Source organism: Nyctibius grandis, chromosome 4 (genome assembly GCF_013368605.1).
Source record: "Nyctibius grandis isolate bNycGra1 chromosome 4, bNycGra1.pri, whole genome shotgun sequence".
NCBI lineage: Eukaryota > Metazoa > Chordata > Aves > Nyctibiiformes > Nyctibiidae > Nyctibius > Nyctibius grandis.
Window position 1 is genome coordinate 33,737,153 of NC_090661.1, and position 124,525 is coordinate 33,861,677.

A 124,525-nucleotide genomic window follows, 5' to 3' on the forward strand; every position below is an offset into this window, starting at 1 on the left:
ACTCCCCTATAATTTTCCCCACACTTGGTTCCAGTTCCCTTTGATGCAACTGTTTCTACTCCAAACTCTTCTCTACCTCATTTATGTGCCAGACCACTGCGTGGTCTGTCTAGGGAACTGCTAGAGAGAGTCCAGCACAGAGCCACCAAGATGATTAAGGGGGTGGAACATCTCCCTTATGAGGAGAGGCTGAGGGAGCTGGGTCTCTTTAGCTTGGAGAAGAGGAGACTGAGGGGTGACCTCATTAATGTTTATAAATATGTAAAGGGCAAGTGTCATGAGGATGGAGCCAGGCTCTTCTCAGTGACATCCCTTGACAGGACAAGGGGCAATGGGTGCAAGCTGGAACACAGGAGGTTCCACATAAATATGAGGAAAAACTTCTTTACAGTGAGGGTAACCAAACACCGGAACAGGCTGCCCAGAGAGGTTGTGGAGTCTCCTTCTCTGGAGACATTCAAAACCCGCCTGGACACGTTCCTGTGTGATATGATCTAGGTAATCCTGCTCCGGCAGGGGGATTGGACTAGATGATCTTTCGAGGTCCCTTCCAATCCCTAACATTCTGTGATTCTGTGATGTCTGACCCTGTCCTCCTTGGAGGGGCACCCATCCCTCCCTCATTTCTCCTTCCCTCCCAGTTTGGCTCTTCAGAAGATCAATATTTCATTTCCCTAGGCAGGACTAATTAAAGTCTTCCCAGCCATCATTACAGCCTAAGAATCTCCTGGTTTCTAGGACACTACAGCGGTCATCACCCAGGCATGCACGGCAGGACTCCAGGGACACAGCCCAACTGATGTCGTGCTACAGAAGCAGCACTAAAAGAGAAAGCCCCAACTCTTCTCCCTTTTATTGAGTTCCCACAGCACTCAACCACCAGACACATTACCAGGCAGCATAGGGGAGCACTGGTTCCCCCCTGCCAGGTAACTTCCAGCACACCTTCACCCTCCTTCCCTAGACAGAGGCTCTGGCACAGCTGTTCTCTGTAGAGGCAGACCCAACTGATCCCACTTTGAAAAAGCCTCTGGGGGTGAACTAGCAGGCAGTTAAGCCTGATTTTAAACTCAAAGACTCCAAATTGACATTGCTGGCCAGGCTTTTTTTTTATAAGGTGAGATTAGGGAAGCTTACCAGCCTACCTGGGGAGTCACAGTATTTGAGGCTCAGCAACACACACGCTAGGAGGCATCTGTGCATGATGATGCTTCCCAGCCCTCAAGCTAGAGACAGAAGACAGACCTTTGGGAGGCGAAGTAAGCAACAGGCAGGCTGATAGCCTGAGGAAAAGATCAAGGAGGGAGTTACAGGAAGAATTAATTTCCCCCACCCCCAGCTATTTCTTTCAGCATGTAAAAGCCAGTCCATCAACTGGTCTTAACTTTTGCCAGAAAGGATACTTTCCTGCCTCGCCAGCTGAGGAGGTTCCTCAGTTTTCAACTGATATGCCATTGTATCCTAGAAATCTCGCTGGTAGCTCTTGCAATATTCCTCTAGAAGCAACCCAGGAACCCACGCAAAGAACTGGGGTATGTACGTCTGGGGGGTCAAATTCAGTGAGAGAGAGAGAGGCAGGGACCAGGCAAGAAAGGATGGAAACTCTCTTCCAGTGGGAAGTAAGGGGGGTAAAAACAGGCTGAAACACTTGTTTCAAAGTGGATTTTATTCCAGGCATTAAACAGATTCTGGCACATGCTTTCTTCAAGAAAAGGGAAAACAAATCTCAGCTCCACATAAATTACATCTGGCAAAGTGCAACTTACAAGTGAGTGGGGAAAATAAACCTTTTGAAATTGATTTCTGTACAAGGGTAGTTTCAGCTCCTCTTAAATAAACCCCCATTGGTTCACAGCACATGAAAGTACATTGGATGATCTGATACATTAACAGCTTTTTTAAAAGGTATTACCAATGCAAATGCTGTCTTGACAGTCTAGGGGGCTGTTTAAAGTAAACAGGAAAACAAGGGCAAGCAGCTGCTTGTTCTGACTGTTAAAGAAACAAATCACTGGGCCAAATTTGAGGGCTCAGTCAGTTTGCTTTCAAAAACCCCACCGGAGTCCTGTTCCAAAACATGGCACTGCATGGACATTGGGGAAAAAAGCACAGGTAACATCATTCCTCCTTCACTTCAGTGCATATTAGCATGCTAATAATGCGTTTGGGCAAGACTTAATGTTTATTCTGAGAAGTTTAGTTTGCCCACATTTGAAAGCAGCCTTTTGTAACGCACCTACTTTTCAGCAATTGCTAAAATCTACTGGAAATCAATGGCTTCCAGAAGATGATGTTGTGGGAAGTCTGCACTGGGCCTACAGGAAGGTCCTGTGAGCAGGGCTTTAGCTGACAGCAGAGTAAGCCGTGGGGAGGTGACCTCAGGAGAACATGTCCAAAACCAGCTACAGTTAGGGCTCTAGTTCCCCCTATCTCTAGGGGCAATTTAAGTTATTGACATCTAGCATATGCCCACCTTTTCCCTTTTCTCCCCCAGGCTGGGGCACCTGAAGAAGGACAGTGTCCAATCTTCAGCTGCCCCAGCTCCCAGCCCCAAATGGATGCCAGTTCACACTCTGCCAGGTGGTTAGCAGCAGGAAGAGAGGCACAAATCAATTCAGCTAGTCCAGGTACCTCTGCTCCAGGAGCAGTCAGTAACCTCCAACATTGGAGCCAACCACAAAGTCAAAGGCAGTAGCCAGTGTGCTGACAAGAGCCCTTTGAACCAGGGCTGGCCCAAAGCTTGGAGACCGTATATAAGCAGGGCTCCTGTGGTCTGCAGCAGTCAGGAGAATTGTTAGAGGAACTGGGTCCTAGTCCCAGTACAATCATGAAGAAGGAACTGCAAGAAAGCTGCACACACACAGTGGCAGCAAGAAGGAAGGAAGCAGTACCTGGTGGAGGAGTGAACATGCTGTTAGCTGCAGCCCTTAAGGTGCTGGAGAGTGAAATGGGGAAAGCTCAGATGGTCCACTTAGGATGCATTTGATGAAAACACATAATCCTTTAGCACTTCATTGTATACAGAGCTTATGTACAGTACCTGCTCAACCGCCTTTTGTCTGTGTTTGCACTGACTTTTTCAAGCCAGGTATGTGAGAACTTGACTGTTCCGTCTCCTACTGCCTAATGATGCTGTTCTGGAAGTAGCATCTCCTGCATATTGTTTAAAAAAGCAATTGCTAGTAGGATGGCATCTCTCCCCCTGACGGGTCTGCCTGCCCTGCCCTCTTTCTGTTCCTAGGCTATTTTCTTTCCTTCTCTGCTCTGTCCTGGCCTCAGTGGTTCAGGCCCAAAGCAGGTCTACATAGGGAGAGAGAAATCTCTGCTGAGTCAGTGCCCCCATTCCCACACAGAAGGGCAGCTGCACCATGCTGTAAAGCTTGGGACCAAAGGGAACTGCCTCCTGAGTTTTCACAGTGCAGGCAGGTCATTCATCTAGTTAATCAATGTTGAGACGGTGAGCTGATGTCAAAGTGAAGGGGGAAACAGGAAAGGAGCTCCTGCCACCTGGCTGATTTAATTTTTTAAATAAAATAACAGAGAACAGAAAACAAATCATCCAGTTCTCACACAAGCACTTTTGAGCACATGCAACATATAAAGAACAGTATCTGTTCTTTTGTCAACTCTTTGGGCTAATACCAAGGTAGGAGAAAGAATTAAAAAGGGGCATAAGCATGATCAAAAGCAGCCAGCTGTTCAGAATCCAAATGAACATCCTTTTTCTTTACACCAGATCAGAAAGGATGCAGGCAAGGAATTGTCTACTGAAGGTGGCCCCATCATCTGATTCCCCTGCCAGGCTCTTGGAGAGAAGGGTTAGTTTACAAAACCTAGCTCCAAGAGGAAATTTTTACAGATCTAGCAGGAAAAGGTAATGTTGTGGGGATTTTTTTTTTTATTTGAATAGGTAAGCTTCCCCTGGCAGGTCTGAAAATGCACACTCAGCTACAGCTGACTGGTAACTGGGATGCTAGCTAGAGACACCAGTTGTCTTCAGTATTTCCAGAACACAAAGGAGAGATGTCTCAGGGCAGGCCTGTACTGTGGCAGCATTTGTGCCAGGGACACAGTTTCAGCTTCATCAACTAACCCCCACAAGGTGCCCACCGGGAGGAGAGCTGGGTGTTGCAAGTGGAGCAGCCCCAGGCCTTTTCGCCTCCTCTTTCTGAAAGACAGGGAAAAGCAACTAGACAGAGGAACTGGGTAGCTTGTCATGCCAGGCTGTGTTCACAAGGGCCATGCAGAGCTGCAGAGCCAGCGAGAGGGCTGTGCTCCTGCCCAGCCAGCAGCAGGAAGCCTGCGATGACCTAGGGGCTGTCCCCTTCTGCCTCTTGCAGCAGGGAAGTGGGTGGGCTCCTGCCACAGGCCTGAGCCAAGTGCAGTAGCACTGTCAGTGTGTGCTGCCCACACAGCTGTGTGCATCACCTTTGGTGTGGGGTGCCGCAGGCAGTGTCTGGTAGCACCAGGAAGAGCAGCCAGAGAACAGTCACAGCTTCCCCAGCATCCCAAAGTGTCAGCACCTGTCTCTGGCCAGCTGTGTGGTACCCTGAACCCAGGTCCAGCTGGGCTGCCTGCAGGCTTGGATCACTCATGGAGGTAGGGCTGGCCTTCCACCCCTAAAAATCTGGAAGCAAGAATTCAACAGGGAGTAGTCCCCAAAACAATCCCTGGTTATGCTGCTAAAACAGATTGTCCCTTTTCCAGCTCCCTTGTCAGCATTGTGCCCTATTTCCCAAGCTCAGCCCATTTGACTATAGGGCAGCTACTGTGGGCAGAGGAAGGAACAGGCTCATCACAAAGAGGTTACAAACCTGCCCCCAGGTCTGCTATTTCCTTCCCAGCCCCTCCACTCATCACAATGACTCTTCTTCTGGCCAGTCCTCACTGAGACACACATGCATATTTGATGCATGATGTTAGAGTGAAAAGCCAGGGAAGCCAAGGAGCTACCGATGTTTGTATAAGCATCGTTTAAGCTGTTGGACTGAAGGTCATGGACTCTGGATGCAGAGAAAGGAACGGATGGGGAAAGCTGCAAGGCAGCTCTAGTCACTCGAGTATTGGGCTGGGTACTCCCCCCTCTCTGGGTGCAGCTGTGCACAGATGTCAGCGACAAAGGAGAACTTCAGACAACAGATGGGAAGATTTCAACAATTCTCCTCATCCCTCTCTCATCCCCAGCTTCTTCTCTGAAAAGCTCAAAAACACCAAGTGCTCAGCTGAAATGGTGGCTTGCAGATGGGCACAATGCAAACATTTAGGGTCAGACATACAAAACCATTCCGCCCTTCCCAATCCCCCTCTGTTCCCAAAGTCTCATGCACAAAGAAGCAAGGAGATCTCTGTGCTACCATCATGTTACTTGTAGCAGCTCCCACTGTTGGCCAGGTACATCTGCTTGGCAAGGGTTGGTCACCACTCTCCCAGTCTGGTTTTCCACACAGAGACCGCTGACAAAGTGTTGAATGAAACTGCCTTTCATCTTCCACTTCTGTGAGAGGACAGAGAAGAAATATGCTGTTACTTCCATTTCACCAGGAAAGTGTGCCTCCAACCTGGAGGAGTAAGGTTGAACATAAACCTCAGGTAAACTCCAACAACTGAGGAGACTGAAAATCTGGATATGGGCAGCATCTCCAAAGCACTGGTTTCCTGTATTAATGACATCTGGAGTTTGAGTTTACCTGAATTATAGGGCTAGATAGTCAGAAGCATCTAGAAGGCAAACAACACAAAAATCAGCAGCTAGTGGCATTTTCAAAAGCATATTATATCCACAATTTCCCTACCATTCTTTGTCCTGCATGTCTAGGCACACAGATACCTGTCAGAACCTGAAACCCTTCTATGGTTTCTTTCCAATCCATAGAAAGCAAAGCATTGAAAGCTCTCTCAACATGGAAAGCAATCCATCCACAGAAAGCAAAAATCACACTTCTTGCTGCTTGACTAGATCGTATCTATCTCTCTTCCATGTCCCCTCACCTCTCCTCTCATCAAATTTAAGATTTTTATCAGCACTACATTGAAAGCTCTTCATAGCTCTGCACCCTTCTCAGCTGGCTCTTCTTCGTAATCTTATCCGTCCTGCCAACATTCCAGTTTGTAAGTGTCCATTTGAGAGCTTCTTGGCACATATTGCTCTGCTTTCTGCAGTGCTGTCCTCTGGGTCTGCTCCCCTCAGAGCATATCCACAAGGTCCCACATGCAACCCTTTCCTGAAGGTCCACTTTGGTTGTGCTGCTTTTCAGGAAACAAAACATACGTCCTAACCTTGAATTGCAAATTCTGCTGGGAAAGGGCTGTACCTTCCATCCCTGCTGGAAAGAACTGGGACCATTGTGGCTGATAGTGAAGAGAAAAAAAAGTAGAAACGAGTCTGTGGACTTGGGATTTCCCAGGTGAGGCTGTGCCATTTCCCTCCAGTGGGGCACAGCTGAGATCAGCAGGTTATTGGATTGCACACTCTAGGCTCAGGGGATTTTCCCATCATTCTTTTCAGTCACACAGATGACCCAGTTAGAATTAAGGTCTGGGTGCTCAGTCAGTAAACAGCTTAGGAATACTATGAGGATATTTTGGCTAACCCATGAGACTGATGAAGAAAAAGAAACAGCTTGACAGCACTGGTGGACCTCAAGGCTGTTGCAGAAATGATACGCAAAGGGAATAACAAAATTCCTGCAATATCCAGACAGTGTCAAAACCTACCAACATTTTAATTCTTGGGTAACACAGCAAACAGATTGCCACATGCTGTGTGGTTTAAGACATCCAGTTATGTTCACATATTGCTGGCAGCTCTGCTCCAAATCCATGTGCTGGTTATGTTTCTTGGAGGGCAGGGAAGTTGCAAAGCCCAGAGGAATCTGTTGCTCCTGTATCACATATTCCTTCAAGACTAAATACCAGAGGCAGGATCACTTTGCCAGCACTGCTAGCCCTGACTGACAGGATACCACTAAAGGAGAGTTGTTTGTGCAGCAGGAAGAAGCTGGTTTTAATAGGCAAAGGGGCAGAGGAATGTAGTGATGATGGAGAGGAAGATACAATGCAGTCTGTGCACTGCAATGCCCTCACCAGCTGCTGCAGCCCAATGCCTACACAGGTCCCAGAGCCATCTGGCTTTCTTCTAGCAGAAGTCTCCCCGCAAACAGCTGAGGAAGAGTTAATACCATAAAGCAGCAGCTGTAATGAAGGAGCGGAAAGCAGGAGGTCTTCTCCCCTGGAAAGCAGCACACCGTGCCTAGCTGGTGCACAACAGCTTCCCCACCACTGCTTCCCAGGGTCACAGACACCTCAGTGAAGAGCCTCTTGACCTTCTCTCCAAAGCACACCTACTGTGCGAAAGGAAACTCTTCCTTGCCCTCCACCCTCCCCCTCCCTCTCTGTACTTGTGAATTCACAGCCTCCTCTGTTGCCTTCCTCTGTGCATGTGCTAGAGAACGCCCAACAGCCATCTGTCCCACACTCCCCATAGCTCACCAGAAGACCCTGCTGTAAAGGAGTATGCTGTCATGAGATTTGAGATGGAGGACAAGGGCAATTAACAAGAGACATGGATATTCTTCTCCCCCCCTAGCCGTTCAGAAGAAAACTAGCATCACTGGGAGGCTCGCTCATGTTATTCCTCCAGATCAGAGACCTGCTGCCGTGCCATCTCTCCATGCTGAGTGGGTACCCACTGTGATGTCTGTAGGGAGAGTCTACAGCAACAGACACAGCAGGACACCATCAAACACTCACCAGAGCACATTTTTCTGCTGCTAACAAACTACACCAATCAGCTTCTCAGTGAATCACACCACTGGAAAGCCCAGCGTTTCAAGTAACCCCAGATCCCTATGTTCAACAGAAAGCAGGGCAAGGATGGTGAAGGGGGAGGAGAAACACTGAAAAGGTGACAGAGCTGAGTATAAGGCTCATCTGGGCTGCAGGGAGGTACCAGTATGGAGCTATTATAAAACACACTGACAGTAAAAGCCAAACTAGGGCTTACAAGGAAGTGGTATTTTCAGAATGATGGATTCTACCATTTCTGGTCAGAAACTGTGCTTTGCTGCCCTCCATGAAATACCAGAGCAACTCCCCTGACTTCACCTGAACCTTTCACAAGGCCCCCCCTGCCTGACTGCCAGACCATAACGTTACCAAGGAAAGCCCAACACCTAACCCTGTGGGGACATGTCATATCTCAGACCCTTGAGAAGGGTGGGCAGTAGGAATGGGTGGAAACAGGAGATAGGATGCTCGTCTCTCACCATCAGCCACCTCGGAGCTGGGCAACTTAGTCTGTAAACTAGTCACCTGGTGACATACTTGTGGAGGGGTCCAAGGTACAAGAACCTTCTGGGAGGGCCCAGCTTTCTCCACAAACCACAAGGGAAGCCCGGACAGCTAACTTTTAAATGACAGTGATGATGCCCATCTTTAGGAAAAACAAACAAACAGAGCAGACACCTCCTGCATATGCAGCCAAACGTTACAGGGAGTCCTCTCCTCTCCTACATGCAGACATTATGACTAGCCTATACTTGGAAAGAAAGCTTGTGGAAGACATAATCATTGCATAATCTGAAAAATTTTGGCTTGAAAAATCTTCCTTGGTCTCCCTTTCTTGTGCAGATGGAGAGAATACAGTTTACAGGTCACAGCAGGTTTGGAGTGGAAATGGAAAAATAAGAATCCATATTTTCTTTGAAATATTGTGTCTTGATCCTCTTCCCCAATGTTGACCAAAAATTTCCCCACTCTTTTGTAAAGCTCTCTCTCCATCTTTATTATCTATCATTGTGAAGTACTTTGAGGTGACTGGACAGAAGCACTTCTTGTGCAATTACTAAGAGAAAAGTCAGAAATAGCCAGTCCACTTCTACCCAATATATAGAAGAGCTGAAAGTGTTTACACTATTGTAATTTTTCAGGGTAATCAAAAGTCAGGTGCTTCCAGAACAGACAGGTTTTCACTCCTCCTCTTTTCCAATAGTCTATATAAAGTTGCATTTGTCTGCACTTCAGGTAATACGATACACTGAGAAGGGTGGGAAAAATTTCCCAGTCATGTCCAAAGGCACACAGGACTTCAAATACCGTTTGTCTTACATGAAAACTTAGTGTCCTCATTTTCAGGCTGGGGTCACATTCCTTCAGCACATTTTAATGAAATACGGCTGTTTAATAGGATTTCTCAGCATGTTTCTTGTTCTGCTGGGAAATACTCTGCCAGTGTTTCTCATTTTCATTCTCTTGTTTTAGTGTCTGACTCTCACTTTGCCTTCTATTTGTCCTCACTATAACACAAATTAAAACGCCACTCCCACTGTCAGTCAGAGGCAAAACCAAAGCTAAAAGCAATAATTTATTGTGCATTCAACTAAAAAATGCTATTCTCCAAATAACATTATGGATAACATCCATCTGGTTTGAAATCTAGTTCTGATTATGCAGAATAGCTCTTGGCTGGTCTTCTGCTAGCAATGCCAGTTGTTGCTGTTGAATGATCAAGGGGATCATGGTGCCAGATAGATTTTGTTCCTGGTTCCTTTCAACCCAAGGGAGAATAGTCTGACAGAACCAAAAACCATCTAAATTTTGACCAGTCTCGTATCCTCCTACTTGCAAAGTTCTAGACTTATTTTGAAGTAATAATCTAGATACAGCTCATAATACTGTAAAGCCTCTGCTAGAGTATTACATACATGCTAGACTGTTGTTAACACTCAAAAATAACAAAATTATCTGCCTTGTGGACACACTTAATGCACAACAGCTGTGTAGCATGGGCACAGATTCAGTATGTTTGAAAGCAGAAAGCAACTTTAGAAGCTGTACAGTGCTGTAGTAAGGATCTAACCAATCTGCTCTGGTGACACTGAAAAATGAAGCCATCACGTGCCCCATCTTTTGTCAGAAATCTTGCTTTTGCATCACTCAGAGATAGACATGAAGTCTAGATCCAAAAAAGTCCAAACATCTTCCACCACAGACCTCTGATGACAGTGACACCAGAGATGTTCAAAGCTGTGCTTTCATCATGCTGCCATCTCCTCTTAAGATATTGTATGTGTGATGCACATTGCCCAGGCTCACCCCCTTCCACTCAGACCACCTTCTCAGGGCTCTTGCATGCCACCTCCACCTCTCTGAAGTAGCTCAACTTCCCTTCCTCCACTCCCACTCAGTCCCTCTGACTTTCTGAGAAGCCCACTTGAACTGAGGAGTGGCTACACCCATGTGTAGTTTGGAAATACTGCCCTCCTCCTAGCACTCACACTTTGGGCTGTGAGTACCCATGGGGGGACAGGCAAGTTGTAGGGCAACAGAGGGAGTTTGTTCCCTCCAGCTTTGCTCTTTCATTTCACACTTTAAAGTTTCTATAGCAGAGGCCATCTCCTTGAAACTCAACCTCCCAAATATCAGGAGCTGGGCTTGGGCAATATCCTAGGCAGGGGGTTCTGCAAGCTGCCAACCCAGGAAGAACAAGACCCCCTCTCTGTCGTTGCACTCTGTTGCCAGAAACATGCTTTATCAGCCCAGACATACACTCTCAGATGACCCCATAAAAAGCAGTTAGCTTCACTTTCCACTCTAGCTAGGACCCGGCAGAGAAAGAGTCCATTCCCAAAGTAATCAGAAAACATTGCATTAGATGCAGGTGGCCCCTCTAGAAAAGAGATGAAGGAGAGAGAATGGGATAATTTGCAAAGATGACTGACTTCAAGCTAACTAAAATCCAATGTCAGTATTAACAACAATTACTGTTGTGTTTATGGAAGGAAGGGATCATAACAACATTCCCCAAGAACACAACAGACTTGAGCATTGCAAATAGAACTGGCTTTAAAAGTAGAAATCTGAAATGGGAGTTTGGGACTTCCAAAAAACCCCCAACATTTCAGAGCATTTCAACCCAAATGAGATTAAAAATTCAAATGCACTTCTCCCACCTCATCCCTTCAGCCACAACGTGGTTTGGCATGGCAGCTGTGTTTCAAATCAGTCTCTAATGATTTGAAATGCTTAAACAAAATCCTTACTTACAGTCAGTTGGCTAATCATCTGCTAGGTCAAGTCCTTGATTTAAGTGCAGTTTGTTCACATAAGGTAATGGAAAACAACAGCTCACATCCTTTACTGTGCGTGCATGTCTTTATAATGAGCCTGTATATAATCAACACATCACGGCTCAATAAATCCTACTCCAGCAGCAGAATGAGCCTGCTTGTCTTAGTAGGGATTAATCTCTCTTCTGGCTAATAAGGCTTGCACTCCACCCCTCTTCAGGGGACCCTTGTCCTTCCATGACAGGGGAGGCGGGGAAAGACAGCTGATTTTGGCAGCTGCTAGAGTCTTCTCTGCTGCCAGGGAGGAAAATGCTGCAAGGCACCTCAGGGGAAGCTAAGTGACCTAATTACACAGCAAGGGGGTGAATGATTACCAACAAGAAAAAGGAGCAGGCAAGCACAGCCCACCTGGGATATCCTTGCAAGGCTAATCCAAACTCAGAGTTTTCCCAGCATATTCACAGTGACAACTCTTCAAGACATTTCTGCATTAACTAACCCTCCAGAGGAAAGTCTACACAGGCTTTCCATAAATGGGCAAGACTGGATTTCAGTGCTTTCTTTCAGGAAGAACTAAATTCAGAGATTCGTATAGCATCAAAAAGTACTGACAAAAGAGGATGCTGCTGAGGACTGGCAGCAAGCTGAGCCGCCTCCTACCTTTACCTTTGGGCTATCAAAACAATACACATGTCAGAAAACACAGAGCCAGCATAGCCTTAGATGACAGAAAATATGTTCTGTCCTGGTGCAGAGGGAAGCACAGGAACTAGGGATGAAACGAGCCCAGTTCACTGTCTGCCAGTGCTGTATTGTCACCTGTTGTGTTTTGCCCAGTTCTGATAAAAAGGCACATCACATCTCTGTGAGGGCACCCTGGCCATTGCAGAGGCCATCTCTTGCCTCGTGCTGTAAGGCAAAATTACTTATGTGTCCCGACAAATCAGGGATGCACATCTTGGAAACAGCGTAAGAGTCACAGAGCTGCATTTTGTTGGGAACACTGCTGCTGTGTATTTTTCCTCAGGGAGCAGTTTGGGTGGAACATGCAGGGCTTTATGTCAGTTGGTATTTCTCAAATGAGTTGCACACACTCTGTTTTAAAGGTCTGTTCACATGCCCAAAGACAGCACAAAGAGCAGAGTTCTCTCACTTCTAAATAAGTAAAAAAATGATAGCACACACCGCCTTTCCCTTGGGTATCTCAAAGCATTTGCTACTTATCTACCCCTCTCTGATGCTGCGCTCCATCCATGCGCTGATCTGGCTGAACATAAATGTATCCAAGGAGCGAGGTCAAGGTGCTACTGAGCTGGAGCTAACCACACTGCCAAGGGCCCAGGCAGAGCAGACACCCACACGCTAGTGTGGTCTGTGCTCCCCGCTTTGGTTGCAGGCGATCTCACACATCTGGGCTTATGAAACATATCAGAGAGATGCAGAAGATGGAAGGGACTTTTATACACTTTGATACCACTAGGTTTGCCCCTGCAGGCTGCACTGATGTAGGAACATTGGTATGTGGCAATGAAGAGATTAAAAACAGGCGCACAGTTACCTACCTGTCTGCCATCTTTTTGATTGCAGGCTTCCAGTGTGATCTGAGAGCCAGTAGAGAAGGAGGTAATAGAAAGACACTTGTCTTGCTGTCTGATTAGAGGGTCACTGAATACCCACTCCTTTGGCATAAGAAAAAAAGAGGTTCCATTAGGATCCTAATGGTGATCAGATGAGGGAGAAAGAGTTTTTTCTATCAGGTATTTCAAAAACTTGTAACCTGTGTTCAACTCTTACCAAAGGCTCCCAGGAAGACTATGGCAGCAGTCTTCACTGCATCAGAAGTTTATGCTCAGGCTTGGTGCATGATGACTATTTCAAAGCCTGCAGGTGGCTTCCCTGACCATCTGAGCTGTCTGATTAACCCTGGATCCCATGCAACTTTCTGCTCTGCAGCTTTACAGATTTAGGCCTATGAAGCAGGGAGAACCCCAACCCCTGATTTACATGACATGCAACTGCTTCTGCATATTTTACATAGCAGACATGTTCTGTAACAGGTATCTGGGACCTATCAATTGTCAAGTGAAGCAAAACACATGCAAGCATATCCATGGGCTAACATATATCACCAGCACACATGAAGCACAAGCAACTTCATTTTTCCCTCCTCTTACTAGATGGATACCCGACCCAATAAACTATTATTATTATTATACTTTCCCCAAGGAAGAAATACAAAATGCAACAAGTTTCAGAGATTTCAAATGGTAATGACATGGAACAATGAGTCAGATTAAATGGCATGTTCAATGCTGGCTGCAAACTGTTTTCCAACAGTTAACAGATGTGAATATGTATTTTCTGGCATAAAATATCCTACTGTGACCCTTCACTTTTTCAAGCTGCTTCCTTGTTGCTTTTGGTCACCAAAAGAAGAGGTTGAGTGCAGATCCCCAGCTGGTATAAACCAGCATGCTCCACTGCAGTTCGGAGAGCTACACCAAATTACTGCAGCTGGGGTCTTGGCTATTTAAACTCTATTTGGGCTGTATACTGAAACGCATCTGTAAAACAGCACAATTCAAGCCATCTGCAGCTACAGCTGAACTGGTAAACCAAGGAACACTTCTGATCCTGGGAAAAACTCTCACCCACATGCCAGGGTACTAGCCAAGCACACCCCAGGACCAGTTCTCGTGGACTGGACAATGAAGCAGAGCACACCCAAGCAACGGTCTGAGTGGGAACAACTACATGACTCAAACCCTGGTTGCACGTCTACTGCACAGACTAGTCACACCCCTGGAACATTCAAGCGCTACCTATTGCCTTTGAGTGATGAAGACCTTCCCACTCTGTGTCTGACTGCTGGGTCTGTTAAGCCAACAGAGCTCTACGAGATTGGCACAGCTTCTTTTTCTGCTTACTATGAAAATCATTAATAGGGCAAAATTCTTCCTTCATTCACCTCTGTACAAACTTATGAAGTCCAGAGATGCCTTTTCATTCACGGGTAATAAAAAGGGCAGAAGCAGGAGCAAAGCACTAAACTGAAGCCTGCCTTACCTGAGTGACAGGTGGATGGTTCACTGTTCCTTTACAGATTCCCATGCCAGTCATCGTATTCCCCGTGGTATCCTGTGCCCGAGACTCCAGGCAGTTTCCTCCTTGTTTAATTATTCCTGGAATCAGCTCTTTTTCAGGAACCCTTAAAGTAAAATGACAGTTGCATGGCACTTCGTACACAGAAATGTCCAAAGCACACACACATTTAGAGGGGCGTAACTGTCCCCTTACTGAAACATAGTCCCCTTTATTTGACAGAAAATGAACAATATCATGCTAGCTATCCACTCAAAATGCCTGGAGGAGGCAAAAACGAATGGAGAACTTGGTCAGAGGGCTGGTACCCTTTTGTTTCAGAAGGCATAAGGTGCTTTAGGTGCACCCCAAGAAGTTCAGTGTGATGTCTCTTCTGAAAGAGGCCATTGTCAGTAAAAAGCCATATCCACACTGATTTATCCTGCTTCTGCCTCCCAGTTTTCCAGAGTCTTCCCCCCAGTGCTAGCACATATTCACTGTCTCATTGGTAGCAATACAGGAAAGATCGGTCAAGGCCAGACTACAGCTGGGTGTTCTAGCCTCGAGCTATGTCAGCTACAGACTTTGCTTGACTGAGATGTAAAGATGTGTTGCCAGAGTGTGTTAGCTAGCAAGTGCTAATGACACAGCTCTACCCAGGCTACCTCCCAGCAGAGCAATGCCACAGCCCTACTGCATCCTGACCTGGGGAAGGAGAAGCCACAGCTGGTTCTGGCATTCACTGGGGCTTTCTCTGAACCACCCACACCTCTGCACTGAGGCTGTCCAGCTCTACGTGGCTCAACTACCTCCAGGCAGAGCATCCAACAGGCAGAGACCAAGCCTTACAGGGAGGGATGTAGTGCTCTGGCACTGGTCTACAGCCTGCACCTCCAAAACACCACTGTTGCACATCTCTGAGGGACAGCTGTATGGGGCAGAGCAGAAGGCTCCGATAGGCAGCAGCAATAAACCTTTTGCAGAGTTGTGATGATATAAACCAGGAAATCACAGGAGGTTTCTCACCAAAAAGAAGAACAGAGAAAAAACTTTTCCAAGCATAAGTCTCTCTTTTGCCCGCTGCCACCAAGGCTCAGCTTCTCTTTGTGACCCACCTCCCAGATCCTTCAGAGATTTCTACAAGCGGAGAACTGACTCACTTGAGCTCAGGGTAGATGTTCTCCAGATACCACTGGAAGGATTTACAGTTCAGTTTGCGTCGCTGCTCCACTCGATCTGCAACACTGGAAACACAGGCAGGTTGTTGAGGATAAGGTAGTGAACACGAGGGAGGGGAACAATGAAGAACAGCCAGGAGGTTTGAGGGAGGGTACATGACAACCCACCTAGTTGTTGCCTGGTTCAGAGCACTAGCAGTGACCTGAGGTGAAAAGGGGTGAGGCAAGTAGCATGAAATAGAAAAGGAAGACATAAACACCTTCAGAGAACAATTCTTGCACTTCCTTTAGCTCAGAATGATGGCAGGGCCCAAGTCCTGAAGTGTTAAATAATACATTGCAGAAAAACTACTGTAGGACCATAAAGTCCCACTGCTGACTTGCTTTTGCTTTAGCTGGCTGAAGAAGAGGACTTCCCTCAAGCAGTCCTACTGAGCAGTGACACTAGGGACTCTCCTCTTCAAGCTATACCACTACATTTGTCTGTTGGGAAGGACTTTCAACTGTACCCATGCTTCTTGCCATCCTCAGCCTACAGAGGCCACTGTACTGCCCATACCTCAGGAGAACGTACTTAGATCCTACATTCACATCCAAATTGTGGGGAAGAAGGGTCTATTTTAGGCCCAGTTGACAGTGGTGGTGTCAGAGGCATTTGCATTCTAAAATCTTGATTTAATGCAGGTTCACAGGGCTGTTACTACAGGTCAAGAAATCGCCTGAAATCAAATCCTACAGCTCTGCTCCAGCTCTTATTCAGGCAATACTGCCAGTAAAGCCACTAGGAAGTCTGTGTGAACAAGAACTGCAGGTTTGGGCTCTAAAACACATTAGCAATATATCCATGTCCAATATGCAATACTCTGGTTTCCTTCACAAGCAGAAGGGTTACTTGCTATTTGGCTCCAGCCCAGCTGCTGCAGTCAGCTCAAAGACAGATAAATGAGGTAGGCAAAGCTATTTGTACAAAAATATGTAATGCATCCTGATAATAAAGCACGATGTACAACAAAAAAGTGTGGGTAGGTCAGACCAAACCTGCTTGTCATCAAATAAGCAGGAGATGCGTCATTACCCAGTGCATGTAGGTACACACTTGAGATAGATACAACCACATTTGCCGAGTCCTTAAGCTGATACAATAGTCACTTGTTCACAGGCAGATATAACCTGCAGATATAACCCACAGATATAAACCACTCCTGGGATTTTTTATGTTTATTTGGGAGTTATAGGGGTTTGTTAGGACAGAGAGCAAGCTCTCCCCTCATCCCAGGTTTTGGTGTCCCTCACTGATTTCTGGGTCACAAAGAACACTTAAGCCCATAACAGCAAATCCCATGTGACCTGGAGACAGCTTTAGCAAAGGTGCTGTAAGGAGCACAATTCTGAACAGAAGCAGGCTCAGCAGGTGCTGGAGACGTGTCACAACCAGATTGTGTTTCTAAATGAGATGGGCGATGCTCTCTCCTGCCCTACAAACCAGGCAAACCACCCATTCATTCATCAAGAAAGCGGGGAGTGCGCTAAGTGCAACCTGCCCCATATGCCAGCCAGCCATGCTGGTCCCAGGATTCTGCATCCGCACAGGAACTTTGGATCAAGCTCTAGTAACTGCATAGCTCACATTTCCAAAGCAGCTGCATGCTGTGTTAGAAAATATTCTTATCTATCCACTTAAAATGTCTGGCCTTTTAATTTCATTACAGATCCCTTCAGTCTTCTGATAACAAATGATTTATGGAGGGTTACTGGAGGAAAAATAAAGTGAATTAGAAGCAAACCTTGTTAGCCAGACACTCAAGCTGCAACCTCCCTGGCAAGCCAGCCATTCAGAGCATCTCTGTTTCCCACACAGTCCCAGAGAAGATCCAAAAACTATCTTTGGGCTAGCAAGCAAGGGGCTTACCAGAGCCCTCCTGCCAAGGTTTGGGGGCAGCTTACCTTCCAAATGACTTCCCAATGGCAGATGGCCGGGCCTCATAGTAGTACTGCTTGTATTCATCCATCCACACTTCTGCTGTGCGCTTGGTGTTCCTGCACGGGGATTAGGAGATGCTTTCCTGAGCGCTGCTTGAGAACCTGCCCTCCCAGTGAGTAGGCACCAGGTGGGCAGACCCAAGGCCTGTCTGCCAGGAGGGAGTGGAGGACAGTCCCAAACATGAAACACAGTGGGCAGTACGGATGGATATAGATTGAATTGTGTTTAAGCCTTGCAAGGACGCTTCAGTTCAAAAGTTAAAATTTTAACAGCCATAGTTTACCATGATTTTTTCACACATGCTCCCTCTGCAGAGACACCTGGACTGACTCATCACCATCACCCTGCTTTACAGTATCCCCTTCCCCAGATTAGAATATCTCCATGGAATAATTCAGTTTGGAAAGCACCTCTAGGAATCACCTGGTCCAACCTCCTGCCCAAAGCAGACTAGCTTCAGGTTAGGTCATGTTGTTCAGGGTCTTGTCTGGTCAAGTTTTGAAATCTCCAAGGATGGAGATTTCACCACCACTCTGGGGCCCTGTGCCAGTGCTTAACCGCTCTCATTGTGAAGCACTTTGTCTCATCTTTTTTCTCTTTCCATCTGTCCTGCAGTGGAAGTTGTCCTTAGGGCTTGTCTCAGAGCATATACAGCTCAGCAGGATCTCTGGACTCAAGCAGCTCAGAGACAACAGAAATGACTAAGGACTGGTGATACACAGGCACATGTCATAGGGCAGTATCCACAAATGGCCAGGGTCTTTCTCTGGGGTACTGCTCCTCCACTCCATTGCAGAATGAGGAAGAACAAGACGCACTAATACAAACAACAGAGACGGGAACAGGTTTTGTTCACAGAAAACAGCAACTCATTCTTTACTTGAGAACAGATGCTGAGCCACAAGCTGTTCTCCTCTGTCATCAGGCAGAAAGACAAAGAACTCAGGCTTATTTAGACATGCCCAACATCAAGGTGAGCTGGCTGCTACCAGGAACTACCCAATACCTACTTGATATAAGTCAGTGCATTGCCCTCAGGGAAGTCATAGGGATGGCGCTTCCTGAACACGTGTCCCACTCTACTGCAGGGAACGATCTCCAAGCTGCCACCGCACATCCATACTCGGAAAGAGAGCTCTGGAAGAGACCCCAAGAGTCATACAGCTGCAGGCAGATCAGCAGCATTTCCAAGAGCAGCAACTTCAGCAGTGTGCCTAAAAACCTTGCCCCTCTGTTCCAGATGCATTGCCTGCAACAGCAAAACCAGGAAAAGCGATGCTACAGTGAGAGTGGAAAAACTGTCCTCCCTTTGTTAAAATGGAGACAACCCTTGTGGCTCAGAGACTTCCTAGCCTTCTCCAGTCCCACTCCTCTCTTGGTCCCCTGAGCATTTCAGTGAGACACCTTCCCTTTGACCAGGTCCTTGTGGCTGCTGTCAGGCTTTCAGGATGGCATTTGGCAACAGACTGAGATCACCCCCACACCCACCTTGTTTTGGACTTCTGTAACTCTCCAGCCCTGCACATGGATAGAAGAAAAAAAGAAGAATTCACCGTGTAAAGCAAATCATGTGAGGAAGAAAGGGAGTTTAGAAGACAAGGAGAAAGAAGAGAACAAGGTGAGGGCACAGGAAGTGAGTCAATATCTAGAGCACAGTCCTCTCCCTCATACCTCCATGTTATCCATCCTACAATATCTTGTTCTTGCTCTGCTTGGCTCTGCTAATTAAAAAAAAAAAAGTGGATGACTGGATTACAGTTTATCAATCACCAGTTGCCTCAGCTGGGAGCTACCAAGAGCAGAAATCAGTCTAATAATGTGACTATAAAAACATGGAGAGAACCCAGCTACTTGAAGAAATCCAGCTGTTCCTGAAGCTAAATGCAACACTTTCTTAAAGGATTAGAAGAACACAGAGCTTTGATGTACAGGCGCTTATTTGCATCACAGAAGAGATGTGACCTTGCTCAAGCTTACAGGTCTGTCCTCACAAGTTTAATCACTGCCACACCGGAGGGGTTTTCCATTTGTGTTTCATGTGGTGGTGAGAAGAGAAGGAGGGAGAAGGAAAATGAAAATTAGCTGGGTAGTTTAGTAGTCCTTACCAAAAGGACTTCAGATTGTGTAGATGGATTACTTCAAAAACTTTACTCAGTTGGGATCTCCCTCCAGTAATGCCTGAATTATAGGGCTCTGATGTTCAGAAATTAAAAAGAAATTATGTATCCAGATCTAATGGCTGTTTCAAAGCATGTACACACACTAACATCTTCCCAACCTTCATCTTTCTCCATAGGTTTCCTCTCTAGCTCCTGGGAAAGGTTGTTTAAACACTGGTTTTGGGGGGGAAGATGGTGTATTTAATCTAGCCTCTAAGTAAACAGCCACTTTATTAGACTGCATTTTGAGGCATTTCTTACTAGCTCTTGCCTCTCCCTGACTCTTCCCTAGAGCTTATTATTTTCAGTCTCTTTTCAACAGGGAGTTCCAGCTTCAAAGAGAGGAAGGGCTTTAAAAACAAAAAAAAAGGCCAAGACATAAGTTTCTGTCTGGTAGTGTGTCCAGCTGGCATTTGCTCTCCTGGAATGAGGTTCTGACTCACTCCCGCCTATAACAAAAACAAAACTCTCAATTCAGCGTGTTTAACTTAAAGTGATGTCCATTTCCCAAGAGAGGATTTCTCATGCCATATTGATATCTCAGGCACACAGACAGGCTGCATGTCCAGGCTTGTAAATGACAGAATTATCTAAAGAAGGGGTGAAAGAATGCAGATTTTGGGCACAAGAAAGAAAATGGAGATCAAACATAGCTTATTAAGGACTTTCATCCATCCTCTGATGGAAAGCATAGATCTTTTTGCTGTATATTTTCCAGGATGCAGCCTAGTCCATATGTGTTTTAAATGACTTAATTACTGTGGCTTTTCCCTATCACAGTGGAAAAAAAAGGGGTTTACCAGACCACATCCAGCTGGAAGGACATTTAGGCAGCTGGTAATTGCTGCCTGATCATTTCTGTGTACCTGCTGTGTGTGTAGAGCTTGTCCAGCTCTGTGCCCTTCCCACACATTCTCTTATCATGTTTCCTCACAGGAAAAAAGTTTCAAAGAAGCTGTTTAATAAAAATGGCCTTCATGGGCAGGGAGTGGCTCATCTCACTCACCCAAATTAGTCAGAACCACTCTCCCACCTCACCTGCAAATGGTGACCTTATCCAAAGAGTTCCTTTCCATTCAAAATTGTAATTTGTAGTAAAAATAGTGTTTCAGAACATTATCAACATTTTTTATTGATCACAAAATCTCATTTTCAATTAAGTATGGAAATTTTTTTTTTAAGTGGGTAAATTAACCATTCTGAATACTTCAAGGAAAAATAATACTTTTTGCTGTCAAATACAGGTTGGTTTCTACCCCTCTGCCATGTAACAGCAACAAGCTCGATGTAGAAGCCACTAGTTGATTTGTTGCCTTACATTACACTGAAGAGCTGAACAAAAGTTAGCTTTAAAAGTAGTCTGGTTTGTTTTTAAAATACCTTCCCATTACCATCGTCACAGTGGTGGTTTGGCAATTCGGCTCAGGGACAGGCTCCATTAAACAGAGCATTGTGCACTTAGCTTTGCCCTCTGAAGCAAAGAGTGGAGGTGCAGGATAAGAGACAAGTGATGGGAGACAGCGAATGCACAGGGAAACCACAAAACAAGGCAAAACTGGCAAACCCTGTACACCTGGCCCAGTCCCACAAAGCCTGGCCCAGCCACTGCCAGGCTTTACAAGAGCAATTTAAAGGAGAATGAAGCAATTCTGTGGAGGTTTTGATCAGCTCTATGTATAAGAAGGGCTGTGGGTGTGCAGGTAATTTACTGCCACTCATGGGAGAGAGCTCTGCTTAGTATCAAGCTACTGACATACGCACGAAACAACACTGGGCTGCCCGGTAGGCAGAAGCAGACAACCAAAAGCCTAAAGAAATATTATTTCCCCATCTTCGGGGTTTACAGCTTTTACACAGTCGCAGCTCAGAGGCTGGCAGGATGGCCAAGCAGCTGGCTCTGCAGCTGGACAGGGCTAGTGACAGCAAGGAGCTGAGTTTGGCTATGCAGAGGAGTCTGAGGGACACAGGAGCAGGGATCTTCATGCCTGGGTAAAAGCTGCCTGTTACTCCTGCCTACAGTGCTTAGCTGATGCTACTAGCACTGCTGAGATCCCAATGCAAGCCCCATTTAATCTCTCTTTTTAATATAACGAATATCATAAAACTGAAGCAAGACCTCAGACAACAGAGAACACGAATTATTAGATACTTTGTTTTTAAAAAGTGGTACCTTGATATTTTGTTATCAGCCAAAAATATTATTCCCTGGTTTCAGAGAGCATTTCAGAAAGAGGCAGCTGTCCCAGCTGTGTTCAGAGAAACAAAAAGTTTCCTCTTCCTGACTATTCATTCCTAATTGGTCCTCCAGGTGCTAGAAAACACCATATAAATTCTTCTTTAAAGGGATTTATTTACAAATCTGTGACATTTATGGAAACTGTAGAAACAGAATAATTTTTTTGGCAGCATTAGCTACAGAAAAGTCTATTTAAGTTGACTGCAAAACAGAGTAAGGCTTTTATCTCTTCAGCTCCTCTTGCATAATTTCTAAATTAATGCCCTGAATACTTAAGGTCTCTGTGAACCTCCTTTCAATATTATTCTTCTTTTTGCTACTAACACCTGGTGACATTGCAGCATCCCTTTGCATGGGGCAAAGAGAGATGCCTGGAATATCTGTGCCACCATTAAGTGCAAGGAGATGGGTTTCAGCACCATGCCCTATAAGATAACACTTAAGTGGACAGACTGCCCTGGGCCTCTGAATTCCTCAGATGTTTGTGATGCCCTAGTCTGCTTCTAAATGTTTGCATTCTGAATCTATTTGTACTCAAATTCCACTCACAAAGAAGCTTGTTTTATTAGGAAAAACATCCTTCTGATCTATCAAGCTGGGAGAGCAACTCAGATTTATCTGGGAAAGAGCAACAGGTATAAGCAGAGAGCGTAGGAGTGACTGTCCACTTTAGAGCTGGGGCAACACAGACTGTCATATGAAGGACTGGAGGAATATTCTCCAAAAACAAGCAACAATTTAAATATCAGGAGGTTCCTCTTTCTTACTTGTACTGGGGAAGCACCTGTATAATTGTGCATGTGACTGTAAGAGAGTGATAGCCCTGATTGCAAAAAGCCTCCATTTACTCTGCACAAAGCAGACAACAATACAATTCTGACTGATATGGGGATTACCTGACCGTGTCCTACCCTTACATCGACATGCAGATCAGATCTCTCAAAAGGAGAGTTCTGGTAGGTGATGAAGACTGGGAAGTGGTTCTGCATTAGTGTCTCATTCCCTTGAAACACCCTAAACTTACCAAAATTTTCTCCTCCCCAGATGTCCATTTGAGTATCGTATTTTCCCAAGTGGTTAAACCAGGACTTGTCAATCACAAAGATGCCTCCTGCTATGACAGGGGTTCTGGAAAAGAAAACACACGCCCACACAAAATAATCATATGTATATGTAGCACTATCATCTCCATTTTAGAGGGGGGACAATTTGTCCAGGCCTGACAAATCGTATCTCATTTAAAAGAGAAAGACAGTAGAGCTGAGACATGAACCTGCAGCAGGCTTCTGAGATCCCCCTCACTAGATCATCCTCCTGCCTTTGTTAGATGTTCCTGCAAGCACTACATGAGTAATTCTGTGTCTTTTGCATTTATACAAATACGCACAGTGTGAAAGAATGACAGGGGCACTGCCTGATGACTGTGTTCACCAAGTAGACATGGTGTGAGAGACTTTGCTGAATGTACTGCTCTGCTGTTAGCAAGCTGGTTGCTTCTGGAGTACAAAACAGAGTCTCACAAATTACACAGAGAAATTGAATGATACTTTTATGTAACAACAGGGAGCTGTCTGCCTATACAGACAAGCACTGTGTCTTTTTGCATCAGAGTTTGTCACATTCTACATTCCTCAGAGCCATGTACACAGCAGCAAGGCTGGCAACAACTGTTCCAGACAACAGAGTCCATTTCGTCCATGGACATGCATATTTAGGAGGGGAGGATAATTCTGTGCCCAAATTACTAGGCAAGATTCAGTTCCCAGGTCTGTTTTACACTTCTTGCATGACTGTTCAGCTGCTTAATTCCTTAATTCTTCACCTGGAAGATGGACAGAATTAAAAACCCCCAAAGTGATTTCTGAGGCACTCAGAGTGTTGAGTGAGACCACAAAAACGAACATATAGAAGAAGAGGTGGCTTGCCTACAAACCTATGATAGTATATAATTGCTATTCTTAAAATATTCAGGGAGTAATACTCTCAGAATTAGGGTATAGACCTCAATGCATTCAGAAAATAACAGAAGAGTTTGTCATCATCAAGTGAACTCTGTGGCATTTTGTCCTCAGCAAGGCAGTCCCTGTGCACTCCTTGCCATACAGATGAAGGCTGAGTAAAGGCATTTGGAGGACTGTACACAGTCCATTAGAGATAGCTACCTTATAGACTGAGTTGGGTCTGTTCTGGACATCTTCTGCTCTATAGGAATCTGCTCCCACTTAAAGTGAAGGCTCCAGTCAAACCCTGAGAAGGAAAAAAACATGTCAGACAGGTTTTGTTATTGTTTTTCTACTAGCTTCAGTGATAGTCTCCACCTTTCCGTCACAGGCTACCCCTGCTCTCCTTCCCTGATCTCCCTCATGGTCTACCCAAAAAGGCAAGACTCAATCCCAATGTAGCTAAGAAGTAATCAGCTTCTGTCTTGGCATCCTCATCCGTTAGAATTACAGATCTCTGCTCAGTTCCACTCTATATCTTCAGGACAGTGTTGTCAGTGTGAGATGTAATTGCATTTTGACCAGTCTGTCTTACACTTCCCTGTCTGCCAAAGCTATGAGGCTTTAATCAAAGGACTTCGTGGGATGTGATGTATTCTGGGAACAAAGGCCTGCAGATCATTGTAACCATCACCTCTTTCAAGACTACCATTTATTTATAGGTGGCCTGTGATGGATAGTTGAGCACAGCACAGTCTCTAAGACTATACCATTGTTAAAGGTAGCCACAGAATGAGTAGCCTTTGGCAGGCAAGCAGGGCAGCAGTGAACCCCAGCCATAGAAGAGGGAGAAGAGCACCAGACACTGTGGGTCACTACAGGAACAGCTGCAAGGGGGTTCAGCTGCCAAGAGAGAGGTGAAAATGCTTTTCAGAAGATGCCATGAAACAGCCTGGCAGACAGGAGCAGCAACTGGAAGTGCCTGTCAGACTCCAGTGTACATGTAGTGTAGGAAGGCCATGGCGATATGTTTAATCAGTTAATAAAGCCCTGAAATTGCAAAATCTTGTGACAGTGATGCAAGCTCAAGAGGAAAACACTAGTTGGGTTTCATTTTAACTCTGGGAAAGATATGACTTTGCAAGTTGCAGGAAAAAGAGGACAGAGAACCCATCAGGAAAGATCATCACCTTGTTTTCTTAGAAAGCTGAAGAGAACATCAATTATTTTTCATGCACCATCCCTCAGGCCTAACTCACACAAGCCATTCATTATACCCACCTCCCCTCAGATCTGCTGATGCTGCCAGGTAGGCAAAATTATCCAGGCTGATAACATCAATGATTGGACTCACCACTCGGGTATAATCCTGAGGGAGAGAGAGAAAGCGGGGAGCGGGGGAAGAGTCAGGCATTTGTGGATGTCTGGAAAAGCTGCCGGAGACCAGAAAACACAAAGCTGCACATGTAAATCTTTGCCTGGCTTCTCCAGTACAGTTCTGGTAGCTGAGCAAGGGATCCATGGCCACTACCTCCAAACATGGAGATGGTGGGTATTAGCCAGCTGCACACCACGGATGTGGGGAGTGGAGCATGGGACCCCAACACCCAGGAGTGCTGCTAAGAAACAGTTCTTTATTTCCTGCCCGAGTCACAGGGCATGAATCACTGTCCCAAAGGTTTTGTGCTTGTTTTTGGTATCTACTGACAGCATACTTTCTGCTCAGCCATCCTTGAATTAACTCATTATCATCAGCCTAGAAATGATCAACCCACTAATAAAGCATCTTCCTCACAAGTACTATGAATCAAGACCCCACACTTAAGAATCACAGTACAAACTGAAAAAAACCATAATATTATAATATTAAGATATTAGGGGTACTTTATTGGCATTAAGGGGTATAGATATTTACAGTTTTCCTTTGCAATTCTTTTATTAAGTAGAAGTTGAGATTATAACAATCTTTCAGCATCATGAGACAGGGCATTAAAGCAGTCTTGTGATGGCTGAAATATATGATGAAACAGAGAGCTGGCAATGCCAGAAACAGCATCTTGTTACCAGACAGCTGCCAGCCTCCATGCCTTTCCTATCAAACCTTCATTTTGTGCCTTGCAACAGTTCTTCCTGCTGTAGCGCACTTGGCCAGGATGGCACATCCTAGGTGAGAGCTACCATTCATGTTTATTCCCCTCCATGCTGTGATGGCTGCACAGTGAGAGTATGTCTGCCCAGCCTGAGCCCCAGCAGCACCCACCCGGCAGCCTGGTGCTCCAGCCACTGCTCCAACCAGCCAATGCTAGGATTGAGTAGGGCAAGACTGAAATGTGAACCAGGATGCACATCAGAAATGTAGGAAGTAGGTCAGAAATAGTCTGACTTGAAATCTGCTCACTAAATAATACTGTAGTCAGCATTCAAGCCTTTGCAACTTAGATCCTTCCCTGAAGAAACTAGTGAGGTCCTTTCTGCTTAAGGCCTCCTATGCTGCTGCTGCTGTAGATTGACTTAAAGAGCAGTAGTAAAGTAAACATTTATGGTCTTCCGAGATGGAGGATTTATTGAGCAGGAATAAAAAGCAGAAGCTTTTAAGTTATCAATCCTGAAGTTTCACCACCTTCTGCTCCTTCATATTAAGCCAAGCAGACATGAATACAATGCAGCATTAGAGCCTCCACCCCTTCTCCTGGGGCCCATTACTACATGGAATCCTCCTTTCAGAGGAGGGGATCAATCCCTGCCAATTGCAAGCATGGCTGTGACTTCTCCCATCACCCCTCCCCAGTTTGCTCTTACAATGGAGCCATATATCTCTCCTCCTCCAGCCCTACAGTGCAGCCAGGGTAACAGCTGCTAATATTGCTGTCTCATTTTCACTCTTCCAGCCTCATGTCAATCCTTTCCCAAGTGAATCAGACAAGGGACATCCCTGCACTCACAGGCAGCTCCTCTGTGCTAGGAAGCCACCTGCATGCAAGTGGTGTGTGTTGGCAGCTCGGCAGGAGCATTAATGGAAGAAAAGCTTTGGCAGTGACAAGGCAGAGAGGGAGGGTCCAGCAGCAAGAAGGGAGATGACAACCATGGAAAATTTGCACAGTGTGTGCTGCTGAAGTGGCTATCCTATGTACAGGTGGACAGGACTAGGAAGCACAGAACCTGCAGGAGACCTGAGGTATAAGGTAGTGGTTCAAGCATTCACCGTTGCATCCCATCACTGAGCACCTCCTGCCCTGCCACATTAACAGAAGAATGTAGAAGCCCATCAGGGATCTCTTGCCCATCCAGCTCAGGTGGTACCTTCCTCTGTGACAGCCTGCCTGAGGAGTACCTAGGAATGCTGTCCTCACTGGCACTGCTGATGGCATGTGAGGGCAGAGGATCCACCAGCACAAGACAGGTCAGCCCCATCCATTCCAGAGGGGAGATGGTGCTCACCTCTTTCACCCTCTGAAGCATTGGCTGCAGCCACTCGCTGTTGACTTCACAGTGACTGTCCAAGAAGGTAAGAATGTCAGCAGTAGCCACTTCAGCTCCTCGCACCCGAGAGCGAATCAGTCCTACAATGAGGAAAGCACAGCAGAGGTGCAGGAAAGTTAGGAAGGGAAACAGCTGAGCCTCCTTCAGAAAATAAAATACTTTGTGTGGCCATTACAGGAGAGGAGCAGGTGGTTGTCCTATATCACACCTCCATCAGGAGCAGAGAACAGCTTTAGCAGGGCATTCACAGAATCACAGAATGGTTAGGGGTTGGAAGGGACCTCTGGAGATCATTTAGTCCAATCCCCTGCCAAAGCAGGTTCACCTAGAGCATGTTGCACAGGGTTGCGTCCAGGCGGGTCTTGAATATCTCCAGAGAAGCAGACTCCACAACCTCCCTGGGCAGCCTGTTCCAGTGCTCTGCCACCTTCAAAGTAAAGAAGTTCCTCCTCATATTCAGATGGAACTTCCCATGTTTCAGCTTGTGCTCATTGCCCCTTGTCCTGTCACTGGGCACCACTGAGAAGAGTCTGGTCCCCTCCTCTTGACACCCACCCCTAAGGTATTTTTAAGTGTTGATTCCCTGGGGGACACACTGCCAGCTGAGCCCTCCCAGCAGACAAAAAATTACCTCATGTGTCACTTCTGTCCACGCCACTGAGCTTTCATCTGGTTCCTGCCTTGATGATGTCCCCCTTCATTTCCAGCCCTCCCCAAGGGTACCTTGCTGCTGCCTGCTCAGTGTCTCTCCCTGCAGCATCCTGCTGCCTCTCTCACCACTTCCATGGGACCAAGCTCTACTCTCTCCTTGTTGCCTTTCTTACTGCTTATCTGCTTTATTCCCACTTGTCTTTTATTCTGCCCTGCAGTCAGAGATGTCAACCTGGCTCTCAGATGTCTCCATGCTTTCTTACAGACCATCCCACAACCTGGGATGCCCTTTGTGAACTAAGCAGTGACTCCTGTCTCCCCTTCCAGATCCTCGCTCCAGGCCTGCTGTGCACTGACAGGTTTAGAAATAAGCCAGCACGTGTGAGTCAAACTGAAGAGCAGCTGGAAAGTCAGCATTACCATTTATGCACATTGGAGATATACGAGAAATAACTTTCCTTAATTGTATCTATTTATGATAGACAGATGATTGTTTTTCCCTTTCCCACATCTCCTAGATGGCTTGTTATCTTGCACTCTAAGTTTAAAAGGATAAGACTTACATCTGCATCTATAGTCATAACAATCTTAAGCTGCGGTCCTTGTTCTAGCCAGGGCCTCTGGACACCACTTCTCATTATTTAAAGTATTAAATGAGAGCCCTGAAGCCTGAGAGTTGATAAGCCAAGTTCTCCTTCCACAGAGCCTCCAAACTAGGACACGAAATTCTTATGCTGAAAAAAACAAACTGTAACCATAAGAAACAACACGCAAGCAGCTGGCAAGCAAAACAGGGCCATGTGGGAAAATCTGCAAAATCTTTGTACCTACAAAGCTTTCCACACTTACCTTCTCGCCGGTTGTTTCGTAGACACTTGACCTTTGGGATCTTGGTAAGGAGCTGGCAGTCCTCAGCTTAGGAAAGGCAAAAAAACCCATTTGGCACACGTGCATGAATTATTTGGCTTCAACAGAGAGCTCCAATTGACTGTTCTCCTGCTTCTCCATGGGAGCGGAAATTCTGCTTTCATTTAACATCACATTAGTCAGCCTGATGGTCTTAATCCTGTTGTCTAAAGAGTACACAGAAGAAAGGGCACTGCCTGCTTGCTGTCCTCCTCGGACAGCTGAGCCTGTGTTTCCTGATATTCTGAGCAGCCAGGCCTTCGCCCTCCTGCCCTCAGCGTTTCACAAGAACAATGGGGCATGCGCTGGCAATGTGGCACTGAGCACCGATGAAACAGAGGGACTGCAGGGAGCCAGGGCTGCAAATCACCAAGGTGCCAAATAAAAGAGAGTCCTGTCATATAAAGTGATCTCATCCGTAATTTTTGCCTTCAGCAGCTCATCTGGGCATTTCCCACCATTTGTGCTCAGGGAGTTTCTGCTTCATTTTATTTAATAAAAGCCACAAGGATGTGACCCGCTTCCTTAGAGACACCATTACACTAACACAAGGATGCCTAACTGCGGGCTTCGCTGGCAGCTTGCCAGAAGCTTGTGCCATCCCTCATCTACATTGCCCAAGGAAGATGACAGAGAGGAACTGCTATTGGCTCCAACCCAGCTGTACCAATGAGCACTGGGTCTTTAGTTCTCTATTATCCTCTCTCTATTCCTACCCTAGCACAGGTCACAGGAATAACAATTTCTAACTTGCTCGTTTCCCCCTGCTCCACCAAGTTCACCCCAGTTTCCATGTTTATTGCTTGTTCCTTTTCATGTGTCACACCCTCCCCTTTCCTGCTGTCATCCTCCCACAGACTAAGCGCTCTAGGGAGAACGCAAAGGCCATTAGCCAAAGTGCATCTCCTGGCATGTTCCTGCAGGAGCATTTCCAGTCTCAAGGATATATGCAATCTGAAATACTGCTCTTGTGTGGGCACTTTGGCAGCTGCTGCATCATCCAAGCGAAGTGGCAGGTGCTCTTAATTACAGAGTACCAAGATTTTGCTGGACATCTGCTACAAGAGAAGGCAACGCTCATCTTGGCCAAGTCACAACTTCAGGTAAGTACGAGAATCCTTATCAAGTCATTTACTCTCCAGTAGTGAAGTACATCACTCTGACTGTAACTACTGCCAGAGCTAACAAACTCTGTATCTTTGGAGAAACCAAGGTCGATATTAAAGCAAAGCGTCAGACCTGAAACATGCACTAAAGTGCCTCTATGCAGGTGCCTCAGGGAGTAGCTGTATCCACACATATCCAGCTGCCAGTGAGAAAAATGAGAGCTGTCATAGGATGGGGCTTTTAAAAAATCTTTTCAGTTACCTAAGAGCCTGAATGGGAGTTTCTCTCTGAGCCCTGTGCAGTACAGGTCCCAGAGATCCATCAGTGTTGATCTGGCACCCTTTGGCCATCGAGAATTTAATTTCTAGATGCCATATATGGCACATTTAGGACTGTTTGTTGGAGGTGCTCAGATATACCCAACTCCAACAGCTGGGCACAGCTCAGTCCTTACGCAAATCCCACTCTAAAGCCCTCAGAAAGTTAAATCCCTAATCTCAGCATCCACCTTTAAAAATTTTTCTTGGCCAAAGCTACATAAGTATTTAGCTGCAAAATCAAAAGAGCAATGCTTCCTTACCTCAGCAGGCCAAGGTGGGCATTCTCAGCTATCTGTAAAGTGTTTTGAAGGAGTAATTATCAATTGTTATAAGAGGCACACAACTAGATTGTCCTTGAATCTAGCACACACCATGGGAGAAGCAAGAAGTCTTCTGTCCCCACCACCTCACCACTACTACACAACAGCCAGGAGCAAAAGCAACTGTAGAGATGGAAAGAGTCCATAACCTCCAGTCTGCAGGTCTGGTGGGACTCATGCGGAAGACACTCCATCCCTGCGCCAAGCTGCAGGAGAAAGTATGGCGCTGTCCAAAGTAATAACCCTTCCATGGCTCCCACAGGGACACCTGGGATCCCAAACACATGGAGGCAGGCAGTTTCGCCCCAGTCTGCCTGCAGGACCCCAGGCAGCATTTTTCTGTAGGCTCCATTGCATCCTCTTGCCCTTTCTTGATTTGTAATTACTCACTCTGCTCACTTACACCATTGCTACATACATATCTGTGCTAAATAGCTCACAAAATGGTGCATAAAGAAACTAGACAGAGATCTCCAGCAACCTGGCCAAAACTGCCAAGCTGACAGAAAGGGAAGACCCAATGGAAAGAGCAAAAGAAGAAGCCCTGGCCTCTGTCATGCATGGACATAAACTAAACACAGAAAAACTTCTTCCCTTTTCTTTTTCTCTTGCATACAGACAAGAGGGAATCTCTGTGAGGGAGGGGGACTAAACAGAGCAAACAAAAAGAGGGAAAGCAGAAGGGAAGAAACAAGTGCAAGGGAAATAGGTCCATACTTACGATCTGAGCTGAAGTCATCTACCAAAATGATCTCCTGGATGAGGCTGGGAGGGGTGCGGTTCAGGACGCTGCAGGGACCCAGGGAGGAAAAAGACAATCTTTCTGAGCTGCCATAATAATGACAATGGTAGGACTGATACAAATCTGCTATGCAATGCATTACAGCAGGAGTACCAAACTCCAGTAATGTGGAAGAGGCAACCTTGCCCTTGTATGAGGGTTCATTGGCAGGTGCCAAACTGCAAGCAGGAATATCCCAGAGAGCTATGGCATCTCAGCTGGACCTTACAAGGAACCACAGTCAGGAAGCTGACTGCAGGACTTGCCTGGGGGCAGTTAGCAAAGGATGCTGCGGCATGCTCTCTGCCTCTAGAGAGGCAAAGAGGAGAGCATTGCCTGCCCTGAGGCATCCAGGAGGCCGTTCCCATCTGCCAGGCTCTGAGCCAAGCTCATCACTGCTGGGGAGAGGAAAGAGAGCTGCCACTTTCCCCAGCAAGGAGCTCTGTCTCAATGCCGCAGATGAGGCCTGCTGGGGCTTTCTCACCAATTCCCTTCTTTGGGAGGAAGGCAATTTTCCTTGGCAATATTCTGGATTTGGGTCTTTTTTCCTCTTTGCTTGTTACTTGTCTGTCTTTCAAACAAGCCCTCACATTTGCTGAGAGCACCCTCGTTTCCTCGGGCTGGTTGCACCATACCCCACAATACCCTCAGGACTGCAGTGGGTTTGCATCTGCAGGACACAGGGGCTTTCACACACAAGGAGGGGGGATAAAAGTTTCTGCCCTCCTTAGAGGTTGATGCATTCTGGCACCCTGGAGTCAGAGCAGTCTGATTCTGACCTCTTTGTCCCTCTCATTTGTTTGAGATGCTGGGACTAATTTTACATTACCTTCTTCAAGTCCCTTCCCTGGCTCTACTACAACCACAGAGCATATTCCCCATTTCAAGCCTCCTTCTCCAATGCCTCTATGCACAGGCAGGTCCTCGTTGCCTTCAACAAGATTGCTCAGTCACATTTAGTCACCCCAGTGATGTAAGCAAGGAGTAAATCAATCATGTGCACTGGCTGTAAACCATCTGGCAATGAAGACTCCAGCTGTAGCCAGAGGTCTGGGAGGAAATGCCATCCACCCCAGCATTCACAGCAGAGTGCAGCCAGTCCCTCACAACAGCACTCCTCCAGTGGCAGCAGGATTGCAGGGACCAATTTGAACAGATGGGTCATCCATTTTTCAAGGTCTTTGTTGGGGGCTCTGGGTTGCAGGAGACCACATCTGAGAGACTGGTAATACCACATCTCAAGTGCTGTGTCCAGTTCTGGGGTTCCCAGGACAACAAAAAGAGGGACATGCTGAAGCAGGTCCAGTGAAGGACCACTAAGATAATTAAGTGACTGGAGCATCAGGCCTATGAGATAAGGCCGAAGGAGCTGGGGTTGTTTAGCCTTGAGAAGAGAATGCTCAGAGAGGTTGCAGAGTCTCCATACTTGGAGATACTAAAAACTGACCAGGCACAGCACTGAGCAACCTATTCTAGTTGACCTTGCTTTGAGCAAGCCTGGCCTGTTAATGCATTGGCAACACTCATCTGCTTATTAGTACACATCACCTCCATAGGATCTGGATATCAATTTCTCTCTCTATGCGTTATTGCTGCTCTGAATGTCATCTTCTCTTTATTTTAACTATCATGGCATCTGGCTATTTGACTGGCTGCCTTGAGATTTTCTTAAGGATCCTACTACCATGGTTTCTAAGCACCTAACCATTTATTGTCTGACCTATGACATAATTGGCAGAAATCTCCTGCCGTTGCCCTAGCAGCACTGTGGTTCCAAACAAATTTGCTCATTTTCTGAACAATGGTTCTGTAGAACTCATTTTAAGGTTCAAATGAAAGGAAATGATAGAGGTAAAAAGGCAAAATATGTTAATGCAATATATACAAGTCTCTGGAAACATAGTAGCACCAACCTGGCAGACAGAAATCCAGCCTCCTAGCCATGAGGCCATCTTGAAAAAACCTGTTATTTATTCACAAAGCACATTTCTCTAAGCCCACAGGATCTGACAGGGGAAGAAGTGGTGATGATGAATAATGCATTCCTGTTAGTGATACCATCAGCTCAACCTTCTACCTGGACAATTCACTCTTCCTTCAGCCTTCACAGGCTGTTCCTGGATCTGCTTGAAGGCTTCAGAGGCCCTTTGAGAAATGACTTGATAAGTCAGAGAGGGCAGAGGGCATTTTTTGTGTAAAAACTAAAAGGAAAAGAGCCTCCCTGGGTTCTGCGGGGGTGACGGCAAAAGGAAGGAGCAGCTGGAACACTGCTTTGTGGTACAGACAGTTGCATGCTCCTGTCTACTTGGGGATGCTGACAGGCCCTATGCCACCTACTTACTTGGTTAGATTTGGCCACTGCTGATGATACTCAGATAGGAGGAGACACTGGTACAAGATTGCTACTGTCCTGCAGGTTCAGCAGGGCCTGTGCACAAAGCCCCAGGGAGGGTCTAGTGAGTCATCAGGCTCAGCAACTATTTACAGCAAGTGACCCTAAGCACCTGCTCAGACCGCAAGGGCTCGGTTTCCATGAGACTTCAAGTTCATCTCCTTCAGCTTGAAAGACCTGCGAGCTGTGCCCCCTGCCCTCACTGAGCCAGCCCCAGCTCCTGTAACATGTGCCCTAGCAGGGGGATGGCTGCTTATTCCTGTTCATGAAACACAGTCCCTTCCAAGCCCCTTTACTCAGTTGCATCTAGCAGCCCACAGTGGGACCTTTGGTTCCTCCTCACTCTTCCAAACCAAGCTCATACAGAATGTTCTCACCTACGGATGCAGGCCCAGCAGTCCCTTTCCTGCTGCTAATGATTTCCCCCACAGGGGCTATATAGCAGCTAACTGCAGATATGATCTGTCTTTGAAGACATGCCCACACTGCCAGTTGAAGCCCCTGACCTGTCCTAGTGGGCCAGCTTAAGGGCAGATCAGAAGCACTTGGGGGACTGCAGCCACCTTGCTTGTCTAACTGCTGGAAAATGCCTAACCCTTCACCAGTGCCTTTCCAGGCACCATCGTTTGGGCCCAGCACTCCTTGCTGAACTCACCTCTTCACCGTGCGGAGCAGGGTGGAGCGTGCCTCATTGTGGAAGGTGATGATGAGGCTGGTAGCTGGCAAGTCTGTATCATAGCGTACAGAAGTGCACCTGCAACATGGGAGAGCAGAAGTGTAAGCCAAACATCACCCAGTAGCAGCCACTGCAGCAATGTACCTAGAATTTCTAAAGGAGACGAGAATAATATGCTAAAACCAGAAACAGCACAGCTGAGCTGCAGCAAGGGAAGCCTCAGCAATGTTGGCAGAGCTTAAGAAGAACTGTGCCTGTTGAAAGGCAAAGTTTTGAGGCTGTGATACCTAAACTCATGATGCTGCATGCTGAGGAGGGCACGTGGGTTTCATGGGGAACAAGGGTTCTACATTGTGGAATCTAGTCCCTGGATTCACCTGTGATTCATGTAAAATCTTGTTTATTCATGCATAGGACATGCACGTGGCTAAGGATGCATGGAGCTGGTACACTCAGGCATCGCTGTATAAAGCATTTCAAATTCTTTGGACATAGGGTTTTACAGAAAGGAAAATACTAGCTAGTGCTGTGATCCTTATCCGGGGGTTGCTGAGGTTCAAAACTAATACCTCAGCTGGCAATGGAAAGCAATTCCTCCCATCTTCTCATCTGATTTAGTAATCTTAGGCACATACATTCATTCTTGTACTCAGAACCAAGGATTAACTCAGGATCAGCTTGCACCAGGGCAGCTCATACTCTGTGGACAACAAGGATTCTTGGAGAACAACTCACAGACGTGAAACCTGGATCTAATTCTGGCAGACTCTAGGAATGGCAGATTTGGGCTGACCTGTTCCTCCAGAGCATCCACCTTCTTAACTTCCAGTCAGTGTCAAACAGCAGTCAGTCTGCACTAATTCCCTGCCCGATGAAGACCCCACAACCGAATTGTGGTCTAGTGTTTTTAACAACTCAAGGCCACACACAGACTGAATCCATCCTGGGAGGGAATATAATTCAGTTCTTACAGCCACCTCTTGTACTTAAGCATTTACTTACTATTCTTTTATGGCTATTACTAAACTGTTACTGTTTTTATCATCACATTCAATCCTACCGGTTTATGACTTTTTCATTGCAATATTTTATTAAGGGGACAGCAACTTCCTACAGCAATTTTCAAACATCTAAAGAAACCCTGAGAGAGGCTAAAGTGGAAAACCTGAGACAAGACAGGAGACATACCACATTGATTATTGTTTAAAAATAACTCCATGATGTAATGCATATAAAATGTATTAAGATATCAGAGAAAAAGTGCTATGTTAGTGACCTGTTGAGCCCCCCGCTCCTTAAACAGAGAGCCACATCCATTTGTGACACAAGGATGGACTTTCCTCAAACCACAATCTCACTTGTATCAGCTGAAATAAGTCCTCATCCTAAATTGCCATCCCAGCAACCACTCCAATATTGTTAAAAGACAAGGTACTCAAACACAGCTCCCTCATTCCCAAACTGCCACCTCTGCAAAGGGAAGGAACATGGAAATAGGTTTATCTGCTCTGATTATACACTGTTTTGGACTCCTCATTGCTGAAGGGAATCCTTGCAAAGCTGGGGCTGAAATGGCTATATGTTTCCAGGGAATCACATATATGTTGTTCTTCAGACTGAAGTGCATAGATGAGGCTTTTCACCAAAAAAACATGCTCTGCATGCTACCACAGATCAAAAAAAAAAAATAATTCACCTTTGAAGTGAGCTGTTTTTAGGCCAGAACATGACAGCAGATTAACAGAAAACAGCAATTCTGCATGGCAGGGAGACTTGTCAGTAACGCAGGACGGGGCACCGCTGTCTCTGGAAGACAATCCCGAATACTATGCTGGGGAACTGGAGCACAAGACTTTCATCTCACAACCAAGGTCCCAACCGCTTGCATTCACAAAGCATCCTGATGGCTGTCAGTGCTGGCAGGCTCACAAAGCTCCATGTCTCCTGATATCCCTTTCACAGTTTCAATCCAGCTAGATTCCTGGTTTCCCATTCCCAGCAGCTGTGAAGTGTTGCTTTGCAACTCTAGGTAGGATCCAGGTTCCAGCCCAGATAGACAAGCATTTCAGGCATGGTTAGTTTGCTTCTATTTTTTCTCCATTGAAGTAGGCTGTTTTACACTATCCTATCACTATCAAACCTACAGTTTTCAAGGTACAACATTACCTTTTTGTACTCCAGAAACTACAAAATAGTTACCTGAGCACTATTAGCAATTTAAAGATGAGTTTAGTCAGCAGAATAAATTCACCCCTGGTGAAACAAGGACAAAATGATGAGCACTTTTCATGCCATGAAATATTCACTGTATTCACACGTTAGTTTCATCCCCACCCCAGCAGCCTTCATCCAAACCATAATGCTCAGGCTAGAAAGAAGGCACCAAACCAGCTTCAGACAGCCAGGGCACAGCAGGTGAGGAACATCAGAGTAAAGCAAGGCTGCAACAATGGCGTACCTTACAGCCAGGACAGAGGGTCACTGAGAGAAGCCATGAGTGTGAGGGGAGTTGTGCAAAAAACAACTGTCAGATGAGCAATTTGAGCTGCAATGGAGGAGCTGTGCTGAAACAAGATGATGCTTGGACCTGGGAGAAGAGATACTAGAAAAGCAATAAGCTGGGGCCAAATTAGTCAAGGGTCTCTGTGCATTTGAGACTTTTCCAGATTAACCATGAAATCTAGTGAAGTAACAGATCAACGCTGGCAAAGAAAATCCCAAACCATCCTTTGTCAACACTGCAGAACAACACAGGAGGGCAGTGGACTCCCTGCACCAAGCAGCAGCCATGGCTTGGAGGAAGGGCTGCACGGTACCTGTAGTGCCTGGTGTCCCGAATGGGCCGATCGCTGCTGAGTTTGTCGCTCTCTAGCTGATTAAAAGCATGCTGGCGGTAGGGGTCTTCTCCAGCCTTCAGCAGCTTTGAGGACAAGTAAGCCTTTTCATCAAAACCCCTCCGGTTGTTCTTCTCTCCTTGGGGAGCCCTTGTTATCTAGAGCATAGACAAGTATCAGAGCATCAGGGAGAGCAGCCAACTCATGTTTAGACACAGTTAATAAGTTCAGACATGTATGCTAAGGTGGGTTGTTTGCCACACGTCTGGAAGTGGCTCAGGTATGGGGGAAGGCCGGACAGGCAAGAGCTTGGAAAGGAAAGCAGGAAACCCCCACAGATATGGTGTTATAATTGCCTTCTCCAAGGCAAATTGCAGGCCCTGCTATCCTTACCAACTGAGTTCGCGATGAAAGCTGCTGTTCCTAATAGCACAGGCAGAGACGAATTCCCTTTAACACTTGCTACACAGAACGTGCGAGACTGCAAGCATTTGGAAACCCTTCCAGGCAACACGGGTTCTGACAGCAGCCTCCAGCCAATGTGGCTGAAACACAGTATTTTGAGGAAAAACAGTTTCAGCCTTTCGGCAATCGCTATCGCATACAAACACAGAGGCAGCTGATTTAACAAGTTCCCTGCTGTGTCTTGCCCAGCTTTGCCCAGTCTCACAGAAGTCTGTGATTAAGTTGGAAGCTGCATATGACTGTCCCCAGTCCCGTGCAAGAGCTAAAGCACCTGGGCCGTCCCTCTCCTCTCCTAATTTTCCTCTAGCTTTCCTAGGCCACAGAGTCAGTGCAACGCCAGCACTTGAAGACCATTCACTAGGGCCACTGGGAGGGAGGACAGGCACAGTTCTAGCCCATGCTGAACTCTTAGATACAAGATTTTGGTTGGAAATAACCTAGAAACTGTAAAATATCGGCTTATCAAGCAATCAGGATTGTTTATACAATAAAAATAGTTTAACAAACTGCCTATGGTAGCCTTTTGGTAGACCAAATCATGAAGAAGCCATAAAGTGCTCCCAGCCTTGTACCAAGGAGTGCTGGACCTCCCTAAAACTGCTGGAAAAGGCATATTCTGGCACATCTACATCTCTTCCAAAGTGCTGGACAATCCCCAGATCTTGAGACCCTTCTATGTAAAATAGCTTGCATACCCTGGAATATTAGGCTTGATCCCATTTCTCCCTCTGCTAGAAGGCTCCTTTTAGGAGTTTTAGAGGGCAAGAGACGAGACACTGGTCCCCAATATCACACAGCATTTTGGTTGAGCCATTTTAGTGGGGTGTGAAACAACTCAAGAGACCCAGGACCACAGCAAATTCCTTAAGCAGGAGAGCGCTTAGAAGAAACATCTCTGCACCTTTCTCCAAGAAGGGCCACCCTGCAGTGCAGACAGCCCTAGGAGAACCAGGCAGTTGGGTAAGATGATGGCAAATGAAATTCAGCATAGACAAGTGCAAGATAATGAACATTAGAAGAAACAAATTGAACTACTCATGCACATTGATGGATTTCAAACAAACCGTGACCACCCAAGTTACAGATCTGAGCGTCCCTATAGACAGCTCAATGAAACCCTGCACTCACTCTGTCAAGATGGGAAATATAGCAAATCGAGTGCACTGCAAATGGGACAGAGAAAACCGAAACCATTGTGAACACTGTTATACAAAATCAGTGACAGCTCAGTAGCCATGGCCAGAGCACAAGTTTTCTCAAACCAGTCTCTGGAAGAAAGCTACTGGAGGATGAAGAGAAATTAAAGGTTAGGACTATTCCATTTGGAGAGAAGGTGAATGAAGTGAGAAAAAAAATGAAGGTGGCCCATAAAATTATGGCTAATACATCAAAGGTCAGCCTGATGCTCAGATTTCCCTTTCTTACCATACAAGAACAAGGGAAACATCGTTTCATAGGAAATAAAAAAGCGCCACTATTTTCAACGCAAAGAAACTTATTCAAATACTGCACAACCAAGCTGCTGCATATGGATTTACCCTAGTGCAGGACTCACGTAGGCACACTTCGGCAGGTACATCTGCCTCCATTCCACCCCTCCAGGCAGTGAGCGCCCTGCCCTGCCGCCCCTCCACCCCTGCTGCCCCTCCATGAGGGATGCCATCCTCTCACAAGGGATGCCATCCCCCCTGCCGCCCCTCCACGAGGGATGCCATCCCCCTGCGGCCCCTCCACGAGGGATGCCGTCGCCCTGCGGCCCCTCCACGAGGGATGCCATCCCCCTGCGGCCCCTCCACGAGGGATGCCATCCCCCTGCGGCCCCTCCACGAGGGATGCCATCCCCCTGCGGCCCCTCCACGAGGGATGCCATCCCCCTGCGGCCCCTCCACGAGGGATGCCATCCCCCTGCGGCCCCTCCACGAGGGATGCCATCCCCCTGCGGCCCCTCCACGAGGGATGCCATCCCCCTGCGGCCCCTCCACGAGGGATGCCATCCCCCTGCGGCCCCTCCACGAGGGATGCCCATCGCCCTGCCACCCCTCCACGAGGGATGCCCATCGCCCTGCCACCCCTCCACGAGGGATGCCGTCGCCCTGCCACCCTCACAGCGCCCACCACTGCAGCACCAACTGTGCATGTCGCTGGGTTAGGGCAATGGCTCAGTTATCTGTACGGCTGGTTTCACAGCCTGCTGCCTAGACTCACCCTTGAAATTATATTTTTAGTGTGACGAGGAAAATAATTACTTACATACCTCTAAAAATTGAAACGTTTTCCTCCTTTCACTCATACTACGAGTTTTGTCAAACTTAGCTTCCATTTCTCTTTTTCCTCTTGCTCTAGAAATCAACAGTGATTTGTAGCAAAAGCCCGGCTTATCACACACCTTTAAATATTTTGTGGTCACTCGCTTGCCCTTTGCTACTTATCTCTGTCTCCCCAAGCCCTGGAAGAGCAACAGCTGGTTTTGGTTTATATTGCCAGGAACGTCTTGCAAAATGCTGGAAGCAGCAACAAATCTTCAGGAGCCATTTTGTCAGGGCACCAGGAGGGCCAGGGACTCCCCATGGTGGGGCTCAGGGCAGGGCCCAGCAGCCAGGGACCATCCCACGCCCCAGCCAGGAGTGGGGCAGCCGGGGGGGATCCTGGGCTATGGGCAGGGTTGGGGAGCCCCAGGGGGCTGACATGGGGTCCTGAGCCATGGGCAGGTTGAGGGGAGCCCTGGGGGGCTGACATGGGGTCCTGGGCCGTGAGCAGGGTTGGGGAGCCCCAGGGGGCTGACATGGGGTCCTGAGCCATGGGCAGGGTGAGGGGAGCCCTGGGGGGCTCACGTGGGGTCATGGGCCCTGGACAGGGTGGAGGGACCCTGGGGGGCTGACATGGGGTCCTGGGCAGGGTGGAGGGAGCCCTGGGGTTCTGAAATGGGGCTGTGGGCTATGGGCAGGGTGAGGGGAGCCCTGGGGGTCTGAAATGGGGCTGTGGCCTATGGGCAGGGTGAGGGGAGCCCTGGGGGGCTGACATGGGGTCCTGGGCCATGGGTAGGGTCAGGGGAGCCCCAGGGAGTGGGCAGGGACAGGAAGGTGCACTAGGGCCCTCAGGGCCACGACACATTTAAACTTGAACAGTTGGGGGTAATTCCTCTAGTTACTACAGTTCTCACGTTACTTATACGTCAAATTTTAAAACTGGTAAAAGAGCACTGGGAATTAATTGTCAGTTAAGAACATTTCTCATTTTTATCTCAGCCAGTATCTCTTTGTGCTCTCTTCAAACAGGGAAAAGGGAGGATTCAGGGGATGATAGCTCAGAGGGCCTACCTTCAGCTTCCAGAAAGACAGCTAACCAACAGGTAATCAACAAGTAACCAAGCAATCAATCTGCGAGCACCAAGAAGATAACAAGGTAATAAATAGAAGCCAACTGAGATTTGGCAAGACCGCATCATGTCAGACCAACCTAATCTTCCTCTGTGGTGGAGTTATCAGTCTTAAGCGTGTGGAAAAGCCAGAGATAGATACATTATGACTTTGGTGAGGTTTTTGATAGGGGCTGGTAAGACGTTGTCATTAGCAACCTAGAGAAATAACAGTCTAGATGAAACTACTGCAGAATGGGTGAAACTGGTTGGAAAGCCACTGTCAGAGCAGAATTACTAGCTGTTCACTGTCAGAGAAGAGAGGCTATGGTGAGAGCAGGTCTTAGGGGTTTGTTCTGGATCCAGCACTATTCAGTATTTTCATAAGTACCTTGGATATTGAGACAGAATATGTTCGTCAAATCCATAGGAAATCCAGCAAAAATGTCAGACACATTGGGGAACAGGATTAGAATTCAAAATTATCGCAACACATGGAAAAAAAAGTCTGAAAACAATAAATGCAATTCAATAAGGGCACCACAGACCTCTACAGTTCATCAGGTCTATGCTAATACAAAACATGGCAGAAAAAGCAAGGTAGCAGCCCTCACAAAAGCCCTAGATACTACAGCTCATTACAAACCACACAACAGCAAAGCCAGATTAAGAGAGCAGAGCAAACACCAACCTGAGTGGAGCCCAGACAGCTATCAACAAGCCTGGCAAAGCGAATATAAAGCTTATCTTTAAGTACTGACTTGCTTTATCAGATTCTTTTCCTAGAATACAGATGTTTGACTACAGGACATTTATCAGTGTTAATTCAAAACATATTTGACTGGAGAAGCACAGGTTCTCTATGGAATAAGTAGTCAGTCGCCTGCCAAATCCTCTGAGGAGGGCGGACTGACATCCACCTCCTCTTTCCTCTCCCTTCACATTAACACCTCTCACTTCAGGAAGAAGTCAATATAAGTACATATGAGCTTTGGGTATATTAAAGGCACAGTATGTACAGCTGAGTGCAGAGTCAAGACTTTTACCATATCAACAGGACAGTTCATACCTGTAAGTAAGTTCTCTATTTAGTTACACACCCTGTATCCCCACGCATGAGGCTGGAACTACAAGTGAGAGTTACGGGAGCAGAAGAGCCCAGTTCCTTCTGACTGATGCTCTGTGATAGACCAAACAAAATTGCTACATGAAAGCAGAAATAAAGATGAATAGGCACTGGAAATGCAAGTGTCTAGACTAGGGATTAGCAAAGTAGTTTGCACAAATTAAGGTTTGTCCCAAACATTGCTGAGACCTCCAGCACAACTCACATACCAAAACTTCAGGAAATACTGTAAACCTTCTAATCTAATTTCATCATTTCTCATTTTCACATATGTTTTTCCCTTTCAGTGACAGAATGGACTGAGTTGCTTTTCTTCTGTTGAAAGTATGCTCTTATTTGTGTTTTGACATGGTTCAAGAGACCAGAAACTGCTTATCTAGTGAAATTAATTTTGTAAGCAAGGGATTAAGGGAAAGCAACTAAGGCCATGCACATTTATGAAAACTTGAGAGCCTCATTTCTCGACTAGCGCAGTGATACTCCTTTAGGCCTGATCACTTGTAAAATAGCAAGACTATAATACAGACAGTGCCACTCACCTCCATGCATTGTCACTGTCTGCCACCAGACACAGGCACGCCAACTCCAACATCATGCAAACAGCCACTAAAACCAGAGCATCTGGGGACTTCAGGGTCCCAAGATATTTTTTTTAACAGCAGGCTTGGCCAAATTCAAAAAGTACAACCATACTCCAGGGCTCATGAGGAATCATTACCTAACTAGAGTAAGGTATGCAAAACTCTCAAAGGTAAGTGCAATTAATCATTTTACAGTTACTGCGAAATTAGTCCAACAGCAGTTTTATATGACAGGATGTATACGCTGCAACTTTTGCATATCTTTCTTACAAGTGTTTAGTGCTAGTACAACAAGTGGAGAAGGGGGCTGCCATGCTTCTCTTTTGTTTTACACTCATTTTCATGACTGTGTCAGCTCTGTCAAACCCCAGGCCAGAAAAGCACCAATCACAAGCCGTCCCCAGTAAGTGTCTTCCCCTGGAAGAACTAACTGACCAGATGTCACGGTTTAAAGCTGGGCCAGCTATTAACCAGGTGGCAGATGCTCTCTGTTAACCCTCTCCCCCCGCTAAGGGAAAGGGAAAGGGAAAAGGGAGAGAGACTTATGGGTTGGAAAGTTAAAACAGTTTTAATAAACTATAATAATGAAAAAGAGTATAATAACAATAATAATAGAAATAACCAAATATATACAAATATGTACAAAACCAAGATCAAGAGCTTGGAAATCCTCCTCAGGCAGAGTTGCTCCCCCCAGCACAGGCAGAGGGGAAAATGCAGTAGCTCCACCCAGCACGGGCAGAGGGGAAAATGCAATAGCTCCCCTGCCATCACACCTGCAGGCTTTTAACTGGTGATTTGGCAAAGCTGGTACCAATCAGTGGGAGACAGGAGGGCCCCTCCCTCCTGGGCCCCACCTCCAGGAGGCAGTGGGTTAGTGATAAGCAGGAAAGTGAGAATGACATGTATGGGATGGAATACCTTGCCGGTCAATCCTGGGTCACCTGCCCCGTCCACTCCTCCCTGCAGGTACAACCCCCTTCGGCTCTTCACTCGTAAGCAGTGAGGAATTTAGCAGTGACCTTGGTTTCTCTAAGACTAATTGGCCTGGTTTGGGCCAAACCAGGACATTCCACCCCTTATTCCATACCATTCATGTCATACTCAGATCACCACTACCTTTTCATTTTCAAATATATATATACATATCACTAGTCTATGATTCATCTTTATGCAAAAAGTCCATCAAGTTCATTTGGTTCAGGATTGTGGGTTTCCATCTGGCTAGCAGTCTCTCAGCAGTCTCTCTGGCTAGCAGTCTCTCTTTTGTCATGGTTCGTGCCCACGGGTTGCAGGTTAAAGATGTCAGACTCGAGGAGGTTACTGGACGCCACTTGATGAAGCTAGCTCCGGTCTCATCACCCCTGTCTTAACCTAAAAGACACTTATGCAGCAACAACATGCAGTTCAGACTTAAGTAGTCTCACCCAGAATCAGATCACCTTCAGGGACACATTGGACTTCACCATCTTGCAACATCACCCACCAAGTACATCCAGGTCCCTGAGCAAAAGCAATCCCACGAATGGGTTTACCTTTGCCCGTTGCAGGAAGAATCCAGACAGTTTTTCCCAATAGATTCCTTTCATGCACCACAGGGACTTTATCTCCTTCTACTGTATGTAGAAGGTCTGACTGAGCAGGGCCAGCTCGATTGATAGATCCCCTGGTGTTAACTAACCAGGTAGCTTGTGCCAGATGCTTATCCCAGTTTTTAAAGGTTCCACCCCCCATTGCTTTCAGGGTAGTTTTTAACAGCCCATTATACCGTTCAATTTTCCCAGAGGCTGGTGCATGATAGGGGATGTGATATACCCATTCAATGCCATGCTCTTTGGCCCAGTTGTCTATGAGACTGTTTTTGAAATGAGTCCCATTGTCCGACTCAATTCTCTCTGGCGTGCCATGTCGCCACAAGATTTGCTTTTCGAGCCCCAGAATAGTGTTCCGGGCAGTGGCATGGGGCACAGAGTATGTTTCCAACCATCCGGTGGTCGCCTCCACCATGGTAAGCACATAGCGTTTACCCTGGCGGGTTTGAGGGAGTGTGATATAGTCAATTTGCCAGGCCTCCCCATATTTATATTTCAACCACCGCCCCCCATACCACAAAGGTTTTAACCGTTTGGCTTGCTTAATTGCGGCGCATGTTTCACAATCATGGATAACCTGTGCAATAGAGTCCATGGTTAAGTCCACCCCTCGGTCACGAGCCCATCTGTATGTTGCGTCTCTCCCTTGATGACCTGAAGTGTCATGAGCCCACCGAGCTAAAAATAGTTCACCTTTATGTTCCCAGTCCAAATCTATTTGGAACACTTTAGCAGCCTGATCCGCTTGTTGGTTGTTTCGATGTTCCTCAGTTGCCCGACTTTTAGGTACGTGGGCATCTACATGACGTACCTTCACGACTAGTTCCTCTAGCTGAGCAGCAATATCTTGCCACAATTCAGCAGCCCAAATAGGTTTCCCTTTGCGCTGCCAGTTGCTTCGCTTCCACTGCTTTAACCACCCCCACAAGGCATTTGCCACCATCCATGAGTCAGTATAAAGATACAGCCTTGGCCACTTTTCTCGTTTAGCAATGTCTAGAGCCAGCTGGATGGCTTTTACCTCTGTAAATTGACTTGATTCACCTTGTCCTTCTGTGGCTTCTGTGACTCGTCGTATGGGACTCCATACAGCAGCTTTCCACTTCCGATGCTTTCCTACAAGACGGCAGGATCCATCGGTGAACAGGACATACTGCTTCTCATCCTCTGGTAGTTCATTATATGGTGGGGCTTCTTCAGCACGTGTCACCTCCTTTTCTGGTGGCATTCCGAAGTCTTTGCCTTCTGGCCAGTCCATGATCACTTCTAAGATTCCTGGGCGATTAGGGTTTCCTATTCGAGCCCTCTGCGTAATTAATGCAATCCATTTACTCCACGTCGCATCAGTTGCATGATGGGTAGTGGGAACCTTACCCTTGAACATCCAGCCTAGTACTGGTAATTGAGGTGCTAGGAGAAGTTGTGCTTCAGTACCAATTACCTCTGAAGCAGCTCTAACTCCTTCATACGCTGCCAGTATCTCTTTTTCAGTTGGAGTGTAATTGGCCTCAGAGCCCTTGTATCCTCGACTCCAAAATCCTAGGGGTCGACCTCGAGTCTCCCCTGGCACTTTCTGCCAGAGGCTCCAGGTAGGACCATTGTCCCCAGCTGAGGTGTAGAGCACATTTTTAACATCTTGTCCCGTACGGACTGGTCCAAGGGCTACTGCATGCACAATCTCTTGTTTAATCTGTTCAAAAGCCTGTCGTTGTTCAGGGCCCCACTGAAAATCATTCTTCTTTCTGGTCACTTGATAAAGAGGGCGTACAATCTGGCTGTAATCTGGAATATGCATTCTCCAGAAACCCACAACGCCTAAGAAGGCTTGTGTTTCCTTTTTGTTAGTTGGTGGGGACATGGCTGTTATTTTGTTGATCACCTCTATCGGGATCTGGCGACGCCCATCTTGCCATTTAATCCCTAAAAACTGGATCTCCCGGGCAGGTCCCTTGACCTTGCCTCTTTTTATGGCAAAACCAGCTTTCAGAAGAATTTGGATTATTTTCTCCCCTTTGTCAAAAACTTCTGCTGCTGTATCTCCCCACACAATGATGTCATCAATGTATTGCAAATGTTCTGGAGCTCCACCCTTTTCTAGTGCAGTCTGGATCAGTCCATGGCAAATAGTAGGACTGTGTTTCCACCCCTGGGGCAGTCGATTCCAGGTATACTGGATACCTCTCCAGGTAAAAGCAAACTGTGGCCTGCACTTTGGTGCCATATCATCTTCTCCCCATACTAATATTGACAATGTATGGGTATATGTCGGTGGAGCATTCTTCACAACCTTCCGGAACATGGATCGGTTGCATTCCACTTCATCAGGATCTACAGGATCTACAATGTCCCGTGGGTGTCTATAAATGATCTCTTGCACAGCTAGTTCTCTAAGGTAGTTAATACCTTTTTCTATAGTGGTCCATTTGCTTAGGTGACTCATAACATCGTCTTTATAGGGATACCTGCTCTTTACAGCTGACAAGAGTCACCTCCAGAGACTGATAGTGTTTGACTTTCTTGCGAGCGCCTTATCAATACCACCATCTCTGGACAGGGATCCCAACTGTCTGGCTTCTCTGCCATCTAATTGCATGCTATCTGCCCCATTATCCCAGCATCGGAGCAACCAGGTAATAATAGGTTCACCGTCATAACGGCTGAAGTCTTTCCTTATATTTCTCAGGTCCTTCAGGGATAAGGAGTGGTAGGTTATCTCTACGTCCGAGTCCTCTTGTGATAGTTCTGCTTTAGAAGGACCTTTCTTCTGTGATGGGTCTGCTTTAAAAGGACGATCGAGGAAACCCCCATCTGTGTCAGGCCCTAACTCTGCCTGAGAAGGGCCCTCACCTGGGTCATATGATGGCTCTGCCTTAGAAGGCTCTGAGTCATCATCCTTCTCTTCACAAGCTGATTGCTTTTGGTATTTCTTCCTGGTTACAGGAGCAATTGGTACAGATTCGATAGATGCTGGGGTCTGAGTAGATGCAGTGGCTGTCGTGGGAGTGCTGAGAGTCTGAGTAGCTGCAGTGGCCATCTTGGGGGGTGTAGCAGCTGTGGTACAGGCTGCCAAGGTTTCAGTGGGTTTAGTGGCTGTATCGGCAGTACACGCTGTAGGGTCTGAGGTGGCTGCATAACACCTACAACTGTCCCTGCACCGATATTTAATCTTATCCCACATCAGAAACACATTCAGGACAACCAAAAATAAAAACATACCACCTAGACAGCACCATCCTAATTTCGCAAAATCTAGTGGAATCAGCTTGGCAGAAAAGGAGAAGGTACTATTTCCTGAAGTAAAACTGGAAGTGTAATCATTAACAGAATCAGCTAAAGGACGCCTGGAGCATGCAGATGAAGTTGCTGCTACTGATTCGCGATTAAAGCTGCCCATCATTGTGTCATAGAGATAAGAGATCGGAATATTAACTGCCCAGTTCATCACAGCATAAATCAGTATTAAACCCCATACCAAAACAATACATTTCGACCAGCGCCCACTGCTAAACTGCATGTAAACATTCATAAGAAGCAAGCAATAACACAGTGCCCACGGCAGGTAAGGCATCATTGCAATACTCAACTGTGAAAGAAACTCCATAAAAAGATGAGATAACACAGCATTCAAAAATGACATCACCATCTTCACTATCTGTTTTAACTTTCCAACCCCTCATAAATCTCAAAGGAAGAAATCTGATATTCTCTCAGCTGAGCTCTCCGGGTCTCCTCCCACCAGAGCCAGGATTCAACTTATCAGAGTAACCTGTTGGAGCTTCTTTCGAGCCCCACGTTGGGCACCAATAAATCTGTCACGGTTTAAAGCTGGGCCAGCTATTAACCAGGTGGCAGATGCTCTCTGTTAACCCTCTCCCCCCCACAAGGGAAAGGGAAAGGGAAAAGGGAGAGAGACTTATGGGTTGGAAAGTTAAAACAGTTTTAATAAACTATAATAATGAAAAAGAGTATAATAACAATAATAATAGAAATAACCAAATATATACAAATATGTACAAAACCAAGATCAAGAGCTTGGAAATCCTCCTCAGGCAGAGTTGCTCCCCCCAGCACAGGCAGAGGGGAAAATGCAGTAGCTCCACCCAGCACGGGCAGAGGGGAAAATGCAATAGCTCCCCTGCCATCACACCTGCAGGCTTTTAACTGGAGAATTGGCAAAGCTGGTACCAATCAGTGGGAGACAGGAGGGCCCCTCCCTCCTGGGCCCCACCTCCAGGAGGCAGTGGGTTAGTGATAAGCAGGAAAGTGAGAATGACATGTATGGGATGGAATACCTTGCCGGTCAATCCTGGGTCACCTGCCCCGTCCACTCCTCCCTGCAGGTACAACCCCCTTCGGCTCTTCACTCGTAAGCAGTGAGGAATTTAGCAGTGACCTTGGTTTCTCTAAGACTAATTGGCCTGGTTTGGGCCAAACCAGGACACCAGAAAGGTGTAATTGATGAATATGGACACAAAGCAAGCCAGGGAGTAACGACCTCACCAAAACTTTCTCCCTCTTGAGGCCCCGCTTTGATTTATCCTGCTGCTGCAGCCTCACATACTGCCACTGCCATGACCCCCAAACCTGCCAGCACCTCCTTCCCACCAGCCCTGCAGGTCCAGCCCCCCTCAGCAGAGGTTTCCCCTCTGAACCGCTTTAATGTCAGCTTCAACCCATTGGGCTGAGATACAACCTTGCTGGTTGAGCAAATCCTCTTCCCTCAGAGCAAAGGCCAGGGCAAGTCACCTCTGTAAACCACAGTGGACCTGCTGGGGCCCAAACGGTGTGAAATTTTTCTCCGTGGGCTCACTCCACTTGCTCCACATGATGTCCCAGTGACCTGAAGACAAGCCTCAAAGAGGACAGGACAGCCCAGCACCACCACCAGCAATCAGATGCTGGGGAACACAGCGGTGCTTGGGGATGCTAGAGACAGGTGCTGCCCACCTCTGTAACCCATATGCTGGCACATGGATGGGCTATGAATGGCACAGAGAGGGCAGGACTGAGAGTTGCAGCAACTCCCAAGAAATTCCCAGGAGATCCTGCTTGCCCAGGGAGCAAGCTACTCTTGATGGGCTGAACCTGCAAGATATTGTCTCTTGAATGCCTGTTGTCAAAACCATTTGTTTTAGAGGGTGTGTTGCATTTCCAGTTGGGTTTAAGAATCCCAGTGTGCACATGGCTCTTGTTATGTCTCATAAAAAAGTCCATATACTTCTCTGAAAAATTGTCAAAATACTTTAAGAGAAAAGGCTATGCCTGACAGCACAGGGCCTATTTTATTCATGCTTTGTTTAACTGTGTAAAGCATTTTAAATGTGGTTTAGGAACCATGCTCCTATGGAACTTCTGTTATGAAATGGTAACAAAAATTACCACAGTTAAATAGAACCATCTCTGTTCTTTGAGAAGTGCAAGTGCTAACAGAGGAGCTCAGAGGCCGATTTGAATGTTTTGTTTGTAGCTTGCACAAACTAGAGTAACACAATGGAAGCAGTAAAGCAACTGGAATTGATCAGCTCCCACAACAGCTAATTGGTCACAAGAGATTTTCTACTGCCATCAGCACTGGACAATCTTGAGGCCTGCTGCCAGTTCCAAATTGGGCTGGAGAGACTGGTGGTGGGCCTGCAGCAGAGGCTATTTTCAATGCCCTCTGAGAAAAGGCCATGGTTGCCAGCTCACAGGGTTTCTCCAGGACCTGTGACAGAGCTGTATTCACCAAGGGATGGTGGGAGTATGAAGCAGGGAAAGTCTGCTGGGGCTTGCTCTCCAGCATAGCTGCTTGCCCAAGGTGCCTCTCCACCTCACTATTCTTTTCCACTGTCTCCTGGCATTTATTGCCTTCTGTGTATGCAGAGGCAATTCTCTGCCATCTCTGAAAGACTGCATCTCTGCTCTCTTCTGTTAGCCCTGAGAAACCCTTTCTCTCTGTCCCTGCCTCACGGCTAGGAAGTAATAGAATTCCACCCATTTGTTCTTCTCTTCTTCCCTCATAGTTTTGCCAGACATTGAGCTGTTGACAAGGAAAGTGTCTTCAAGCATCTGGCCTGAGAAGGTGGAAATCCTGTATAAGGCAAGAAAGTAGAAGCAATCATTTTTCTGTGTTTGGTTTCTACAGCAATGTTCTCCCCACACGCATCAATTTTTTGGATGCTACTTTCAGAGCCTCCTCCAAGAGACACAGAAGGTGGCACAGTGTTTTCCATGTTATTGCCTGCAGCCTGGATGAGGTGAACATCACACTCTCCTATGATGTCAGTCACAAGCAGACATGGGTTGTTAATGTGAAGAGTTTAGAAACAGGATGCTGCTGACTTACAGCACATCAGTTACTGTCACAACACAGTTACTGTCACAACAGTGTGTTGACAGACAAGGCTTGGCTACTACCTTTCATGCAGACTTGCCATGGTTGCACAAGCTGGTCTTTCAGGCAGTTTTGGGGAAAAAAGCAGGTAACACAAGAGAGGAAAACAGTGCGGGGGAAGTTTACAGAGGGAGCAGCAAAAAACAATCCCCAAGAGCAATTAAGTTACTACCTCTATCTATCATGAGTGGTGGTTCGCTGATAGCTTCACACACCAGTACCCTCATCCAACTTCTCAGCATATGGAAAGGTGGTGTCTGTCCTACCTCCTTGCTTTCATGTCTAAACTCACAGTTTTGTTTCTGAGGCAGCCATGCAGCCTCTGCCTAATGATCCTACTTAGCCACCTCTTTAGTGACTCTGTGAAGAAGCATCCTTCTTGTGATATTTCATCCTGATCCTGCATGTCCTTGTCTACGGAAGGGAGGGACGCTTCCAGGAAGCACATCTGGATCACTTTGCCCAGGTCCCAAAGGTATACAAAGCAGCACGTGTTGACAACGGGAGGACAGCCAAAAGTAACACACAGTGCACAAGCGAGAGCACTACAGCACACACCAGTCTCATTCATTTTGCAGACAGCAACGCTAAAGAGGGTGAGGTACTCGCTGCCATGCTAGTTATATGAGCTCAGCATCATACTGCATGCAAACAAGCCACTTTCACATGCAGTGACTGGCTTCAGCATGAACTAACCCCTCTCCGCCCTCGTGCAGGTTAGCAGTCCATGCATAAATCATGCCTACTTGGATGCCCCTCTGAATACAGTCCTGATGTATATTCATTGTAGAAAGGTAGCCTGAGAAGCTGGAATTTATTATACAACTTCACATGTGACAGGTGCACAATACTACCAGTTATCATGTTCTATCGCTGGCCAAGACAGATATAGCATAAATAGATATAACATGCAGCAGGAGACGACTTCTATAAAGTATGTCCATCTTTGACCCAGCGATGTAATCCTGAATAGGCCTTGAGCAGTTAACAAGGACTGGATCCTGCAGTTTTCTGGCCCAGCTGCCCAGAGGCTGGAAGACATTGCCCATAACTGGAGAGAGGGCACATGATGCCCTGGGGCATCCTTCTAGTCTTTTGTTTTTAGGAGCGTGGAATAAAGCAAAGCAGTGGAAGCCAAAAGGGCTTCAAAGATAGATGCCCAAGGGCACTCTCTTCAAAACAGCTCTGAGGAAATGAGCCTGCTCAGAACTGTGGAAAACCAGACCCCAGATGAGGTAAAGCAGTTGCCAAGGCCTATTTCTTCCCTCAGTTTGAAGTCTAATGCACACAGATGCCCATTATGCAAAACTGAAAAAGTATATTACAATTTTCATTTTTAATGTATTTATTACATTCACATACATTGATTTTGTATAAACATCCACATGTCCAGACACACACACATCTGGCTTCTATGTTCAGTTAATCTTTATCTCATTCCCTGGAGTAAAGCCATTTTTCCCCTATTTGGCAAATTTTGTTGTGACATGAACACTGCCACTTTTGCTGACAGAAACCTTTATGCTTTTATATTTCTCTCCAGGAGAAAAACAATGTGAAGAAAACCCTGAAAGATAATGAGGGGATGGTCTTCAAAATTACTGAGTAATGAAACGGTTGAGGGCCCCAAGAACAAAGAGGATGTTGTAAATACCTTAGACATTCGACTAACCTAGTTATATAAATAAACAAAGGGAGCCTTTTTTTAATGTAGATGGGTATATCTCACTTCAGACAACTGGGCCTTGAAAAGATAGTTTCTAATTAGGATGGCTGTATTTCACTTCAGACAACTTGGCCTTGGGAAAACAGAGGCACAGAAACCTAAAGATAAGGGAGTTGCAACAGCTGCCTTGAAGGACACAGCCTACGTGACCTACGTGATCCCTGGACTGAGTTTGCGCAGAAGCAGGGGTCAGTTAGCGAACACAGCGAGGAAGACTATAAGCCTTCATCTGAAGACCCCTGACGACCACCAGAGAAAACGACTGCGCATGCGGAACGGACATTTACATATATTAATGAGTTCCAGGAAATCTCATGACTATGCAAATGAGTTATTGGGAATCTTATGACTATGTATAACTTTATGGTATATAATCTCTGAAAATCTGCAAAATCGGCGGAGCACTCATGGTGGATAATCCCCAGTGCTGCCCAGCGCTGCAATAAAGAATGCCTCCTTAATAACACACTCTGGTGTTATTGAGTTTTCTTTCGGACTCCTTACCCAGCCGCACTGAGCTTCCCACTTCAGTGAGGAAAGTTAGAAAGCAAGGGGGTTTGGAGATCTCCGATTTTTTTGTATCAGTACCAGCAAGAGAGAGGAGTGAGTGTGAGGTCTGTGGGTTGTTTTTCCCTGAAACAGCACTTGTTTTCAAAGCATACCTCTCTCTATCCGTAAATATCCATGACAACATCTGGTGTCAGGGAGACGACAGACATGACAGCACACTCCTTGAATACCTAAGGGACTAGGCAGTTCATGCTGGCACCCCCACCAAAACAGCAGCATTGTCAGAAAGAGATCCCAATGGGTAGCTGGAGACACAGTGCCTCTGGGAACAAAGGTTTTGTATAGAGAAATGACAGTCACATGGACATGAAGCTGTCTGCATTCAGACATCTGTTTAGCATCACATAGCAAACCTCCCTAGCAAAAGCTATCTAGGTTACTTACTGTATAAGGAGTACTGCTCTGCTACATGTTATACATACACAGTTTGTAAAACTGTGTTTTGAGGTCCTTCACAGCAAAAAAACGCACTATAGGAAGTTGCACTTTTTCTTCTGGAAAAATATCCCGGTCTTTATAGATATTTAAATATGTAAAGAATGTCCTTAGTTTCCAAGTGATTTTGAATTATTAAAACAAAGAAGAAAACGACACAATGTTTTGTTATTTGTCTTCGAAGTGTTAGATGCTCAGTGGCTGTTTAGACATTACCTGAACCCTGATTTATAGCATCTGTATCAAGACAGATTGACATAGCATTCTGTACCAAGACAGATGATGCCCTGGTGGCACCTATGAAGGCAATAAGACAGTTCAAATGAGGGTGGTCTAGGTCTTCATTAAACATATCAGCCACACAAATTGTGTCTCTCTATGCCCACTCCCCCACCTACGCTGTCTGCACAGACACAACGCGTGTATGTGCCTCCTGAGCTGATGTACTAATCTATTCCCTTTGAACTCAAGTGACCTACATTCAGTCTTTTCCTCCCAGTGAATCACAACTGTCTAGAGTGACAGATGCCACCACAGATAATTTTGCAGAGGAGAAAGCAACTTTAGACCTCATAAGCTGCTAACGTAGTCAGCAGTGAACTAGTTACCTAAGAGACAAGCAGAGATCAGCTAGCACTGAGAAGCAGGCACTGCTCACCCAAAGCATTAAAATATGTAATTAAATTAAGCTTGGGGCTCATTTTCTTTACCTTCAAGATCACACTGTAAGGGCTTTTTGCTAAGGCTAGAGAAAGGAAGTCGAAGTACATTTTTAATCATTCATCCTCAAGAGTTAGATCTTAAACAGAGATTAGAAGTTTAAAAATAAAACAAGTGTGTTTTTGCAACTAGCCAACATTCACGCTCTGCAGAAATACTGTGCACACGCACAGCTGAGCCAGGAAGACAAGGGGCCATTTCACACCCCCACCAGGGACAAACCCAACCCCACAGCAGGAGGTAGGAATTGCTCCCCATCTTCCAGCAAGAAAAAGATTTTTCCTTAACATTTCCTTAACAAAAAACTAATGTTTTTGTTAGTGGGTCTTGCTCAAACTGTCAGGATTTTGAATATTATCCAATGCCGCACCACCTCCTCTCTCCCCATGTTAATCACCAGATATAGATCCTGTTACAGGCTCTCACAGATAGTCCCACCAAGCAGGTGGCAAGCATTGCGCATCCTGCAGACAGAGCAGGGTGGCAGACTGGCCTCAGGGAGCCACACTCCTGCCTTTGTGCCAGCTGGGGTACCATGCTGCTCCTGGAGGCTGGCCCACAGCCCCAGAGCCTGCACAGAGCTTGTCTTCCCAGGAAATAACACCTGGGTAGGATGCAACCTTGACAAGTCTGGTAATTTACCACGATGCTCCACACAGCTCTTCCTCACACTAGCTTTTGAACATCACACACAAAGGCTCTTGGCAGGACCCCCTGGTTGGGAGTCAGCCAGGCCCAATATGAAAGTGCAACTTGTCTGTAAACCAACAACAAAACTGGCATTTAACAGAGTGACTTAATATAACTCCTCATGCCGCTGTTGAATCATGACTTGGTTTCTCACAGAAGCTCAAGAATGACCTTCAGCTCACAATGCACACTTGTATTTTAGAGGTTCGAGGCCATGAGATCTATTCCCAGGGACTGTACTGGTACTCTTTCTGTAGTGACAATAGCGATGGTGCATACACATCCAGGATTTATTACAAAAATGAGTCCTTCTGCACAAGACCTTGTTCACTCAGCTATGTTCTCTGCTGTGCATTCAGCCCTGCGGCACGCAACATTGTCCTCTAATAGTGGACAAACTTCCTTGTCTATTTGTCAGTGAAGATTTGAGACTATCAGGCCTTTGGCATTTTATTTAGGAGCCATATGATATTCCATTTTAATTGATTAATTTTTCAGTTACTGCATTGCTCCAGTTCCAGGACTCAGCAATCAATTTGAACTGACAAGACCTCAGAGCCGTGCTCTGCTCCTGCTTGGGTCTCCATTTGCAAAGGCATTAAATTCACCTCCCCAGTAGCAAATTTAATCAAGGATGGTGTATACCAATGCAGAGCCACACAATGGGCTCATATATGCCTGTCAAATACGAAACCCCCCCGTGTTATGCTGTGCAGGCCTCTGTCATTCTAGACTTCAATCACATTAACAGAGGCTTCCTCAACAGCTTCTCTGCTCTGACGTTTAATCACTGTCAGCCAAGAAAGAGCTGGGCATATAAGAAAGAGCAGAGCCATTGAAGCAGGCATCACAAAAATGCATCTGACAGGCTTGAAATACACTCAGGGCAGGTATGGCCAAAACCACTGCTCACAGAAACACAGTTCTCCCGTGCACAAAGCACCACAGTCCTTCACGCAGCCACTTGTCTCATTCTGCAGGTGCAAACTGTGGCAAAACAAAGTCAATAATTGCAATGACCAGCAAGGAAGTTTAAAATCCATTACTCTGTCAATTCCCATCTGATACGAAGGGCAGCCATCATCTGACTCCATACGTACTATGCTCACAGTTCTGTTGTGAGTCTCGTATTGTATGATCATCTCATAAAGATGCAGCTCCTGGGTTACGTTGTTAGGAGAACTCCTAGCTTTTCTTTTGAAAGGATTATTTTTTGCCTTCATCGTTGCAGAAGAGAAAAAGGTGGTTACCTAGAAATTCAAAACCCAGAAGGTGAAGATAAAGGACACAAAACTTGATTTTCAAATCAAGTAATGTTTGAATGTTTGTGGTCAGCAGTAACACTGCTATAGAAACCTTGGGCTATAGCTGGTTTTTGGTCTGGCTAAACTCTAAGTCTGATCAGGTAGATTTTGGGAGGTGCTGGTTTTGAGTTCATTTATTAAAAGATATCTGACATTTTTCTCCACATATTCAACTAGTGAGTTTTTGCTCAAATCTCATTTCCAGAAAGCTCCCAGGGCCCTGCTCACACCATGCAAAAACTGCCCTCCTGACAGCCTCCCCCCCTCCACAGCTGGCTGGCTCACAACCCAGCCACCAGCTCAGCAGTTTCCACTCTGTGAGCAAGTTTGCAAACTAAAAGTTCACGCATGCGTCATAAGAAAAACATGGGTGTTTGCTTTTGATAGCTGGGGCTGTGACCCTAACCTTGTGCTTCCCAGAGGAGTGCGGTGTGAGTATAACTGGTACTGTCAAGGAAGACAGTCTTCCCTTCTCAAGATCTATGGGATGCATTTTTTAAAATTCTCTTCTTCCAAAGTATGACAGCTGAGTATAACCAGTAGGACAGAGTGAACTCCATTCACGTCTTTGGGCAGCAGAACAGCCCAGCTACCTCCCAATGCCTAGAAGCATCAGGCAGGTGCATTTTCACCATGCATATTTATTTCACCAAAGAGAGAGCACAGCTCCAAAAGCTGCTGTGGTGGTCAAAGAATCTTGCCTGGGCCTTCAAGCAGCCTTCCTAAATACAAATGAAAAATAAAACCTAGATACATTCAGTCCTGTCACAGCTCCATGAAAACCACAGGGGTGCTCACGAGGATGAGCTCTGTCTGGTTAGGTCTGCTCACTCGTCTCCGCAAAGAGCGGCACCAAGCACCGAGGTGTTGTTTGTGTTCAGAAGAACACGATGTAAAAATCTAAGTGTGCTGTAAATTACTAGTGAAATCCAGTGGCAAAATTCCCAGTGACATCAGCAGGACAGGATTTCAACCACAACAAAAATACAAACAGAGAGAAATAAACACACAGTGAGTACTCATCGAAGCCCCAGTTTTCCACTACCTTTCAGTCGTTCACACTCATTATTTTACTACAAGCTACTGTAAAAATCAAACTGCTTAACACACTGAACTTCCCATTTTTCCAAGTCTTTATTTGCTCTAGAAAATGGTTTGTGTTTAGGAACCGTGCTAACTAGTATGTTGTTAAATAGCCTTCACTACCCAGAAGACAAATAATGTATAAATTTCTAGCTGGAGGTTGTGGTGGCAAGGTAAAGGTTAAATGCAATACAGCTTGTCAGAGACGTGAAGTCTGTAACGCAATTCATTTTCTCCCAAACAGAAAAAGATGTTGAGACGTTCTTCACATTTCTGGCTCCCTCTTGTTGGGTTTTAGTATTTCTGGCTCCAGAAGGGAACATGGAGATGAACAAACATGAACAAAGGAAATGTGCTGACAGGTTTGTTCAAAGTAGGTTTAAAAAAATTCATAAAACCAAAAGCAGAGCTGTGGTTGCAAGTGTGGGGACAGACAGCACCAAAGACATCACAAAATAAACCTACAAAATAAACAAACCAGAAAACCAACCACAGAAAAACTGGAAAGAACTGTTAGGCAGGGAAAAAAATGCAGGAGGCCTGTCCTTAAATGACAAAAGGTGAATGTGAAAGAGAAATTAACTTGTAACTCTGCATTACACAGTCTGGAATAAGCATTTCTTACTGTAGCTGGTTTGGTATAAAAAGTGTTCTAAATAATGAGCCTGAACACAGCAGGACTACAGCCAACAGCACCCAGGCAGTGTATTCACCTGCATGCCCTATCTATTTCAGGCAGCCTGTATCTGCTGCTGCTGAAGGTGGTCTGACCAGCAACACACCCAACGCCAATAAAGAGCAATGCTCTTTGGCAGAGAAGCACCTTCTATGAATAAAATAGTTTTAAGCGTTCAAATATTTTTGATTAGCACAACGGCAGCTGCCAGTGAGATCTCTGCAGCCGCAGGGCATGAGCTGGAGCATGCACAGCAGCTCTCGTGCCCACTGAGTAACATGCACTGCTCAGGATTCAGACGATTGCCAGGACAGCATTTTTCAACCTTTCTCTCTAATTAACAGATGTTTAAGCAACATGAGTTGCTCTGGCTCTCTGCTCAAGCCAGCGATGAGAGATGTACCAAACTTCTACAGGAGCACATCCTTCAGGACTTTATCTACCTTAGACAAACGACACTTCCCTGTACATCAATATATATATATATTACCTCATACTTCTTTCTCCCTTGCCCCTTCCAACCCAAACCAATATTAAAAGGCATATTTAAGGTTGTAGAGTCGAGCACACAGCACAGAGGGCAATCTTGAATTACAATTGTCAGCGCAAAGCTAGTTCTACCATGTGTGTCCACCACAAGCATTAATTGGCATGACTGCACATAATTACATGCCAACATGTGCCCTGACACAGGAGACTTGAGCTCCCTGGAGATCTTCCCCTGCTTCCCTGCACTCACATACAAAGTAGAACAGAAACTTTTTGGCATGCCAGAAGCACCCAGATCAGGTCCCCAGTGATATCTCACACTTAGTAGCTTCAACTAATTTGAAGCCAGAAATGGCAGTCAGGAAGAATCAGCCTGCGACTGGGTCCCGAGGGGAGCCATAGCAGCAGCAAGGCAGAGAAGTCCTTGTGTTACAAGAGGCAGCTTTCTTTTCACATGCACACCATGCGTGGATCCTTTCAGGATCATCCCCCAAGGAGTGCTACAGGGAAACAAGACCTCTTTTAGGAGGCAGCATTTTGAGGTCTTTTCTCCACATCAAAGCAAGGCCTTCTCAGGACAGATCTTCTTCTCTCCTAATATCAGCCTCCACAATTATAGTGGGGTCCCCTTCACCTCTGTAATTGCCCTGGTGGAAGTTCCTTCCCATTTTCTCCTGCCCTATTGCCCACTCCTGCTGTATTTTTCAGGAGATGCTTGTGGAGGGGAAGATGGCTGAGTTACCAAGACACCCCATGCTTTAGGGGTGCTTTGGAAGAACCTGCTCCATCTCAGCCAGAAACTCAAAGCTCTCTGCTACTGGCACCTCCCCTCCTACTTCATTGATTTTAATGCTGCCCGTAACAGAGTGAAAATGGAAAACAAGAATGAAAACAAAGCAAAATCCAGAACCACTGCACACAGAACTAAACACCACGCCAGGGAAGAAGCTAAGCTCTCTTTGCTTTCTCCCAGGCCTGCCGTTGAACATGCTTGCTGGAAGCTGCAATACACTATATGCAAACTGAACTTAAGTCTTCTCCAACTAGTCAAAGCCCCCCAAAAACCTGACTGGAGGCCAAGGTGTTCTTAAACTCAAAATGCAGGCTATTCCAACACCGATCCCCTAATCATCCATTTCTGCTCAGCCATAGCAGTGCTGCGAAGTACATTTGGCCCCTCATCTCTCATTGCCCAGGCAGGTAGTGAACAGGCAATGACAGATGTGTACCAACAGCCTGCAACTGCTCCTAGCCTGCCTCAGAGGGAGCAGGAGGTCTCATATTTGGAAAGATCCCAAGGTATCATAAACCGGCTGCTGTTTTCCCTTTACAGCATCATTTCTGTCTCTGATTGCATACGCAACCACGAGGGCATAGGCTATAAAGCCCAAGCCTGCAGCTGATACAGAGATCTGTCTGCATTTCTAGATGTTTGTTACCATAGCAATACCATAGTACTTTTTAGTTTGTTTTGTTGCTTTTTTTTTTTTTTAAAGCTAGGTTCTTATCCAGTGCAAACAGAGCAAGTTCCCCCTTATGCGAGAAGGAAATTAATACTCGCAGCATTCTGTGGATACGGCAGGGCCTGCTACCTGGGAGCAGGGTGCTGAGAGGAGATGCTCAGCTCCTGCCTCACACTCCACTGCGATTGCAGGGCTCTGCCCACTTCATTCACAAAAGCCATTTCTGATGCCTACACCCAGCATGGTGTTGCTACCTACCCACGCTGAGGAGTACCATGCTACTGTGCCTCCTTGCCTCCTCAGGGAGCTCTTCTGATTAACTTTTCTCAGAACAATCATCAGATTGTTACGAGCATCCACTTTCAGCTTCTCCCCTAAACAGCTCAGCCAAAAGCAGCTTACAAAACCAGCACAAATAAGCTAAAGCCAGCTTTAGACTCCTTTCCTAGAGTCTACTTCCAGGGTCTAGTAATGATCTACCGAAGCCTTAATACAGCTATCATAATGGCGTTTTCTGCCATATCAACATACATTGGTCAACAGCTTGGTTTTCAGGATGTCATTCATGGGCTCTGCAAAAGATAAAACAAGCTGATCGCCAGACATTCACACCTCCCCCAAATAAGTACAACTAACTGTAGTCATGTTCAAAGTTAAGGATATCCAAGGGAGAATCCTTCCAGAAGCAGAAAGAAAGGTGTCCTTTTGGAACAAGCTTAAAAGAGCCAAGCACTTGGTAAATTCAGGCAATTCGGGAAAGCTGGCCCTTTAGCAACCAATACCCCAACTAAGCGGAGCAGAAAAAGAGCTTAGCAACACACTCTTCATTAGAAACTAGCAGTTAAGTTAAACAATAGAAAACCATCTCACAGCATCAAATCTTTGTAAGGTACATCCATTATAAAACTGAGCAATTTTTGCACACCTCTCCTCCTGATTCGCTGGGACTTCACACTACCCACTTCTGTATGCCGGTTCACGGAGGATAACTGCCTGGTACTGTTCCTGCAAATGCAAGTCCTTAAACACAGGCAGTAGAGGTTTGTACTGCAATGCTAAAGGCCTGGGGTTCATACATATCTGTCAGCCATGCGGAACGACAGAATGAATAATTTTGTTAAAGGAAAGTAGAAAGGTATCTTTCAAAAGCCCACTGATCTTTATCATAGAGTAGGAAAGAAATCATGTTTCTCTTTGCAGTAAAATAAGTGATCTTCTACACCAAAATCGAAACTGTAGCATGTGATGGACTGCTTCAAAAATGGCTGCCTTGGAGAGAGATAACTGACACAGATCATGCACCGTGGCGAAAGTAATGCAATAGTGTCGTGGTTTAATCCCAGCCAGCAGCTAAGCCCCACACAGCCACTCGCTCACTCTGCCCCGGTGAGATGTGGGAGAGAATTGGAAGAGTAAAAGTGAGAAAACTGGTGGGTTGAGATAAAGACAGCTTAACAGGTAAAGCAAAAGCCGCGCACATGAGCAAAGCAAAATAGGGACTTCACTACTTCCCACGGGCAGGCAGGTGTTCAGCCATCCCCAGGACAGCAGGGCTCCATCGTGCTTAACGGTTACTTGGGAAGACAAACGCCATCACTCTGAATATCCCTCCCTTCCTTCTTCTTCTCCCACCTTTATATGCTGAGCATGCCACCATATGGTGTGGAATATCCCTTTGGTCAGTTGGGGTCAGCTATCCCGGCTGTGTCCCCTCCCAGGTTCTTGTGCACCCCCAGCCTCCTTGCTGGTGGGGTGGTGAGAAGCAGAAAAGTACTTAACTCTCTGTAAGCACTGCTCAGCGATAACGAAAACATCCCTGTGCTATCAACACTTTTCAGCACAAATCCAAAACATTGCCCTACACTAGCTTCTATGAAGAAAATTAACTCTACCCCAGCCAAACCCAGCACAAATAGCAATTTATATATCTGCATTAACCAGTGCCACACAGTTCAAATCCTACTGTGTCAGGTCTCAGACATGACGATAGGTGTCAAGAGAAGAGAGATACCTATCTCAAGGAGGCTCATTAAGTTGGGAACACTGAAATGTCTAACAAAATCTCATGGGTTGAGGTACTACAACTTCACTTAGCCACCACAAGCAAATGCGGTTTTAATCAATGGAGTTGAAAGTGCTTCACTAGTTTTTGCTCGTGGAGCCTCTGCTGCAAGGCTCAGAGATCACCTCCAGCTAAAGAGGGCTCTACCTGCTGCAAGTCACTGCTGCCCTGGTGACTTCATCAGAGGATGCACGCACCAGTCATCCTATCTTGGGCAAGCCCACCCTCACACAGCAGGGGACTGTAACCTGGCTTGTCCCCAGCTCCTGGATGCCCCAAGTCCTCTTAGGGATGCCCCAGACAAGAGAAACCCAAGAGGAAGGAAGGCAGCTGGGTCCTGGAGGTGCTTGCCACCAGCCCTTCTGCAAGGATGGCTCTGGGGCTTTTAAACTAAAGGTGTCCAAGACGGACCTCTGCTTGGCGGGGACAGAAGTGCACCAGCCGAACTGATCAGGTTTGGTCTCTTATTAGGTAGGTATGTCAGTTCCCTTGTGGTAGATACAGGGAGGCATCCCTCTGACCTCCAATGGTTTTGCTCAGGAGGTCAAATGGCTTGTCCCTATTTCATTTGTACCACTCAGAGCAGTAGGAGAAACACTAGAGCTGAATGACTACTTTAAACAAAACAGGAAAATAAGTACAAAATCCTCTGTACTGAAAAAAAGTCTCCAGAAGTTATCACAATTAAGATATCATTACAGCATGCACTCATAGCAGGGCTTGCAACGTGAACCTCAAGGCTGCCAGTATACACCCACACAAATAACACATACACATTTCCCAGACAACTCAGTTCAGAAACTGTACACATAGCCACACCTCAGGTTTCCTATTAAATTATTGTCCCTTTCTGTCCTCATCTGAAAGTGCAGAAAGTCTACAGGGATGTTTAAATAGCTGCTGTTCTCTGCAGTCTAGAGTGCAGAGGAAAAAGCACAAGGAAACAAAGTTGGTCCTATCTTGCCACATCACAATATACTTTGCCTCCAAATTAACTTTCTTTATCCATCCTGTCTGGCCCCCTACAAGCTCTCGCCATTCCGTGTCACTTAGATGCACAGAGTCAGAGGCTGTGAGACTTTGCTATCTCCAGGTTAATATTCAGTCTCTGGGTTATGGAGCCAGCATTTAGGGCAGTGGCTCAAAATGCAACGATATTTCCAGCAAGGCCACTCCAGCAGCCCTTGGAGATGACTTGAGGGCTGCTAGTCCAAACGGCACCTTTCCACCCAGTCCCTCCACTCAGTGCTGAACTGGAGCTGGGGTGCAGCAATCACCTCAGCAAACAACCATCTTTAACCTGATGTCATCTTAAAAGATGAAAGTTCATACAAGTACTTCATCACCCATCAGATATCCCTTTAACAGACTCCTCCTATTATAACATAAAGAGCAATATGCCAGAATGAATTCCCAAATGGCCGATAAATTTTGGAGGGAAGCAGCAAGTGTGAAAAGCATATATAGAACACCCATCCCCATCCTCTGTTTTCCTACACACATTTGCCCCTTTGATCTCTTCCCAGAGCACCATGTTAGCCTGTGTGAAGCAATAAGTTTTAAACCAAGAGGGAAAGGAACTCCCTCAACTTCTTTTAGTTGATAGTGACTTAATGTCACCCTTCACTGCACAATTCCATGTTACCAAGCAAGTGACAGTCACCATCCCTCTCATAGCCCCTGGTTAATACCAGGCTAACAAGAAGAATTCTCTTTGCAGTCAACCCATCTGAAGCAAAACATTCCCAGAATGGTGTCTTCTCCTCCACCCAAGTGCTTTAACCTTGAGTACAAACATCAGTGGCAACAGAGCAAAAATGCTTTTCCTCAGGGACCACAGCAAGCATCTGGTGGAGACCAACTTGGCTTTTGTTCCTACTGTTTCCCCCTACGCTCCTCCCAAATACACCCTGCATCCCTCAGTGTGTTCTCAGCCCAGTTATTGGAAGATGACCCCTCTGCCCCCTGTCCTCTCATGACCTAGCAGAGCCCCTGTCTCCTGCTGGTATGGGACTGTACTGGCTCAGCCCCTGCCTCCCTCACAGCCCAAAAGGGAGGCAGTACCCAGGGACAAGGAAATACAAGCATTGTTTGCAGACAGATGGAAGGACACCTTGGTAAGACTAGTTTCTCCTGTGTTTCCTGACCTCCCAAGCACTATCCCTACTGGCAGCTGGCAAAATCTGGAGGAATGACACACTTGTTCACTGTAACCTGCAGAGCAAAATATAAGATTAGCACCTTAACAGAGCAAGGGGAGCAGTAATAAGTGCCTGCAGGCTCTTAAATCAAATATTCTTGCTTCTTTCAGCAAGCTACCACAGCTGTCCATCCCTTCTTCCGGCTGCATAGCCCCAGCAAGATCTTTTGGAAGACACAATCAATGATGTTCACAAGACCACAGCAATGACTTGCAGAGCCCTTGAGAAGTGACTAACACCTCCTTTCCATCTCAGCTCAAAGGGAAAACTGCAAAGCAGGAAACAGCTTCATAAAACACCTACTTCCAGGTCCACCCAAGTCCTTCATCTGAAAGACCCTGCAAATCTCAAACCCAAAATGTTTATTTTAATTAACTGCTTCCGTTCACCATAAGGATACAAAAGACTTGGATTCACCTTTTTTTTTCTTAAGGAGAATATTGTCCTATAATTAAAAGCAGATAAAGGTATTCTCTGCCTGGCAACAGGCACTTTAAACTCCTATTTTTGTGCTTTTTTGAGCCAGTAAAGCAATTTTACATTACTCACATCTTAAAGAATAAACTGTTCTAGAGAAGAGTTTAATCAATTAATCCTCAGTGCTGTGCAGGAGATTTTACATGGAGGAATCCAATAAGCTATGGATTGTCAGTAAATTCTTATCTATTTTAACTAAATTCTTCTCTGTTCTAACTAAATTCTTCTCTGTTCTAAGGGTCTGTAACTCTCGTCCTCATACATGTGACAGATCTTAAAATTATTCACGTCGGGGCCCCCAGACTGCAAGACAGACGTATAAAAAACTGCACAGAAACAATTCTGGGTTTTTTTTCTGGACAGAGAAGGCACCACAGCCCACAGGTCAGTGACTCTTCAAGCATCTTAACAACTCCACAACAGTCTGTTCCTCTTCCAAGAGTGGTAGGCACTGCATGCTTGAGAACAAGGACAGGCAGAAATGCTTGTTCTACCCTCCTTCATTTTGAGATATTTCTTTAAATTCCAACTTAATGTCCACTTAAACTTGAAAAACCCCATACTCAAATAAATAAATCTTCCAGGCAAGACCTTCCATCAGACCGTATTTGGCAGAGGAGACACTTTCATCCCTAACTCACGACATTAGAGCACAGAAGACAACGGCATAAAGAAGAATGCTTAACACTTTAATCCCAAAAGAAGAGTGCAAGAAGTGTGCACAGAGCATCTGCAATTAAGCACTCACTGAAGAGCAGGTCTTAATTAAACACATGGACAAAAACTCGTCTCCTCTCTAGTAACACCACTGATCACCTAGCTTTTGTGCTTAGAGGACAGAAGCAGCTGAAAATCACAACTTTTAGGTACTGCGAGAGCCAGCGTGGAATTTGGCCTAGTACACCCAACTGCTACAACACTGATCTCAAAACACACTTTGTCCATTCTTTCTGTAAGCCAAGCCATCTACGTGGGCTTCCCTTTCTGCCTCTGCCTGCCACACTGGCATTGCTCCTCAAGGCTCTGGGGCGAGAGCAAAGTCTTTTCCCAGTTAAAAGAGGGCTCGAAACGTGTCTCTGTGAGACAGCTTCCATACGTTCACTTCCTTTTTAGGCAGGGGAAGGAAACAGTTCTCCTTAGCAATCTGTTTATACCGTGATATCCATCTGGAGAGGAAGAAAGGAGACAAACCAGCTAAAAGAAAATTTATCTGAGGAGATAGATGGGGATTATTGGCCAAAAAACCCCACCAAAACCAACTCTCCCGTGGTCTAATTGTTCCCACTAGCTTCAGAGGGGAGCCTTGCTGCACCCCACTAGCAAGCATTTCAAATGATGCTTACATGCTCTGGAGCCAGCAAGATGTTCTTGCATTATTCTCTGTGAAAGACATGGACCCTTCAAAACTTGAATGTAGGCAATTAATCCTTGGTGCTGGAAGCTAGGTTTCACATAGAAGAACCCAACAAGCAATTTTAATCTCCAGTTCTTGAGCTCTGCACAGCCAATGGACTTTCACTTCTTCAGATGCTTTCAAAATGGCATCCCTTGGCCAGCTGAGGGAGGGCAGAGGGGAGAGAAGCAGGATGGAAGATCTACTTGTACCCCAAACTAAGTTGTTAATTTTGAAATCATAGCAAGTTATCTTATAGAATCATAGAATGGTTTGGGTTGGAAGGGACCTTAAAGATCATCTAGTTCCAACATCCCTGCCACGGGCAGGGACACCTTTCCTCTAGACCAGGTTGCTCAAAGCCTCATCCAATCTGGCCTTAAACACGGCTAGGGAGGGGGCAGCCACAACTTCTCTGGGCAGCCTGTTCCAGTGTCTCACTACCCTCACAGTAAAGAATTTCTTCCTAATATCTAATCTAAATCTACCCTCTTTCAGTTTAAAACCATTCCCCCTCATCCTGTCACCACCTGTCCTTGTAAAAAGCCTCTCTCCCGCTTTCCTGTAGGCCCCCTTCAGATACCGGAAGGCTGCTACGAGGTCTCCCCGGAGCCTTCTCTTCTCCAGGCTGAACAACTCCAACTCTCTCAGCCTCTCTTCATAGGAGAGGTGCTCCAGCCCTCTGGTCATCTTTGGGGCCCTCCTCTGGGCTCGCTCCAACAGCTCCATGTCCTTCTTCTGTTGGGGACCCCAGAGCTGAATGCAGTACTCCAGATGGGGTCTCACGAGAGCGGAGTAAAGGGGCAGTATCACCTCCCTCGACCTGCTGGCCACACTTCTTTTGATGCAGCCCAGGATGCGGTTGGCCTTCTGGGCTGCAAACACACACTGTCGGCTCATGTTGAGCTTCTCGTCAACCAGCAATATCATATGGAACCTCATCTCTGTCTGCAGACACCAAGGACTGCCACATTTCATAGAAATAGTAAACAACAACAGACACATTTCTGCTGATGTAATTAATCTCTATCCCCTGCCATATTAACAAGAAAAAGATGCTCGTGTTTATGATGAATTCTTCTAATTAAGAACCCTGTTCAAATGACAGCGTCTCACCCGAGGGATTTTGTCTAAACCAGGAACTCAGTTCAAGGATAAAATTCAGCTGCACAGCTAGGTAAGCACAAATCACAGTGACACTTTTCCTTCTGCTAGGCAGGAGCCAATGAACCATCCCTGGATAACTCGTTACTGTTTGCCTCATTCGAGTCACTCGTGACAAGGGCCTTCACCTTGCAGCACTGCAAGATGTCACACTCGCAAACAGAGACCTGAGCACTCCCAATGCTGCATCCCAAAGACACCCCAAGAGGAGAAGCGTCATCCTTGGGGGGCAAAGCATGCTGGCACAGCGCATCAGTAGGGTATATTCACCTCACTTTTCCTTAATCCACCTCTTTTCCCTGCAAAAGAGCCATGACTATTTGCACATGCACTGACGCTCTACGGAAAGGGATGTCAGTCAAATGCCCTGTGGGAAAGACATTCAAAGAGAATGTCAATGGAGCCCGAGCAATCAGCGTAAATCAAGACTTTAACCTTTCTGAACCTCCCTCAGACTCCTGATCTGTAAAAGAAGATGCTCAAGCACTTACCACATTTCTGAAGAGTCAAGTGCACCAGACATGTCAAAGCAAAAAATGTTTATTACCAAAAGTACCAATTGAAGTGTCTTCAAACATATTGTCTCTGGACTGTTTCCCCCTGTAAAAACCACTGGGCAGAACAGATGCTGCTACAAATCTGTTTAACATAGAAATATGGATTCACTTTCAGCCTGTACATCTTTAGTAGATAGATCCTTGGCTTGGTGCAATATCAAAGTCCTAACTACTGACATTAGAAACTAAGTCATACATATAGCAGCCAGCACCCCACTTTCTGGCACTTTCTGTTTATTGACCAGCAGACAGAAATCTGGCTGCCTAGCAGCTGAATGAGATGGGAGCAGCCCCTTTCCCATGCAGCAAAAACGTTCAAGGAAAATGATCCTCATTCCGCTGCTCTCTGTCGTGAGACCATTAGGCCATGACATCCAGACAGGTCATTTAATACAATAGGAATAACTCCACCGATATTATTTCCCTTGCCTGAATGGGAGGCAGTCTGTTAAATTAGCTCTGGAGGAGCAGACAGGCCCCTCTAACAGCAGTCCTCTCCTCCCAAATCACACATCTTCAAAGGAGGGGATGTCGCAGAGCTCCTTCTACAGCAAGGGGCAGCCACCTCCAGCCCATTGATGTTGAATCCTATTCTATAATCCCAGCACCCTTAGATAATCATTACTTCTGGTTTCAGACACTGAGCATTCAATTTGGCTCAATACAGACTGAAACCACAGCGCTGTGCATCCTGCCTATTATATTGGCAACCTATTTAACAGGACGGAGAGAAGGAAGAGCTATCGGATGGTTTTTGTACCTCCCCAAACAAGCAAGAGGCTACAAGAGAGAGTGCGGGCTGTTGCTACAGGGGACAGTCAGCATCTGCAGGGAGGATGCCTGGATGATACAGTTATTTTAACACCTCCACTTTGTGTGACTGATGCAAACACCACCATATGTGTAAAGAGGAAATACAAAAAACCCTTCTTCTTTCCTAATAAACTCAAATAGCTGAAGTGACAAGGTAAGAAAAACAATATTAGCATTCTACATTTCAGCAAACATTCAAATGTTTTAAATACATTTTAATACTTCCACACCCGCCCTACACTAGGAGCACATGCTAAGGACAGAAGTCCTTGCACCCCACAGTTCTTCATACACCTTTATCATCCGTGGGGAGTATCAAGGAAGCTCCTCCAAGTTCACGTAAGCTAGTTCAGCACACCAAGGAGAATATTGTTGATCACCTTCACACTCTCAGAAACGCATCAAATCAATTTAATTAAAAGCTAAGAGAGATTTTTTAAAAGTAACAGGTTTTTGAGGAATGTGCAGTGACAAGTTCTTTTTAGGTCAACACTTACTAAAGCACAGTATAAATACCTTTCTCCTTGCCAGACCTGGTGTCTGTCCAGACGACAGATAGCTGAGCTGCCCTCTAAATGACATCGAAGACATTCCCACGCAGTTGTTTTTCACACATGCTTTGGTAATGCTGGAGGTACTGAACTGGAAGGAGAATTGCAAATAGTTCTTCTGGAAGCACAGCCTATGGGGAGCCTGAGCAGTCCTACCAAACAGGTGTGGATTTTCTACTCACCCTTCTCAGGAGCAAAGGTATTTCCTTTAGATCACCAGGGTTTTCAGTCTATTTTGGTCATTTTATCTCCTGAAGTAACTCCAAAGAGCCCATTTCTGCTCACAGTGCAGAGCCATCCTGTAGAACCAATTCTGTCCCAGTCCCATAGAGCTGTATGGAGACATTCAAGAAGCAATAGCAAGTCTATGTCAAACAAGACAAGCTCCCCTAGGGACTTGCTTGTGGTTGTTAGGAGCCTTCTTGAGGTGGCATATTGCTGCTATCCCAGAAACATTGCTCCTCACCTCTCTAATCAGGAGAGATGGTCTCCAGCGTGCCTCACAGAGTGGGTTATCCAGCTCAGGTACAGGCTATAACTCAAGGCCCTCATACCTCAGACCTCTGAGTTTCCCCTGCCTGCATTACAGAATTACTAGCAACATATATTATCCAATATCACCTGCCAACACAACAGGGGTAAAGGCCTAGTCATCCATTTGTAACTTTTCATCATCCAACTGACGTTGTCCAGACTGCTAGAATCTGAACTAGTCACCTACCCCTTCGACATCCGCAGCAGTAGATGTCCTACATTCAGACCCCTGTTTTGGGTGGAAATGAGTACATCTAGCTAAATTCATCCTTGTAAAATTCTGCTCCTGCAAAAGCAGCTGCTGCTGCTGGTGTTTGCATTTGACTATTAATACCTTGTGGCAAAGGGGCCATATGCCCAGACGGTGTTGCCCATTACAACTTGTGCCACCAGACAGGAATATAAGCGTTTCTGCATGCAGGCACTCACGTTGCTGTAATCTATCTGCTTTGGTTGGTAGCAAGACAAAAAACAAGTACACACTACAAACGCCAGGAGTGTATTCCCAGATTCAAACACTCTTCTTTCTGCAGAGAGATTAAGTACCTACAGTGTATTCTTTCCCCCAAGAAGAGCAAATCATGCAAGCTACTGGTCTGAGCACAGAACTAGAATCCAGACACTGGTTATGGATGTCACTTGGCATTAAAAACAACCTAACATGGGGGACCTCACTTTACCCTGATAAATTTGAGAATTTAACTTTCTGAAGGCAGGCGGCTGCTGAAGAAGCAGCAGCAGCCCCAGGGAGCCCCATTGCCACACCGGTCGCCACCACAGCCCGCTAAGGAGTGTTTAAACACCGTTCAGTATTAGGGCTGAGGTGGAAGAGGCCGAAGTCCAGCTCCCAGAGCTCATCAAACACTCTGAGATTTATTCCTGTTCATCCTGGAGGGCAGTTTATCATGATGAGAAGTTGTGCTGTTAAGCGGTAACAGGTTTAATGATTAACATTTGCATGTACAGGAATCATTTACAAGCTTTTTCTAACCTGTCTCCCCACTCCCGCTCCCAGCAGTTTATTCTCAAAATGCTTCTTCTTCCCCCAAATGAACAGGCAGAAGGAAACGCACACTAAAACCTGAGCTGGCACTTGGGGTAACTGAGGGGGTGCAAAGTTCCTGACCCCCCCAAGCTGCAGTCACAAGCAGAATTTATTCACAGAATCACAGAAGGGTTAAGGGTTGGAAGGGACCTCTGGAGATCATCTAGTCCAACCCCCTGCCAAAGCAGGTTCATCTAGAGCATGTTGCACAGGGTTGCGTCCAGGCAGGTCTTGAATATCTCCAGAGAAGGAGACTCCACAACCTCCCTGGGCAGCCTGTTCCAGTGCTCTGCCACCTTCAAAGTAAAGAAGTTCCTCCTCATATTCAGATGGAACTTCCCATGTTTCAGCTTGTGCGCATTGCCCCTTGTCCTGTCACTGGGCACCACTGAGAAGAGTCTGGTCCCCCCTCCTCTTGACACCCACCCCTAAGGTATTTGTAAGTGTTGATAAGATCCCCTCTCAGTCTTCTCTTCTCCAAGCTGAAGAGACCCAGCTCTCTCAGCCTCTCCTCATAAGAGAGATGCTCCGGTCCTCTGATCATCTTTGTAGCCCTTCGCTGGACTCTCTCCAGTAATTCCTTATCTTTCTTGAACTGTGGGACCCAGAACTGCACACAGTACTCCAGATTTGGCCTCACCAGGGCTGTGTAAAGGGGCAGGATAACCTCCCTTGACCTGTTGGCCACACTCTTCCTAATGCACCCCAGGATACCATTGGCCTTCCTGGCCCCAAGGGCACATTGCTGGCTCATGGCGAACTAGAGTAACACCTTACAAAGCTCCTAAGGTACGGGAGGCACAAAATAAGAAGAGGATCCTTCATACACCCAGTTCCCATCAGCACTCTCCCTTCCTGCAACTGCTGGTCCTGCCCACTTGACTGCCAGGAGTCCTTGCTCCTGCATACCAGGTGATCTGGGGACACAGACTAATGCCAGTGTGTCGCAGAGCTGCCACAGCTCAGGAGGTCACAGTGCATCCCGTGCAGACCCTGCAACAAAGTGGGCGCAAAAGGTTAGGGAGGATTTTCTCACACCTTCTTCAGTGCTTGTAGTGCTGCTAATACCTGTTTATCCCTTCCTCGCCCTTCCTTATAATGTCTCTTAAGAAATATTGGGGAAAGGCAGAAGAAAGGTACAGAGCATTCCAATCCCCTTTAAGCTCAACGTGACAATTCTAATCCTCTAGCTAAAAAGAAAGAGGAGGAAAAATGAGATGGGCTGTGACAGGTTGGGAGGACTAAATCCCTGTTAACTAGAGCACCAAGATTTAAAGGCCTCAGCTCTGCACACCTCATACGCCTCTAACAAGGTCCCCGCAGTACGTGGTCCCTGCCAATTCCTCAGCAAGTAAACACAAGCAAGAGTTGGTGAGACCCACTGCCCCAAGGATGCTGGCAGTGGCAAGAGGACTCTACTGTCATGGCATTGCCATGCCAAGACTAATGTGTCCAAAGCCATGGGGGTGGCAGGAGCACTCAGATAGCCCCCTTGATTCTCAGGTTCAAGGGGCAGCCAAGGTCAGAGTGGTAGTAACCACACAGGGCAGAGCTGCACAATCCAATGGCTGAACGGCAGCACAGGGAAGAATAGACCAAATAACCTATTTTTCACACTACTCTGCCAAGCACGATCATTTATAGGTCCCCATCATGTTTCCCTTCAATTCCAGCACATCATTCCTGAAAGCGAGTCTTTGGACCCAAGAAAATAAATTAATAAATAATTTATAATTAATAATTATTTGTAATAATGCTGTAAGCTAAGTGATGCAAGCAGATCAGCAGATTTTTCCTACTATCCAGTGTGACTCAATCTGCATCCTGCACTGTAAGGACAGTGTTGTTTACTTTCCCTGTAAACCACCACCTCCTGGCTCACCTAACATGTAGCATGAGATCTGTGGCTGTTCAAGAACCTGACCTGAGGCAGCAGTCCATCCGCTGACTGAAAACCCTTTCATGCTTGGCCAAAGGGAACTTTTGATAGGTGCTTGGGCAGCCTCTCTGAGGCCAGACCTCACTTGACTTCATCTCATCATCGCCTGACCCGATGGACCCTCTATGCTGACCACAGCTAGTCCTGAAAGAACACTGATTTCCCAGCTCTTCCTAAAATTACTTTGGGAGTGCCTAACAAGTATGGTCCAGTTTTTCCAGCACAGACTGGAAATGCCCCACAGGGCTGCTCAGCTAGCAGGCACAGCATCCCAGGGCATGGCACGACCAGCCTTAGATCACCCAAATGCAGAGAGGATGCAAACAGATGCAAGTTTGTTCAGATTTGCTCCAACAGATTTTTTGAAAGGGTTATCTCATTGCAGAGCATCAATCCTTCTGCTGCCTACCCAAGCTCAGTATAAACACCACATTGCACTCCGAGCGAGGGGAGAAATATGACTGTACTCACCCCAGCCTGCATCTCGTACTGCCAGGGGAGCCGGCTCTGCTGTTCCCAAACACAAAACCAAGATCCTTAGCATTGCAGAAGCAAGTGCAGCACAAGCGGGGATGTGGCAACTCAGTATCCCTGTGCCAGAGACAGGGTTATGCCCTACCTGGTTGTCACTGCCCTATCAACCCACCCAGAGATCACTTTAAGAGGCTGTGCACTATCTTTAGGTATAAAACAGTTACTTCAGCCAAACTGAGACATCTCTAAAGGTTAGGAAAGACATACAGCCTACTCCATGAGCAGCCTGGTGTAGCTGGTAATTTCTACAACACAACTAGATCCAAAGAATCTCTCAGAAAGGTACAAAGGAAAAAAAAAAGGTAAAACAACAACACATACATAGTATAGCACTTGGGAAATATAGTATGATCACATCACTGAGCACCAGGAGTCTGCAGTGAGCACTTGGAACATTCACATTTCCTAACACCAATACTTTACTATTAATTTTTACAATTAAGAAATTACTTTGGAAAACTGCATAGAGAGCACAGAACTTTTTTAACTTCATTGTGTGGTTTTGATGGCTCCCATTTGCACTGCCATTGTATCCCTGTTCCCACTCAGAGACTAACTCACCAGTTACCAAAGGAGCTGCACTGCTTTTTGCAGCTCTTACATGCTCCTCTTCATTTATTAAGCTTTTTAATGCATACTTGATACCACAAGGCACAAAGGTACAGCATGGCATTACTGGGCGCGACACACCCTGGCACCAAACACTTCGTTTGGGGCACTCAGCATGCAAGCAGATGGAAAGCATCAGTGTTTCCCAATTTTGTCCTGCAGGAAGACTTTTTCAGAGAACCTCTGAAGACACCTTCATTGGGTAAGAAAGAGCACTTTTTCCAGCCAAGCGCTGGCCGTTTCAGGATTCAGCTTATCCAAAATAAAGAGGCAAGAAAGAGATTCCTATTTTGTCTCCTCCCGGGTCCACAAAATGGCTGGTGCAGGTTTCAGCACAGTTGCTTTCTCTCTCCCTGCTACGTTAAAACAAAGCCTCCTCACGAGGACCACCCTTCAGCTTACAAGATGAAAAATTTGTAAAGTGGGAGAATGAAAACAAGAGGTTAAAGAAGATCACTTTGTGCAGCTTTAGCTGAATGTCATCAGTGCCCATGCTATAACAGAGTCAGAAGTTAGAGCATTAACCCAGCCTGACCACGGCAGCCCTGAAGCCTGAACTGCAAAGTCAGCCCTGCAGCTCCATCATGGCAGGATGATCAACCAAGCATCACCAGACTGGACAAAACAGCTTCCCTGCCCACGTGGCAGCTTCAGTTGCGTCCCGGGGTAGTGCAGGACTTAGACACCAACAGTGCTGAGGGACCTGCATTGCCACCGCAGAAGGAGCTGAGGCAGGTCTCTTGCAGGGACGATGCTCCAAAGGGAGCATGCAGCTGCCTATCAAAAACCCAGGCTCTACCAACACTGAGAAATTACCCATACGCTCAAAGCACATCAGAACATGGGTAACTTCTCTGCAAAGATAGGGCCCAAGAGACCACTTTTTTTTTTAAAACATTTATTTTTTTAAAAAAGAAACGTACTCCTATATATCTCACTGTCTCCACAGTCACAAGCACAACTGGGACCTGGAAATCTGATGACGACAGTCCACCTCCTGTTCTTTATCACTTTTATTAGTTGCAAGAATATGTGCTTATAAAGATAAAGGGAAAGATAGCAACAGGTAGGACACAGCCTTTCCTCATAAATCCTGTTGTTCAGTGGACAGAGCTCACCGTGCTGTGCCTTTAATGTCTTCTTCTTGCAGCAGATCGTCCCTGACCTGCTGCATTTCTGCTAATCCCATTCTTGGTTCTAAGGTATACAAAGGGTGAACCCAACCAAATGTTTTGCTAAGGTTACCTCATCTCCAGCCCTTTACAAAACTTGCAAGCTGAGCCTCCCAAAAGCCCTGTGAAGCAGATAAAATCTCCATTTTAGACTTTGAGAAAACTGAGGCACAGCAGCCTGTAAGGAGGATGAGTTTGCAGCTCAGCAGTAAGACAGCTCCACTCCCAGTCCATGTGTCTCGCTTCAGTTACGACTTTACCTTAATACGATAGTATGGAACGAGTTGTGGATCATGGCCCCTGCACTAGGCTCTGTACAGGTAGAACTGCAGCAATAACTGACACGATGAGCCCCAAAGAGCCTACAACCCTACTACAGGAGGTGGTAGGCAGGGCTGGAGGAGCGCAAGGGAGCAGCATATGCCACCAAAACAGGAAAGAGAGAACGAGGTCCTGGGACTGTCACTGGGATGCCATGGGACAGGAACAACCAGCTGGCACCATGGGGAGAGCCAAGGAAGAGCGAGAGATCCCACCCAGCCACGCTCTGCCCTGGGGCCTTCCCCGCAGAAGGGAGGCGATGCAGGATGCAGGGCACAGGCCAGCCAGGGTCCCCTGCTGACCCATGTGTTTCATCCCCAGCACGTTCACCTCTGTTTATTTCATTGCCTTTATGCTATGCTGCATGTTTTTCTAACAGCAATAATTCAGTCATTTTTCAGAGCTCCAACATGGGCAGTCCCAGTTCTGTGCCGCCGAAACAAAACCAGACCTTCACCCCTTGCCTTTCAAGTGACTCCCGACCTGCCTGCCTCGGGATGAAGCGCCTGGGCCAAGTTTCACCACGGCAAAGAGCAACCTGGGATGCCTCTCAAAGGCTTCTGTTTCCAGCAAACACTGCTAAATTTTTAGCTTTTAAATCTTAAGGCAGTTTTGCGTATGCAAAGATAAAACTAACTGGGGAAGCAGCTGCATACTGAAAGAACGCTTCAGCTCATGAAAACTTGCAGCTGCTTCACCCACTTATTCAATGGAAAGACTCTGGTAAAAAAAACATCTTCAGGAGCACTGCACTTTCACCTCCTCCACCTCTACACACCATCCCAGGCTGCCCAGACCACCACGCTTCCCAAGCCCCAGACCATGCTGCAGCTACCTTGTCACTTTGATTAACAATTAAGGCCAGTGCTGCCAACTGGATTTTATTAATATTATTATTGTGAACCATTTCTTTTATATTATTTTTTAATGTGCCACATGGGCCACCGGGAAAAATTAAATATAAAATCATTTTCTGCCATTTAGGCAAATAGCATTCATTCCCACATTTTTAAAACATAAACACCACAAATAAAATATTAAGCTGTCGAACTGTCACTGAATCTTCCTCCTGCAGTAATACCCCCAGAGAAATAGTTACCAAGTCATCCTTTCCAAGGGAGCTCGCACAGGCCTCTCATCTGCCATAAGACAGATCCCACAGAGATGCAAATAAATCAGTGTTGTAGGGGTCTGGCCACAGCAGGAACAGCTGCCACAAAACCCCAAGAGTTAAGGGCCATCCCCCCCCACCCTAAAATACACTAGGAAGAGCAGAAGCCATATAGGTGCAGGGAAGAGCCAGGCAGGTGGTAGATTTTGGCAGGGGAACAGGCCAGGCTGAACAGAACAGACAAACCCAGCACTTGGAGGGGGCATCTTCCCCCTGCAAAAGCATCAGCACTGCGATGTGCAGCTTCTTTTCCATCTCGTTTACAGCATCCCGGACATTAGCAGAGCTGCAGAGAGCGGAACTGCTCTGCAGGCTGGCGTGATGGAGAGCCCAAGTCCCCTTCGCTTTTCCTTTAGCTTGAAGGGAAGAAGATGTTTTAAGAAAACCAGAGCATTTCACAAACTGCTGAACATGGAGACTTCACCAGCTTTCTCACCGTGCCTCCCCAGACTCGGGTTCCTGGGGTCTGCAGCCAAGGTGGTCTGGCTTACAGGCAGTGCAGCAGCCCTGGGGAGACCATACAGCCTCGGGGAGACCATACAGCCTCCTGTGCTGTGTTCACACATGTGCAAACCTACACGCGGCCGCCCAGAGTAAGAGCGGAAAGAAACCTATATAGCCACATTCCTGATCTTTGCCCCAAAAGGCAGGAGACTCAAGAGTGAGCAACCTGCTAAGAGTCAAACGGTAAGGAGGCTGCTGAAATGAGCTGTGGCATCTCATTAAATATTAGGCCTTCTGTCTCCACAGCACAGCAGGACATGAAATCAAACCTGTACTTCACAAGCCTGACAAGATGCCAATGCAAGGAATTAGTGCTCTTCCCTCTCTTCTTGTTTTTTTTTGTTGTTTTTTTTTTTTTAATTTAGGATCCACATTGGTTCCCAGAGTTACATCCCTGAGGCTACAAGACCTGTCTCCGGGCAGGCACACATGCAGGAGTCCTGTGGGATACAAGTTCCTGAAAAACAGTATCACTTATCGATCCACAAAAGCTGCAGCTTATCCCAGTTGTGAGGGACACAGCATCCCCTGAGAGCCGTGCACAGAGGGAACGTGATGAAGGGATGGAAACAAAATCATTCACAAACAGTGAACATCAGTCAGCAACCGCTCTGCGGGATTCAGATACCCACAGCCAAAGGCAAGTGAAAACAAATGCAGCAGAGCGCACTGTTTGGCCAAGTTAGTTAAGCCTACCAGGGTCTGAAGAGCATATGTCAAGGTGGTCTTACACAGTGGCAAATACAAACATGGCTAAATGTGCCAGTTTGGCTACTCAGAGAAGAAGGTAAACCCCAGCCACTGCCTGTTTTCTGGCTAAACAAGAGGGGGGAATCAAATGATTGACATCTTTCCTCACCAACTTGCTCGATGCCTACAGACACCTCCCATTCTCAGCGGCATGTCCCAGAGCAGTCTCCCACTCGCTCTCTCACCGCAGGCAGGCGACACTCAGTTCAGCGATGTTTGCAGAGCATTTAGAAACCCTTTACTACAAGGGAAAAGGACGCCTTGTTCTCATCTCCCTGCTGCTCATTTTACGTGGCTGAGCACAGAGGTAGAGAGCTGAGTCCAGGCAACCTGAGCCAGTATTACAATATCGGGTCTCTCAGCTGTCAAACAGGCTCTAGTGGGGTCACAGAGGAGCTACACAGGTCACAAAAGTTGGCAGAACAAAGACAAGAGACAACACACCTGCTCCAAAGAGCAGCTGGGCACCAGCCTGACATGATTCAGAGCATTTAACTAATGATACTCTTCTGTCTCTATCTTCCAGGTGCGTTACTGCTTTCCTACCACCCCAGAGATGTCAGCAAGCTGGAGAAGCCCAAGGGCAGCCTCACATCCAGCTTTTGACTGGGAAATGAAAGCAAATACTCCCATCCTCGGCTCGCAGTCAGCCACGGGCAAAACTCCTTTTTCAAAGCTACCTACCAGCCACCTCTCTGACAACCAAGCTTTGCCCATACAACAGCGATGGCCTTGCTCTCTTCAGTGGGACACAGGTACGCTGGGTGACCTTCCCGTGCTGCAATCTTTTCAGCGGGGAGGACATCTGGGCTGTGCCCATGAGTGCTGCGCTAAAGCAGACAAGCAGCACGTGGTGAATGATTAACCACCCATACATAATGTGGAAACAATGCCAAAACCCCTCCAAAAGACACACTGCATGGGTTCTGCCTCCGGGAAATTTCCAAGGAGCAGGAGGCAACCTACTGCCAGGGAGGGAGAAAAAACAGAGCCCAGGGAAGAAGTCCATCCTCCAGAAACACTCAACATACAACCAACTGCCAGCAGTCCCAGGGCTCCTCCTAACTGATATGCAACTATGCCATCCTCCAGAGGAAAAACACATTCCTAGGACCACAGTACTCACTCATGCTTCTGCCTTCCGTGGTGGGTGGAAGGGGAAGCGAGGAGGGGCTCAGTGTGCCACTGAGTCAGCCCTGCCCTTTGCCAATTTCTGCATTATTATATTCAAGCATCTGTAGGACCTCTTTGGGATAGGCTATTGCAGAGAGCCCACATATCAAGATTTCTGGCTATACAGCAGGGATCTGGAGAATCACCATTAATGTGCACGCTCTTTCTAGGACACTGATCTCTGACAGCTCCCCCCAACTTTGCTATCCAAAGATTTCCCTTGCTGACTCTAGGAGTGAGACATCCACATTTTAAGTTTAAAGTTGTGCTAATAAATATGAGGTCAATACATAACACAACCTGTTCAAGCCGAGAGCTTTGCAATCAACTAAATTTTTTACCCTGAGGTGATTTTTATTCTTCGCATTGGGAGAGAATAAAGAAGTGTCCTGGTTTGGCCCAAACCAGGCCAATTAGTCCTAAAGAAACCAAGGTCACTGCTAAATTTCTCACTGCTTTACGACGTGAAGAGCCGAAGGGGGGGTCACACCTGCAGGAAGGAGCGCAGACAGGGCAGGTGACCCAAGATTGACCAACGAGGTATTCCATCCCATACACGTCATTCTCAACTTTCTCTATTTATCACTAACCCCACTGCCTCCTGGAGGTGGGGCCCAGGAGGGAGGGCCCTCCTGTCTCCCACTGATGGTACCAGCTTTGCCAATTCTCCAGTCTAAAAGCCTGCAGGTGTGATGGCAGGGGGAGCTACTGCATTTTCCCCTCTGCCTGTGCTGGGGGGAGCAGCTCTGCCTGAGGAGGATTTCTAAGCTCTCAGTCTTGGTTTTGTATATATTTGATTATTTCTATTATTATTATACTCTTTTTCATTATTAAGTTTATTAAAACTGTTTTAATTTCCAACCCCGTAAGTCTCTCTCCCTTTTCCCTTTCCCATTGGGGGGGGGGGGGGTGGGTTAACAGAGAGCATCTGCCACAGGTTTTAATAGCCGGCCCAGCTTTAAACTGTGACAAGAAGAAAAACCACAAGCCCAGAAAGCACTTCAATTTTAAAAACCATGCAATTCACCCTTACTTTGCCCGGGATTTTAAATGTCACTAGCATAGACACAAGAGCGGAACTCTTGGATTCGCTCACCCAAAAGACAAGATTTTTTTGTCCCAGACAGAAAAGAAGCCAATTTTAGAAAACTGAAAAAATATTTTCCAGAGACCTGTAAGTCACATGAGTCACCCATATTTGCAGATGAGCCCAACCTGAACTCCCAACACCATCACTCTATGCAGAGCAGAGGAAATCAAAAGCTGGATTCAAAACGGGCAGCTTGTCTCAGTGGCTCTGCAGAAGGCCAAGGGACACGAGAAGCACACGGAGCACAGGCACGCCTCCTCTTACACAAGACTGCCATTATATATTAAGTCAAGTAATCTTACTTCATGCGGAATGAACTCAGGGTGGAAGGCTCTGCACTGCAAAAGGACAGCCGCTTCTCTAGATTCATCATTTCTCCAACGGGGCAGTTGAAACGGCACATTTTCCTCGCTGGCTGGGAGTGGGGGTGGGCAGTGCCGCAGCCCGCGCGCCGTGCACCCAGGAGCCAGGGGTAAGGATGCGTGCTGAGGGATTGCTTGCACAGCTATAGCCCCTGCATAACCAGGCCCACAGGCTCACACGGTCAGCTCAGACCCTGGCTGGATGCCACCCCCTGCGGAGGGGTGCCGTCCCCAGGCCCCCGCTGACCTTCCTGCCCCATGCCTGCCTGCAGCCGCTTCCCTGCTTCTGCCCCAGCAGTGCAGGCGGAGCCCGTGGCTGGGACAGCTTGTTATTCACCTCCCATCGCAGCGAAGCCGGTTAGGCTCTTCGATAGCCATGCCACTGTGTAGTTACAGCATCACACGTATTGCATTTTACCAGCTTGCCTCTTGCAGGAACCCCCCGAACCCTTGGAAAACTGCTCCACATGCACGAGGGGAAGACCAAGCACCACAAACCCCTCCCATTTCCCTTCTCTGTGCAAATGGATCACGGCAGGTCAGGATGTGATACTTCCACCATGCCCCACTGTCAGGTGCAGCAGCAGAGGGTTCTCCTTCATCCCAGCTGCTGCCTGATGGGGAGGAACAGGATTTACCTGGGGCAGGGCAGGGGGGCTGGCATATCCTGGGAACCCAGTTATAGAGGGACAGGAGACGCAAAGGATGATTATCTTTCCCCACTAAGGGATTTCAGGTGTGGAGCAGAGCTGGGATGCTTCATGCTGTCCTGCAAGCAGGACCAGATTTGGAGCAGCTGTTGCACAGTGCTGTAGCTTGTAAGGAGAGGCTTTGTGGTTAGCCATGAGCGCATACTGCCTCCCCCCAAACAGCAGCAATATAACAACGTGTGGCTCTGCCACAGCACCCTCCTCACAAGGATTTCAAGGTGCTTGGCAGACTATATGGATTCATGTAACCTCACAAGCCCTCTGAGAGGGAGTAAAGTAAATGCAATTAAAAAATGGAGGGATAAGCAGGGGAATGGAGAAGTAAAACTGCCAGAGCAGGATATTCAAGCACAAGCAAGAAAACAGGGGCTCAGGGGTAGCTTCCCCCACCCCTAAGGTGGAATCTGACAGGCAGCAGCACTCCAAATCCTCCCTCTGTTCAACTCGGCCCTGGTCAGCCTGAGAGCATTTCCACACACCCCAAAGGGCTACAGCAATAGCAGCACTCCCACAGAGCTCCTTGCCCGGGAGGCACCTTATTCATTTCCACAGTCCTGCTCCGTAGAGGGTCTCACAGCAGAGTGGCCTGAACTGCTGGCAGCCCCTGGCCCTAATAAGCAGCAAATAACGTCCTCAGTTTGCCCAAAAGAGCCTCAGTTTTGACTTTTGAGTTTCAGCAGCTGCAAGTGATGGCTGAGGTCTCAGCTGAAGGGTTTCCACCCTGCTGCCGGAGGGCTGGGGCTGCTCTGACAGCATTTTCCAAACATTCATGAGGCTTCCCATACACCCACACCTGCCACCCCCACTTTACAGGTGGAGAAAAGAGAGACACAGGCCAAAAATCCCAGCACCGGTCAAGGAGGGAAGCGGAGAGCCCCAGCACCCAGCCCCTGCTCCTGCTCCGACTCTGACCAGGCTGCTGCTTTTGTTCGCTTCCATGTGTGCGTAACCGGCTGATAAATGCATTTGCAGCCAAAGAGTGACACACAGTGCAGTTCCTGAACCGCTTCAGCTGGATCACTCTGGGGTATGGCATTGCCAGGCCACTTTTGCTCCAGGGGCTGGTTTATTTTTTATGAAGCTACTGCCTAGAACTGGGAGAGCTTTATTGATGCGGTTATACAAGGCAGAAGGAGGACAAACCTCCTCCATGGACAGAGCAGAGAGGTCCTCATCCTCCTGAAGTCAGGAGCTTAATTTTATCACCCTACTGAGCCCACAGATACCCAGCGAGGATAGAGCGTTGTGCTTTGAAAGCAATTTTGAAGTAGCACATCAGGGCACTGCTACCACCCCCTGGGTTCGCAAGGAGCCGCGAGGGCTCCCCCATCCACTCTGCCCATCCCCTAGCCTGAGCCTGACTTGTAGGCTGCCATCTCTGGCTTAAAACAGACAAAACTCGGGAGCTGAGCCCAGGTCGCCCATTTGGCAGCAAAGTGGAGGGAGCAGAGGCAGAGGCTGGCACCAGCTGCGCAGTCCCCGCAGCAAGGGCCGCTCGCATCCCCCGGCCCGATGCCCAGAGCTCTGCTGGCCGGAGGAAGGGCTTGGGAGAGGTCATGGCTCTTATCGAGTCCTGACGGGAAAAAACTGTGATCATATATATATGTATGTATGTATGTATGCATCTCTTGAACGCAAACCAAAAACCTTCCAGCTGTTTCACCCACCCTTTTCCTCAGCCAAGGGCACCCGCTCTCGGCCAGAGGAGCAGAGCCCAGGCGAGCCGGCGGAGACAACTCGCAAATACTTTACCCACGGCATTGCTCCGTTCCCCCGGGGTTTGCCCACCCTGCTCCCCGACTATAGCGGCTGCCATGGTGACAAGCACGAATGCTAAAATAAATCCAGAGCAGCCCGAAGGCTGCAGCCCTCCGCGCTCCACTCCCGCCGAGGCGGCGGCTCCCGCGCATCCCTCCCCGCCGCGGCAGGCCGGGATGCCGCTCACTCACGATGAGGGGGATGATCCTCTCCTCCCGGCGGAGCTCCAGCCTGCCGGCCGCCCTCTGCCCGCTCCGGGCGCCGCCACTACCGCCGCCGCTGCCGGCGGACCTGCCGGCGGCCGCCGAGCGGGGCTTGTTGTCCTGCCATAAGTAGTAGAAAGTGCCCAGGATCCAGGCGACGGTCAGGATGGCGATGGCATTGGCCCTGATCCTCCTCATGCCGAGCGCCCCGGGGGAGCCTGGGAGCGCTGCCTCGACGGGCAGGGGCGGCTGCAGGAGGAAGGCGGCGAGAGGCGGCAGCGGCGGCGCGGCGGCTCCCGGCCCCGGCCCGGCCCCGCGCCGCCCAGCCGCCGCCGCCGGGTCCTAACGCCTCGCCCGCCCGCAGGGGGCGGAGGGCTCCGCGCCGCCGCCTGCTCGTGCAGCCGGCCTGGCGGGGGTAGCAGCCGTCCGGGGCTGGGGCTGGCCTGCGTAGGGGCCGCTGGGGACGCGCCCGGCGCTCCGGCTTGAAGCGGGGAGTGGGCGGCAGCCCCAGGAAGGCGGGTGCTCCCCTGTGGCAGCTGGGCCCCCATGGCAGGGTGTGGGTGACACGGGCTCAGCCTCACGAGGCAGCCTCTGGGACACGGGTGACACAGCAGCCTGCCCTCCTGCACCGCTAGCCCAGGTGCCTGCCCTTGGTGGCCTGAGCACCACACAGTACTCTGCCATAAGGCAGGTGGCCAGGGAGTACAGCATGGCACCCCATGGCACACGGGACCTAGGCACCCCCTACACAAAGATGGGTGCGTCCCCGGAGGCATCTCACACTGGAGCTGTGGTGGTCCACAGAAACAAGGCTCTTGTAGCAGCGATGGGAGCGGGTGCTTGGGCAGCTCCATCATCAGCCCACAACCGCCCAGCAGTCACCCACTGGCACAAGGGCTGGGTGTCTGGGCAAGGGCTACAGCCACGAGGCTTTTGGGCCCTGCAGGAGGGGAAGCATAGCAGTGGGGGGGGCAACAGTTATACAATTCCATGTTACAGGACATTGCCAAAGCTGTAGCAATAAAAACCTTGCCGAATCCAGCCCTGCAGGCAGCTTAGGCAACAGACCATCCAGCTTGTGAAACCAAGCTACGTTTAGGCACAGTGCAGCTGCTGTGCAACTAGGGCTTAAGGGTTTGAGAGGGCAGGAAGAGGTACCAAGAAAACTCTACCAGTGAAGACGTGTGCTTAGAGAATGTGGGTGCCTCCAAGGCAGCTGACGAGGGGATTAGAGGATTTGAATCACAGTGTAGAAAATAGCAGTAGAGCTTTTAAATGACTTTTTGCTTACCTTCCTCCTGGCCAAATCCCTCTAAATCTAATTACAACCCGCCCTGCTAAATTGGCCTTTCAGGTTTACCTGCACACCGCTTGTTTCCTGAAGCACAGCACAGTACGAAATTCATCTGTCAGACGTGTACTGTGCTAGCAGTCAGGGCAGAAAGCTATTGCTAGGAGCACCACCTCCCAGGACTGCAGCATGGCTCCACACCAACCTCCCTGCAAAGCACACTGCACTCCTGATGCAGAAAGGAGTTACAAAGCACCTTACATCCACCTAGGTACCTTTCCCAATAACCCATCAACCACCAGCAGCTTCCCAGGCCAGCTGATCATAGCCAGCGGCAAGGGGAAGTTTGAGACATTCAAGGTAAAAACAAAGTCCTCCAAAGGATCAACAAAAACATAATTAGTCCAAGCTGCCCAGTCCACGCCTGTTCCAGTGGTACGAGTAACCTGTGGAAGTTGGGCTCCCAGCGTTTTCAGTCTCTCTCTCTTTCACAGTCCTACAAAAAAAGGGCGGCTGCTCTCCTATGTGGGTTTGGATCCAGCAGCTGCCTGGGTTGCAGAGGGACATGAACAGAGGCAGAGGAGCTGTATCCAGGATTCAGAAAAGGGAAAGACATGAGAGAAAGACGTGTTCGTGTCCCTGTGACAGGAGAGCCAGCCCTGTACACCATCTCCTCTTTCACCACTGTGCAGATCATACCAGACTTTGCTTGATTACTTCTTAGTCTTTTCTCACCATCCTGTGAGAGTCGCTACAGAAAAGTGAATCACTCAAACAGCTATAGAGAAATGTGTGTGAAACAGGAGAAAACCCTCTGCCCCAACACTTGAACTAAAAAGAGCACCTTCTCCTGCCTTTCCAAGCAAGCTGCTTCCCCCTTACATTGCAGCCATTATTTTTCTTCCTCCATTGCCCTCCCTGCTAGCGTACCCTATAAGCTGCCATGCTGTCACCATTGCCTCCCCACACCACATTTCACCACTTCCAATCATCCTGATGGTGATCCCCACCCCACAAGCATCTCAGCCTCAGCCAAGCCTCTAACAGTTGAGAAGGCCCCTGCAAGGTCAACGCAGCATCTCTTCTTTTCTGCTCAGAAGAAACCCAGCTCCCCGACTCTCCAGATTCACATTCTCCAGGGACAACATAATTTTGAGTACTCTTACCTTTCCAGAGCAGATACCACCTTCTGGGCAAAGACACCTTGCACTTTATTTCCTACACAGGACAAGGGCCGGAGGAGCCCTATATTTTCACAGCATTACCACTTCAGTTTTGCAAGTGCAGTCTAACATTTGCCATCTGCTAATAAATCCCAGCACATTGTCCATGCTACAGCAGAGGCTCCCACTCTTAGGGCTGGCCCCAAGCCCTCCCCTGCCTGGAGCAGCCATCAACCCCTATGCTAAGCAGGTGCAAAGCACTGCCAGGTGAGCAACAGAGCAGAGTCATCTGGTCCCACTGTGTTTCAGAGCTGCAGTCGCTGCCCAGGGGAATGTGTCAGCAGAGAGCTCGGGCTGTGTTCACACTTAACCTCTGTGCACATGTGCAGGGAGCCGTGCAGGGCAGGGAGGCACTACCCATGGCAGAGTTCAGCAGGGAGCTGCCTGCACCCAGCTGTCCCTCATCGCTGGAAGCACCTTACACCCAAACCTTGAAAGCTGACCGCATGCCAGTGGGTGCTCTCTATGATTAATGAGCTCACACTCCTGGAGAGGAGGCTCCCAAGCTCTCAGCAGCATTTTCTCGCACCTGCAAGATTCACTGCTGAGCCCTCTTTGCTATTCTGCGCCCATCGCATCCTGTTATTCCCAGAGCACTGCCAGCAGTTCAGAAAACAGCACAGAAAAATCAAAACCTCTGAGCTGGCTTGTACTACCTGGGTAATGTGGCCTGCTGACAACTTACACAAGTGACAGGAACCCTCCTGTGCAGAATCACTGCTTTCCTTCATTAAATCAATTCATTAATTACAGGAAAAACACAACTCAGATAATTTAACCCTTTCATTTGAAGGCCTCAAATCCCTTTCAAGAGATGGCCTGTAGGCAAGTGTCAGAAACAAGCAGAGAGCTCTGTAGGCAAGCTTCCGCAGAGCCCCGAACAGAAGTCAGCTCTGATGTAGGAAGGACAAGCTAAAGTTCAAGGGGTCCTTCTCCTAGGAGAAAGTAGCTTTGACTCCCCTCTCCCTCCAGGAGTCAGTGCCAGAACGCATGGGTTGTTCCTGCAGAAATGCAGCCAGAGCTCAGGGTAGTGAAGCTCTGCTCTAGCCCACAACCCCAAAGGGCACAGAAAAGCACCGAGTTACCCACAGAATCACAGGATGGTTGGGGTCGGAAGGGACCTCTGGAGATCATCTAGTCCAACCCCCTGCCAAAGCAGGTTCCCCTAGAGCAGGTTGCACAGGGTTGTGCCCAGGCAGGTTTTGAACACCTCCAGAGAAAGAGACTCCACAACCTCCCTGGGCAGCCTGTTCAGTGCTCTGTCACCCTCAAAGCAAAGAAGTTTTTCCTCATATTCAGATGGAACTTCCCATGTTTCATTTTGTGCCTGTTAAAGTCACTTTCAGAGCTGTTAGCAGAGCAGCTCACACTTCCCTGCAGGTACCCAATTCAGAACAGATAAGCCAGATTTGCAAAGACCCATTATTTACATTGCCTAAGCTTTGAGACCTATTTGAGTCGGAAAGGGTTAGAGAGTGCTGATAGGGACACTACAGGTGGCCGACCTGAAGGAGACAGGACTTTCAGCACAGCTCCAGCAGAATAGGCATGTACTTTCACAGCACCAGGCTTCCACACACTTCAAAAATGTCTCCATAGCAATCTTCCATCTTCAGGCCCCAAACAACTCGCTGCAGGATAACTAGCTTCCAGGTCCAAGCTATTTGTACCCAAGGAGTTCTGCAGCCAGAATTTGCAATGATTTCACCTCTGACTGCAGAGCTTTGCTCCAGAATCTCATCTTTCTTTTAAAAGACAGTACACTTCTAACCTTACGTTTCTACAGCAATCTCTGACAATATAAATTGTTCAAATATAGCTATACTGTAAGCTCCATTGTTGCATACAGACATTAAAGCCAGATTTATCAGAGGTAACAAGAGTACCGGAAGCAGTTTGGCATGGAGATCTCTACTCAACACAACCTGCAATGTAGACCTACAATGAATTATAACAGTGATAAAACTCCACTGCTGATCTTTGCAAAAGCATCAGCTAATTCAATAAGTGCCCTAAGAGAAGTGAACTGAGAAACATAATATAATAAACCAAACAAATCAAGATTACACAAACCTCACAGCGGAATTATGGAGTCTTACCACCACACTTGTTCTTTTTTGGTTTTCCTCTATAGCTGTTGCTTCCATGTTAGAGATGTTAAGCCTTTTCTTATTTTGTGACAAACTTTGTACAGTAGAATAACATAAAGGACCCCTTGACAATCCAGGTGGCTGATTCTCTAACAGAAGCATAGGCAAAGTATTTGGTGAGTAATCTAGATACAGAAAGGGGAGAGAAATATGACCAGATACATGGAGGAAATTTATCTAGGGGATTAAGAACTTTATTTTATTTATAATCACTAAGGCCCTAATCAGCATCATCTTCAATAGAAAGAGACCTCCTAGGACCATGAATACTAAAATGTGCTCTCAAGAAGCCAGTTTGGTGTCTTTGGCTCACAGCCTTAGCAACAACATCTAGGAGAGCAGATCTGGTATCGCACATTGCCCCCATAAAATTGAGATCGTTGTTGCAGGGGAAGAAAAGACAAGAATCATCCATTTTTTTCTTTAGAAAAAGTGAAGTGTAGCTGCTTTATAGTTATGGTGAGACAAGGTGCATGTGTCTGCAGTCATCTGACATAAAATGTAGCTGAGCTTTCAACTATGAAACATCTGGAGAACGCCAAAAGGTTTTCCTTAGCACTACTCTGATCTGAGAAATCAGGTCCACTACATTAGTGACCTCTAGGCATGGAAGTGCCATCTGAAACATGAACATGAGGTCTGTCTAGTCTCTGGAAACAGTTTGAACAGTCATCCAGAGTTTAGCTAAGAACACTTAAAGAAAATTAGCATTAGGGCTTGGGGGCTGGAGTTGGTCACGCGATGATGGGATGTGCAGCTGTACCCTTACCAGAGAGGCTTCATTTTTTTAGGCTGGCAGGAGACACTTCCCTGCCTGAGAGCTTCCATCAGCAGTCACCATGGCAGTGAGGAGAGCAGTCAGCTGAGAGAAGCAAGAGTGGCATGTTATCCTGCTGGGACAAGAGGACTTGCTCAGGGAGAGGCAGCTCTCCTTGCCCACAGCTGGCCAGGAGCCAAGCTCCACCTTGCATGAAAGTACCATGCACCCAGCTGGGCTCCTGCCTGCTTGCTGCATGTGCTATGGACTGGAGATCCGGAAAGTCGCGTATTTTGAAGCCAGAAGGGGCAAGGACACAAACAGCGTAGTTCTCTATAGCCCTCCAGCCACAGGAGTTCCTTCTTTTAATTCTCACTCCAAAGCCCATCCATACACACAGCTGAGACAGCTCTGATACTTTTCTTGGCTAAGCCCCTGTCATGGCTCCTAGCTAAGTTATGCAAGGGAAGAGCAGCCTCAGTTCAGGGATTTTTCACAAGAGACCACTCCTCAGAGAGCTCCTTCTGTGCTGGCAGAGCAGGGTGCCTGGGAGAAGCAGGTGAGACATCTCAGCATTGTTTTCTCTGAACTTGCTGCCACCAAGTGGCTCCTTTCTCCTCCTCCAGCCCTTCCCTGCGCTGGACACTCACCCTCCCTGATGAAGCTCCCGGTCTCTTCCTGAGCAGCATTAACGGGCTTCTTCCAGGTGCTGGAATAGATGGGTAGGAGTGGGTGAGAGCAATTTACCTATTGAAGGGAAGAGTCTCAGAGCTTGGCCCTGATTTCAACCCAGGGAAATCTCCAGGAAAGGAAGGAGAAGGGAAGTGTTTGTCCCAATGGGCAGTAAGAGCCTTGAAGTCCTTTCCCCATAATGGATGAAAGGCCCCTCTGATGGTCTGATCATAGCATCTCACTGTGCTCTTCATCCAGATCCAAACCCGGATCCACACCCCTGCAAACCTCCGAGACATACATACCCATACCATAACACCAAGATGGCAAAGTGTGTGCCACCACCCTCCACCAGCGTGGTTGTTGAAAAGAAAAATGTTATCTGCGTTACTCCTCTATATTGGCCAAATTCCTAAACTGCCTGAAATACTCTCCTTGTCTGAAAAAGCTTTCTCATGCTGGTCAGAGGACATGGGTATTCGTGTGGGTTTCTGAAAATCCATGTTGCTGTTCCTCAGGTCATATACCACCCTTCACATCCTTGGCCTCAGTCACCACTGGGAAATGACAAGGTGTGCCAGAAGTCCAACAGCTTGTCCTGATCATGCCCTGCCTAGAGCTAGATAGTGCTCAGGCAGCCTCCAGCCCTTCACCACCACCAACACAGCCACAGGCATCATAAAAATGCCAGACAGTCAAATCACTCCCCTGGGAGTGGCTCCATCCTTAATTTATGCTGATGCCCAATCTGAATAGGCACAGAGGGCAGATGCCAATTAGCTCTGCAATTGACAGCAGATAAGCTGCCTAGAGTGGCATATATGCTGACCAGGGCAGAAATACCTCCTGGGTCATTGTTTCTGGACACCCGTGCAAACAGTAAGGTGGTGGAGGGGAGTGCCAGAGGGCCAAGTTAAGACATATATGTATATATTTAACTGGGAAACAAGATTTCAATTGCTTTTGAAAGCAGATAAACGTTCTCTTAAGTGCCATTTAAGGTCACTGTAACCTTAACATTATTTTCATGAGCATGTTTCTTAATGAGAATGAGAGCATAGAGAAGAATTCCCAATAAGCTGTAATTACCAGTTCCACATTGCACTTGTGCTCTTCAAGTACGAAGAGAAAAACATCTGCTGAAAGGCAAAGAGCAGCAAGATGAAATCTCCTTTGGCAGTGTGGAGGAGCCAGGAAAGTCTTCAGAGATGGTCAGCCAGGACTCAGGACACCCCCTCTGCCCCCTTGGGAGATGGTGCCATTAAACCTCGCTGAGCCAGGTAGCCCACCCTTCCACCGCAACTGTCCACCACAGCAAGGCTAGGTGCAGCCTTAGTGAGGAGTGGAGTTATCAGGCAGGAGATACCAACAGCACCAAAAAATGCTCTAAATTCATGCACCCACCATGCAATCTTTTAAAAGTGTAGAAACAGAACAAAGATTTAAGTGGTAATAATTACATATTAATACAACTTCTTTATTAGAAGATCCACTTATAATCAACCTGATTCACATTATGAGCCCAATATAAATTTTTATTCTCCCTCCTACCACTTTTCTTATCTCCTTTTCTCACCTCAAATCATTTGCTTCTCTTCCTTGCTGCATCTTCTCTAGGACATGGATTTATTTCCCACCTTTATGGTAAAACACATACCACTTTTTCTGGTGTTCAGAATTAATTAACAATAAAATCTTTTTATTACGATCCAATGACAATTTGCTCTCCTTTATTAGTAGCCCATCACAGTGTCAACTGTGACCTGAACTGCAATTTAATCCTCATAGAAATTCAAAGCTTTTACAGCTCAATGTAGCTACCAGGTTAGTGCTCATAATAGTCCTGTTGGCTGAAAAGCAGAAGCAGCTTGAAATGCTAATCTGGCAAAATAATAAAACTCCTGTCTTCCACTACAGAGGAATTCCACACAAAAACACGACAGTCTGGGAAATAACCTGTGAAAAAATATCCTACCCAGTTTCTCACACATCCCATAAAAGGGGCTTGCACCCTGCACAGCAGACTGGGTTTGGGTCAAGTGCAATGAAAAATGCTTAACTTTCCTAAAAGTCACAGCAATGTGTTTGCTTTTTAAGCTCTATCACTCAAAATAGCCTAGAAAATTAATGGAAAACTTTCCAGCCCTGGCAGTAAGCATGAGAAACTCCAGGCTGCGGGGAGGCCAGAAATAGGAGCCATGGATCCATCAACTCCAGAGACACTGTAGTGCCCCCGCAGCGAGGCTGGTCCTGTAACCTCTGCCTGCCTGCGGGGATCTGGACCCATCTCTACATGGCAACTGAAGCGTACGAGAAAGACAGGGCAGATGTTGGAGTCCAGAGGACATCAGGCATCCCTGTAATGTCCCTATTCACATTCCAGGCAGATCAACACAATGTTGAAGATTTATCAGTTTCTACCTTTTCCGTACGCGTTATGCTGGAACATCTTTACTCCTGCGGGGGTGGGAGAAGGGGACTTCAAGGATGGCAAGAATATTTATTGAAATATTCTGACCAGCAGTGGTCAGAAGAGATGCTGTCTAGGGAGAGCTCATAAACCTAGCCCCTTCCTGCAGTCTGTGCCTCTCGTGTTCCCCTGGGATACCTGCCCCTCTTGTATGGGATGCTGGAGGGTATAGTTGTGCTAGTCCGTATAAGATGTTTATGGCAACAGAGCCTGTAAATTTACATAATTGCCTTCTTAACCCATTGACAGCATTTTCTTCCACCACCTTCTGTGACAGCAAGGTCCAACACTTCACTACATGTTGCACAACACCACTTTATTTTTTACATGTTGTGAAAGAACATCCCACACACATTACCAAGTGCCCGCTGGCCGCAGAGCGGTGGGATTTGGTGCATGGCAGTTCTCCATCCACCCCATCTGCTGCCTCCATGATTTTTATCCTCTCAACCAGCCTTCCCTTCCCCAAATGAAGAAGTCCTAGACTTTTTTTGTCTCTCATTGAAAGGCAAGGTGCCTCATCATTAGGAAGCCATTTTTATAACATGCACTGTATAATACAGAAAAGTAATAGAGATTACTTTGTAATAGTAACAGGGAAGGTCAGATTCATATTCTTTAAGTATTCACATTTTAGGACAAACATTTCCTCCCCAAAAAGGTGAATGCTTTAGAAGTGCTGAACAAAATGACCTCTACCACTTTCACATAGGAGTGGGGATGGGAATTAAGAAGTTAGAAATTTCACCATTTAAAAAATGACCCCTCATTTTTGCTCATAATTGTCTCCAGTACCTGAATGCAAGGCTTGGCAATGAAGAGCTGTCACTGTGGGAGCACAGCAGCCAGAAAAGGGAGAAATGGGAGAAACTGCTTAAGCCACTGCAAGTATAAGTGGTACTCTTTCATTTGAACATTTGTATGTCTGCAGAGATGCTCAGCACATCACTGCAGCATTTTCAGATGCAGAGATGTATCGTTACATGCATATACATGTGTGCACGTGTGTTCACATGCTTAGATTAGTTTCAAGTCTAACTCGAGTTTGCAGCAGACACTACTTTCTCTGGTGCTGGCTGAAGAGGATGAAAATACTTCCCCCAGGAGCTAAGAGCCATTGCAAGCATGACCATTTCTGTTTGAAGGTCACAGCAAGATCAAAGAAATGTGCCATCTCCAGCAAATATGTAACTACTTGCAGGTGCCATTTCTCTATGAGTGTGTCTGCTGCAACATACCTTTCTCCACAGAGAGAGGATGGAAAAGCCTATGTGCAACAATTATAATCATATTGCTTGATAGCATACTGAAGAACACTTACACATTATTTTAGCGTAGTAAAATCTATATAGACAAAAATAACCATATCGATAAGCCCAAGTCTGAAAGCCACATGTACAGCTGGGTGCAATCTCAGCCTGCAGACAGTTACACTACTGCTGATCAGCATTATACCAGCCTTTTACGCTCCATCCCCTGGTTCTTTCCTGCATTCCTGAGCCTCTGCCTCAGCCAGGCAGGCTCTGCCCCAGCTCCAGCACAGGGCAAGCTCAGGCCCCACCATTGCAGCACCTCAAACACACACTTGCGTCTCACACACCACATTCCTGCTGTGGCTGGGCAGCAGCAGCCCCCGTACTCACATATCCAGGGATGGGAGCCAGCTCTTCCCTACCTGGCACCCCCAGAGGCAGCTGAGTGCAGCAGGCACAAAGCAAGGTAGGAAGAAAGCACCAGGTTCCCCTTATCATCAAGTCCAGGGAGGAGCTCACCAGTGGGGCAGCTGTGGTCAGAGAGGACAGCTGTGTCTCGTAGGGCCATTTGGGCCCTGCCAAGCTCTGAAGGATGGGTTTGCTCCGACAGGTTTCCAGCCCTCAGGGACTTCTGCAACCCTCCCAGTATAATCCAGGATAAAATAGATTTTAAACAGATTTTATCTATTTTTTTTTATTTTATCTCCTTTGCTCTCCAAACATCACATCCTCATTCATCTCTGAAGGCTGTTGTAGATTGTGTTTGGGATTTGCTCTGTCCAAAGATGGGTGGCTGCTCTGACCTCAGTGGTGGCAGCTGCACCCTCCATGCTGTGGTCCACCCAAGGCCACTCTAGCCACCCCCCTAAAAGTCAGCTTTGAAGCCTAACTTAAAAACTCAGTTCCCACATCTAGGCTTTACAGCATCTCCCAGGGCATTTCTTCCTCTTCCAGTGTTTGCAGTGAGACCAAGATCCAGATTTAAGATGGCTTGCTGTTCAAGAGCAAAGATCCAATGTCATTAGACTCTGCTCTGAGCAGTGGTGCCATGGAGAAGAGCCATGTTTCTTACCTCTCAGCAGGGGTAGAGCGAGCTGCAGCTAATTTTTTTCAAAGAATGGCCTGAAATTAAGCCCTTCTGGTATTTGCAAGGAAAAACTTGCTTCTCGTTCTTAGACCATATAAATAATAGCGTTTGTTGAAAGGGAAAACCAGGAAGAGATGGGGAAAAAATGAAGCATGGACATTTCCAATGAATGGGAAAGGAGGCTCGTTCTGTTTCTCAGAAACTACCCTTGTAAATTGTCATTTTTGAGGTGCTTTACAACAAAAGCATCTGTAAATCAGAAAGCCAGCTGCTTTCCCCTCCTTTGCTAGCTCTTCCTTTTCTTGCAGAGGAACCAATACACTAAAGCTGGGCCTGCCAGGTATGAATTTATCAGGGCATTGTGGGGATTTGGATTTGGGACTGAAGAGGGTATGATTTCACTCAGTAGAGAGGCAGGGGTCAGATATGATGGTAGAATTAAGATTTCAAAGAGCTGAAGCTTTCCTCCATGTGAGGGATGTGGAGAAATGGTTAAACCTGAGGTCTCAACACCCATGAGTCCCTCTGGTTTGGGAATGTACCTGCACCTTTCCCACGGACATTAACTCTCTGGAAAGGAGAAGCTCAGTCAGCTGTACCCAGGGTGGGTTACACGTTTCTTCCGTAGGCAGACCTATCCCTACATTTTAGTCCGGTCATCACATCCCATGCACAAGTTTATTGTGAACCCTATATCAGGCATGGTGCTTTACATATCCAAAGGGATGGAAAATGCTTGCACAATGACAAATCGGAGAAGACTCTGCATTACTGCAACACAACATGCAAGAGCCAGCTTGAAACACTGGGCTTTGTCCCTAGCCAGCCTCAGAGTCCCCAGTCTCTCTTCTTGCTGAGAGAGATCAGCCCTCAAACAGGCAAGCAATCCCTTTAAAAACGTATAAATACAGAATTTATTTCAAAGGGTGCTGCCAGCCATGTACAGATGAAGGCTATCGCATTAACACAGGCAGGTCCATGAGAGCAGCCCAGGGAGCTCCACCACCATCACCGGGTGCTCTCCCCTCTGGTGAGGAAAGCCCACATCCCCAGGGTGGAGAAGGGTGAGCCCACGGCACAGGGCAGAGGAGCACATTGAAGGACAGGGGCAGCAGTTCTCAGCCTGGCCTGGGCCAGGGTCCCTTCTCAGCATCTCCCAGACAGATCCTCTGCCAGGAGCATCCCAAAATGTTTTTTGTCTGTTCCAGTGGTGCTTCAGAAGATGGACCCTGCATGGTGCACCAAGAATTGCCCTGGCTTTAGCTGCCTGTCTCTGAGGACACATCACTGCAAATGGCCCACCAAGTGGAAAACCGGAGCTGGAGGAACTGCGGGCAGGCTGGTGATGGCTGCTGGGCGCCCCTTACACACAGCCAGTGACCTGCTCCAGCAGGGCCATGTCAGCTTCTGTGCAGCTGACTTTGTTCCTCCAGACCTGGACTGAATGCCATTTTCCCCACAGCAGCTTAAAGGATAATTTAAGTGGGTTCAAGCCTCTTGCTTTGAGCTGTGTCTTAAACAGATTTGAAATCATCAAATAAAACCAGCTTAAAGGCTGCCCAATGACTGAAACCAATACAGATTTGTGTGGCCATGATCTCACCACTGCCCTTGCAGCCTTAGCATTCACCAGAACCTGAAGGCAGCCTTCACCGATCTGTGACCAGCTCACACAGTGATGAAGCACAGAATTATATGGGACAAATCTGCCTTGTGCATCCCCCTGCAAAGCAGAGGTGAGACGCTGTCAGAATCACATGGGTTTTCTTCAGCAGGTTGTATGTGCACTAGACATGGGAGAGCAGTGAGGAAGGAGTGCAACATGACAAGGGAAGATGGACTGAGCTAAAAACAAACAGATGGAGAAGGAGGGAGGTTTGCAGAACAAGACGGAGGATGACAACCACACTCAGGAAAGGAAAAAACCCAGTCCTTAATGGGCGTGGAGAAGCACTCTACTTCTTCCCATCTCCCTCCTCCTGCCTTCTCCTCCTTCAGGTTCTTCATAGCACCTGAATCAAAAAAAAGAGCTAAGAATAAGCAATGTGAGAGTATAATCAACAGCAAAGGAAGAGAAGCATTTTCTGCTTGCGAGCAGAAAACACAGGTTGACAGCCTTCTGTGATGTCAGGAAGTGGGAAATGAAAGGTCTGAGCCAGTAAAGCTGAGAATGACAAATGAGAATCACAACGAAAAATGTCTGATGGATCTGGAAATTAAAGTCCAGCCTCCTGAAGTCTCAGAGGGAGATGTAACGAGAGACTGCTCGCCAAAGGAGTGATTTTGGGGAATGCCAGGAATTCCTTGGCTGGGTGTCTCATGCATTGCAAGGAAAAGCCAGGAGGCTGTTCCTCTCATGGGCACACTCAGAACTGCCCTGGCTGCTTCAGGACAAGCCTACTGGAAAAAGAAAAGAGCACGATTATCGGAGTGAATGAAATTAGGTGTACGGTAAGGAAAAAGAGGGAGAACAGAAGGTGGATTGCTCATACTGCAGATGAGGCAGGACAAAACTGAAAGCTGGTGAATCTGAGGTACTGTGGGAGAGGAATAAGGATCACAGAATATCTGGCTATTATCTGGGGTGCCATTAGCAGCATATCCATCTAAAAATGAAGTTGTTTTAAATCATCTGCAGCAGAAATGATTTGTGATGGCATCAGACCATTAGGTCATAGCCCATTCGTCATGAACTGGGGCTCACCCAAACTTCCATGCAGTTAGGCCACCAGCCACTACAGTATAAATAACAAAAGTTGCAGTCCATTTTTGGCTCAGATGCATTTCTTTCACTAATAAAACACTGGAACCAGCAACCTGGCACTGCCTTCCATGGACTGAACTGAGGAAAACTCTGCACATTCATCCAGGTGCCCATTTTTTGCCCCCAGACTGAGCAAAAGTCCATAAACGTGCACCAGCCAGTGCATCGGGATTTAGAAGGGTTTGCAGGTTCTTCTGATTTTGTGCCTCTGCTGATTTTGTAATTTCTTGACCTCAGCCCACGTGTCACACTTTGATGTGGATTTATGGAAGTCAGGAGTTCATAGCTTCGAGAGATTCAGAAGATGATAGGTTATGCCAGGGAGGTCAGAAATGAAGAAGTGGGACAGACAGACACACCTTAAGGAAAGTACTTTCCTCCCCTCTCTGAAGAGCATCAGCTGCAGCTCTGAAAATCCTGTTCAGCAGCTTGGTCTCCTTAAAATGCCCCAGTCTCACTCTATTTTTGTGTGTGTTTTTTTTTCCCAAAGACTACTTTGCTTCATTTGGGAACCATTTTTTTCAGCACTGCTACACCATTTCCAGCTATGCTGCGCTTGAGGTGCAATGCCCTACCACCACCCCACCTGCTGAAGCATGAGCTCAGATACTGGGGCACCATGAGCCCTTTCTAGGGATTTGAGGTTTTAGCAATGACAAGAACAGACTTCCCCATGGGAACTGTCTGAAGGAGCAGCGACACATTTCTTACATTTGTCATGTGTGTTTTGGGTCTCCTTGATGTGAAATTAACAGCGAGGAGAAGTAAAAGGCGAAATCGTGAGGTGCATAACAACTAACGTGAGAACCAGAGGAGCTTCGTTCCCCAGGATTGCCTCTTACTCCTTTGCTCCCAAGGCAGGCTGGCCCCGGTGCTGTGACAACCTCCCACCTCAGTTCAGTGGCACCCCAGTGCCCTGTTCCTCAGCAGGATCCTTTGTATAAGTCTGCTCGGTTGCAGCAGGGGTCCAAGCTGCCAGCAGAGCTTAAAGGCACCTAGCCAGGAGCCTGAGGTGAGGACACACAGATTTAACGCCTTTTATTCTCTTGTTGGAAAACAATGTTTTCACTGTTAAAAGAAAGAAGAGCTTGTTGATACACAAACAATACTGCTTTCATATACTGACAGCATTAAACCAGTGCAGCTCCCTCAGGATGGACACAGATGCTGGGTTCAAGGTGCTTATAGCACTGCATTGCCAGGGGAATGAGCTAGAACCACACAACAGACTTTCACACGCCCCTTGACAGCATCAGATCAAATTTTGGTTAGATAAACAAACAAAAAGACCATCCGAAAATCCACCCCTAATCAAAATAATAACTAACAGTGTGTAAGCGAGGTCTAAATTGCTGGCTATCATGACAGAGAAAGATGCATTCACAGGGTCCTCTTCAGGCGGTCTGTAGTAGCTTAAGAGAATGAGTCACTTGATGCATCTCAGTGGACATTAATAGGCATAGCTAGTAAGGACCACTGACATTTAAGTATTTCACTGCTGAAGACACAGCCATGGTGCTCCTCAAGCCTGAACCGAAAATATCTGCTCATCTGTCTCATTGCTACTATGGTCCCTCTCCCCAACTTGCTCATCATCAAGTTACCTTACAAGGGTTTTGTTTGCACGGTGCAGACGTTGATGGGCAAGCAGTGTCAGCAGAGGTAATAAGGACAACAAAAGCAACTTGAATCCCTTCTTTGTCCCCTCCACGTCAAATCTGCAGGGCAGCAAGGCTAGCACACATGCAGAGGGAGTTTCTGTTCCTCTGCCACACATTGTAATTGGGAAGTCAGATTATGTATCTCTGACACTGTTGCTCAACATCTTTTTATGTCATGACCACCACAATCCACTGGCAAATATAGGAAGAAGGGTGGAGAAGCCTTTTTTTGCCTATCAAACCAGCACACCTAGAGCATTGAAGTCTTTGGGGTTAGAATGTGCAAGATGATAGCTTGTGTAGCTTACCACCAAATCTCCCTGAACACCTGCGCTTCATTCCACAAATGCCTTTACTATGCTTACCATCACTCCCTGCATCTCCCATCCTTAAAAGAAACAAAGAGCCAGCTAGAGAATAGAGTATAGAGAATAGGGAATAGAGTATTCAAAGATAAATCTGTGTGAAGACTTTGAAGTTCTTCCTCGTAAAATGCTCTTTTAACTAACCGACTGTCCCTCCTCCCAGGAGCCTTTCAGCCAAGCAAGCTGAAGCAGTGTTGTATCAATCAGGGCCTTTCTCCCCCCTCTTCAGACCCCAAATCCAGTTTGGGAATTCGTGTTGGAACACATGCAGCCACTTTAGCTGACATTTTTCAGACAGCAAACTCATTGAGAGTCTACTCACTGCCAGGTATTTAAAGAGGGGAAGGTGAAATTAAATCCTGCTGACCATACAGCTCATCCCTGGCAAGGCAGGAACTGCCACATGTCTTGGTGGTAGGAGACTTGCTAGAAAAATTCTGCCTAGCTCTCCTCAAACTACCACAAGAAATATCAGTTTTCACCTTGAAAATATAAAGTGTGAAAAACAAACTGTCTAGGGAGAACCAAGCTCTCATTACTGACCACAGTGGTCAGAGAAATTATCCTGATCTAACTAGACTTTGGCTTTAGTCCAGCACAGCAACTCCTACATTCCCATCCTTGCCCTCAGGGATCATTTGGGGTATTTTTTTTTCAGTGTGCCTAATACACAGCACCCCATGGCTTTTGGAATCCCCTTCAAATTGATTGGGTTTTCCAGGCGTCCCCCTTCATCTTTGTTCAGGATATAAGTATAGTCCTGTAAGGACAGAAGTGAGAAAATCATGCTGGTTTTACTGGCATGATTTTCCAATCTTTAATCATTTCCAATCCAGCTCAATTTGTTTCCTTGTCAAGCAGTTCCATTTACCTTCCAGGGGGAAAAAAAAAACAACAAAAAAAAACCCAACCACACCAAAAAATTCCCCCAACAAACTCTCAGGAATTTACAGAACAATAAGGCTGGTGAGGTTACTGTCTTCACTGTCTCCTCTAAGCGAAGTTCTGAGATTTAAAAAATGAGCGCTTATTTAGCAAGAGAAAGTTTGTTTAGGTCTGAAAGTCTGTTTTTGTATTTCTTCCCAAGGGAGCAGGGATTTTTGGAAAGCTACTAAGTTGCATTTAAAAAAAAAAAAATCATTTGGCTCATGCGTCCTTTTTTGAAGCATTTGACTGGAAGAGCAAAGTGTGGTGCTAACACATAGTGCGAGGAGAGAAGGGGAGGGAACACGTGCCAAAGTCACCTCCTCAGAGGTAGCAATGGCAAGCTTCAGAGCAGTAATATATAACCTCCCCCTGAGATAAGATACCACTCATAGCTACTTTTTAAGAGCTATAAAAATCCACAGCAGGCACACATTAATTAAAGCCGCTCAGAGAGAAGCGCTGCGTGTCAGTCTTGGCAGCAGGTGACTGAAGGGCACATAGCACATATGGGAGCAGAATGCCCATGAACAGTTAGCTAAAATATTTCAGCTTTTATCAGCTCCAGGTTTGTCAGTGGGCAGCACAGATGGTTTGCAGCTGGGGAGCCAGTCAGCACACTTGTAAGGAAGAGATGTGACCTGTGAAATCAAGCAATGCATACCATAAGGAAGCTTTTCTTTGTGACTAGCCCAAATCTCCTTCATTGACATTTAAGTCCATAACCTCCTGTCCTAGCTAGACTAGAAAGCAGACCACAACAATACCTCTCCTCTTCACCACAATATTTTTTTTATTTATCTCCTTATCCCTCAGTTCTTTGTTTCCCCTAAGCTAGACAAACTCAGCTCTTCCGGGCTTTGCTCCTAAGCCACATTTCCATGCTGGTGTTCCCTGCAGAGCACAGGACTTACCTTCCAGAGCGGCAGGTCCTGAGCAAAAGAGGCAGTGAGGAGGACAAGGACCCACCAGGCTTCCCTCAGCTCCCTTCCCTCCACAGTTAGGGCAAAGTAGGCTGAGAGGGTTGAGGTTATTAGCCAAGTGCAAACCTGCTAACTACGGCAATTTCTCTTCCTTGTTCCCTACTGCAGCCTCTCATGAGAAATAAGTTTTGCTATAAACCCACTGATGAGCCACAGCTGGTGGTGAAATACATCCAGCTAAAGGATGATGGCTAGCAGGAAGTCTTTCTGTTTTTAACTGGTGATTATTCCAATTGAGTGAAATAAAGACAATCCACTTTTTTCGATCTTACATCTATCTACCTGTACTTACCCCACCTCCCGATTTCTTTGTCCGAAGTTGCAGCCAGGCTTCCACACCGCTGGTAGCAAGACCACCCTCCAATATTTCACTACACACTGGAAACCTTGAAAGCAGTGAAGCGGAACTGGGGGCATGGAGCTAACAGGGCCAGAGCCCAGCAGCATTGAATCCTAATGTCTATTTACAAGGCCAAGGGGAAAAAAAAAAAGATACTTGGGTACTCTTGAGGGTCTAATACTCAGCACCATCTCGTGGTTGTCACCTTTGGCTATCATGCACAGGACACGCACTTGAAGGCCTGTTGAATTTTAAGTTTTCTCCCCTGTATCCAATTTGTTAAGAGATGGGCAGTCTAGTCTGGTATTTTCCAGGGCTCTGTAAGGATTTCTTAAGTTCTAATCTTACAGCTTGGACTGACTCTTTTTCTAGTGTGGGGAAAATATCTATAAAACGGAGCTGGTCTTTAAGACATCACAACCCTTTGAGATGTGCAGCTGAACAACCTCTAGTATCACTACCCATATATCACACGAGAACCAGAGGGGGAAAGAAGAGGGTGTAACGCTTTTAGAACATATGGAAAGCATTATCCAAATAGCAAAAATCTGACATAAAACTATATACACATACTTATAGCTCAGATTTGGGCTATCTATAGCCCTTGCTAGACAAGTGGAGGTAACGATTTTTTATTCACAGTGCATTGAAAGGAGGTCCCCTCTCATTTTCATAATTTGCCACCAGCAGTCAGTCTCTGCTTTTATTTACAGCTGGAAGTCCTGAGCAGAGTCAGGGCACAGAGGAAAAAAGGGAACAGCAATTGGCAGATCTCAGTTAATGCAAAGTACTGTTTGGCATTTTTCAAAGGACAATCAATTGGAAAGGACTTCCTGTTAATCAGTGTGAAAGAGATACATGTCAGTTCCCCACAGAGCACACTACAATGTGAAACAGTTTCTTAGAGCAGCAGTTTTTTGTGGAGGAGGTTTGGACAGGCAGTTTTTCTCTTAAGCCTGCATTTCTGACAGCTGCCTAGTACCTTTTTCCCCAGGCTTGTCACATCTGTGCTGAGATATAGAAATGTCTTCTCTCTTTTGCTCCTTAACCACTGCACAATCTCTCCATTTTTTAAGCAAAGAAAGAAGCCATATTTTATATCATCTGCAGCTGAAGCTGGAGGTTTTCATGTACAAGGAAATGGTTTCTTGTTATGTGAAGATGACATCTCTATTTTACAGTAAAAGCTTCTGTCCTCTTTTTTTCAGTTCTCTTTACTCCCCCATCTCAGAAACTGAACTTATCCAATAGCTTGCAAAGAAAAATAATAAAGGAAACATGGGTTTGCTCTGTGTCCTGGTGACCAACACCACTGAGATCCCAGGTAGTGTCACACTGGCTAATTCAAGACGAAAACAAGCACCATGATGGCTGAACCTGATGATCTTAAAGGTCCTTTCCAACCAAAACAACTATGATTCTATGATAGTTGAGTGGGAAGAGAGGATGGAGCATTAACCTTGGCGCAGAAAATCCTTACCACAGCTGCCTGCTCTTCATAGTGGAATTAACAGTGATAGAGGAATCCATTTTGAATATGGGAAATTATGTTCCATGCGTGTTTATTTGGCTTTTGGTTTTTTTTTTCCCTTACTAAGCTTAACAATGTTGGCTTTCTTGCATTACCCTCTCTACCTGTAAAAGCATTTAACAAAACTCCCTTGATGCGGGGCTAATACAAGAGGGCACAGTGTGGCTCCCTTCGTAAGTCACAGAAAAAGCTGGATACATCTTCTTTGCACTTACCTCAAACTGCCTCTCCCTTTCTCCAGAACAATGTACCCCAAGGGTGGGGAAAAGCCCTTATGCCAATAACACAGCACTACACAGAAATGAGAGAAAGGGTTTTAAAACGGCCCTTATTCCCAAAGAACATCAAGGGGATGAAAGTTTGTGTCAGACTGTGGGAATGAAGAAGGCAGTATGGGTTTGGACTACTGTGGAGGCCTGAATGAAGGAGGAGATTAAAGAGCAGCGATGGGAACTGACCTACTGGTTCAGACTGGTTGTGCCTCTACATCAGTACAGAACACTGCGCACTGGTGAGGGCTCCTGGTGACTCATTATTACAGAAGCTCCCTCTGCATGTGCAAAAGGCCCAGTTCCTCAAATCATTTAGGCACAGGGCCAGGGCAATGAGGTACTTCTCAAGACTAACCATATTGCCTTCACCGAAAGAAAAAAACACCAAAACCACGTTACAGATAGTGCGGAGTTCAGACACTCCGTAGGGAACCAAAGCAATAGAAATGCAACAGGAAGATAGCTTCCCATCCCTGCCGTTAGTGAGTACCAGAGAAAAATGCAAGAAGCCCATGAGGATATGTTGTCTTCAGTCCTGTCAGTCATGGATGTGACAGCTGGGACCTTTAAAGACTGTCAAAGGAGGGAAAACCAAGACACTCCAAATGCCAAGTCTGTCAGCAGCATAATTAACATGTCATGTCTGGTCTGCTCAGAAATGCAGCACTTACTGCACCTCCACCTGACGGACTATCAAAAATGTTGCTCAGCTGGTAATTCCTGTACCTCGCAATAATGTCTAAGTTACTGCAAAGCCAAGAAAAAGGCAAACTGTAGTGTTTGGGAAGACAGAAATCAGTTTGTAGCCCATAGGGGAAGGAAAGCTAAGCTACCACAGGGGTTGTTGGTACTCCCGCTCCAGAGGAGTGGCTCTGGAAACATGTACCCAGTCATATTCTTAGAAAAGCACATCCGTTTCACAGGGCAAAACGCCTGAAACAAAAAGGATGGAGGCAAGTTCTACAGGGAATTCATACACCAAGACAGGTTTGGGGACCTCAGCAGCTGGAGAGTGCTCCTTGCTAACCTGCAAGAACCAGTTTGAGGAAGGTGGCATCAAGAGCCAGGTAAAAGGGAAGATTTCTCTCCCCCATCTCTGGCAGCATACCTTGGGCAAACTTACAAACGTAAAGTGACAAGTGACGGAAAGAAAAATTCCATGTTGTGAAAGCCAGCCCACACAGAGAGGCATGGCAATTCTCTCCCTCCGCAGACAAAATGGATGCACATGGTTTAGAGCAGGAGGGTCCTAGTATAGGTAAGATACTTGGGGCAACCTAGATGAATGCTCAGGTTGAGCAAAATCTAAGTTTTTATTTAAAAGGTAGATCTGGAGCCATCATGACCGACCAACACGACCAGGCCAAGGACAGCACCTCAGTGCACTGAGAGCCTCAGAACAACAGTTCAAGTGTATCTGAGCAAAATTGCTATCGCATTACTTGGAAGTACAGTATTGCTGCCAGCACAGGCTCTTCCACAGCTGATCTCTGACAGACAGATCAGGGAAGGCATTGGAAAGGGAAACTCAGAGGCTGAGGTCCAGGTGTTACTGTAAGGAATGATGGACTCACAAGGACAGGGTGAGACACAGGGAAAGAAGAGAAAAATCAGGCATGCGAAAAAGGAAAAAAGAGCTTCACTAGTGGTAACTCTGGTAAAAGAGCAGATTTTTACTGAATGTAACAATTAGCAATGAAGTTTTATCTATAGACTGGCAGAAAATTTAAAATCATAATCATATAAAAATAATCTGTTTCTGCACAATAAATATATCACTTCCCCTCCTCTTTCAGGTTGACTTAAAATGATGCAAGTTAAGGATATCTTACAAACAACAAAGAATCTTAATTAAGAAAATATTTATGAAGGAAGTTTTCCTTGCAAATTTCTATTTCTGAACAAGTGATTTGGAAAAAAAAAAAACCACAAAACTTTTCAATGATACCACTGACTCCTTAAATTTAGAGGACCTGTAGTCCAATTCTTGTCTCAACATCATTTTCTCATCTCAACAAGCACAAAGACAGCAGCCATGTGGTCAGCCCATCGGTTGCATTAAATAAGGACAGCTTTATCAGAAGCTCCTGCATCAGGACAAAGGGAGAAAAAATAAAGCAGAACGAAGGAGTGAGATGGACACCTTGTACTCCTGATCGTTGAAAAAGAGTTTCTGAGCCATGCAGAGCTCTCACCACCCTGATCAGATGGCATTATAGGAGATAGCACTATCTGAACACATGTTCAAAATGCTTTGGAGAGAAATAGTTTTATCCAAGCTGCTGCTGTAGACAGGAGGTTCTTGCTGAGATTACAATCAGCTGTGTGAATGAGTGCAGAGACAGAACACATTTGGCTAGATCAGTTTTTGTTAAGACCTGTCAGTGGTACAGGAAAGGAATAAAATTGCCCTTATAATGAAAATGGCCTCATTTGCAGCTCTGTGATAAGTAGTATTTATCATGAATCTTCCATTCCTTGTGCTGAGGCTGCTACTGCAGCTTCTCTGGGACAGCATTAATGTACCATTTCTCCATGGCTCCTACTTATCTCAAACAGGCTCTGCTATAAACAGGTTTTTCACTCCTGGTCTGTCAAAATTTCTTGAATTATCTGATAGAGGAGACTTTCAGCCATGATCACAGCAGGTCCAGGATTCTGCCCAAATGTTACAATAAAATATGGGTCAACTGTGCTACATGCAGTAGCGTGAAGTATGACAAGGGTTTTACTGAAACCTCTTTATAGAGACCTATAAAAGTTGAGCATAGCTTCATCATTCAGGAGAAGCACACTCACCTCATGCAATCAAAATCATCAAAGAAAGGGGTATGTATTTTTAAAAAGTTATATTTAACTAAGGTCTAGCACCAGGCAAAAAACACGAATATTTAAGAAAGTCAGACAACAGCACATTTTAAAAAACAACAGCAATAATTAGCACACTTAGCTTGTATTTTCAAAGCATTTTACAAAAACATGAATTAATTAGGCCTCACAACACCCTTGTGAGATAGGTAAGTATTATTAGTCCCATTTTAGAGATGGGGAAACAGGCATGAAGAGGGTATGACCTGCTCACCACCACACAGGTCAAATCCAGGAACAGAACACCAGATTTTCCAGTTTTCTGCCACAGGTGGTCTGACCTCTTAAAAGATGCTGGTCTTTAAAGAAAATTTGTTTCCTCTCATCCCTTTTAAAACACCTGACCGCATTTCAGTCTGATATGAAAAAGTACTCACCAAGAGCTACCCGTGATAAACAAGTGAAAGTAGGAAATAACATTTTTTTATAGACTGTGTGTTGCTGGAAGCTGTTTAAGAAAAGACTTGACACAGCTGCTTCCATACTGCCAGTCAAAGAGTATCGCTTCTCATCAGGCATCTGCCACCAGGAAACTAACTGAGGCCTATAATGCAATGCTGATACAGCTCAGAATCTGAAAAAAAAAAAAAAAGATCGTTTCTTTGCCACTTCCAAACAAGGAATCTCTCTCTGGCAGGGAGTCTTCTCTGAGAAGAACTCGTATCAGTACAACTGCACTGAAAGCAAAGACTTTTATCTGGAAACTCTCAAGGTGCAGCTAAGGGCGCAGATATATCCGTTGGAAAACCTGGAAATGTTCATATATTGTGCTCTGTGTTAATAGAGATGGTCTGGAGGCATCAGCCATCCTGGGGGGGTAGAAAATAACTCTCCGTAGTCACTTTGAGAAGACAAGTTCCCTTAGCATATCACTCTTGCACTGAACTAGTCAGTGACAGACTAGTATTAAAAATTCCAAACCACATGAAAATTCAAGGAAATAGATTTAACTCTATAAAATGCCAAATCTGGCAGATCCACTGCTGCCTGTTTGCAAACCCAGGCCCAGACGTTAGTGGAGACATAGAAATAAAACCAGTCCTTAGACCTTCAGTTACATATGTCCATCGGACACTATCTAGAGTCCAGAAAGTTAAGTTTCACGCCAGCTCGATCCGAAGATCCTCCCCATACTTTCGGATCAGCTTCATGTGGTTATGGTCCACTGACCATTGCTCTGGGAGGTGCTTGGGCTGCATGCTGTCCAAGAAATGCTGCCGCCAGCGTCTCTCCAACTGCATAAGGGAGCGCAGGCCTCCTTTAGCAAAACACTGCACCACCTTCAGTCCATGCGGCATGTAGCTCTCATTGCAGATCCTGCCAGGACACAAGCAGAGTTTATTTTCACACAAGCCCACTGTCAGGCTCTAGACCTGTCTACAATGAACAGCAAGACACTGAAGATACTTTCAGCTGCGGAGTTTAATTACAGACATATGGTAAGCTAACCAGGAGGGAGAGTTCTAAGCTTTGCTTCAATGCCAGACTGCTTTCTGGAACACAGTTACACCGGGAAGCTGGTTTCTTTGAACTGAGAAAGTGTTCTTCTTTTATAGCAATGCTAAACAAAGCTCTCAAGGTCCTTTACAAGCTCCTCAGGAGACAGACTGCAAATTGCTCAAGGCAAGAACCATATGACACTCCAGAGCCCTGATCCTGACGCTGAATTCCCTGCCTGGATAGGTTCTGAGTTATAACATTGGCACACTACAAACAACAGTGAGCATGACAAGGAGAAAATACTGACTCTATGCAGACAGAGACCAGATACTAGTTAAGAAAAGATATCTGGGGAGGCTTTGATAAAGAGGAAGAGAGGAGACTTCTGATATGATCATCTTTCAGTCTTCCTCTCTGATCTATCCTTCAAAAGAAGTATAATATAGTGGAGGAGAAGATGGAGATCAAGAATGGAAGGAGATTGCTGGAAGAGAAACGTAAAGAGGGGAAGAAACAAGAGCTGCAGTTCACAGACCGCTGCTGGGCTGAGGGGAAAAGGAGGTAAACAAAAACACAGTAAGAAATGCAGAGTGTGCTTGTCTACTTAGAGCCTTAAGCTACCACACAGACAATTATCTTCTTCCTATCCTTGCTTTCTAGTTAAATGCATCAAAGTACTACAATTCCAGACTCTGTAGGCTTATACAAATGATAAAGTTATGCTTTTAGAGCCTCATTTTTCCTGGGCAGATCAACTCCTAGTAGTTTCAAATTCAGACACACCTTAACTTGACACCATTATTTTAGGGAAGACACATCAATATCCCAAGCAGATCAGCAACAGGTTTTGCCTTATTTTCACTAAAAAGCCGGGGGTGGGGGGAGTCACATGTGTGATCCAGAGCTCTGCAAATCCTGCTGGATTTTCTTTTATTTTGCTGCAGTAGTATTTACCTAAGGCTCTGTGTGTAGACAACTTTTTGTTGAACTTATGTGTCAAAATAAACGACTAAAATGTTACATCTACTGATGGGCTTCTTATACCTGGTTTCCAGACCAGCTGCTTCCTGGAGCATCTCTGGGGTGACTGCCTCTGTGTTAAAAAAGTCTTTGATGCTTTGCAGGAGTTCTGCCCTTCGGGGGTCAGGCAGGCTGTCTGCATTCAGCAGGGCTCGGGCCCCCGAGCGCACTTGCCTGCGCAGAGGGTCCTCCAGCAGACGCACGCCTTCCTCAGAGCCGATGGGGGCACAAAACTCCTCAGCCAGCTGCTGCTTGAGATGGTTGTCATAGTAATTGGAGATGGCATGGCAGGATGTGCAGAGTAGGAGCACGTCATGGGAGTTGTGGTCCTTCATCTGGATAGGGAAGTGTCTTCGGTATTCATGAGGAACAATGTTCTTCCTAGGGAAGACAAACCAGTCAGCTCATTACCTTTGCCTGGAGCTGCTGCTCCCCAGTTCCTCCTCTTTCTGGCCCACAAAGGGTCAACTAATACTAAAAGTCCAGGAAAACAAAGATCACCAGGGTCAGGACCCTCAGTGCAGCAATGGGTTCTGCAACTTCTTTTTATTTGTACTTCTCTCCACAGGTTTTTTGCATTTCTCTTTTTTTTTCCCCTTCCAAAAATTCATTGCTTTCAATTAAAAAGTGATTCATACTGTAAAAAAAAATAAAGCGATGCACTACGACAAGCATGCCTCTCAGCTAAACAGCAGCAGCTACAAAGACAAAAATCTCACCCTCTGTGACCTCATGGACTTCAGGCTCACCTAAACCTTTAAAAAATATAAGGACTAAGTAGTGGAAGGAATAGTACAGCTATTTCCAGAAGGGGATGCCATCAGAACAGTGTGTGTTGGCATACTGCTGCCCCCTGTCATTCAAACTGCAGAACACACATGTACCTTAGAGAGAGCTTTGTTCTCTCTAAGGACTGATACCTCCTGCCTCTGGAAGAGGGAAGGTTGGCCCGTTCAGTGTCAAACTTACCCAGACACATACAACTACCGAGCATTCAAACAGTGATAGTCCATCCAGGATGTGAACAAGCGTGATGTTTCAGGCCATTAACCAAGCTTCTGGATGCCAAACTAGATTCAGACCTCAGTCCTGTTTTAAAAGATGCATTTTTCTCCTGTCCCACTAAACTCACCGGATATAGGACTCTCGCTTGCCACATACAACACACAAGTTCTCTTTGACTGTCAGATAATAATCAACTTGAGACTCGGGACGTCCTGATGGCTCAAAACGCAGCTTCACAACAAATGGGTCTGTGCTAACTAGCTCTGAAAGGGTAAAAGCAAATAGAGAATATTCCAGACAAATTTGTATTTGAAAGCTAAAATAGCAATGCTAAAACACAGGAGTCATCCTACTGAATCCCCAAAAGTATTTCCAAAAAGAAAGGATACAAAAAATTCATGCCCCATTATCAAACAAACAAGGCAAAAAACCCCCAAAGCACTGTATTTCAAATACCAACACGAAAATTGGTATGCTCACCTCCAATCCCCTTGTCCAGATACCACTGAGCCTTCTTGCGATCACAAGTGCACAGGGGCTGTCCATCTGGTGCATGCAGGAAGCAGTTGTCATACAGTGGAGATTTTCTATGAAACAAGGGCAGCATACAGCAACTGTAATAGCATGCCAAAAAAACAGAGCTCTCTATAGCCATGCATTCCACATCGCAATTCATGCAGCCTCCTCCACATCACAGGAGTGCCCCTAAACACACACTTAAGGCTGCTGAGCACTGCACAGGCTGCTGCTAAGGGAAGAAGAACATCTGAAAACTTACCTGCGGTTCACCAACTGACTGTAAGGTATTTTTGCTCTCCTGTTGCCAATAGAATTGTAACTCTGAATCCCAGTTTTCAAGAGATGCCATCAATGATGACAGCATTTTAAACAAAAAATGACATTAGAAAACAAAAAGAGAATTGAAGTCAAGAAGGACAACGAGCTAAGAGTAAGCTAAAAGAAAGTGTCAGCTTACAGGCAAAGTAATTTCAAGGATCAGCTGCCTAAGCCCATATTTTAGTGTTTTATTAAGATGACTTTTCTAAAACTTAGTGCAAACAGCAATTACTTCTTTCATCCAAGAGGAATACTACAAAAAAGCTCTTGGAGCACTGGGAACCCAAACACCTGAGTCCATGGGAACAATGAAGCTGAGCTGAGGCCCTCTGAAACACAGGCACCTAACCTTAGTCAGTGGTGAAAAGTCCTGCTTGAGCCATCTCTGGTGGTTTGTGGCAGTCTGTGGAAGGGTTCTGTTTTGCAGAAACCATTTCCTTACTCGGCCAACCTCCTTCAAACAAAACTGAAGAGCAGAGCAGGCTGGGGTCGGGGAGCACGTGGGACGAACTGGCCAGGGATACAGACATGACACAATACACTGGAAAAGTTTCCTTTCTTTCCAGCAAGATCATATAAATATGTACTCAGCAGAGCTCTACCAGCTAAAAAGGTTGATTGACAGGCTATGTGATCTGACAAAAGGATTTCTTCCGAGGTCCATGGGGGAAAAAAATCCAACAAAACAATATTGATACAGGAGGTCTCCTTCCACTGAGCACCAGCAGTTCAGCTCAGTCACCATGATAATTTGGTACTTCCCAGCTCTAAATGAATAAACATTAAAACCAAACAGGCTTAAAGAAAGGATGAGTGGAAAAGAACTTTTGAAATCACATCCAGTCTTATTACAGAACAGAGCCAGACTGCTGGATATATTTTAAAAACAGTGAGTCTACAGATCTCTCATGAAGTCAAGTGCAGTTAAAAACAATAAATAAACAAACAAACATGGCGAGATCTCAGTTTAGCTTGGAATGCAATTTTGTTTAAGTTTTAATCCTCCCATGAGGTGCAATCCTTCTGTTTTGTATGACACAGGCTCCAACTGAAAAAAAAAAATCTGAAGGGACTTGCTGTGCACAACACAATACCGTTAATGACTGCTAATGAAATCAGTATTATTGCATTAAAATGCCTTCATTGCCAATCTAATAAATTTGAAAAAGACAAAACAAATACTAAAATGACTGGGTTTCTTTACAAATGGTAATTACAGACAATTTTTGTTCCTACATCCATGTGATTAATTTTATTAGATTGTACCTGAGCAAAAAGAAACATACTAGCTCTCCTTGTCTTCCACTGCATTGAGCTTAGAGACTTCTCCAACTTGTTTTAATTCAAAAAAAAATGAACTTTCATTAGCAGAAGGCCAAAAGAATTTAGGATTTGCTCCACAAAAATCTCCTGTGGGATGGGGATCCTGAATCCAGCAATAGCTGCCCCTGCAAGGCCAAAGTGGTACTGTTCCCTCCTCTCTCTCCCAGGCCAACACAGAAGTGCAGTGCCTTGATGCTGTCACAGACTGTTCCTTCCTCTGCCCTCTGGCACTTCACATAACCTGTCTCACCCCTCCTAACCTTAGCTCTCAGCTGTGCTCAGTACCCTGACATCTCTGTGGCTGCAGTGACCTGGTGCAGCATGGTACAAACAGCAGCCCATGAGGCAGATCCTGCTCACAGGACAAGCTCTACGCAGTTGCCACTTTCTCCCCGCAGGAGACAGGGCACAGCTGTTTGGACAGTAAATGCCACCTGAACAGCCAACCGCCTCCTGCTGGGACTCTGCTCTCCAGCTAATGCCTCCATAAGAGAAGGAAGGGCAAAAGCTGAAGACAACCCCTCAAGCTGCTCATGACCTAGTACAGATCCAAGTGCTGCCCCCACTTTCAGTGCCACTAGAGGGAAAGGGGGAAAACATGGGATCTGGCTCCCATGACTGTTAGGTCCTGTGTTTCCTTTCCTAGCTCACATTATCCACTTTGTTTAATGGGTAAAGCATGAGGCATCATTCAAAGTCTTCATCTGCAGCGCAAGGAGTAAAACATGCTCATAGACTTACCTTGCTGAATATCCCACACCCAGAGGCTTTCGCTTCTGCCTCCGAGGATCTCTCACTTGCTGACTGCCAGAGGGCTGGCCGTTCACCAAAGATTTCCGATTCTTTGTTTTCTGAGGGGAGCGTCCCTCTCCACTCTTCTCCTCTCCTGTACTGCCACTCATTCTTCCTCTAAATGGGATATCCACCAAGCCCCGGCATTTACCCAGTGCTTTTTCCCAAGGAGCAACAGAGTTTTTGCCTTCAGACATAGCAGTGAGGCTGGCAAATTCCAGTAAATGGAGGAACAGAGCCACTGAGACCTGGGCATCCCTAGCAGCATAGAGAACCTGCAGAGAAGCGTACACATCAAGATACTGACAAACAGCAAACACTCCCGAATATTATCAGTCCTTAACAGTTGGTACAGTAAAGCCAGAAGCTGGATTTATTTCCTTTTGAAGTTCATGCAAAGTTCTGGCATTTGAGCGACACTTCCATAACATCACCACACCCCACACTTTTAGGATCAGTCAGACTTGAATACTCATGAGTGTCCCCAGAAACCGCAACGGACTGAAAAAAATTCAGGTCAGCCAGGCCTTAAACATCCTTCTGCCCCACCAAGCCCACTTTAACTAAAAAAAAAAAAAAGCTCCCTTTTGACACACTGTCTACAAATACTCAGTGTAGTTATTTATCCTGTCACTCCCTCTACTAGTCACTGATTTTGTAGACATCTGCAGCATGACTGTAAAGAAAGTGAGCAATCAGGGAAATCATAATGGTCTAACGATGGTGAACACGGTTTCCAGCGTCCTTCTCTTATATTGCACTGACTGCTATAGATTGGAGGAAAGAAAATACTAAAAAAAAAAAAAAAGGCGAGGTTTTGGGTGCACAAACACTTCTTCAAGGGATCTTGCCTTATAGACCTTTCAGGATTAAAGGAAAAAAAGGATGAAGAATCCAGGGAGAGCAACAGAAAATTATCTTCATGGAAAAGGAGCAAAACGCAGGCACAGAGTCTGAAATTAACTTCAGACCACAGTCACATACAACATTTTGAGGCAAAACTTGAAGAAAGCACAGATCTCCCTATTGTAATATCTCTTCTCTACTAAGACGGTTGCTTTTCCTCCCAAAACACTAAGTTGAAGTGGAAGACACACCTGATCTTGTGTTAGTTCTTCTGCCTCCCAGTTGCTGCAACGCACACGAGGAGACTTGTCAAGCGGGCAGTTCAGGACTTTTTCAGCTAGAGACTTAAGGCTAAGGCAGTTGTGAAGTAGATCCTTCCTTCAGTTTAACAAAGAAAGTGAAACAAACATATTAAAAACGAAACTATACACCCATGCAAATTTGGATGGCCTCACACACCCTGAACCTGCCAGAACACAATGCACATGATGCATGACTCCCACTCAAACAGCACACAGCTGCCTGTCGGCTTTACAGGCCCTCTCCCTCCCCTCTGCTAAAATGCCCTTTCTAGATTTAGTAATTATCTAGTGCCTGCAATATGCAAAACAGGCAAGGCTGGGAGTTGGTAACATTTAAGGCTGAATTGTTTGGCTCTGAACTACCCACTTCTGAAGAGGTCTGTCACAGAGTGATGGACCACCTGCCCCAGGGATTCATGAGGAGCATGAGAGCCAGGAAGGACTCAGAGGAATCCTGGCCACTAGAGACAATTAGTCCATCCTCATTGATAAACAGGCACCATCAGGTGAGCAAATCCATGCCCCAGATCACTAACAACACACCCAGGCATACATATACTGTACATGAAGAATATTCCCAAGTAAAACATTTTATTTCAAGAAAAATGAAGGATGAGAAAATGGCATCATAATCGTAACCTTTTAATGGAAGCATTGTTATCAGAAGAGAAAATAAGAGATGGTGTATTTTAGTAATTTTTCAAGAAATCCTGTAATTCAACAGTTCCACTTACATGGCCCTGGCACATTTAACCCGTACTTCCAGGCAGTGTATTCAAACATCTGTTGACGTGGTGATCATTCTCACTCACTGTGTTATATCACTGTGCCTGGACTTCTTGCAAGCTGAAGCATGATACTCAGAAAAGTCCATATGGGTATTGCATCAGAAGACTAACAGACACAATTAGCATATGAAATCTTCATGAAGATTTAGCATATGAAATTTGCTAATCATGAAGATTTCATTTCCATTAAGATGACAGAACAGAAGCATGCTATGTTCTTGGGCTGCAGCTGTCAATGCCCATGATCTAAAGCCACCCTGAGAACTCCAGACCTACCTGCCTGGTATCATTCAGCATACACCAATTACTTTTAAAATATTTCCAACTCAAACGATGCCTCAAACAGAGCTGCCTCTGTCTTCAGACACTCACCGCTGTCTCATGGCTAAATACCGAAGATCCACGCTCCCTTTGATTAGAAGACCATAATCATGAAGTAACTTGCAAGCATCTTCCCAGCATCCTACCCCAACTTTCAACACAGCACTATCTGCCATGATGTCGAACAGGGTCTTTGGGATACTCTGTCCACTGGCAACAAGCCTGGGCAACCGAACAAGAATGCAGAGGCCACTGGAAGAAGCCATCTGTAGGAGGGATACAGGATTTGCTTTTCCCGCCACAGATACCTGAAATAAAGGCAAAAATCAGAGTCTTATTAGCAATACTGAAGGTGAAAAAATTGCAAGAGAGGCCACTGAAGACAGCAAATACCTATCAGTTTATACAGTCAAGTATTGTTACATGTGTCTCAAATTTTATTCCGAATGAGGTGATCTGTTTCACAGCATTACTGTCCCCCAGCTACTTCTTGCCACACTGCTACAAAAGAAACTTTCCCCCTTTCACCCTTCCCCTCATAGCTGAGCTGGTCGAAGAAGTCAGACACATTTCTTAATCCACACAGCCCAAAGCCACCCACTACATAAATGTTTATGGCAAACACATTGTTTAACTGTGGCTTATACTAATGACTGTGAGGTGAATAGATTTCCAGCCAAAATAATGGCAAAGGCAGGCTTTATAAACGACTCAAAGCCTGTTTTGAGAGTTCACTCAGGCAAACGTACAAGCAGAAGAGGAACTTTGCTTTCTGGTAGCCCCAGTAAGTTATATCTGCATATCAGTATTATCCTCCTTTTTGTGTCTATTATTCTTAAGAATAATTTTTTTCTTCAGTATGTAGCTAGATTTAAAATAGTGTAAACCCAAGCTACTTCTAGTAAATCACCTTTAAATAGATATTATAGAAAACACATAACGCCATGTTTAGCCATACAATTATCACTATGTTTAATCACAGGAGTTCAGCAAAGGAATACAACTAGTGAATTAAAAACTTACAGTCAGCATACTTAAATGTGAGAACAATCAAAATTAGCGGGTACTTCACTGCTGTCACGACAGATAATCATGCAGGCAGTTTCAATAGTCAGTCCTGTTGTATTCATTCAAGCAAAGGAATCACTCCTCCCCAGATGACTTCCCACTGCAATTTGCAACCTAAAGGAGAGGCACTGCTTGATCACTCACCCACTCACAATCAATTCCAAGCACCGGCCACTTCTCCAGCTCCTTCTTCAGCAAAGGTTCAACACGATCCCACTCCTCCTGCTCTGAAACTATCACTATGTCTGCACCAAGCGTCCTTTCTACCCAGGAAAAGCTGGGAGATCTGAAGAAGGAGAGCACCTCCTTATCCTCTGCCTTAATCAGTTTCTCATCTCCCAAGTTTATAACTGCTTCCTCTCGCTGACTACCACGGCATGCTTTTCCTTTCCGACGCTGGGTTGCTTTCCACAAAACCAAGCCCCCCACTGCAACACCCAGCAGGGTCACCAAAGTAATTGTCACTGCTGTTTGCTTGGGCATTTTTTTTTATCCCCCCTTTTCCCCCCCTTCACTTCACCCACTCAAAATGGCATTGTAGGATTTTCTCATGGCCTGCAAAGAAAAAGGAGAGAGGTAGAAATTAAAGACAATCAAATGTGTTTAGAGGTATTAAACACACCCACTGGTATCGTGTCAAGGTTCTAGCCACAACTCACGATCCTGACAGAAGGACTGGGTCTCACTTTGATAGACTGAGGGCCAGGGGACAGACTGCTGCAGTGGTGGACTGGGCAGTAGCAGGAGACTGAATGCTGCTGTTGATCACACCACCAGAAACCTTAAAGGAAGTCCATTGATTTATACAGGTGCAACTAGATGCTTCCACAAACTCTCATATTTTTGAAAAAATAAAACAGTCAGGGCTATTATCAACATCTTTTATCTTAGTTTGGAACCAGATCAGCCTAAACAAGGACAAGACGAGATTACTGCAGAATAAGCATGTCCATTCATGCATTATTAAATAATAGGCATTGTCCATTACATTCACATCCATACTAAGGTCAAATGGCTCTTTGGGCATTGAAAAGCCCTAAAGAAGCAGCATCTATTTATAACACAGCTTTCCCTCTATCATACAAAAGCTTAGCTCCCTTCAGTAAACTGAAATCAATCCTGCTCTTATATCTCCATCTCACCAGCCCACCACGCTATTTTTAAAGGTTCGCTCTTCAGCACTCTTTGACACAAGCAAAAGTTGTGGTCTTGGTGCTACTACAGCCCTGCGCAACCGCTAACAGCATTCAGAGCACGGGCGCCTGCCTGAACGCTTGTTAAGAGACAAGTAATTGTCTCTCGCTTCTTAAACTGAGCCAGAAGACTCCAACCAACGAGGGCCACCTGCTCCTACGGCCTCTCCCCCGGGTCCAACAGCTGCCACCTCTCTGCGACCCGGGGGATGCAGGCACGGCCCTTGCGATGCCAGACAGCCCGCTTGTGCGGATCCCCCCACCCCGCCCCGGCAGGAGAAGCCCCGACAAGCCAAACGGCCCCTGCTCAGCCCCAGCGCGGGGATGCCCGCCGAGCCGCGGGGCCCAGGCCGCCCGCCATGGGGAGATGCGCGGCCGGCAGCGGTGCGCCTCGGGCCGGCAGCGGTGCGCCTCGGGCCGGCGGCGACGCGCGGGGCAGGCCGGGGAGTCGGGGTCGGGGCCGGGGCCGGGGCCGGGGCCTGGCCGCCGCAGGCCCCCCGGAGAGAGCCGTAAGCGCGCCTCTGGGCCGCCCCGCAGGCCCGGCGGGATGGGGGCAGGTCGGGGCGGGCCGCAGCGCCCCTTGGCACCAGGGGTGAGGGCTGCCCGTGTTAGGCTTGGCTGGGCACCGCCCCCGCGGGGAGCGGGACGCGCCGCGGGCCCGGCCGAAGAGGCCGCGGGCCCACCGGCCTGCGCAGCCGGGACACCTGCCGGCGCGGCCCGCCCCCGGGATGCGCGCAGCGACCTCTCCCCTCCCCGCCCGGCCCCGCCGCGCCGCTGCCCGGCCCACGGGCGCACCGGCGGGGCGCCCACCTGCCCGCCCGCTACCTGCGTCTCCGCGGAACGCTTGTCTCCGGCGGCAGGAACCCCCCGCGGGGTAGTCGCAGCGCACACCGAGAGGCTTAGAGTAGCGGACGCTTCCTCTTTCCCGGCGGTGCGAGCGGCCGGTGGGCGCCGCCATGTTGTACGGCAGCTGCTGGCGGGCGGCTGAGGCGGGGCGCGCGGCGGCTCCCGGTACCGGCCCGGCGTGCAGCACCGGGGCGCTTCTGGGCTGCCGTGCCTGGATCCTCCGCGGAAGGTGTGTGCTGCCACCTCGGATCACTTCAGGCCCCTAGTCGAACCGGCGGAGCGCCTGTGTGGTTGTCTCGCCGCTCGCGGGGCGGCAGGACCCGGCCGGGGGCTCGGGGCGGTGGCCCGAAGACGGGCGGGTGCTCGCGGCTCCGCGCGGGAGCAGCGGGACTTGTCGGGGTCACGGTGACCACGGCCGAGTCCCTCAACAGGCGTTAGCGTGCGTTGAACCGGGGGACGCCACCGGAAAAAACGATACTGTGGTATCGGATGTTAATAAAAACACTGAAAAGCGAGCTCCTCTCAGCAGATTTCTGAAAAGACGCGCCGCTTGTTTGCGATCGGGGAGGGTCGATGAGCAAGCGGGGCTGGGCTGGGGAAGCCACCGCGCCCGGAGAGCGCCGTGAGGCGGCCGGGCAAAAAGTCCGTCGGGGCTGCCCGCCGCTGGAACGGGCGCTGCCCGGGCGGGAGCGGGGCCCCGCGGGGCGGGCAGAGCCTCCCGCGCTGGGGAGCCGGGGAACAGAGGCAGCAAAGAGAAAGGAGGGTAAAGAACAAAGGCAGACTGGAAAATAAAAAGCAAGTCGTGGCCACCTCCAAAGCGTCAAGTTGGAAGAAAACAAAAAGGGACAAATCAAGTGGAAAGGATTAAGAGTTTAACAGAGGAATAATTACGGCAAAGCTCGTGCGTGGGGAACAAGTGTGAACATTAGAACCGTGACGCCACAACACACAGACAATGACTATACAGCCAGCTGCCGTGTTCAGGGTTATCCTCGAGTCTGGAGGCCAAGATTGTCAAAAAGCAAACAAGTTTCCAGCCCAAATTTCACTGCAACTGAAAGGGATCCAAGCACCCAATTTCTTCCAATTCCTTTGCAATTCCCAGTATTTCCCAATTTTTGTGGTGTTAGAATCCCAGCTAGCCGCATCTGCTTGAAGGAGACATCGAAACCACAGGAAATACTGCTTTAAATTGCTTTGACAATTTGGCAGTCAGCATCAAATTTTGTTTTGTTTTAACTTTGCCACTTCTAATCATCAGGGTAGGAGGATCTCACTAGCAGAGACTTGGCATTTAGCAGACGTTGTCTGATGGGTGCAACAAAGCAGCTAATGGCTGTCATCAGGGAAAATCTCTACAGAAGCAGTATTTTTTTCTGTCTGTAGGTGAATGCTTGCATTTTTTTCTCCCCTTCTTTTTTTTAACTCAGGAATGAGGTAGGGACCAATCCATAGCAAACAAGGAACACAGTTGGTTTCGAGAAGAACACTTCTCTGAGGAAGTAAGGCCCTCTCCCTATCAGAAGTAAGATGACCAGGCAATTGAAGCTTAAACAGCTGCTTGTTCTAAGGACCTGGTCTAAGACAGAATGATGCAATCACATCAAGTCTCACGGATAGGGTGGTCACATCAGAAAAATTTGTTTTCCATTGACTTGTGTCTGTATTTTGAATGTACAAATGCTTTATACCTGAGAGTTACAGCTTCTGTACAATAAGTCTTTTGGCAAAGACCATCAATCTTGCTCTACAGTGAAGAAACTTTTATCCATTTTATATTTATCTACTGGGTGTTACAAAGCATTGCAATCTCACACACTGCAGTAACTCACACATCTTTTCTCTGGTTCATTCTCCTCTATAGGAAAGGTCTGCATCTCCCTCATAGTCACAATGCGGCCACAGCTGCTCCGTCCATCCCCTAAGTTCCGATGCACCAGACACAGCTGACCAGTTGAAATAGAGGTCACCAAGCAGGAGCCAGCGCTACTCCGAAGCTCATCACATGGCTCATGCTCAGGAGAAAAAGCTGGAGGAGTCTGGCTATAACTGAGTTCCCACCATCAGATGGACATGTTCTCCTTCTTCTCCCTCCCTCTTCCCTTCACCCTCCCTGAAGTATAATGCTTTGTTCTACATGGTCATAGTAATCTAGTATAAACCTGGATGGGTAGTCACACATTTCCGGTTCAACCTGATTGCTCGCTCCCCGCTCCCTTGCTCCAGCACCAGCCTTTCTGTAATGACAGGGTCAGAGAATCAGGAAACTGATCCAGCTGTAAACTAGTTCAAGGGAAAAAAGTTACCCTAAACTAGTTCAAGGGAAAAAAGTTAACATCTGGGGACACGACAGACTTATTTCAAGGCCCAAGTGACTGGAAGGAGACCCAAGAAGCCAATGTGGCTGGGCTCCAGCATCCAGCTCCCCTATTATGGGGTAAACAAGGCATTCTTAAGAGAACTCTATCAGAGCTCAAGATGAGCTCAGAACAGCAACCAAATCTGAATAAACCTGCAAAGCTTTTTCATAGCTGGACTCATTTGTAATAAACTGGCATCCACACAGAAATCTGAAATAGGCCAGTTTTGCCTTTTACAAATTTATTTTTCTTTTAATTTCTAAGGTAATAGGAGTTTAAGCATAAAGTTACAAAAGAGAGGAAAACAATAAAATACCCCAGCATTTATTACACAGTGAAAGTCTCACAGAGAATATGCTATATAATGGAACTCCCAAGTCTAGCTTTTCTACAATAACAGGATTGTATCCTTGGCTGCATTTAAAGCCTTTATTTTTCATGGCATCACTGACATAAAGAGAGTCCTGAAAACCACAAGTCTCTTTAACAGCTTGTCTTACTACCTACATAGCCATTTATTCAAGTATATAGGTTAAATTAAAAATAAACGAAAGCAACTGATGCACGAGTGCACTCTGGCAAAGAAACAAGTTCCCAAAGCCTGATGGGGACATTGCTGAAGATGAGAAGGTAACCAAGTGAGTAAACACCAACTGCTGGGTTAGCCTTACTTATGAGAAATCCATTGCAGCAGGTAACTGGAAGCCTTTACATGGTAAACAGCAAGATTTACTTTTCTTTCTGTCTCGGTAGCCTGATCCAAGATCTCTGCAGAGGTCTCTGTCAAAAGACTCATTTTTAGCCTGATTTCCTAAGGAAAGAAGGCTTATGCAATTACACTGTCTGTTGGTGTTTCTGCCTGTGGGTCCCCTTTCTTCCCCCACTTTTCTTGCCAAAAGAAGCATGTTTAAGCCATTGCCCAATTCCATCTAAATTTGTACAAAGGTAACTTCTGTGAAATGCAAAGCCAAATTGATGAAACAGGTCCTAATAAAGCTGTCACTGATAAAATGGCAAGTATGTGCAGACACTGCTTAATACACATATGAGGATTGGAGAAGAGAAGACTGAGAGGGGATCTTATCAACACTCACAAATACCTTAGGGGTGGGTGTCAAGAGGAGGGGGGACCAGACTCTTCTCAGTGGTGCCCAGTGACAGGACAAGGGGCAACGCGCACAAGCTGAAACATGGGAAGTTCCATCTGAATATGAGGAGGAACTTCTTTACTTTGAGGGTGGCAGAGCACTGGAACAGGCTGCCCAGGGAGGCTGTGGAGTCTCCTTCTCTGGAGATATTCAAGACCCGCCTGGACGCAACCCTGTGCAACATGCTCTAGATGAACCTGCTTTGGCAGGGGGTTGGACTAGATGATCTCCAGAGGTCCCTTCCAACCCTTAACCATGCTGTGATTCTGTGAGAATCCACACAGCAGTGCCACATCAGGACAAGTCCATAGGAAACCAGGCTTCACTTGTTCTGCTGATCACAGAAAAAAAAATATTTTTATAATCACATTAGTTCATCCTTTAACAGGGAGAAGACTAGGGTAAATGATTCCGTGTTCAAAGGAAAATCAGTGATCGTGGAATATCAAAGGAAAGAGGCTCCAGTCAAGACTTAAATTGCTGCTAGCAGACAATGAGCAGAGAGCTGTGTGGTCCTCACTAGCTCATTAACAACACTCTATTTGCGGCCCCATCCCAAGCTACAGAAGAAAGCCAAACTCGCATTTCAGCTCCTAATGTGTTTTATCTTCCTCACGTCAATGCTAGTAACCCCATGACTACATATTCAAACAAGTCATTATGAGCAGGGTTTGTTTTAACAGGGCTGATAGCAGGGAGGCAGTAGGACCGCTTCTTTCATCAAAAAGTCAGAACGAGATCAGTTTCAATCAACTGTGAAGCCACATCCTAAAGGTGGAGTTTCACACTGCAACAAGGTGGATAGAAGGTTTAGCTCCTGTTGAAAAGGCAGTTCTGCTTTCCCCTTCTACCTGTAGGCATTCGTCCACTGCCTCACTTCTGCAAACACTGGTGCCACTTTGATTCAAGGAATTAAGCGAGAAGAAAACTAGCACAGCAAAAAATAGAGTTTTCTTCTGGTTTAACTCCTTGAACTAGCTCATCATAGAGCCATATCTCAGTGAAACTACATCCTAAGCCAAAAGATGAATCAGTGGTAACTCACTGCAGGGATCTGCCAAAGTTTGCAGTTTTGCAAAGAATCTGAAAAAACTGCTCTCAGAGGTGTGAGCTGCCAGATTGATCCCATGAGGATGAGTTGTGTTAACATTCATCATCAGCAACATGTTTCTTCATTAATTGCTAACTCTTTCATTGCTTATGTAGGAATAGAGAGGAATTTCACAATTCCATTTCTTGAAGAGCTGCTTAACTTAGCCCAGTGGTTCAGTTCCAGAAGGCACACTAAGTTGGCCTCACAGTTATGGCTGCTAAGAAGGTGACATCCCCCATCTCACAAAACTCCACTCCCAGCTGGGCACTCCCGAGTGGCCTGTGCTGATTGCGGCACTCACTGGGACACTTCCATGAGCCAAATGAACTCAGTAAAATGGCAGACAAACGGATCCAATGGGTAGCAGCATCAGCACAAAGAAAGGAACAGAACACATAGCCACAAAAAATAAAGCCACCTTTCAGTGGCCACAAGTCATTAGATTGGCTCAGCTGCATGATAAAGCTACATCTTTAGCTCAACAGCCTAAAGGGGAGATGTTTGAGAGAACAATGCTTGTTCTTCCCACCTTTCTGGTCCATGAAATTAGCAAGCAAAAGGAGAAAAGCCCAGAAGCCATCTAATTTCCACTAGAGGGAATAAATTCCACATGCAAAATTATTTTTAAAAAATTATATGGCTAAAATATGACAGTCAGTCATCTTGGTTTACCCTCCTTTTGTTTCTATTTCTCCTCACAAATAAAAAAATGGTATAAATAAAGAAATGAATAAAAGCCTTGACTCAGTCCCACTTTCCTCTCCAAAAACTGCTCTCTCTCCCTCCTTCCCTCACTTCTAGACTCTCTCCACAGACATCTATCAGTGTCCAAACTTCTCTGTTTCCACTCTGGATTAACCAAAGCCATTCAAAGGTTCAACAGAGCAAAAAAAAAAAAAAAAAGTATTTAAACCTCATCCTATCTGACCTGACACAATCAACCATGCTTCACTTAAAATCTTTTCTTTTTACCTATTTAAGCCTTCCTTCCAAGTGTTCTTTGACAGACTCTGAGAGAGCTGTATCCTCAGTCTTCTCCTTTTATCCTCCCGTGTTATCTCTGAGTTACCTCATCTGAAATACGAATACAACTAACATCTCACTGCAGATGATTTACAGATATGCTCCTTTCCCCAGAGCGATCTCCCTCTATCCAAACACCAGTCATAGCCTTTTTCTCTCTTCTACAGATGACTAGCAGGAAGTTAAAGCTCAGCAGAGCTAGAACATGGTTCTTTCTCTTCCCTGAAAGCCCTCTTATTATCTTCTTTGTGTGTATCTGTGGATAACGTCACCAGTCTACCTGTCACTCAAGCTTGTATGTCAACTGTCAGCTCTGACTGAAACCTCTTTGTAGATCTCAGCAGCCAGGGTACATCTAAATTTTAGACTTCTTCTATGTGGCATCTCTAAGACAAAGTCCTTTGATCTATCCATGAAACTAAGATCCTTGTTTAGGTCTCTTGCTTCCATACCTAGACTGCCCTAATACCTCTCCCTCCAGCATTAACCAACGCTGCTTGTAACACAACAGCCATCAACTGCTGTAAATGCCATGATCTGACAATAGAGTAAAGCTGACTGTAGGCCTCCTGTTAATGATCAGATACACCACAGCCATCAAATGGAAACCACTAACGCAATTTAACTCATTCAGCCAATTCAAATTTGTTCTGAAAAAATGCTGAAGGGATAACTTTGTACCAGCAGACATTAAAACCAGATCAGGTATTGTCAGTCCTTCCAGAGGCAGAACAAAAACTCTGTAGTGTGGGCAGAAGCTAACGTGAGAGGAATGTGACACCACGGCCATACCTGAATGAGATCAGTTTAGTACTGCTGGGATACTGGGCTGTGCACAGCCCTGGAATTAGCAACTCTGAAGCTGCAACCCAAGATTGTTTACATAGATCATTACTCTGACCACAACACTTCTCTGTTTGAAGCACTCTGCTAGTTCCCTCTTCTTTATTACATCAAACATTATTTACTCAATCTTCATTTCCAAGAGCATCTACAGAAAGTCACCACCCTGTTCATTATCTTCCATTTCCTTTCCAATTGACTCCTCCCCTCTATTGCCCACTTGTTGAAATTCCAGTCAAAACATTTTTTGTGCTTTATTTCATGCTGCTTTTGAGGCATGGAGGAGACTATAAACATCCAACAGAATCAAGCTACTCAAGCAGTGCGTGCAAACAGATCCTGACTTACTCTGCCCATTGAGTCTGGCCAGGCTCAATCCAGTTTGGCCTGTAACATTCAAACAGTCTCAGTACAGCACCCACGTGCTAGCATGTCCAACAGAACATTAACTGGATGAAGTCCAATCTGTTTGTCTAAGTACTGTTCATACCTCAATTCCATTCCAAGCTGCAGAAGGTTCCTATTAAAGTAGAAGATGCTTCATTGGTGCTACTTCAGCATGACTCAGGCCAATAGCATATGTGTTTTGAAGAGATTACAGCACTCTGGCATTATTAACACAGCAACACGTTATTTTCAAAGGAAAATGTTACCAGTATAGGTCATGATAATTTCCTTAAGTGTTATATTCAAAATTAATTCAAACAAAGGAATCAGAGAGCAAAAAGAATGCTTACCAACAGTTTTTTTTTAACCTGTATGGTCATGTGAGAGAATATTGCAATTAGCAGAACAGACTGGCAGTCTTCTATTATGT

The 124,525-nt window shown here is 46.5% G+C and overlaps 2 protein-coding genes across 5 annotated transcripts; both read right to left on the reverse strand.

Moving 5' to 3' along the window:
* Positions 1–5,322: 5,322 nt before the first annotated feature.
* Positions 5,323–83,047, reverse strand: GALNT16 (polypeptide N-acetylgalactosaminyltransferase 16). The gene is made up of 16 exons (XM_068398766.1): positions 82,834–83,047; positions 63,681–63,696; positions 37,091–37,228; positions 34,254–34,352; positions 31,147–31,214; positions 28,622–28,687; positions 27,080–27,201; positions 24,923–25,010; positions 23,864–23,948; positions 22,726–22,829; positions 18,317–18,443; positions 17,270–17,362; positions 15,308–15,391; positions 14,133–14,274; positions 12,629–12,745; positions 5,323–5,494 (listed from the first exon to the last, which is right to left on the reverse strand). The coding sequence occupies exons 1-16, from the start codon at positions 83,045–83,047 to the stop codon at positions 5,357–5,359; spliced, it is 1,701 nt and encodes a 566-aa protein (XP_068254867.1). The 3' UTR covers positions 5,323–5,356.
* Positions 83,048–104,359: 21,312 nt separating this feature from the next.
* Positions 104,360–117,536, reverse strand: EXD2 (exonuclease 3'-5' domain containing 2). Of its 4 annotated transcripts, none has more exons than XM_068399735.1 (10): positions 117,221–117,536; positions 115,727–115,757; positions 115,347–115,488; positions 114,186–114,442; positions 112,975–113,101; positions 111,827–112,152; positions 109,406–109,512; positions 109,053–109,188; positions 107,945–108,301; positions 104,360–106,777 (listed from the first exon to the last, which is right to left on the reverse strand). In XM_068399735.1, exons 1-10 carry the CDS (start codon positions 117,351–117,353, stop codon positions 106,561–106,563), a joined length of 1,833 nt encoding a protein of 610 aa, XP_068255836.1. In that variant the 5' UTR covers positions 117,354–117,536; the 3' UTR covers positions 104,360–106,560. The 4 variants fall into 4 exon arrangements, with proteins under 4 accessions (XP_068255836.1, XP_068255838.1, XP_068255835.1 ...); XM_068399737.1 differs by lacking the exon at positions 117,221–117,536 and adding an exon at positions 115,862–115,947; XM_068399734.1 differs by having other exon boundaries at positions 115,347–115,757; positions 117,221–117,274.
* Positions 117,537–124,525: the final 6,989 nt, after the last annotated feature.

Bases quoted from the DNA above. Each gene is read 5' to 3' on its own strand.
- EXD2 (XM_068399734.1), bottom strand. From the start codon at position 115,685: ATGCCCAAGCAAACAGCAGTGACAATTACTTTGGTGACCCTGCTGGGT. The intron at 114,443-115,346 runs GTGAGTGATCAA...CCTTTATTTCAG, and splicing joins TTGGAATTGATTGTGAGTGG to GTATCTGTGGCGGGAAAAGC. The intron at 106,778-107,944 runs GTATAAGAAGCC...GTGTCCTGGCAG, and splicing joins GCAGCTGGTCTGGAAACCAG to GATCTGCAATGAGAGCTACA.
- GALNT16 (XM_068398766.1), bottom strand. From the start codon at position 83,047: ATGAGGAGGATCAGGGCCAATGCCATCGCCATCCTGACCGTCGCCTGG. The intron at 27,202-28,621 runs GTAAGTGTGGAA...TCCTCATTGTAG, and splicing joins ACGAAACAACCGGCGAGAAG to GACTGATTCGCTCTCGGGTG. The intron at 23,949-24,922 runs GTGGGTATAATG...TTTCCTTCTCAG, and splicing joins ATCAGCAGATCTGAGGGGAG to GGTTTGACTGGAGCCTTCAC.